General features: G+C 41.4%; 8 protein-coding genes across 9 annotated transcripts in view; 4 read left to right on the forward strand and 4 right to left on the reverse strand.

Annotated features, from left to right (window-relative positions):
* mpped2a (metallophosphoesterase domain containing 2a) overlaps positions 1–7,904 on the forward strand; it is an 85,167-nt gene extending 77,263 nt beyond the window's left edge. The window contains exons 5-7 of the mRNA XM_083759559.1: positions 2,020–2,135; positions 2,953–3,066; positions 7,550–7,904. Of these exons, the coding sequence (XP_083615685.1) occupies positions 2,020–2,135; positions 2,953–3,066; positions 7,550–7,668 (349 nt within the window). The 3' untranslated portion in view covers positions 7,669–7,904. The remainder of the gene's footprint in view (positions 1–2,019; positions 2,136–2,952; positions 3,067–7,549) is intronic.
* A 29,343-nt stretch (positions 7,905–37,247) lies between these two features.
* Positions 37,248–38,839, forward strand: LOC310855248 (serine--tRNA ligase, mitochondrial-like; the record flags this gene model as incomplete). The annotated part of the gene is made up of 5 exons (XM_083760169.1): positions 37,248–37,441; positions 37,565–37,619; positions 37,966–38,029; positions 38,506–38,611; positions 38,732–38,839. The coding sequence occupies exons 1-5, from the start codon at positions 37,382–37,384 to the stop codon at positions 38,837–38,839; spliced, it is 393 nt and encodes a 130-aa protein (XP_083616295.1). The 5' UTR covers positions 37,248–37,381.
* A 4,488-nt stretch (positions 38,840–43,327) lies between these two features.
* LOC310854596 (uncharacterized protein) lies at positions 43,328–48,927 on the reverse strand (the record flags this gene model as incomplete). Its single annotated transcript, XM_083759271.1, has 6 exons — positions 43,328–43,441; positions 45,567–45,741; positions 46,351–46,421; positions 46,587–46,671; positions 47,527–47,585; positions 48,922–48,927. 6 exons carry the CDS (start codon positions 48,925–48,927, stop codon positions 43,328–43,330), a joined length of 510 nt encoding a protein of 169 aa, XP_083615397.1.
* A 12,995-nt stretch (positions 48,928–61,922) lies between these two features.
* LOC310879093 (immunoglobulin superfamily containing leucine-rich repeat protein 2-like) lies at positions 61,923–66,141 on the forward strand. Its single transcript, XM_083793521.1, has 2 exons — positions 61,923–61,946; positions 63,138–66,141. The coding sequence occupies exon 2, from the start codon at positions 63,147–63,149 to the stop codon at positions 65,376–65,378; it is 2,232 nt and encodes a 743-aa protein (XP_083649647.1). The 5' UTR covers positions 61,923–61,946; positions 63,138–63,146; the 3' UTR covers positions 65,379–66,141.
* A 799-nt stretch (positions 66,142–66,940) lies between these two features.
* On the reverse strand, positions 66,941–84,986 carry LOC310854597 (receptor for retinol uptake stra6-like; the record flags this gene model as incomplete). Its single annotated transcript, XM_083759272.1, has 18 exons — positions 84,869–84,986; positions 83,153–83,219; positions 81,911–81,996; positions 81,662–81,801; positions 81,357–81,523; positions 81,128–81,235; positions 76,693–76,760; positions 76,325–76,404; positions 75,675–75,736; positions 75,272–75,434; positions 75,016–75,091; positions 74,285–74,418; positions 73,770–73,887; positions 73,017–73,118; positions 71,806–71,969; positions 70,308–70,445; positions 67,486–67,532; positions 66,941–67,141 (listed from the first exon to the last, which is right to left on the reverse strand). Exons 1-18 carry the CDS (start codon positions 84,967–84,969, stop codon positions 66,941–66,943), a joined length of 2,022 nt encoding a protein of 673 aa, XP_083615398.1. The 5' UTR covers positions 84,970–84,986.
* Positions 84,987–89,342: 4,356 nt separating this feature from the next.
* On the reverse strand, positions 89,343–94,147 carry LOC310853315 (photoreceptor-specific nuclear receptor-like; the record flags this gene model as incomplete). The annotated part of the gene is made up of 8 exons (XM_083757616.1): positions 89,343–89,475; positions 90,638–90,743; positions 91,256–91,496; positions 91,700–91,878; positions 92,386–92,655; positions 92,963–93,066; positions 93,323–93,473; positions 94,051–94,147. The coding sequence occupies 8 exons, from the start codon at positions 94,145–94,147 to the stop codon at positions 89,343–89,345; spliced, it is 1,281 nt and encodes a 426-aa protein (XP_083613742.1).
* A 13,238-nt stretch (positions 94,148–107,385) lies between these two features.
* On the reverse strand, positions 107,386–121,370 carry slc67a1 (solute carrier family 67 member 1). 2 transcript variants are annotated; one of them, XM_083760194.1, is made up of 11 exons: positions 121,089–121,370; positions 117,167–117,264; positions 115,960–116,105; positions 115,030–115,162; positions 114,428–114,540; positions 113,958–114,083; positions 113,291–113,391; positions 112,638–112,739; positions 112,325–112,445; positions 109,606–109,796; positions 107,386–108,859 (listed from the first exon to the last, which is right to left on the reverse strand). In XM_083760194.1, the coding sequence occupies exons 1-10, from the start codon at positions 121,209–121,211 to the stop codon at positions 109,615–109,617; spliced, it is 1,245 nt and encodes a 414-aa protein (XP_083616320.1). In that variant the 5' UTR covers positions 121,212–121,370; the 3' UTR covers positions 107,386–108,859; positions 109,606–109,614. The 2 variants fall into 2 exon arrangements, with proteins under 2 accessions (XP_083616320.1, XP_083616319.1); XM_083760193.1 differs by having other exon boundaries at positions 107,386–109,796.
* Positions 121,371–124,007: 2,637 nt separating this feature from the next.
* Positions 124,008–125,089, forward strand: part of LOC310853358 (very-long-chain (3R)-3-hydroxyacyl-CoA dehydratase-like) — a 10,788-nt gene continuing 9,706 nt past the window's right edge. Inside the window, exons 1-3 of the mRNA XM_083757669.1 lie at positions 124,008–124,193; positions 124,791–124,833; positions 125,016–125,089. Of these exons, the coding sequence (XP_083613795.1) occupies positions 124,101–124,193; positions 124,791–124,833; positions 125,016–125,089 (210 nt within the window). The 5' untranslated portion in view covers positions 124,008–124,100. The remainder of the gene's footprint in view (positions 124,194–124,790; positions 124,834–125,015) is intronic.

Here is a 125,089-nt window from a genome sequence, read left to right on the forward strand (position 1 = left end):
AAACAATTAACACGAATTACAATACAATCAGGAATGACAGAGAATATGATATAGGTGGGGGAGTTATGTTTGCTATAAAATAAGATATTTCCATTGAAATAATTCAAAATTAAATCAGGATATTAGAAAGAGTAGAACACGTATGTATACATGTAAAAGATAAAGATCTATATATCATTCTTATGTACAGATCACCTAAAACAGACCTTTCGAAATTAAACACATTTCTCGAAAACATGGTAAAGTATCTATCATCTCCGACTTCTGCAATTATGATAATAGGAGATTTCAATGAAGACCATTATACTGAGAAAGATAGAAGTATAAAGACCTTCATGTCAAGATTAGGCTTTAAACAATTAAATACAAATCCAACTACAGATTACGGAAGTATTTTAGATCATGTATATTTTAACAAATGTGAAAGTATTATTACAGAAATTTAAGTTAGAGACACATATTACTCTGATCATGATTTAGTATTAATATCACTATAGTCCAACATGAAATACATTTAAAACAATTGACAATTTACAATAAATAATAAAATTATTATACTGTATAATATATTTTAATTCAGTTTATATACCTTTTTTTTCATCACATATCAATGATTTATTTTTCTTTGAAAAACTAAAAAGGGATCCAGAATATATCTACAACGATAAAAGTGTATTTCTTATATAGATAGAAACTTGAACCATACTTAATAATACTAGGTGTTTATATGCATAAAGTAGGTAGGTAGCAAATAGTTACACCTAATAATTATACATTTCAAACGTTCCTTCACAGATATACAGAGATTTGACAGTTTACAGCGGTCGAAAGTACTTGCGCGCTCTGCTTGCGCACTAGTTGGCCATTTATGGCCTACTAGTGTGCAACAAGCAAGTACAGTATGCACTCGACAGAGTGCAGTTCTAGTTACATATATATTTTAATTTGGTTTTTAACATTTTAAAGAACAAAACATTTCGTTTCCCCACACCTTCCTCCCCCCCAGCATAAATACAAATACATAATTGTCCTCTTTCTCTGTCAGGTCTTTGTGCACTGCATAATGCATATTCCAACTGTAATTACGATCTTCTGTTGCTGTTTTCTCGGAAAGTACGCCGCTGTCCATGGTGTTGATCATCCATCCTAGGTTCAGATCTGTGATTTGTGATTTTTCACGGCATTGCAATTAAAATATTGACATTTCTGGCGAAAGATAAACATTGTGTGCTAATGCTAACATCAGCCGTTTCTTGCGGTGGCAGTTAACTTGTTTTAAGTAACCAAAAGGCAAGCCATATACAGTATATTGTCCAAAAAACAGCCAACAGTGTATAGAACAGAATAAATCTTGGTAAACTGTAATTCTATATGGCCTTTTGTTTTTTTGTTTTTTTTGTTTAGTTTTCATTTCTCACAGCTTAGATACAGAGATGTTACAGGATGATAATCTGTCTTGCTTTAACGTGTTGTCAGCCTTCCACTGCCATTACCACTATTGTGATAAATGAAGCATCAATTTATCATCCAAACCTCGGCCCCAAAAAAATGAAAAATCTTGTCCTCCCCCACCCTCTCCATCTCTAACCTGTGCACGTTTCCTCTTATTTCTTCATCTACCCCCCCATCCATCCATCCATCCATTCATCCTTCTTTCATTGTCAGCTGCGTATGGGGGTTCTTTGTGTCTGCTAGCGTAGGACTTGAGATGGTGCCTGTCACCCGGCCGTTCACTGCAGTTTTCTACCCACTGCGCCAAAGGTGGCCCGTCTCCCGTCAATCACTCAGGCTCGCTATAGCTGCGGGGTGTGTGTGTGTGTGTGTGTGTGTGTGTGTGTGTGTGTGTGTGAGTGAGACAGATAAATGTACGCCAGATGATGACACAGGATGGGATTGCTCAGTGCTTGTGGAATCCGTCTTGCTTTTTAATCTGCGTGTGTGGTTTCAGTCGGTTTAATTTGATTAGCTTATAACCGATCCCTGTCCTAACATGATTTTGTCTACCCTCTCCCGCTGTAGGACTCCGTGGTTTAACGGCTGGGGGTTCAACCTGCCACGGGGCCAGTCTCTGCTGGATAAATGGAACCAGGTCCCCGAAGGCATCGACATCCTCATGACCCACGGCCCTCCCCTGGGTGAGTACAATTAACCAATCACAGCTCCCTCATCACCGTGCATGATGGCTCCACCTGTCATCACCAAAAAACCTCTATGAATATATTCCACATGATTTGAAATCATTGGCACACTGATAAAAGTGTGTGTGTGTGTGTGTGTGTGTGTGTGTGTGTGTGTGTGTGTGTGTGTGTGTGTGTGCGAGAGAGAGTGTGTGTTAGCACAAATGTGTGTACACGATTAGTACTGTATGTATGTGATTGTTTGAATGCATACTGTATGTTCATGTTTCTGTATTCTATTGATCTCAATGTGCAGCACTATAGCTCAGTCCCAAATATGAGTCCTCATTCTGTGGGTGTGAGGGAGGGAGGGTGCAAGCATCTCTGTATACGACTGCATGCCATGGTGAAATATTGTTTGGGTGAAGTTGTTTGTTTCTCGGCTACAAGCTGATTTAGTTTTCTTTAGTTGTTTCGCCCTAGTCGTTTCATTCTTCCTCCAGCCTTGTTTCTTGTGAGCTTCCCATCTGGCTTTATTGAGTGATTTCCTTCCCTGGCCTTCAGCTGCTGCTGCTGCTGCGCCCGTTTGATTACATGGAAACTCGATTTTGCACCAGTGTGACAGACGATTGGAGAGAGCAGGGCTGGGGGGAAAGGATCGCTGTAGAGGGGAGGGGAGAGTGAGAGAAATGATTTATTGTTTTGTGTGTGTGTGTGTGTGTGTGTGTGTGTGTGTGTGTGTGTGTGTGTGTGTGTGTGTGTGTGTGTGTGTGTGTGTGTGTGTGTGTGTGTGTGTGTGTGTGTGTGTGTGTGTGCGTGTGCGTGTGCTGTGCAGGTTTCAGAGACTGGGTTCCTAAAGAGTTGCAGCGGGTCGGCTGTGTGGAGCTGCTTAACACAGTCCAGAAGAGAGTGCGACCGAAGCTCCATGCCTTTGGAGGCATACATGAAGGTACTGTTTGTAAAATATGAAGGGGGGGGGGGGGGGGGCAGGTGGAGGTAATCAGAAGAATTGGCACCTGAGAACCCTTTTATTTTATATTTATTTTATAAATGGGGTGGGGAGGACAAATACATACAGTATAATATTTTAATGACTTAAGGCTGAATATTTCTACAATTGCTATAATTTGCTGTAAAGCCTGTGGCTAAGCCAGCCAGTCAGTCATTTTGGGCATACATGAGTTGAAGCATGAATTTAGGTCTGATAATGATGTAATATACAAGTCATGTATAGTTGTCTCCACCAGCCGAAGGCATGGGGAGAGTATGTTTTGCACTCCGTCCGTCCGTCCGTGTGTCCGTGTGTCCGTGTGTCCGTGTGTCCGTCCGTGACCAGCTAATCTCAGCCACCGTTAACCCGGTCGATGCCAAATTTTGCACACACACTCCCTGGATGCCAACCATGAACCTCTGCCCCAAACTTTCCAGAACGGCCTGTTATAGCGCCACCAGGAGGCCGCTTTGTGCAAAACAGGTTTTTGCACAGCACACCTACAGATTTTGTCCAAACATCACGCAAATTGGTACACAGTCTCTCTAGAGCCATTCAACCAAACCGGTCTTTCATATTTCTCACACTCCATCCTGATTGGTTAAGATTGGCTTCCAAAGTTCACAGGAGTGCTCAGTTTCAAACAAAATGCTGCAAATCATGAACACATCGCGTGATTTCCGTGAAATTGTGCACCCACATTCCCACTAGGCCGAGGACAAAATGCCACATGAACAATTTCAACTCAGCCTCAAGGTGGCGCTATAACTGGCCGAAAAGTGTTTTTACCTCTAACTGCACGGATCTGTGGATAACCTGGTGGAGACCTGTGCCCAGAAGGGCACTTTTTCTAGTTTACAATATTATCGACCATTTTCCAAAGCATCCTTATTTGTTCTTTTTTTTTTTTTTACATTTTGGAAAAAAACATCCAATTTATCATTAACCCATTCTGGGTGGAAACCGCTTTTGGTGTTAGCATTATGTTATGCTTTAGCTATTGAAAAATAGCAGATCTACAAGCTCTACGATCTTGTAGGTCTGCTATTTATTTTTTATCGAAGAACGACTGACATATAAAAACATAGCTTTTTCAGAAAACTGTCAGGATGTAGAAGACATTTTTAGAATCTGATCTCAGGTCAGAATGAAAATTGTCAGGATGTAGAAGACATTTTTTGAATCTGATCTCAGGTCAGAATGGGTTCAGGTGCCCACAATGTTTAGGTGCCCCGCCCACTCGACCTGTATCCCAGGTAGAGTCCTGGGGCTGAGCCCCTGGGGCTGAGACTCCTTAATGTGCACACTTCAACATCTCAAGGTCCTGGGTTCACATACGGTTCAGGTCCTGTTAACGTGTCATCTCTCCTCTCTCGCATTCACCTTCCTCTCTCTCCTCTCCTCATGTCCCATAAGTAATATTAAAAAAAGATTGTAATTATATGGGAAAGCCCTGGCGACCGCACCACTGAGGCACAGACGTAATTGACTCATGACACACGTTCCAGTTCATCCACCTTTTTGCTCTCTATTCCCTGTCGTGCTCTCTGTACTGTCCTACCTTCTGAAAGCAGAAACGTCTCAAGTATATGCCTATAGAAGATGTTGTAGCATTGACATAATACTAGGAAATGCTGACTTTTTGGAGCAGTCATGCTTTCAAACAACATACAGTATAACTTCAAAGACCCAGGGAAGCCATGCCATCATTAGACCGCAGCTCGTTTTTCAGTGTTTGACACTAAGGTTTCAAAAGTACAGATTATGTCCACTTGCCTAGTTTGTTGAAATTACTTTGGTCGACAACTATTGCAGTGACCTTTGTTTTTGTGTTTTGAATAGCAAATAGCATTTTGTACCCATTTTTACTCCCTAATTTAGTCTTTATGCCAATTAATTCCTCTCCGCTGTGGTAGATTATTCAGAACTCACATCAGAGTCTTTAAGAAATAATCAAGGTAGAGAGTGGTCTGTACCCGCCCAGGGAGGAAGCACGTATTCAAGCCTCCTGAGCCCTTTACATTTCTCTCTTTTATACACAATGACAGAGCAGAGAATACATTGGGGTGGTCAGTGGACATGGTCAAACATCGGCCTTATGTAAGAATACGTCGTCTGACAGACAACCAACAGACAGCCTTGCTTTCTATGTTTCCAAGGCAGTGTAGTATTCTCATCTTCAAAATCCTATTACACCGCACACTATAGTGTGTTGTCCCTGCTGTTGTACTGTATCGGTCCCAGTGAGGAGCCCCCATCGGGAGGACGGAATGCCTCCGCCCTACTCCTCCCACCCAACAAGTGCCACCCCACCCTGTAGGGATGACGTGTCGTGCAGTGACAAAATTTCAACCTCCACGCCCAGCTTCCCTCCCCTGACCACGGGCCAATTGGTGGGCAGATGCTTTACCACTGCGCCACCCGAACCCCCTGTGACCCATTAGTTGAACTGGGTTACACCTTTTTGATAGTTTTTACTTGTATGTTGTAAAATATGGAATAATGGCTCATGTAGCCTACCAGATCTGTATGTTAATCCTACTAGTGTTCCAGAAGCGCTAGCATTAAGAATACTGTGCATCTTATCACTGACACCCCTCCAGGCTGATTGGCAAAAGCCTGGAATAAAGATTCAAAGGATATGTCCGTGATGTACTGTACTGTAATGTGATGTCATGTGGAAGTGTTTCACAATCGGGGGAGACATTAACCACTTAATCCCCAGGCTCTTTTTTTCCAGTATTGAAGACTGTCACCACGCACTGCTTTGGTTGAGTTGACATTATGTGGTAGCTGTGCCGACTAATTCGTATATATTTCTTTATAATAATTTGACCCCAGTCGACGATTATTCAAGGCTTGATTGTTTATTTGACTGCCCCAGGGGGCACACTGTGCGCATCCCTACACAATTGTGTGTGCGTGTGTACTTTAGTGTACAAGTGATGCCACTCAGTTTGACTTTGCTTGTGGCAGGTCAGGATAGTCTGTTTGAAACCGATTAGTATTTAATCGGTTACTCTTGCATGCTTGTTCACATTTCTCAGCTGGTGCAGTCGGAATACGTTTTATTTGTCACATCACAGGTTTACAACGGTGGGTGAAATTATTTTTCTTGCTCCATAATTTTGAGAAGAGAGAGGACAGGTAGAGTGAGAGGAAAGGGATAGAAAACGGAACAAAAATAAATATTATTTATGTATTTATTAGAGGTAGGGAGCTATAGGTACATTATTCATCCCCAAGTGGAACTTGTGTTACAGCAGCTCTTATCATCAGACACAAACAAAGAAGAAAAAGGCATCTTTAAGAGACTGGGGAGAGAGAGAGCACTCTCTGAACAGAGCGCTAGGACATTCGATTATCTTCATGGACAGATATGTCTCATATTGTGTTAACAAATGACCGAAATAAAAATAAACTAACTAACTAACTTGCACTCTACTACTGCTTTCAATGGCCTGTATTTCCAAATCGGCGCAATGAATGTCGTTTCTGGTGAAAACAAGGTTTTTCAACGGCCGACAGCAGGCGCTGTGATACTCCCGGTCGGGTTATTCCACCACCGACAGAGAGAACAACAACCGGTGAAGACACCACACACTTTTTTTTCAATGGATATGGATATTTGGCTCTTCAAAATAAGGGTTGCACGTGATAAAACCTTGGCAATGCGCGATAGATAAATTAATTAATCCTGGCGGCCAGACTGTTTAACAGTGAAAAAATTGCATTGCTTCTCAGTCCCTATAAACACTCCAAAATGGAAAGCAAACTCCACTTGACCAAATACTGTATGTGCATGCGTCGGTTTGTCAGGAGCGAATCTCAAACTCCTCTCAATTGAGATCAACCAGAAAGAAAACAAAAGGCTTGCCTTGCATTACCAAAACACCCGCTGTCTCTCCATATTGACATCTTGGATATGAATGATATGATGTCAGAGAGATGCACATGGCAGCCACACCGTTGTTAGACGCTGTCTTGTTTTGTAGTTTGTAGTTCAGAATAGGGGGGTGGGGTTGATGCTACGATTTAAAAGCGATGGATGTCTATGAAAAATGGAGGGCTGAAAGCGTAGGGGGAGAGACAGGAGGAGGGTTTATTACCCAGAGATGAAGATAAGCTTCATTGGTCACCAGATGAAGGCCAGTTTCCCACCACACTCCCCCTCCACCCATCAGTCCTGCTAAAGGTTTTTCTCATCCCCTTCCTGTGCCAAGTGTTAGAGCTGTCTTTCAACATGACAAAATTATTCGGTCGTTCCTTAAAAAATGTTGTTTCTCCTCTTTCACTATCCATCCATCCATCTATCCGTCCTTCCACTTTGTGTGTGCCTGTTTATCTCTATTTGTCTACCAGGTGTTCTCTCTCTCTGTGTATGGTTGCCCTATTTGCTAACTGGCGTGTTTTGTTTTCTCTTCCCTGCTTTACGCTCCAGGCTACGGTATCATGACGGACGGCTACACAACGTTCATCAACGCCTCGACGTGCACGGTCAGTTTCCAGCCCACAAACCCTCCCATCGTCTTTGACTTGCCCAACCCCATCAGCTCATGAAACTAGAGAACATTGCAGAAAACCCCGCTGTCATGTTGTGGAAGTCGCGGGGGTGGGGTGGGGTGGGGTGGGGTGGCATGAGGGAAGCAGCCAGAAATAAACTACAGTTGCTGTTTTTGTTTTTTCTATAAATAAGTCAAAAGAAGAATTCTAAGTGTTTCTTTTGAGTAAAAAAAATGTAATAAAAAAGAATATTGGTCTTCTTTAAGCTGTCGTTGGGGTTGAGAATTATGTGGGTGTTGGATAATGAAGGGGGGAGTTTGGTGTGAGTGTGTGGGTGGGCTTCCGGGGTGTTGAGAGGGGGGGGATTACGTGGTTAAACAATCTTGCTATTGATAAGATATTGGTCGGATCTGTAAGATAAACTAATGCTTTGTGAATTTGTATAATTTCTTTTTGTGTGTGTGTGTTGGCCGGACAACGGATGCCATTGTTTGTTTTTTGTATCATCTGATTTCTTTTCTTTTTTTCTTTTTTTTTAATGCTCTCGTCAGTTCCTCTTTCTTATTGGCTGACAGGGACGCTGCCTTAAACTAGCTTTAATGTTTCTCAGCCGAAGCCCCGCTCTCTGCTAGCTCAGAGATAAATGTCCCCTCCTTATTTATTGCTTACTCATCCTTCCCCAGCGCAACACCTCCGCAATGTGCAGGGACAAAGAGCTATCACTGTCCAAATTCTAAAACCTCTACAAAAGCACCCTGTATTAAACACTTCCTTCTGGATTTCTGATTTAAATGAAGACGTAAAAAGAATTGGAGAAAATGTAATGTAAAAATATATATAAATATATATTCATGTTGTTAAACATCTGTACTAAAAGTCGTGTTGGGTGAAATGGAAGAAACATACTTTTAGGTGCATTTATTTTATTTTTTATTTTATTTTATTTGTGAATGCACCTCTATGGCAGACTTTGTCGCCACTCCCTTCAAATGCTCTTTGAACTTTTCTTTTAATGTATTGTTTTGTTTTTTGTATTTACTCCCCCCATTAGGGTAGATTGTTAATCTTGGATGAGAGAGGATCTTATTTTTTATTTTTGTCAGAGGCTAAGTAATTTCACAATCTAACAGGTGGTGGTTGGTTTGATTCCCAACAGCACGCCTGCCTAAACATGAGTTGTTTAAGTCCTTTAAGGTGTAAATCAGATAGTATTTGTGTTTTTATTGCTTTGTTTTTTGTTTTGTTATTCTTCTAATTTTGCACTGTGTGTAAATGCAATCTTGCTAGCACAAAAAAAATGTTGCCAATAGGTGTCTCAACTTTGCCGCTGTAAATGCTCTTTTGTGCTCTGTACCTCTCTCTCATTCTCTCTCTGTCCTTCCCTCCTTCAGTCTTTCTCTCCCCCCCTCTGATTGTATCCCTTTTCATGGAAATATTAGTTCCTGTTCTTTCAGTTCATTGTGATATATTTAGCTGCCTTTATATGCAAATAAAATTGCAAGATTTTTACTTAAGAAAGGCTGTTTGTATATTTGTTGAGAAAATGACATTCTATTCTATCTGTATATTGCCGTGATATACAGTACCTAGAAATGCAAGACGTTGCTGTGCCTATCACTATTTGAAATGTCTGCAATTTGACCCCGCGTACTGTATGTTCTGCATTAGTAGTGTAATTGTTGTTTTCTTGAACATTAGGTAAAAACTAAATGAGCAGTGCTATGTGCTTGTCAACATCCTAGTCCCCAGACCACTTTCCACATCCATTACTCCACAAATTTTACTTTATTCGTTTATTTGGTCGGGAAAGTGTATATTGATGAACATTACATTAAAAATGCAGTGTAAATATACCAGATTTAGCAAAACTTGCTAATTTCCATCTGCAGTCCCCAGACATCAAACAATACAAACAGGACTGACATACAGGACATGGCATAAAAATACCTAGTACATTTCAAACGTAATAAGACTAGTAAGAATAAGAATTAGAAAAGATTAAACTATTAGATAAAACTATTATTAGGGTAGGTTTACCCTAATAATCTCTCTAACACAGTAGTTGATATAAGTGATTTATGATATAAATTGTATATACATTAATATACATTTTTTTCTTCATTTTTTCCACCCTCAACACAATATTCAACCTTGGATAGAGACATTCAGACAAGAGTATTCTAGTGGATCTTTTCCCACTGTATATAATCCCTGTCTGCACGAATGTCAAGATGTAGAAACGTTTTTCCACAGATGGGTGCATGGTTAGCAATGGAGACTTTCTCTTTCCAGATCTCTCCCAATGAACGAAAGAAAGTAATGCATGTAACTCACTTAATTTATTGGGATATGTGTGGAGTTCTCAGGACTAAGCCATTTTCCTTCAGCGCCATCAGGTATAAGTTCCATTTTCCAGGGAGCCTGCAGAGATCTCTGCCAAGCCAAAAATAAAAGTTGCCTGATGCACACTGCACCTCCTTCACTCCGCCCTGCACCCCCGCCCTATTCCCAAACCACCTTCTGCCATCACCCCAACATCAAAGCAGCCTAACCAATTAACTATTCCTGAAAATGAGAGCACCGGAGCATCGCTGTGCAGTGCGCCCACCCCCTTTTTTTATACATTACCATAATCCGGTCTAATCATATTAACGGTGGACACAGAAGAGCGAGAGGAGATGCAGAACCTCACTTGCTCTCTGATTTGTGCGTTACGGCTTCTAGTGTCTGAGTCGATGGAGGGCACCTCTGTGATGCGCCATGTATACCTGCATCTTTTTTTTTTACTCCAAGGAACACCTATGTGTTCACCTATGTGTCTGCCTATGTATGTGTCCGCCTATGTATGTATGAGCACCAGAATGACTATTAGTACCAGTAGGGGCGCTGTTTGCCAGAAACAGAGAGAGAGATAGTGCTGCACTGTTGCCTGCTAATGAGAGAGAGAGAGAGAGAGAGAGAGAGGAGGGGGGTGGGGGGAGGGGAGTTGCACCACTCAGTTCACACAGGTGTGATTTTTTTATTGGAGCCTAACCGCTCCAATAAACAGCTGTGTACTCCCTATGTATGTATGTCTCCATGTATGTCTGAGTACGGACAGCTGCAAAACCGCTGGGTGACCTAAAGTGGCGCTGTTGAGCAGCGTGGTCGTGTGTGTCTCTATATGTACAATATGTACCTATGTCTGTTTAGCCAGCACACACACACACACTCTGCACCGCTCAGTTCACACGGTGTGTGATTTTTACTTATCGCTCAGTCCTTGAATTTCTGCCTGCGTACAAATACAGTACTCTTAAATATACACTTGCATCATGCAATTATTGTGATTGCCAAGCATGCAAGTTGCATGCTTGGCAATGGCAATCGATGCTCGCTTGACAGTAGCAGTATCATGCAGAGCAGAGCATGCAATTGCAGTGTATAATAATAAATATCGGGACTAGGGAGGCTTACTGTACTGTACCTTCTATGGGGAATAGAACGTGTACAGTATCCACACAGATTATGTCTCTGATACAGTGTCCAAATGGATAAATCCCAAACTTCTTTCCCCTTCTAATACTCATAATAACACGAGGAAAGAATGAATGCACGTGCAGTTCGTTGCAACTGTATTTTTAGCCGTGCTAGCTGCACAGCTCTTAGGACAGCGATGTTAGTCCGTTGGTTGGTCCGTCTGCATCATTTCGCCTTTGGGATGAAATAGGTCTAATTCATACTGTATGGGTAACTGGCTGCCTGGGGGGCCACATGGAAGCATAACTTGCTTTAATTACTTCAATCTACATTAGTAGCTTGTTGACTATTGAAGTATTAAACTTTTATTGTCTTTTTTATGTCCAATGTATTTATGCTGTTACAGTATATGTACAGGGACAGAAGCTGGCTGAGGACGAGATTAGTTGATGGATTTCCTGTTCTTCTTGTTATTTCATCCTACCTTTACCTGCAGATATACTTTACTGTAAATGTGTTCTTTAAAACCATATGGGACTCATTTGGGTTCCAATCATCATCTCTTTTAAAGTAAAACCAAAATAATAGGCTACAAGAAGGCAGAGATATGCTTTGACCTTGTGCTGGTAAATGGGGAAATTGCCAAATTTGGTAACATTCATATTATACATGTACAGTAGGAAGTACCGAATGCTATGTTGGTTACCTGGTAACATACACGTGTTACCAACCAATAAATACAAGGTATGTTACTCTATATAGAGATAATGAGAAGTACATTTTTAGTTGATACTGATTGAGTATCAGCACTATGTAATGGCTGATAATCCCACTGTTGTGTCATATGGCGACATACTTAGTTCAGTTCATATTGTATGTGAGAGGCATAACTACAATGTGGTTTTAAACCTGTTGATGTATTCATTCAAGAAGGTCACCTAAACTAAAAGCTTGCATACCGTACTGTATAATGTTTTCTCTTTGTGCGAGGGCTTGATTGAATTTCCTGCACTGCAACAATATTTGCCTCGAAAATGCAATATATTTGCCCAAGAGATGTGTTAACGAAATTCAATCCCTGAGGCGTGTGTGTGTGTGTGTGTGTGTGTGTGTGCATGCACAACTTGTTTGTGTTATGATACTTGGATTATCACAAATTCCTTTACAGATGGCACTTCTGTGCCACCTTCAAACACTCCTGCCCTCCCGTCTCTCCTCTCAACCTACATGAAGGTTACATGCACTAGTCACCCCACACTACATGACAAGTGTCAGTGTCAGGGCTTTTATAGCTTTGCCAAATTGCTGGCTATATTAATTATCCATGGCCCAGCAGCTGCTGGTGATATTGGATGTTTGTCAGGGTTAGCCTTCGGCTGCTGTTGATGGATATGTAGCAAGACACTGAAAGCTGTCACATTCTTAGCCGCCGATGTGTGTGTGTGTGTGTGTGTGTGTGTGTGTGTGTGTGTGTGTGTGTGTGTGTGTGTGTGTGTGTGTGTGTGTGTGTGTGTGTGTGTGTGTGTGTGTGTGTGTGTGTTCAAACTTGGGTAATAAATAGGAGGGAATCCCAGCCAAGTCCTCATTCCTTGGTGAGGAAGGGTCTGATCCTTGGGACGTTGTAATGTGTAAACCTGCAGGATGGACTCAGTGATAAGGGCAAAGTGTACATGCCTTGACAGCTGACTGTCTGTGTCCAGGTCCACACCCAGGCTCTTGGATACTTTAACTTAGAGTGTACAAAAGTAACCAAATAAAGCAGAAGGGTCCATTTGGTTACATGTGTACACTCTCTCGGAGTTGCAAGTTGCAAGTAAATAAATGAACATTGAGGATTTTACTGTGTGTGTGTGTGTGTGTGTGTGTGTGTGTGTGTGTGTGTGTGTGTGTGTGTGTGTGTGTGTGTGTGTGTGTGCGCGCACGCGCGTGTGTCTGCGTGCGTGCGGGCGTGTGTGCGTGCGTTCGTGTGTGCGTCATGCGCACTGTGTGCGTGTGTGGCTTACCCTGGTGCCAGTGCTCTGCATGCAGTGTTTATATGATCTTAATTGCTCCACCAGAGGTATTATTGTAATCTGGAGCTCATTTGGCACAAGGCACCTCGCTGCAGAATGATTCCTGACATCAGAGCCTGTCCTCATGTCCTCATCTTGCCCATGTGGCTTCGGTTATGTATTTTTGGACAAAACATGTTTTATTATGCTGATATATATATATATATACAGTTTGAGTCTAACTATGGAATGCTTGGGAAATGTAATGCAGAATTGTTGTTAGCATCCAAAACGTGGTGGAAAAGAGAGTGTTTCCTGCATCCACAACAACAAAAACAAATACTGTATATAACATCACAATACCCACTACTGTACGTGACAGGGGCTTGAAGACTAGAGCGGTCCTTGAGGGAGTTCCAGGGGGTCCCCAGCTAAAGGAGAGTTTGGAACCAAATGGACCTTCATGGGTCTGTAGCTCTGAGAGTGTACAAATGGGGGTCTGTATAGACTATAGACTAATGCATGTCAAACTGGGGGTCCTTGAATTTAAACGGGTTGAGAATCTCTGCTAGAGCCGTAAAAATCATCTCTTATGGGGGGTCCCTGGCAATTAGTAATTAGCTAATTAGTGTAAATTTGGGCGTCCTTGACATGAAAAGGTTTGGGAGCCACGGGACTAGAGAACAGGCATACTACAATCAAACTCTGGTTATAATCCCCCTTAAACTGAATACCTTCCATACCGTATGTATTGTAAACCCAACACTGCAAAGAATTTGCTAACAGATCATTATTCCCCATTATTCTTTGATGACTCAATTACCTCCATATATGAACCGGTGATGGGCAATTGTGCAGAATTAAATCTTAATACAAAACCTCTCCACAGTTGATTGCAATTAAAGGGAATTATATCAAGTGGATCAGCTGATTGACTGGTGGATGATGTCTCAGTAGATTATTACATACCTGCGTCTGCGTGTTAATGTATAATTTCTCTAAAAGCCTATCTTTCCTCTGTTCTAATTGCAAGGGCTTCAATACGGTCTTCATTGATTTGTTGGGTGCAGTTTGGAAATTGCACTAATGACATTTATTTTGCACCATTGTCCATTATTCAGTAATCAGGTGCATCACTTAACTGACAGTTGATCTCCTTCAAAGTCACCTAGATTGTATTTATTTATTTGACTGAACATATTATAACAATTATGAAATGTGTGAGTGTATACGTGGATGTACTGTATGTGTGACGGAGAGACCACTGACCATTGCATTAATTGCCATGGGGAGGTAATGAGTTGTTATAGAAGTCTGTTTCACAACCAACCTTTTTTCCATACACCACGTGTACAAGTTGTACCAGTTGTAAATTGTAACTTATTTCCATTTCATAGAAATGTGAAACTATGCCAGCTTTGGCCAACATCCAAATGTTACTTAAGACCTAACAATTTCCAATGGAACAGCCCACGGAGACAACCAGTCAATACACTGACCCTAGACGACGTTGCCTATAGTATACGCTGACAAACAGGCAGAGAGACAGAGACAAAGCTTACGCAGCAGTCCAGGGCAGAGGTCAGGGATTCATTAATGTCTGATTAATGTCTTCAAGCTGATTAATTCAACTGAGCTTTTCATTACATGGAGTGTATTTATAGAAGTGAACGAGGGTCTCGGCAGGCCCTGTTACCAGCCATATGGGGGACCATTATGTCTGTGTTGGCAGGCGGCAGCGTAGCCAGCCCAGCACCGGGATGCCAACCCCAGTGCGGCTTTGGGTCGTGCCGGGTAAACGCCAGAGATTTGGCAAGAAACCATGTGAGAGATTATTTCCAAGTGCAGATCACGATCTGGCTGAGAGAAGGCTGCTCTTGTTTGTCTTCTATCTAATGTCACATCCCAAGTTCCCAACTAACACGCCCAGTCGCCCACCCATATAGGTTGGTGTTTATATAAGCTACTGTTATGTAGGGCCTCACTCACATACATATATACAAAACATGTGTCTCGTGTCTGTTGTGGTGGAGAGGAAGGAAGAACAGCTTAAATTAATTTTCAATGGAAGTCACAGGTTTGAAGAGACAACCTTGTCTGATGGCTGCAGTCCCCTATCAAACTAGACTGTCTCTTCAAACTATGTGACTTCCATTGAAAATGTATTGAAGCTGTTTCTTCACCCCTATCCCCCAGAACAATCATTAGACAATTGTCTGCCATGTGTGAGTGAGGCCAAGAGAAAACGCATAGACCCGACCACCACAATGGTGCTCCAATAGCATACACTAATCCTGTGCACGTTTTGTGCAACCCTGTGTTAGCCTACTGTTAACACCAGATACTTGTGTTCCTGTAGATAGCCTATAGCACATACACACAGAACATGCCTACACAGTCAAGCAATGCTATAACACATAGATAGAAGCTAAATGCACGTCATACACACACTCACTGTGTACTGTAGATGGCACACAGTGTCAATTGTGTGCTGCCCTGGGAGTTAATAGCAGCCACTCTACATGAAATGACGCCTCACCCCTCAAGTCCTCCATGTACTGATGACCAAAGATCTGTAACTGTGTCGAGAATGCTTATGCTGAGGTCGACGGTTAATTGAGAATGATAACCCTGGGGTCACACTTGTCTATATAGACTCTCCTCTCCATTCCATGATAACCTTGGGGTCACACTAGTCTATATAGACTCTCCTCTCCATTCCAAAAGCCAGAATTTGAAACTCCTCTGGCATCACAATGTGGGGTTTCTGTGAACAGAGAACTGAACCACACTGAATAGGTTGCAATCTGTACTTTTGTCCTATCTGGGAAGGAAGCTGAAGCTGAAGAAACTATATATCTGACAAAGAGTGAAGAGGTACAAGAGAGGTGAAAGTTGATGCATGGGTGTTGGCTGATGACGAGCTGGTTGAAGGCATGGTATGCAATAGCCCTGAAACATGACTGCCATGATGATTATCATGACAATACGAGAGTCATGAACCATGGCTAGGTATGCAATATCCAGGCGAAGAGGCGAGAGAGAGGCAGGACAGGAACACACACACACACACACACACACACACACACACACACACACACACACACACACCAACCAACAGAAGACACACAAGGGAAGATACTATAGAGATGCACAATATAATCTGTAGCGTATCGGAATCGGCCATATATCATCCAAAAATGTCATATCAGTATGGAAATGAGACCGTCAATGGCTTTGTACTCGCAGAGTAGTTTTCACCAGCAAAACAAAATGAAAAATGTAAAAAGTCATCAAATATAAATCTGTGTCTTGTACCTCTAGTCTAGAACAAAAGCCAAATGAAATATGATGTAAAATCTTAAGTAAAAATTAACTTTACATTTTTCTACATTTAATTTGTGTATTCATCTCATTCAGTAGTGAAAACAGACACATGGAAAAAGAGTATAGTCTATTTATTGATTGATTGAATACTTTATTAACAGGCTTTGGGCCAAGCCCCTTTTTTTATAATGGGATGAATCTAGAGTTGCAATACCCTCCATTGACAGCCTATTCATCGAAATCGAATTTCCGATCTGCTTGTATAAACAACGTTAAACTCACCAACATTGCAGCTGTAGGGCCATCTTGAATTATCCTCTTTCAATCTGCAAAGCCTTTGTTTCATAAAAATCCACCGTAGACATGTTATGAGTTACTTTCTGTCAATACATTTGGTGCAGGTGATTCTTCTTCTTCTTAGTTTCGGAGTTTGGAAGCGCTCGTCGAAGTTACTGAACGGCCCTACATACCACCTGTTTCCAATTTGCACATGCTGCAGGAAGCAGCAGCACGACCTGTTAATAAAAACGAGTGCCTCCAACACTTGTATCACGGCACGGAATTTCTTGACAAAAAAGTATATAGCTCATAACAACGCTACGGTGGATTTTTATGAAACAAACGCTCTGCTGATTGCATTTGGATCAATGGGCTGTCAATAGAGGGTATTGCAACTCTAGATTGATCCCATTGTTTAAAAAATCTAGTGTTGCAAATTGCGGCTAGGTCCTCTGTATAATATATCAGAATCGGTATCGGCAGATATGACCCTGCAAATAATCGGAGATCGGATATCGCTCATATCAGTCGTAATTTAATAATCGTGCACCCCTAGAAGATACAGTACCATAGCAGGATAACATGACAGTGGCCATGACAGATTAGATTCTTGACTCTCACTCTTAACCAGTACAAATTGCTCCGTTTCATTCTTAGTTACTGCTGTTGCTGCTACAGTATGACACATTCATTTCCCCAGGGGATCAATACAATCTTAAGTCTACAGTACAGCTCTGAAAAAAGGGCATTAAAAAGGTTAAGGAGATTCAGAGGACCCCAAGCTAACAGGGGGCATGATTTATGGATAATTATTTGTCTGGGTGTGTGTGTGTGTGTGTGTGTGTGTGTGTGTGTGTGTGTGTGTGTGTGTGTGTGTGTGTGTGTGTGTGTGTGTGTGTGTGTGCGTGTGCATGTGCGTGTGCATGACACAACTGCACTCCACATTTCTGTTGATGATTATTGCATGGACATTTAGATTTTATTTCCCGGTCACTATGCAAACTTTGGTCTGTAATTACCTCGGGCAACAACAATGTGGCGATAATTTGTTTATTACACATAGCAGCTGTTTGTTTATGGGAAAGATGGTCTCCTCAGTGGAGACACAGTTAAGGGTCCGTGCACAATTGTCAGAAACTGCAGCTGGGGTGGCAATCTGAGAACAGATAACCCATTGGCAAGAAATAAAGGAAAAACAGCACCCTCTTTTCCTTTGAATTGACATTGAGTCAACAGTCTGTCTAGAAAGACAACTGGGGTGGAGGTTATGGTTTGTGTCTGTATGTTTGCTTTGCCATATAGTTATTTCTCCTTTGTCATTGGTTCCAATATGTCTTGGAGAGCAGAGCAGTGAGATGATTACTATCAGTGTGATTGGCGTGCACCTGGGCCCGGGTGCCAACGTCCTATAAGTATAACAGCATGCCTTCCCAGTCCCCATTTGACTTTTGCACTTCACCAATGCACCTTATTCAACATCTTACAATAAATGCACCACTCTCTCTGTCCACGTAATTCGAGAACCGCTCGCCCCACTGAATATATCACTTCATAATGTAGGCACAATTGAACTGGTACTGCTTTTTTCCATCATAGAAATTCAAAGAAAGACTGTAAGAGTTGCCGAGCGGTCAAGGTTCCAAGAATAGACTTAAGTCCAAGAATGTAGATCTTTTGAACAGCCCATATGACGGATTGTCACAGCCCGGGTCTGAGGCAAAACAAAATACTGCAAAAATAATACTGGCCACAATACACTTTCAAAAACCAAAAGTAAGAAATACTTGATAACTAAAAAGACAAAAACAACAAACCAAGAACTAAAGACACTGAAAACAGGCTATGCCTTCCCTGAAGACCCTGGCAGCTCTCCCTTGGTAATAATAATAATAATAATAAATTTTATTTATAACGCACTTTACATTTGAAACAAATCTCAAAGTGCTACAGGCAGAAAAATGTAAAATACAAATAAAAATAAGAATAAAACGGTTAAAAACAGTACACAGGGCAGCTTAAAAGTCCGACTGGGCAAATGCCTTACTAAAGAGGAAGGTCTTTAGTCCCTTTTTAAAAGCGTCCACGGACTGTGGTGCTCTCAGGTGGTCGGGGAGGGCGTTCCACAGCCGAGGGGCAGCTGAGCAGAAGGCCCGGTCCCCCATGGTGCGGAGTTTGGTTCTAGTGCATTTGAGTGTGTTAGATGTACCGGAGCGGAGGGAGCGGGTGGAGGCTGGGGGTTCAAGGAGTTCCTTTAAGTAGGGGGGGGCGTTGCTGTGGATGCATTGGTGGGTGAGGAGGCAGACCTTGTATTCAATCCTGAAGGAGACGGGGAGCCAGTGAAGGGAGTGGAGTATGGGAGTGATGTGGTCGTATTTTCGCACTCTCACCAGGATCCTAGCAGCACTGTTCTGGATGTACTGGAGCCTCTGGATGCTCTTGCTAGGGATCCCGGTGAGAAGTGCGTTACAGTAGTCGAGCCTTGAGGAGACAAAGGCGTGGATGAGTTTTTCTGCATCAGGGAGGGTGAGTGTGGGGCGGAGTCTGGCTATGTTTCGGAGGTGGAAGAAGGAGGTTTTGCAGAGGTGTTTGATATGGGGGTCGAAGGTCAGGTGGGGGTCCATTTTTACACCCAGGTTGGTGACTACAGGTGAGAGTGGGAGGTCTTGGCTGGAGAAGGTGATGCTTGTTATTGGGGAGGATTTGACCTGGTGTGGGGTGCCGATGAGGATGGCCTCAGTCTTGGAGCTGTTGAGTTGTAGAAAATTGTTGGTCATCCACGCCTTTATCTCCTCAAGGCAGGTTGTTAATGTGGATGATGGTGATGATGGTGACGACAGGGGGGCAGAGGGGAGTGGGATAGTCCTGAGATAGAGTTGGGTGTCATCAGCGTAGCAATGGTAGGATATGCCATGCTGGCTGATGACACGACCAAGGGGGAGCATGTAGAGGGTGAAAAGGGTGGGGCCAAGGACGGAACCTTGGGGCACGCCACAGGTGACAGAATGTGACCGTGAGTAGACACCGCCTAGGGAGACACGCTCAGTTCTGTCAGTGAGGTATGAGGTGAACCAGTTGAGTGCAGTGTCGGTGAGTCCTATGGTGGAATGGAGACGGTTGAGGAGGATGGTGTGGTCGACTGTATCGAAGGCTGCGGACAAGTCCAGGAGGATGAGGAGGGAGGGGGAACCATTGTCAGCTGCCATCAGGAGATCATTTGTGACTCTGACCAGTGCTGTTTCTGTACTGTGAGCTGTGCGGAATCCTGACTGAAATTTCTCGAAGAGGTTATTGTGTTTGAGGTGTTGTTGGAGTTGAGCGGCAACCACTTTTTCCAGTACCTTGGAGAGGAAGGGCAGGTTGGAGATGGGCCTGTAATTGGAGAGTATGTCCGGGTCAAGGGTGGGTTTTTTTAGGAGAGGTGTAATGATGGCTGTCTTTAGGGAGGGTGGAACATGGCCGGCTTGGAGGGAGAGGTTGATGGCTGTGGTGATGAGGGGGCTTATGGCAGTTATATGGGTTTTTAACAGAGCTGTGGGGAAGGGGTCAAGGGCGCATGTGGAGGGTTTCATCTTGTTGATGATGGCCTCGACCTGAAGATGGGATATGCTGGCCAAGCAGTCGAGAGACTGGAGGATCCCTGGCTGTTGGGTGGTGGTCGGGGGAGGGGGGGAGGGGCTATGTGGGGTAGTGGTCAAGGCAGGTGGAGTGGAGGAGTGAGATAGGGCGGAGCGGATGTTATTTACCTTTGACCTAAATGAATCGAGGATGTTGTTGCACTGGTCCTCTGTGGTGTCGCTGTGGGTGGGTGATTGTGGTTTAAGGAGGTTATTTATGGTGGAGAAAAGTTGCTTGGAGTTACCGGAATTGTTATTGATGATATTCGAGTAGAACAGTGACCGAGCATCTCTGAGGGCTTTTGAATAAGCTTTTTGATGCTCCCTGTATGCCTGTCTGTGGACAGTGAGCCCTGGTGTTGTCTCGTTGCTGTCTCAAGCCAACTGAGCAATCTCCCCTCAACATTTCCAGCCTCCCTTATACCAGGTGAGACCCACCCTCAATGATTAGTAATTGGACCATCTACTCAAACAAGGTAAAACATAACCCATGGCCATGAGATAGACTAACTATACAATTACACATTTCCTTAACAGACTCTGAATGTATTTCAAGGCATCAAATAAATCTCAAAACAATTACAATAGAATTAGGCAACACAGATAAGCGTATTATGATGCTACACATAGCCACACCTCCAAGGAGCTTGATGACCGTCAATTAATGGAAGCAGCTGTGCAGTGTGCGTTTAATTGTCATGATCAGTTTTATATTGTGGAGTCTTCTAGTGTCTATAGGGCACGGGTTGCCCCGTGACAAAGACATATATTGTAAATTACTTTTCTGCACTCTGCCTCTCTAGCCCTCCGCCCTCCTATGGGTGTTGATCAGATCACCCAGAAAAAGGTTGGCGCTCACTCCAAGCATCTCTTATTCTCTTCTCCTTCTGCATGGCTCAGGCTAATGTGTCTCTGCACCTCACTGTACCTCCTGGGTCCAAGGTTGAATCGTTTAATTAGCTACAATTCGTCTGCCATGATGAACCATGTAGGTGTACGAACCTCTACTAATTAAATGACCTTCTGTGTAATTACTGTCATTGCAAGCTGAGGACATGGCTGGGATTCCCTCCTGTTTCTTATTACACACACACACACACACACACACACACGCACACGCACACACATGCACACACACACACACGCACACGCACACACATGCACACACACACACACACACACACACACACACACACACTCATGTACGCACACGCATACACAGACTCTCACTCCCTTTCTAATCCTCACCAGTGGAAGCCATAAAGGGCTTGTGATATTGATCACTATGAGGATCATACATTCACCAACACATCCAATACAATAAATTACATTGTGTGTTTTTATCAGAAAGGATGTTGACTTTAGTTAGAATCAGAGGTCTATGTGCCTACAGCATGTTAAAGAAGATACACAGCCAGGGTCTGAATATGTGAAATATCTGCTTAGTGCCTGTGTGGTGTACATGACTGGCTTGCCCTCGTACAGGGTGTCAAGCTGCCTTTGTTCTCTGGCTAATTAAATCTTGAGTAATTACCGAGACACAGAGGGTTGTCAGGAGAAAATAGACGGAGAGAGAGAGAGAGAGAGAGAGAGAGAGAGAGAGAGAGAGAGAGAGAGAGAGAGAGAGAGAGCATAGCACCACAGTATATCTAAATGATTGGACACGACATACAGTCCACAAGATCATGGTGAGATGGTGTTATGTTCCATTAAGATATGACATGGAAATGTTTTGCTTCAATAAAGCTTCTATAAAGCTCAGTAATGCAGAATCATGAACACAGATGATCTATAGTCTAGTTAACAATACGTTTTATTTTTCTAAAGCATCTTTCATGCAATGTGACTTATGAAGTTCTTTGTCAAAGATAATCTTGTGTATATACTGTACCAACACGATGGGCTGTTCCTGTCTATCATTGTGTCCATCCACACAGTGCATTCATTGTGAGAAAAGCTCTCATATTAGAAAAGTGGCTTTTTTTGTGCGCTCAATAACAAATCATGGTTTTCAAGCGGATTTTCATGGATCAAAGACACAAATACTTGTACGCTCCAAAGGTAATTAAAGAACCCCAGCAGTCACGGTATCTTGTCAATTATACTATAACGCATGGAATGTGTTAATTAAATAACATTATTATAAATAATGTATTTAATAGTATTTTAAATGTAACTTTTATTGTGTGGTCTTCTAGTCTAGCAGTCAGAGGGATATAAGTCTCTGAGGCTCCTTTATGTCTTGCCTTTAATATGATGGGATGTATTACTGCAGGTTGTGACTGTTTCTTTGGGGACAGACACAACACTGAACACAAAACTGCCAAGGAGAGGAATATATACTGTATGTCCCCAAACAGTCTCTCTCTCTCTCTCTCTCTCTTGCACGCACGCACGCACGCACAAAACCCTCCTGTATGACAGCATCAGCACCAGTCTCTGTCTCTCTCTTGTTCTGCACCTAATCCGTCCGTCGTGCTCCTATATCTCCATCAATAAAACATCGAGATTGTCTGTCTGTCTGTCTGTCTACCTCCCACTCGCCCTCTATCTCTCTGATCAGCACTACAGTAGCCTACTTCTCTCTAATCGTCGTGAGACTTAGAGAAAGCAGTCATACAGTATATCGCCTGGAGAATTTCCACCCACACACTCAATACACATGTGCACATTGCACATACATTTCTATCCTTGTCAAAATGTCCCTGCGTTAAACGACAAACCATAAAACAGAAATCCATAGTCCCTCCCATGGATTTAGAACCAACGCTATCAGCAAGATCTTAAAGTGAGGATCTTAAAGTGAGGAAGGCAACTGCATGGAGGGCCGTGAACGGCATGGCCAGTGTATGGAACTCCAACCTCCCCGTCAAACCAAACTCAGTGCATTTTTGAGTGGTGCAACCACTCCAAGGAACAGCAATGTCCGTGTTCCCGTGTTCACCTATGTGTTCCCGTGTTCACCTATGTGTTCACCTATGTGTTCCCGTGTTCACCTATGTGTTCCCGTGTTCACCTATGTGTTCCCGTGTTCACCTATGTGTTCACCTATGTGTTCCCGTGTTCACCTATGTGTTCACCTATGTGTTCCCGTGTTCACCTATGTGTTCACCTATGTGTTCCCGTGTTCACCTATGTGTTCACCTATGTGTTCCCGTGTTCACCTATGTGTTCCCGTGTTCACCTATGTGTTCACCTATGTGTTCCCGTGTTCACCTATGTGTTCCCGTGTTCACCTATGTGTTCACCTACAGTATGTGTTCCCGTGTTCACCTATGTGTTCACCTATGTGTTCCCGTGTTCACCTATGTGTTCACCTATGTGTTCCCGTGTTCACCTATGTGTTCACCTCATAGACTGTAAAATAATATGGACAAAGCGTTCTTGTTCAACTAATGTCCAGTTGGTCACTTTACCATATTCAGCACAGATAGGCCCATATCATCATTTTACCCCTAGCCTACTGCCTGTTTACACTGTAAATTGAATATAATACTTACTAAAATGATTGTTACACTTAAAACCTTAAACACTCTTCTCAGAAGTTTATTTGGTCTCTGCGTCTTCAAATTACTTTTTAAGGTCTTTTCTATTTTTTATGGTTCAAGTAGCGGTCTTGGTGAATTCAGGATTTAAAGAAGAAATCAAAACCTGTTTGACCAGAGAGCTGCAGTGCTATTTGCTACTTGAACTTGAGTGTGCCTGTGCCCAGCAGTGGCTGCCTCTAAGGTCAGTGGGGTCAGGCTTGAAAGCTCTCCCAGAAGGGGAATGCCACCAACCGATGTGGTCTCTGGAGAGGGGGAGAGCCACAAAGGTTGAAAGAGTTTAGTTACATTTAGTATACAAGACCCTCTTGCTTGTAGCCTTTCCTGCAGCCTTCTTGTATATATTGACATGTTATATGTATACAGTACACACTATACATGGAGACACACACACACACACACACACAAAACAGCTCCTTGCTCTAAATTTGACACACATTTTTATTAATGTAAGCAGCTGTTCGATAGTGCTAAGCAGTAATAGGGATTGACTCTGGCATAATTACACAATCCCCCTGCATGAATCTGGTCCTAATGGAAACGGAACACTTAACCCTGGCCACACGTAGAAGATCAGATCGATGCCGAGGGGCTTTTATGCCCCTCTCTCACCGGCTGCAGCTCTCTCTCTCTCTCTCCAAAACGGGGTCATTTACATATGCAATGCATCTCCTTTTAGCTAATCATAACAAAGCAGGAGGCAGTGCACTTGGGGGACCAGGCTCAGCGGTGATACCTTGATGCTTAATTTGTACTTGGTTACGTGCACCTGTCGCGGGCCAAACATATACGATGTACGATCTACAAGCTCACAACACGCAGCGCTGCAACGCGTTGTGAGCTTGTAGATCGACAGTTTTTGGCACGCGACACCATTGTGCAATTAAGCGTAAATCAAGACTCTACTTTTAGCTAGTCATAAGCAGTTAGGAGGCGGTGCATTAGGGGATCAAGCACCGGGCTTCACAAATGAAGATACATGAACAAACCTCCTGTGAGGGGGACACACTAACATGAACAGACCTCCTGTGAGGGGGACACACTAACATGAACAGACCTCCTGTGAGGGGGACACACTAACATGAACAGACCTCCTGTGAGGGGGACACACTAACATGAACAGACCTCCTGTGAGGGGGACACACTAACATGAACAGACCTCCTGTGAGGGGGACACACTAACATGAACAGACCTCCTGTGAGGGGGACACACTAACATGAACAGACCTCCTGTGAGGGGGACACACTAACATGAACAGACCTCCTGTGAGGGGGACACACTAACATGAACAGACCTCCTGTGAGGGGGACACACTAACATGAACAGACCTCCTGTGAGGGGGACACACTAACATGAACAGACCTCCTGTGAGGGGGACACACTAACATGAACAGACCTCCTGTGAGGGGGACACACTAACATGAACAGACCTCCTGTGAGGGGGACACACTAACATGAACAGACCTCCTGTGAGGGGGACACACTAACATGAACAGACCTCCTGTGAGGGGGACACACTAACATGAACAGACCTCCTGTGAGGGGGACACACTAACATGAACAGACCTCCTGTGAGGGGGACACACTAAAATCCATAGAGTTTTGACACTGGGCTTTGCTGCGCATGTACAGTACTTGCACATGCACATTGTATCACACATAACACACGCATGTGCACACACGCACACACATGTGCATGCATGTGCGTGCATGCGCGTGTGTGTGTGTGTGTGTGTGTGTGTGTGTGTGTGTGTGTGTGTGTGTGTGTGTGTGTGTGTGTGTGACTGTGCGTGTGACTGTGTGTGTGTGTGTGTGTGTGTGCGTGCGGTGCCTAAACTATGTGACAAGAGTTTCACAGTCAGGTGCGGGAAATATGAACACACACCAGCGCGTACACACAGGAGAAACATGCAAACATGTGACAAACGTTTCAGTCGGGTGCGCGTCACACCGGAGAATGTGTGTCAATGTGTCATGTGACCTGAAGACACACCAGCGCGTTCACACCGGAGATTCAGACAAGAGATTCGGTCACTTAAACAGGATTCAGGAAACACCACATTCTCCACAAAAAAAACTGTTCCTTTGTAATCAGGCCAACTACAAGAGCTTCAGTCGGATGGCGAACCTGACGAGTCACCATGAGTACCCACTCTGGAGATAAACCCCATTGTTGTTTCAGGTGGCCATTTATTCTAAGGCAACACCTGTACGTCCACTGTGACTGGAGAACAACCGTTCCACTGTAAACAGTAGAACAGTCTGAAGGACCACCACCGTCTCCACACCGCAGAAATACCCTTCCATTGTAACCAATGTGGCAAGAGTTTCGTTGAGTTAGCTAACCGCCCAGACAAATCTGCTGAACGCTTCTTTTTTTATACTTCTAATGCTTGTTTAGGAGGGCGCTAGCCCATCAAACGCCGTCATGGAGTGACACACACAAAGCCATGCAGGCGTTGGAGGAGCTATAAGTGCCCGTCTAAACAAACATTAAAAGTCCATAGACTTGGCTGCAACTCTGTTTGTTGTAAACAAACATTACCAGGTAAAAAGTGCTCTAATTCAATTTTTTAAAAGCCATAGACGTAATTCTGAAAGCCAGTCATTGGAGGGGTTAGGGCTTGGATCTTATTGAATATAAATTAAGATCAAACAGAACTGATAGAGATAGATAGATAGATAGATAGATAGATAGATAGATAGATAGATAGATAGATAGATAGATAGATAGATAGATAGATAGATAGATAGATTACACTGTAGCTCTTCATTTAAGCCCTGGGGATGTACATCCTGTAGGCTAAATAGGCTATACATTTAAAAAGAAAAACATTGCTAGATCATGACTACTGATTTTCTGTGTTCGTTTCTCTTATTTTGACCTTTTATTTGATTATTAATTATTGAAGAGCGCAAACCTTGATTATAATTTCATATCCACAAATAAATTGATTATTTATCAACACGGCCTCCCATGGATACTGCCTGTTGAGGGATGCTCGGGACAGCTCAATATTCAATCCATGTTCAGTACAGCAATGGTTCTCAAACTTTTTCATGTCAAGGACCCCATTGTATATCAGCTATTTCTGAATAACCAAAGTTTAAAGGGATAAATGACCTTATTCATGGATTTCTTTTCTTCTTTTTTTGGGTCACATTACTAAGCCAATACTTTGATGACCAGCAGTGGTTCCCTATGCTGGAGAGTGGAGACACAAAGAGTCTCCTTTGTGTCTCCATAGGGAACCACAATCGATAGATTTAATGTATTTTATTCTTATTATTGAGGGGCGCTATGCACAGCTTTGTGTGTGTGTTTGTATTTTTGTGAACTATCCCTAAGATAGGTTTAAAGTGGTTGAACAGATTTTGATCCTAAAAAAACAAATTTAGCTGCATGGGGCCCTGGAACCCCCTCAAACTCCCCATACTCCCCATACCCCATTAGGAGCCTCCATTTGCTTTTGCTGTAGGGTTAGAAAGCAAAGCAGGTCTCTGAGACCCACTGCCGTTACAGTATATTATGCTAAATGCACATTTGCTCATGCACAGAGCGCAGCACATAAAGCTTTCTTTCCTATATCATCGAGGGCATAACTCCATTGGTCCAAGCACTGCGCACATGACATGGGGTGCGGTACATCTCCATGCATGAGCTGCATTTCTTTGTCTGGCCCATTGACATGTAAATGTCCTCCAGCTATAAGCCATCAGCACACAGAACAGCAAGAGGAGGGGGGGTAATGCTGGTTGCAGCTGAATTAAAATGTCAATAGTAATTTTTGGCATATACGAGGGACATCTGAGAGTCAAGGGCTGCCTCTTGGGAGAGACATGAAGAGGATGGGAGTGAGCGAGGGACACGATGACAGTGAGGAGGAAGAAAGAACGTGTGCGTGCGTGCGTGCGTGCGTGCGTGCGTGCGTGCATGCGTGCGTGCATCACAGAGAGGGGGGTAGGAGGATCGGGGAATTGGAGAAAGATGGTAACGTAATAGAGGGGGCAGAAGAAGTGATGGAGGAGGGGGTTGTAATAGCAGTTATAGAAGGTGGACTCAAAGGAGAGAGAGAGAGTAGAAAGATGGAGTTGGAAGGAGGCAGGGAGGTGGAGGGGGGAGGCCAAGGTCTCGTGCTCCTGTGGGAGTCTCTTCCTGTCCTCTCTCCTCCTCCGTCTGCGTGTGATGGACAGACACAAATACCACCGGAGCCACCTCCAGTAATGGCTTGATGAATGAGCTTCTCAAGCCCTTACCTTCTCCAACCCTGATGTGCCAATCAGCCCCACACCCCACCCCCACACCACCTTCTCCCAGCCCTCCCGCTCCCATCTCATATCAACACACACACTAAAAGAGGCATTATGCCGCACAATCCTGAGGATTCATTCAACTGTATTGCTACATGTAACCTGGTGGAGTTTTTAGTGTATGTCTTTGACCCCAATAGATTGTTGTTGTTTATTGTGCAGGTATACATGGAGATTTGGTGAATCAGGATTGGTGCGCTGCTCTGATGATGCCAACCAATCATAATCTGGGTCTGCTTTTAAAAGCACAACGACGAGTTGCACCACTCAGTTCACACGGGTGTGATTTTTTATCTAACAAAAAGCGACTTTGGGTAGCGCTATATACATTTGATCTATTATTATATAGGTGCATTTCTTTCCCCCTCAATCACCAGACAACATTTTAAAGATGTGTTGCTGACTGATGATGTGACAAAACCCTGATCCTCCGCAGTGACAGGGTAACAAGAACGACATTTCCTTTGATTTGATCTCTAATTAGGATTCTGTGGTGATAATGTCACCCGACCCGACAGGCCGAGTGAAGTCATTAATAGTGGATTTTACAATCGATGGCGCAGGTCTTGTTTGTCAAATCAATGCTATGCAAAGATTGTTGCAAAGGTGTTGCTTTATTGGACAGGGCATGGCCCAATAGTGTCCCTCCCATGTTCCCTTATTGGTTTGGTTAACAGTTTCCGTGCCGGGAATGGATTACTCCAGGTTAATGTCGCTGCCGTATCGGACATACCCGCCTTTTGTTTTATGTGTTTATTCCGCCGTAATGTAATGAATCAAAAGAAAATCCGTCTTCGTCGCGGAGTATGAGACCGGATGCCTTCGCTGTGATGACGAAACCGGAAATCGTCACATGCTGTGGGCTGCTAGGGCTTCTGGGAAATTGAGGCCAATGGAAATGCATTGGGTGCAACGCCTCATTGAAACCAATCGTGTGTGCGTCTTCCGGGTGCACCAAGATGGTGGATGCTACACACAGATCATAACAAACCACGGGAGCTTTTTTTGATGGATTTTCGCGGATTAAAAGCCCAAATAATTCAGCGTATGCTCTAAAGGTAATACAACAATCTCGGCAGTGAAGGGGGGTTGATTAAAATGCGGGATAATCGTAAAAAACAGTCAAACTGTTAATATGGACAGTGAACATATACAACATACCAACTGTAGATACAATTTGACACGCCAAAAATAAATGTCCCCGTATTTTAACGGTCATGAAAATATGTATATATCTTTTCAGCAGATGTGAGATGCTCAGACAAGCTATATATGTTACACCACCCAAACCCATAACCCATCCCAACAGACAAGCTATGTTACACCACCCAAACACATAACCCCTTCCAACGGACAAAAATAAAAATGGACACACACACACACACACACACACACACACACACACACACACACACACACATGCACACGCACACACACACACACACACACACACAGTGCGCAGACGACACACACACGGACGGCCATATGCGTACAGGCGAGTATATACAGTATGACACTTTCCCTCTCCCAGACACATGCATATACTGTATTCTCTTTTCTCTGAGAGTCACACACGCACGCACACACGCACGCACGCACACACACACACACACACACACACACACACACACACACACACACACACACACACACACACACACACACACACAGTAACCATAGGGAAGGCAGTGTAATCCTGGAGGCAGTGCTGCACGAGCGGGGTAATCCCTGGTAGGGGACACTTCAGGACACAAGAGTCACCTTGCTGGAGATGACACCAGTCAGGAGAAAGAAAGCATGGCAGAGGACATGCTAGTATAATAGAACATATTATAGAGAGAAAGAGAGATATGTCTGAACTAGTGGTGGAAAAGGTAGTCACATTTCTTAAGTAGCAATACTGCAATGTAGAAATAATCTAGAAAAAGTAAAAGTCCGGAATTCATGTATTTGAGTGAAAGTACAAAAGTATTGGCATCAAAATGTTGGTATCAAATGTATCAAATGTCTTTTGAAAATAACAGATTCATATAAAATGTATCATTTTCAAATGGCTGAAATGTATATAGGGTTGAAGTGGTTCATGTATGTTTTTTAGGGCTGTCAATCGATTAAAATATTTAATCTGATTAATCGCAAATTAATCGCATATATTTTATCCGTTCTAAATATACCTTAAATCAGTGGTTTTCAAGATTTTTCATATCCAAGGTCCATTATTTATTCTGCATTTGCGCCACGGACCACCATTTGATGACATTTAGCCTTCCAGACCCAAACTAAAGAACTGTATTGATGTTGGCCAATGGTACCATTACGAGAGATAACAGGCCATGTTGATCAAAATAACATTTTTTCTAAGTTTTCTAATTGTGTAGACTTAAATTAACTTAAGCAGCTGTTTAACAATTATTCAACTCTTGCACCCTTGGCATAGACTTTTCTGTGATGTTAGGTCAAGAGGTTTTGTTTCCGTATTGTATGATTATTTATTAGAATCTAGTTATGGGACCTTGCTTGTCGATACTGTATGGAGGAATGACATACCAAATCTAGATCCAGATTGGAGCTGGGATACAGTGTGGTCTAATGTTGTCCTGTCTTCTAGGAATCCTGATCATCAACAAATTCATCTAAATTTTGTTCATAGGACATACTTAACCCCCCGTAGATTGTGTGCTATGCAGATTTTAAATAATCACAACTGCACTTTCTGCACGTCAAACGCCATAGGTACATTCTTTCATATGGTGTGGGAGTGTCCGAGTGTCCTCACATTTTGGAATTTGGTTGCTACTAACCTTTCGACTATTCTACAAGTTAACATCACACCCTCCCCATCTCTATTCTTATTAAATGATGTATCCCAGTTGCCATTAAATAACACCCGTATTCGTGTCTTCTTTGCTGGCGTAACGGCCGCAAAGAAGATGGTTGCTTCGCACTGGAAACCGCCTCATACATTGTCATTTCGCCAATGGGCTTTGACCTTTCTAGACATCATTTATCTACAGCAAGATTGCATGGTGCAAAAGAGGAAAACATTGAGATTTGGTCTGGTATTGCAGATTTGGTTAAGGGCATGGTTTAATCATTATTATTATTATTATCATTATTTATTAATTTTTTGTCTCCATTGCACAGTAGTAGGAGTAATGACATTTTGTGGCATCTTTGGTCTCGGGGGGGAGGGGTGGGTGGGATTGTTTGTTTTTGTGTTCCTTGCTTTTGCTGTTATGTGTTGTTTTATATGTGTTTTGTTTTCTTTAAGTCATTCATGTTGTTAACGTATATTATTGTGATTTTTGTCTTAAAATAAAAAACATTTGATAACAAAAAAACAATTATTCAACTCTTCAGTGTAAAATTGCCATGCATCTCTCAACCATTCTGTCAAACTTCACAGTCGTAATCGCGCGTTAAAAAAAATAGTGCCGTTAAAAGGATTGTGAGTTAACTAGTTAATAGTGCGTTAACTTTGACAGCCCTAATGTTTTTAAATAATAATTAAAATCTGCAAAGTAACTAGTAACTAAAGTTTGTAGTGGAGTAAAAAGTACAATATTTTTCCTCTTGAGATGTAGTGAAGTAGAAGTAAAAGTACAGAAAATTTGAATTACTCCAATAAAGTCAAAATTGTACTCAAGTGCAGTACTTGAGTAAATGTACATAGTTACTTTACACCACTGGTCTGAACAGAAAAAGGTGCAGGATGGAATACTGGAGAAAATGGAGAGCGGGTGCCATGGGGATGATGGGGTAGGGAGGTGGGGTGCAGGTGGTAAAAGGGTGCGGAGAGTTTAGTGAAGGGGTAGGAGGAGGGTTCCAGGGTCGGGTGGGGGGTGGGGGGTGCCGCATGAAGAAGGAATCACTGAAATAGACATGAATGATGAGGAGGCGGGGCCACTCAGAGAGGCAAAGAAAAGGTGTGTGTTTGTGTGTGTGTGGGTGCGACCGTGCGTGTGTGTGTGTGTGCGTGCGTGCGTGCTTGTGAGAGAGAGAGAGAGAGAGAGAGAGAGAGAGAGAGAGAGAGCATTGTGTTATCTGTGGGGTAAAGCAGATGTGTTTTATCTGCCAGAAAACAGGAGGCTTCTCCTACAAAAGCCTCTTTTCACAGGTGAAGCCCTCATCATACTTACAACACTCCTGCTGCATGGAGTGCATGCCAGGCTGGCTTTCCTATACACTGGAACTGAAACTGAGATTCACCTCTCTCTCTCTCTCTCTCTCTCTCTCTCTCTCTCTCTCTCTGGGTATATAACCAGACAGTCGCATCAAGAAAACGCCTATAGTCCAGGCATCTCTTCTGGGTTCTAAACATCGGGTTTGATGGAAATGACGCTCGCGCGCGCAGCCTCATTTCGCTTTGAAAGCATTTCCGTTTTTTTGCCCACGCTACAAGTTGAAGCCACACACTAGCCCACACTGGGCCTGCAGCAGTCAGCACACAGAAGTCAAGGCAGAGGGTCAAGCCCAACACGAGGATAAAGGAAACATTCAGTCCAAATGTCCATTTTGTCCAGTTCCATCTGACGAGGTTAAACCTTATATAGGCTATACTAAAGCCTACTAAATTGGTCGATATAAGTAAAATAATATAGCTCTTCCATAGGAGTATCTTTTTGTATTTTTCCAAGAAGAATACAGCCAGTAGCATAATTTGAAATAACTCAAACGACTCATCTAACTGTAACTATAGGGCCGTCACCTTGCCACCCCGCCCCTCCCTGGTGCGAAAGTGGGTAGTAAAAATGGGGACACAGAAGAGACGCCTGGACTAGGCGTTTTCTTGACGCCTCTTGAGTCTTGACACGAAAGTCTGCTTTGCACCCTCTCTCTCTGGCCCCTTTTCCACCGGTTGGTTCCCAATGGGAACCGGTTCAGACCTTTTTGGTTTTTAGTCCATGAGCCAGAGCTCCAAAATGTAAACGTTAATTATGAATTGAGTAGGCAAAACCATACCTATATTAGATTGTTATCACCATGAAACTTCCCCAATTGAGTATACTTACACGAAGACAATGATTTATTGTATTACAAATTTTACATTTTTAAATATGCAAATGAGGCATTATGTATAGGAAAATATGCAAAATAATCGAAAATATGAAAAAGCTACTACTGTGGAAGGATTATAATGTATTAAATTTACTTGTATTGATCCTATAAACAATTTAATATAGGGTATAGTTTGCCCACCAATTTTGGAGCTCTGGCTCAAAAAGAACTGAACCGGTTCCCATTGGGAACCAACTCAGTAGAAAAGGGGTCTCTGTGTGTGTCCGCGCGCGTGCACACACACACACACACACACACACACACACACACACGCACACACACACACACACACACACACACACACACACACACACACACACACACACACACACACACACGTTACAACCCCCTGGTGGGCATTTCAGTGAATGTGACAATGTGACTCCCTGAATGTCATCAGTGGTTGTTGTCAGTGTACACAGGTTTGTTTCCCGCAGTCGGCCAGGGCGTCAGCCTGAAAGCTTCCTTTAGCGGACATGACACAGACCTGGAGATTTGTCATTTCAGAGCGCGGGTCAAGCGGTCTCTCTGGCTATCGATTGTCTTGTCCTCCTCCATTACACCCTGTGTTATGTATTGCCCAGAGCCTTAGAAATAGACAGAGTTATGCAAACTCCGTTCATTTCATGGGGCCGGCATAATGGCGGCCTCTAGCGCTATTGGGGACCGGCTGGGGAATGCTGGGACGCTAATTAGGGACAGTTTCTGAACCGGATGTTGACAGAATGCATTGGATCTTAATGGAGTCCAGCGGACAAGGCATGAACAAACATCGATATTAATGACTATGCCCTTCTAAAAAATAATCGATGCTGACAGATGAAAGAAGACATGTCACAGGTTATTTTCGGATACTATGTTTTATGATTTGCAAACGATATAATTATATTGACGTCTCGAAAGAGCACAATAAGAATTTCTGAGCGGACAGTATCGCGAGAATTCATTGACAAGCTGTTAAGAACTGAGATTCTCGCGATAACAGCCTATATGCATGTCTTTTAATACAAATAGCCTGTTATTATAAACAGATTTCATTTGAATCACCTTATCAATGTGTTTTAGTGTAATTTCGCTAAGATATGTAACCTATTGATGTTTCATATAAGTGAATGCTTTGTATTTGTATGTATTTTTTATTGTGTGTGTGTGTGTGTGTGTGTGTGTGTGTGTGTGTGTGTGTGTGTGTGTGTGTGTGTGTGTGTGTGTGTTACACTCCTAACACCAGCATCCCTGTAGAGCATGAGGACCAGACAGGATTGGATTGCCGTGTCACAGTATTTATTCAGGCTTGTACAGAATAGATGATATTAGAACATATGGTGTAAAAATACAATGGGACAGAATTACGGTTAAAAAATAAATAAACTTAACTAAATAATACAGCTATATAATGTATCTTTAAAATAAATATAAATATAATAAATAATATTTTGTTAATTGTAACGTACAGCCATTTCAGGGATATATACATTTGTGTACATGTGTTGTTATGCTACATGCTTTTATTTGCCATGTAGTAGGGCCTTCTACAGGCTGACGAGGGAATGTAACTTTATTTTCTGTGTCTTTGATCATTAGAGGTCATCATGACCTCAGGTCAATCAAGAGTAACCTTATTTCTGCCTTTGATGTCATGGACTCAGGTCAGGTCAATCAAGAGTGCATTAGCTGCACCTTTAGTGTTAATCAAGGGATTGTAAACCACTCCTCTGTTTAGAGAGGGAAAAGGGATTGCTCTTCTCTTCTCTTCATTCTACACTCACACTGACTGTGTTTGGACCTCACAGAGGCTTTGTTTGTGAGTACTTTGGAATGTTGGTGTTTTGTGTATGTTTAACTTTCTAAAGACACATTTCATGCAAGTTTATTTCATCATGCTTAAGAGACAATTAATGCAAGTTTATTTCATTGTGCTTTTGTTAGAGTAAAACATTTGCAGTTTATTGTTGCCAGATAAATTAATCTGTGTATTTGCATTGCTGTATTAGTACATTTCATGCATTTCATGTTTGTCAGATAAATTTTTGATATGCATCTTTTTTCTGTATTTACAGTTTCACACTTTTATTCTTTATTAAACGGACATTTATGAAGAAGACGAGTGTTTGTGCTATCTGGTGATGCGTACACATACACGTGCTCAGGTTCCAGAATATGTGTACAGGATGAATGTTAGGCCACAGTGATATTTTATAAGATGACCAAAGAAAAACAAATCAGGATTCCATTAAAGTTGAAATGATTGGAGACAGAATGTAAACAGCTTAAGAGAATACGTCAATCAATATTCAAAACAAACTTGAAATTAATCTATCCCTCAACTTTGCCAACTCACTGCTCTCCTACAGCTTGGTTTTGCTGACCTGAATTTGGCAGAATTTGCTGGCTCAGGGAATACAACACGCAGATGTCTGCTAGAGGGCTATGATACCAAAAACACTCACCAGGACAATTCCATTCTCAAGGTAGGTGCTGTTTGAGCTGTGGTGTAGTTCCAGTAAAGCGTGCCAGTGTACAGGTTTCGTATCCTAAAAAACTGTTGATTAACACTGTAAGCATTCCCCATCAAAACTAACCAGTTGTCAAAAAGGTGCAAGATGGCTGACAGTAACCATTGTAGAACACACCATTGTTTGCTGACCTTAGCAAACCAAGTATTTAAACATTTACTGGGAAATGTGTGTAACCCAGATTTTCTTAAGAATTCTTCTCAAGAATAGTAATTAATGAAACCTGACCCAGCTTTTCATCCCTGCTAGCGGTCGGTCTGTCAAATATCTCTCAAAAGCTTGAATATGCAAGTCTGTAGTACTGTAAGTATATTCTATTCCCCTGGAGCCATAGCCAAGGCCTCCCAGAGCCGTAGTCACAGCAGGAGGACGGTTTATACAATAGTCACAGCAAGACCGCAGGTTAAATGTTATGTTGTGTAAAATCAAACACACTTTATGTTGTATAGAATTCTCATGCAAAAAAATATATTAATATATATTTTTTGTATTTTCTGTCTTTTGTATTAGGTGATCATCAGTACACAGCTCATGTCAGGAGACCCATGGTTTAAAACGTAAGTGTTTTGCAATATTTCATTACTTTTAAAGGTGGCTAAATATGGTTTGCATAATAGGTTTCCATCATGCATGGCAGAAAAAACAGCCTGAAAATAGCCAATCTACAAGCTCTCAATGTGTCATGTTTTCTGTGTGTCCATGAGCTAATCTCGCAAGCTGCTGGACTGTTCAGCTAAGATTGGGAACATCTTTAAGGTCACAATACCTGGTTCAAAAGTAATTTACTTTCCTATGAGTTCGCCCTTGTGACTGTAAACAAGTGATATGCCATCCCTATAGTGACGGTTGGGTACACCCAGAGCCGTATAATAGCTCCCGTAATGAACTGTACAAACAAACAAACAGCTACAGGGAGCCGGAGCATCGCCAAGGAGATCACACACACAGACGCCTGAGACGGCCGGGACATGTGCTGAGGATGGAGCACCATCGCACCACAAAGGTGGCCTTAACCCATTTAGGCCCGACGTTGAAATTTAAAAAATGTCTTTTCTGAAAAAAACATGTTTCTATGTCAGTTGTTCTCAAACATATTCATGTCAAGGAACCCCAAATATATATGACATTGGCCGCTGACCCCCATCTGAAAATTTGTAGTTCCAGGGACCCTCTCAGTAGCAAAGATTCGAGTTAAAAACTCGCTCTGAAAGAACATATATTCAAAGATTTCAGGCACATTTTCACGATTTTTCAAAAATAGCAGACATACAAGCTCATAGCGCGCCGAGCTTGTAGATCTGCTATTTTTCAATAGCTAAATTATAACAATGTTTAAAACACCAAAAGGGGTTCCCGCCCCAAAATGGGTTAAAGGGGGCATGACAATATAATTATTGTACTGTACATCAAGTTCATGTCGTGATAGCCTGGCCCAGCCCGTGTGGTTTCTGGTGTAGAGGGGTGCGTGTGCCAGTGAGGCAGATTTATGCAAAGTGTTCCAAAGAGCAAACTCAAACACTCTAGCAAAGACTCACTTTTAAAAAGGCTTTAATTTAACGACAGGCCATTAAAAACAATAAAACGCCAAAGATAAAATTATTCTTGACTTTCAAAAGAAATGTAAGATCAAGGCTTATTAACAATTTATAGAAATCAATCAATCAATTAATCAATGTCTAGTGAGCACTACAGACAAGCTCTCAGACTGCCCAACACCACACACCCTGATGTGGTGAGCATTCACGCACGCACAGGCGAACAACATGGCCGTGTGCCAAATTATAAATTAGGCTGTAGTCGTTGAAAACGGTGTGGTCGTTCCAAGGTTATTAAATCTCCCAATTTCCTATTCCAGCCAATCGGAGAGGAGAGCCAAGCCAGAGTGCTGGAGCTGGTTGGGGAGAAACCAGGTGATGTGAACCTGTGCTTCGTCTGTCGGGTGGAAACCTCATATGTCCAAAACTTTACTTTACGTTACTCTTCAGGATTAAAAAATAGCAAAAGTAGCAGATCACCCAAGCGTCTTGCATTTCAAGCTTGGAGATCTGACTTTGTGTGGTGCTGTAGTATAATCAAGTAGGACGTTAATTTATGACACAAAAGGTTAGAGTAGACCATGGAGACGGCAACGGCTTATTTATGTGAAATGCACATACTTGGACTTGTCATCTTGTAACATCTCATGCTTCATTCTCGTCAACGGAAACCCATTCAGGGCTTCATGTTGACCTCCATTTTCTCTCCATTTTTCTACAGTCTTTGAGTTCAAACCCAGAGGCCATGTAGAGCTAGGGGAGAAACTGGGGATTTTAAGGCAAAGGTGAGACTTTTCCATTTAAACATTCTCCACAATATCTGCTGTCCATTGTCTTGTAAAGTTTTAATGATTTTGTGTAGCTATTGTGTTATTTCGTAGTGTTATTAATTACACATATTATGTACCGGTAATCTTCACATAAATCAGATATTTTATTTGGAATGAGGTTTGTGTTTAACTTTGTAGATGACATACAGTCAGATCACTCTCTCTGGTATTTGCCCTGTCTAATATTGTAGCTAATTTTCATTTCCTCTCTAGCGTGTAAAACAGTGTCCCCTAATACTTGTGTATTAAAACTATTAAACAAATCCCAGGATGTAGGAAAGAAATTACCAAATACATTTTTGACGGCAACTCCTGTCATGACCTTAATGGAACATTTTCTGTGCATTTTTCTACTGTCCAGAATAACTTTTATACTGATTGTGCTGCATGGTGTGTATAAACCATTAATTATGGATTGTTTTATCTTCCAGGAATCTGGCCCATATCTCTGGCCACCGGTCGTATTATCTGAGGGGAGTGGGAGCCAGATTGCAGACCGCTCTGCAGAACTTTGCCTTGGACATGTTACAACGGCGGGTAAGTCTTGTGTGTGGCAAAGACAACTATGAAGTCTAGATATGAACGTGTGTAGTCATTTTCCTCTACTTGACTGACTGCACAACATCAGGCCTCTTGTTTGTCTTGCCACATCTACAGGGCTTCATCCCCATGGTGGTGCCAGACATTTTGAAAGGAGCCGTTTTCGTGAGTACCAGAACCTTGCTCTCGGCCTGGGTTGCCGGCGTGGTGGACCGGGCACCCTAAGCTGCTATGCTGCGTGCCACTTCCTATCTCTCCGCATTTCATGTCACTCTACTGTCCTATCAATAAAAGCATGAAATCCCAAAAACTAATCTTTAAAAAAAACTCTCTCTCCCCATGCCTTCGGCCTAGTGGAGACAAAAATAACTTTTCTCTCCCATTTGACCTTGACCTCAAATTAGTTGGGTTGACATACCTGGATATCGTTGTAGGACGCACAACAAGCTAGAAACGCGTCACTTCTTCACGCTGCATTTTCAAGCTTTACTTGCAGCTCTGCTATTTCTTATGCTTTTGGATGACGCTGTAGTATGGTCAAGTATTAGGCCAAGTAGGGTATTAAATTACGAGGAAAAAAACCGCCCACAAGTTAGATTAGCATGTGGAGAGAAGAGGTTTCTGCCCGACAGCAATGATATACACAGCCCCTCCTCCTTTTCCTTTCCTCTTTCTCTCGGTCGTCCCCTTCCAGGAGGGCTGTGGTATGCAGCCCAATGCTCATCGCAAAGGTTGACCCCTCGTCTCGGGTAGCAACAGCAAACAGATGATGCACAGCAGCGTGCAGCAGGTGAAGATCACGTGATGCAGGAAGTAGTTTGGTGTATTTGAGTCGGAGCTCAGTCAGGTCTGTCACTCTTCTGAGACAGGAGGGTGAGGTCTGTAAGAAAGAAAGTAATGCTAATGACTATACTGTATATTTTAAAAGAAAATGAAGTCCGCACAGCAGCTCTGCTCCACAGTGTTTTGTTTATTTAAATAACAAAGTGACAAAAAGTCACTTTATCAGTTTAAATGAACAAAACACTGTGGAGCAGAGCTGCTGTGCCGACTTCCTTTTCTTTTTAACGGTATCTGCCTTTGTCTAGCACCAGCGAGGGACTGGGTGTGCGCAACCCTCTTGTTTTTTAAACGTTTTTTATACTGTATATATTACCATGGCAATGCATAATAATAATAATGACTACAACTGCACTCTGTCGAGTGCCAACTTGCGAGTTGCACTCAAGTAGTACTAGTGCACAAGCAGAGCGTGCAAGTAATCCCGACTGCTACGAACTTACTATCAGCCCCTAAAATATTGAAATTAAATACTAAAACAACAAATAAACCTTTAAAGAAATCCGACATTAATATAAAATACAATTATTTTGTTTAAAACAGTTTTAAGTTATAGAATATGACCACCATGACATCATACATACATACCACTTTTGGTCCAACCGACCACAATACTTGTGCGCTCTGCTTGTGCAAGTAATAATAATGCATTTTCATGTGGGGGTAAAAAATGTCATCCAATCGGGAGAGTAAAAACTAGTAGTAGTAGTAACTCATATTACTAATAGTAATTTACTACCAATACTACTACAAATAGTATTGACTAATAACTTCATGTAACTTTACGGCTATTTCTGAAAGATGTAACTAATAATGTATGTTCTTAACCTTTGCAGCCATGTCCTGGAAACATTGACTGTTGGTGACACGTTGGTGTTGACTGGCAAGCCTGGACCTAGTTCACAACAAAGCAAAAAAAAGATAAGTATTTTTGTTCCGATTCAAAGCAAAGAATCGCACCGTGTGAAGTGAGTGGTGCAACTCTGTGTGTGAATCACACCGTGTGAAGTGAGTGGTGCAACTCTGTGTGTCATTTCTCTACCGAAACGGTAGAGAAATGACAGTTACCATGTTATGTGGGGGTCCCTCTACTGTACTGTCACTGTACTGTACTGGCACACCCGAAAGCATCATATATACAGTTAATATGTGCATGTGTGTTTGTGTGTGCGTTAGGTTGCGCACAGGTGGTGAAAAACAACCATGTTTTCGTGCTCATACCCAGACACCCGGCCACCCAGTTACCAACACGCATAGTTTCAAGTGTAGCCCATCATGTGTCTCAGCAGATAAGGTCTGGCTGGTTAACTCCAGGGCACTAGAGTGCAGTTTAGATGAGTGGTGTGGTTGAGACATGCTGCTGGTGGGGTGTGTAAAATTAAATGCAAGGAACTGAAATGAGGCTGACTGGCATACCTGAGTGAACTACAGGGATGCCTACTGCTTCCATAGCCAGGAGCAAAGTGTTGGACAGCCTGGGTGCTCTTGGTGTGGAAGCTAGGCTCCTAGTGGCCTTTTTGTTCTGACTTTTGCTGCCACGGTGTCCATCCGATTTGGGCTTTCTCTCAAAATTCAGTTTTTTGGCCTCAATCCTCATGCGGAGTTGGATGAAGCGACGAGTAAATTTTTGGTGCACTCCATGGCATGGTGGAAGGTTGCTGGTCAAAGCCAGTGACTCCCTTTCCAATACTGCCAGTGCAGTACAAGACGTGCGTCTGAAGAGTTGCTCCAATTTTAGCATCAACTCAAACACCTCTGGGGAAGGACGGCAAAGGGCACCTGGTTTATATTCTTTAAGGGCCAGTAATGCAGAGGAGGACATGCTGTCCTCCTCTGCATTACTGGCACACTCTCTGTCAGTTATTGCTATTTCACAGCTGTTACAGATTTTGTTGTTCTTTATAACACTGTGTGCAATGTAGCCTGCCAGGGTGTAAAGAATGTTCTTCTCGGTGGTTGAGAATTCAGGTGTGGTTGCAGGAGGTCCGTCTTCCATCTCCTCTCTTCGCTCCTCCACTCTGTCTGTAATCTTTTGTATTGGCTCCAGTGTGTCCAGGAAGTCAACTGCAAATTCATTGTCATCATCCTGGTAGCTCCCACTTTTCACAGGTGCCAGAAACTGTGAAACTGATATTAATCTCAGTGCCTGCTGAAATTCCACTGGAGTTGGTGTAGGATTTTTGGATCGTACACAGCCGAATACATTTTCCAGACAGTCCTGGGTAAATTTTGCCGTTAGGACAAACTTGTGTCCTCGTGTTAGCATCTCCTCCTGTATTGCCAGAATAGAGCGAGTCGCCATTACCACCCCTGTTTGTATGGGCTTCCAGCCACCAGTCTTCCCAACCTTAATATTGCAGAACAGATCAATTATGTCGTTGAGGAAGACCTTGGCTTTCTCATACTCCTCCAACTTTAGTCTGCTCAATGCCATAGTGGGATGGCGGGAGGACATCAGATCGAACCAGTGATTGACCTTCTCTAGGAACCATGCTGTTGCTAGATGGGATTGGGGTCGTCCTTCTTTCTGCACCATATATTTCAGTCCAGCACTACTTGAGTGGCTGAAAACATTCATGGCGGGGCCAACTTTCATTTTCTCAAAATGATTAGGCTCAATGGATTTCCTGGACAAGTTTGGAGCTATTTTCAGTGCCATCCCTTCCTGGAAATTAATGAGATCCTTAATGGGCTCTAGTGACACTACATTAGATGTTAAATTCTCTTTTTCCACAACATAATCTGGAATTGTGATTGTGTGTTGGACAAGGGCATTCCTCAGGTTTTTTACCAGATGGGGGACATCAGGCATGAAATACAGCTGCCTCTCTGGGGTCACAGGATGTGGGACAGATGTATTGCTGTAGTCTACCCCAAAAGCTCTCCACATGGCTTGATTAGGGCTACCCATGTCAGTGGTGACGTCAATGACATGAAGCCCAATGGCTTCGGCTCTTTCGATAATATCCAGTATAATTGGTTTGTACACTTTGCCTTGTGTTGAATTGCCACTGTAGTGGTAAGCTACAATCTGTTTCCAGCGTGTTGTAGCGCCAGCCAACATAAAAACGCAGGCGTGTGTTGCTGGTCCAGTGTGATCTGGCAAAGTGACATCCCCATACAGCCGTCCTGAGCCCATGTGTAATTCAACACTTGGAGTGATGGCCATCTCGTCAAGCGTTAAAACACACTCCCTTTCCATCTCACCCATCCCTGCTGCCTTAAGTTTTAGAAAGGTAAAGACCTCCTCTAAAATCCCTGGCTCAAATTTAACCCTTTGCATTCTCGCCTGTAGCGTTCTTATTGCAGGCAGAGGGATTTGCAGATCTCTGAGGGTGTTATAGCCTGTTGGTCCTGCAGAAAACCTGATTTTTAGTGCCTTTTTGATGGTGCTATTACTCCATTTCATCCCCCTTGTATTTATTCGGCCTAATGCCTTCATCTGGTCTTCAGAAAATATTTTGGCTAATTTTCTATCTGTGTTTTTGTTTTTTCTGAGCAAAGCTGCCTTTTGCTTCCTTGATCTTTTTAATGATGCCCGTGCCTTATCAGCAGCCCCCTGTGCTCTGTGAGTAGCCCTCTGTTGCTTTTTTAATTCTTTTCTCAAATCCTCCACTGTGGCGATTTGCTTCTGTAACTCTATTTTTAGAGTGGTGATTTCTCTTTGCTCATCAGGTTCTGCTCTGTCCTCGCTTGGAATTCCTGCTTCTGCTCTGTCGCTTGGAATTTCTATCTCCACTCTGTGATCGCTCACAGGTTCTTCTCTTTCAGCTGTCTGTCTGTCCTCTGTTTGAATTTCTCTCTCCACTCTGTGCTCCCTCACAGGTTCTTTTCTTTCAGCTGTCTGTCTGTCCTCTGTTGGAATTTCACTCTCTACTCTGTGCTCGCTTGGCATTTCTTCTTCTCTGTCCTTGCTAGGAATTCTCTCTCTTTCCTGTCTGTTCTGACTTTTCCTTCTAAGACTCTCAGCCCTTTCACATTCAATCCCTGAAATGGATACAATGGCACACAGTTAGGACACAAGACTTATGTCAGTATGAAATATTATTACTACAAATAGATGTTCCCATACAGGTGCTTCACAAAACATTAGAATATTGTGGAAAAGTTAATTTAATTTTTTCTATAAAAATAAATCATATATTCTAGATTAATTGCACATAAAGTGAAATATTAAAAACCTTTTCTTTCAAGTTAAGCATCTCAATAAAGTGACATTTCAATCACATCATATTGTGAAGGTCTGATACCAATAATAACCACTGGAGGACATTTATTTATTAAATTAAAGTGTGTGTGTGTGTGTGTGTGTGTGTGTGTGTGTGTGTGTGTGTGTGTGTGTGTGTGTGTGTGAGAGAGAAAGAATATGAAATCTTTTTATAGTTTCACAAGATAGTATTACTCAAAATGTTAATGTAACACATCTGTTTACAGTTACACCTTTATTTAATTCCTATTTATATTCAATATTTATTTGTACATATTTACATTGTTTTATCTTGATTGTCTCGTTTCACTTTTGCTTTGGCAATGTAAACGTATGTTTTCTCATGCCAGGTAATAAAGATAATTTGATTTGAATTGAATTGAGAGAAAACCTTTAGCTGAGAGAGATGCAGCAGGAGCCAGGGACGCCATATAAAATTGTGTTGCAGATTCAACTTTTTAATAGATTTCATAGATAGCTTGCCCACACCCCAGTCTGCCCACCGTTCCCTAGTGCCCACTCTGTTTGTGCCCTCCCTAGTGCCTTCATAGATTTGTTTGTATTTTTAGACACCCACTTAGTCGCAGCATGAGGCATTGTTTGGGAACTTGTAGACCTGCTATTTTAGATGCTAGGGTTTTAACACATTTTCTTTGTTTTGCAGTACGATCGATGGGACTGAAACCCTGGCTACCTGCCTCTCCAAGACCCATGTACTGCTGAGAGGAAGAAGTTTGTGTTGGATTTTACAAAGGCTCTGGCCCCCAAGCTGGCCCCTGGCTATCTGGCTGGTAGGCAGGCTGACTGCCTGGCTGGCTGGCTGACTGACTGACTGAGGGCTGGCTGGCTAATGGACTGACTGGCTGACTGGCTAACGGACTGGCTGACTGACTGACTGGCTGGCTGTTTGGCTGGCTGGCTGACGGACTGGCTGGCTGGCTAATGGACTGACTGGCTAACGGACTGGCTGGCTGACTGGCGGAAAGCCACTGGCTGGCTGGCTGGCTTGTATGTTCATGTTGAACCCATTGTAATTTAATTTCACATTTGTTATTTTAATTGTACTAAAGAATGTTCATTAGTTAATGAGTTAATTATTATTGAATAAAAATGGATGAAGTCGAAGATTTGACTAATGGATCTTAATTACTTTGTTGTGGTACTTTAAGGTTTATTTAGCATAAGGTTTATTTAGCATATTTAGAGTTATTTTTGCTCTAAACACATTGATTATAGTCCTGGATAACTGTCTAAAACCTTAAAATAAAAATAAAACACAGATTTTCCTCCGGAGTCACCGCAGAAAAAAAACCTGCAGATTCCGTTTGGCCTTACTTAATACCTCCATGCCATGCCCCATTGATGAAATAATTTGTTTAAAATTATCCCAGACCGCATATCGAGGGCATAAATTAACATACTTTTCAGATGGTCGACATTTCTGTATTATAAATGTTTTTTGATTTTCATGAGCTGTATGCCACAATCATCAAGATTAAAACAAAAAGTTTTAAATATTTCAACTTTATGCACATTGAATCTAGAATATATGAAAGTTTCACTTTTTGAATTATATTATGGAAGAAAATTAACTTTTCCACATCACATTTTTTGAGAAGCACCTGTATACCTACCTACAGTATATTACCTTTTGTGTAACTGTGCTCCCTAACAATTAAGTTCTGTTCAGGTGCTGTTCGAAGTGCAGGTGGCTTCCGTCGTTTAATTGCTGCACGATGTGCAAATATACTCGGTACTGCATCGTCCCTTAGCCTTTTCTTGCCCTTTTTATTTACAAACTGATCTGCCTCAAAGTGTGCCTGTAGAGTAACGGTTGTTTCTTTTTAGATACACAAAGCTACACAAACACTACACATCAACATTATTACAGTGTCTTTACATTACCTCACATAGCTTTCTCTTGTTGACATTCTCTGGCATGGTCATACCCATCCGGCTCACACTGACCAACCACCTCTTCCTCCTTTCAGGTTCAACTGGGAAGCCGTAAAGTTTCGCCCCTTTCTCAGACCGGCTTTTGCAGCCGACTGCCTCACAGCCAACCATATTGCAGCAGCAACTGTCCACAAGGAAAGAAAGAGCAGAGCCCAATCATTGACTGTATTAGAATGTAAAGGCTCAATTATATGGTCAATCAATATGTTCATTGCTTCTTTATGTCCACATTTAGAAGAGAAACTGTAAAATAAATAATGTTATACTAAAATGATGCTATAAGGCTTATACTAGTATAACCCATTTAGGCCTGACCTACCTAAAAATGTTTAAAATAATCTTCTAAATCCAGATTTTTCAAAAATAGCAGACCTACAAGCTTGTAGCACGCCACCCGGTGGCGCGCTATATACTTGTAGATCTGCTATTTTTCTATAGCTAAATTATAACATGTTTAAAACACCAAAAGGGGTTCCCGCCCAAAATGGGTTAATTCTCGATTCTCTTGTAAACCAATTAGTCCTACATCAGGGATGATCAAATCTAAGATCTAAATAACCCAATCCCCCCCCCAAACCTCCTTAGGATCTATGTGTTGGAAATTGTGGAAGATGTTATGTAGTACATCATGGTCACTGAACATGTTCAAGTCTAAAAAGGTGTCAATATTCTTTCCTTCAAGACAAAAATGGTTTTATAGAATAGGTTGGGAATCCTTCTCGTGGATGCTCACTTTAACACGTAGGCTGCAGAGATGTGCAACAGGTACAGGCAGATGTACTGCAGCTGTCGAGGAATCTCCTCCTGGAAAACAAAGTCTGTGTTTATAGGCATTGTCTTGCTTTGCAATATCTGAATGCTCCTTTTTTTCCTCTCTCACTTACAATCTGAAACTCACACATACAGTATAGTATATGAACAGCTAAACCAGTAAACAGCCCAAAAAAAACATTCCCATGGCCTACTGACCTTGCGTACTTTCTGGAAGTAGAGCTCTGGCAAGGCATGGAGCCAGTAAGCCAGCTGAGTGAGGTAGAAGAACTTCACCTGAAATCTACAGGAGAGGGTGGGAGCACTTTAGAATAACATCCAATAGCAATATGGTAGGGGTCAGGGTTTTATTTGTTAAATAAACAAAGTAAAAGAACTACAACATGCAGTGCAGAGTCACCATTTATTTGGAGGAATAACATTGATTGATTGATCGAAGTATTTATTAACAGTTTGCAGAATGGTAATTTGCCGAATTACAACAGGGTCCACCATTTTCAATTCAGCAGAACATTTAGAGACGTACAAATATACACTTCTATAAAAGAACAGTAAGGAGGTAAAAAGGGAAAGGAAACATATACAGTAAGGGTAAGAGGACGGGGGGATTCCGATTTTACGGGCTCAAGTTTCCCCCCCGTAAAATCTGATCTGTAAGTGCAGACGGCTGCACTTACAGATTGCAGCCGTCTGTAAGTGCCCTTTGAGAGCGGTTTTGACGGAGTCAAGGGATTTGCATGTCTTAATGGCTATTGGTAGGGCATTCCACATTTTGGTGGCATAGCAGCGAAAATAATTTAGTCCCTCGTTTGTGCCGAATCTGGGTTGAACATGTTTTTGTCCCTCTGGTGTTGTGGGTGTGAACTCTGTTGACATTAAGGAAGTATTTAGACAGCTACATGGGTATCTTGGTGGTGTAGCGTGCTTGTTGGTCACTGAACACATTAAGTTCCAAAGTAATTTGTAATGATTACATTCAATCATCAAATAACAAATTATTACCCATTAGACACATGACACACATGACATTTTTATTCGATTACTTCATGGTGGTATGAAAGACTATTAAATAATGTTTTATACTTGATACAGAATTTACCATCTAAAAATACCAATCTAATGTTGATATTATAGTTACCTGAGGTGTACATGCGGGTAGTTCTCCCAAAGACTGCTACGATGAAGAATGTACCCTTCCTGTGGGGACAAACCATTATGAGACTTAGTTAAAGAAAAATCTTTCCACTCTTTATTATCTTTCTCCCTCTAACTAGTGTACACACAAATGCAGGCATCCCAACTGAAATAAGCCAATTAGCTATTCTATATAGTGTTGTACTTTTTCTCTGGAGGATCAAAATACCAAAAACAAAGCAGCTCAAACAAGTCATCTTACTGTTATGAGTATGTACAGGGTCCAAATGCTCGACACCAGGTGGAACACGCACAGCTGACCCGACTCATTGAACTTTGTGTTCTTGCTTTTGGACAGGTGGAGACGCCTGTCACCTTCTGCAAACCAAGACAATACAATACAAGGCAATGAATGGGTCACGTGATCTGAACAGGAGCCAGTGTCAGTGTAGAGTAACTGAAATCCCTTGACACAATAGACAATACACACTATTTATAGTCACTACCTGCATACACACTTCTGAGCAAAGGGTTTGTGTTTAGAGTTCATTATCCCATTATGTTAACTTATGTTGTAAATAAATCATGCTTAATTGAATGTATAATCTATGAGACCCGTGGAGGTTCTTTACAACAAACAGCATGGCAGAATGCAGTAAGTCAGGTCTTAACTTGAACTTATGACACATGGAAATAATATCTATAAGTGTTGTAGTAATAGTAGTAAACATAACACAATGACTGAGGGCCTTGGAGAAGTTGGCAATATAATATCAATGATTATATATATATATATAGTGACATTTGTCTTCCTGGTTTTCAATCACTCAAGCCCTGTTTTATCATTGTATCATTCAACTAGACTTGACATTCTGTATTAAAATTGGTGTTATGATTAAAATAAGAACGTTCGACATTATCGACTCGGCTACATTGACTGAATGAGTGAAAGGCAACAGCCCGGCTTTTAATGGTCTTAAATCCCTTTATTTTAGAGCGTTTTGTAGTTATAGTACAACATAAACATTACAGAGACTTTAGTTGTCACTGTACAATACTTTAAAACAGTTGTCATTTTGCATACATACCTAAAATTGCCGATATCCGCGGCGCTCTCGTTCAAAACAATGTACTTCAGCTCCAGGCTCTGTCCCTAATCGAGCTCCCAGTAAGAGCGCAGCTGTGCGCACGAGCGCTTCCGGGATCACGTGGCCGGGCTGTTCTGTGCCCCCTCACTAACAGAACTCTTCTATTATACGGCTCTGGTATTGCCGCCTCTGTCAGAGGCGCGCGACAGCCCCAAACACATAAACTTGAGCGACTTCGATCCGCCATAAAGTGCCACAGCAGCCCGCCGTGTGCGTGATGTGTGCAGAGATGAGCTCCTATCCAAGGATACGGCCATGCCGCCGTCCCTCCAACCCCCTCCCCCTAACCCGCCGTCCCCGATCCGTTTTGGAGAGTTACGACCCAAAGTCACAAAGTCATTGGCAGAGTCGCAATCTACGGCTCCCCTGACACCCTGCAGCCGTCACCCAGGAAACACAAGGTCAGTCGTTTCCTCCACATGAGTGGGCTGCATGCCGGAGAAATAGAAAGCGTGGAGTGAGTGTGTGTGTGTGTGTGTGTGTGTGTGTGTGTGTGTGACGTGTGTGTACGTCCATATTTCAGATTCTAGCTGTGTGTGTGTGTGTGTGTGTGTGTGTGTGTGTGTGTGTGTGTGTGTGTGTGTGTGTGTGTGTGTGTGTGTGTGTGTGTGTGTGTGTGTGTGTGTGTGTGTGTGCGTGCGTGCGCGCGCGCGCAGGGGAGCCATTTCGAATTCCTAACCCTATGACTACAGAATAGATCATGCAGGAAATGTAATAATGTTTATTAAACAATAAAATATATACAGTAGGCTACACCACAGTATGTCTGAGGGCCCTTGGAATTTTACAAACTTTTTGTTCCTATTCACTGTGACCCCTTTTCCACCAGTTGGTTCCCAATGGGAACCGGTTCAGTTCTTTTTGGTTTTTAGTCCATGAGCCAGAGCTCCAAAATGGGTGGGCAAACTATACCCTATATTAAATTGTTTATAGGATCAATACAAGTAAATTAATACATGATAACCCTTCCACAGTAGTACCTTTTTCATATTTTTGATTATTTTGCATATTTTCCTACATAATGCCTCATTTGCATATTTAAAAATGTAAAATGTGTAATATAATAAATCATTGCCTTCATGTAAGTACTCAATTGGGGAAGTTTCATGGTGATAACAATCTAATATAGGTATGGTTTTGCCTACTCAATTCATATTAACGTTCCAATTTTGGAGCTCTGGCTCATGGACTAAAAACCAAAAAGAACTGAACCGGTTCACATTGGGAACCAACTGGTGGAAAAGGGGCCTCTGTGTCTGTGTGGGAGCACACATGTGTACATGTGTGTATCATTCATGGCTGCCAACAAAAGTATTGTTTGCTGAAACCTATCCACACTTTTCCTGGGCTGTGTGTGCTCCAGTTCCTGTTGATTTCATTGGATATCATTGGTCATCTGACCAGTTTCATTGGCCTTCATTGGATCAAATCGACAGGAACTGGAGCACACACAGCCCAGGAAAAGTGTGGATAGTCTAAAATTATGTGTAGTGGCAAAAAATACAAGCAATCGAAATTATATTGTCAAAATAGGCTACATACCTATATTTTTCTCTCGTCACCAAAACATATGTTTTGCTCTCATAACAGTAGTAGACAGAGACATTTGAAAAAGTCTCCACAAATATAAATACCATTTCACATGTATATGTATTTTGAAATATGAGTCAGAGATATGCTTTTCTGTATTGCCCAGGGCAGTGTCTACAAGCCTTGCAGATCGGACAGGAGCCTATCTCCTGTTTCTGTAGCGTATAGGTCAACTTCTCCCAGCCATGATGTAGCCTACGTAAGTCGCAGTTTATGATGAAAACCTGAAAAACCTGTCTGTCAGTCAGTCCGTTACACCTCGTGCCTCGCTCCAAATATGTCGAATAAAGAATTCATTCCATATGTTGATCTGACCTCATCTGACCTCATCAAACCCTGTACACTCAAGACACTGCCCCAGCTGCCACCCTTAGATCTCCATATATGACCTGTTCTAAAATTCCATATGTTGATCTGACCTCATCAAATCCTGTACACTCAAGACACGCTCCATATATGGCCAGTACAGAATTAATTCCATATTATGTTGATCTGACCCCGCATGCCAAAGTGCCAGCACTCGCCCAGCAGTCTGCCGTCACCCAGGTGGATGCGTGCACGTGACTTCACCCCAGGTCGCTTCTCGTCGTCTTACTGGTTTAATAGTCTTAATAGTTTGGTATGACCCAGCCCGGGGAATCAAACACAGACCTCCCAATCTCAGGGCAACCAAACACTCTACCCACAACGCCACTGAGCTGGCCTGGTCGCTATGCCTATAATACAATATGAAAAATACACACTTTTGGGTCATAAACCATTACAGTAGATGAGTAACACTGCACTAGAGGAATGCTAGTGAGCCTGGGATACCAGTGATTCCTACATCCTACTGCAGAGTCCTCTGAAAGGAGGATCTCTGAGAGGGTCTACTCTGTGTCACAGAGCAAGTGCATGCGAATGGAGAGATGGATAAAGAAACAGAGAGAGGGACAGAAAGAGATAGTTTGATAGAAAGAAAGAAAGAATACTTCAGTTCACACAATCAATAATTCAGCCAAGTGTAACAGTCTGGCGGTGGACTCCCATTCCAACCCCAGTGTTGTTTCTAAGTGTCCGGCTGTTCCAACAGCCCCAACCGCTGACCAGACAGCCCAGACCTGTTACATAATACATGAGCAGTAGACCACAAAGCTGTGCTGAATCAGCGTCCGAACCACCACTGGTGATGGACAATAGCAAAGAAATTACTTTGTCAGTTGTACTTTTCAATAGGCTACTTAAGTATCTTTAAAAGCAAGTACTCATTTAGTAACCCATTTGTTCCACCCAGTGTCAATTGTCTAGTGGGGTCGTATCGTATCTGATACTTCCGTGACCGCGGAGAGCAAAGGTCAGTTTCTCAGTGGATTTATCATCTATAACAAATTGAGCCCCAAAACATACCTCGCAAAAATGCGGGGAAAATTCATGAGAGCCCCAAATCCATATGGCCACCACCATCAACAACCTGTTAATAAGGCAAAATGACCTAAAATTCATTCTGCTTTAAGTAGCATGTCAAACTAGGGGGGTTTATGATTCTGAATCCATTCCAAGCATTAGTTTTGCACAAAAAACACTCATGAATTTCCCCCGCATTTTTGCAAGGTACAACTCAATTTGTTATTTAACCTTCATAGATGATAAATCCACTGAGAAACGGACCTTTGCTCTCCGCGGTATCAGATACAACCCCACTAATAACTAATCCTGGGCGCTACACTCCACAAGAGAAACGGACCAATGCATGCTTCCTTCAATGCATGAGGAGTCCAAGCCGCTTCTTATCACCTGACAGGGGGGAGTTTCCCCGTTTGGACGTAACGCATCTGACTGCAATGATCTGACTGACAGGGAACTGACAGCGCATGGAAGGAACATGTTATTCCAACCAGTTCCTTTCCCCTCCATCAGAGGGATTACAGCATGTTTACTGCATGTTTTAAAAAATTATTGTGAGGGTACCTGTACCTCTACCTACCCCAGTACTTTAACTAAAGTACAAATGTGACTGAGAAACTCTCACTTGTTGTGGAGTAATATTTGACTAGGAGTATCCATACTTTGACACAAGTACTGGGGTTGAGTACTTTGTCCATCACAGGTCCCCAGCTGGCACTGCTGAGATCATGGCAGGTCAGTGGGGGCTGCTGGGTAGTGACCCTATACCCACCTACACCCACCTCCCTGTGCACTTGCTCACCCAAATAACATCCTGCATGAGTGCACTGAACCTGCCAGTCACCAGAGAACCACCGTGACCGTAGACATGGGGCAGACAGGAGGCATTAGGTAGGATTATCACCCCTGCTGCCCTATTTGTTTTTATGTCCTTGCCAGGCAGAGGGACATTGGAGGCCAGGAAAAGGGACAAAGGTCCATGTCTACCGCTACATTCTCTGGCCTCTCTACAACACGCACGCACACACGCACGCACGCACACACACTGACCACCTTCAGCAACACAGTGCAGTATTGTATAAGTTTAATGGGAGAAAGGACACGGAAATTCCTCATGAAAGGCAATCCTCAACAAACTACTTTGTGAGTCTTGATTTGGAGGCCACTTAATAATTTGGTTTAAAAGGGGATGATACCCTTTTGAAAAATACAATACCGTTGTTATTATTATTATCAACTAGCATACAGTAGTATGTGCACTGTATATAACACTGACTGTACTAATAATTGTCTAAATGATTTAATGCAGAGGAAGAATTTCAGATATTGTGCACATCTCCCGTCTAGGTCGTCCTCGGGCGAGCCCCCCAGTGGCCTCTCCACTCACTCCAGTCATCCAAATCCTCCATAAATCTAGCTAGCTCACCAGTACTTTTCACCCCTGCATCTTTCTTTAGTGGCACATATATATGTCCACATATAGTGTGTGATCGATGTGTTCGCCCCAATATAGCACAGCTGGCTGGATGGGAGCTCCTGGTGTCTGTTGTCCTGTCTGCCATCTTCTCCCTCGCTCTTGGTAGCCCCCGTACAGATTCATATTACAGATGCATTGTACATGTACAGTGACAAATAGCCCAGCGACATCAACAACAACCCTGGAACCCTGGTAGCCCAATCACTCTGCATTTATCACAGTGATCACAGCGTTGCTGGTTTGACTGTGTCTCAGATCCTGTGTCGTCTATCATCCTTCCCTCTCCTGTCTTTCTCTCTCTGCATGCTAGCTAATTGTTGCGTGGGGCCATGACATCTTCATCACTCACTCACGAAAAACAAAGGGTCTCGACCCTTTGTTTTCGTGATGTTGATCTGAGTGGATAGCGCACCAGAAGTCAGAGGGCGATGGTTACAAGTAATTTATCATCACTCACTAACACACTCATTCATTCAATCACCGTGTGCCTAACCCCCACTGTCTCTCCTCTCTCATCAGACTGCCACACCTGCAGCAGGTTCCCAAATTCTCGCCTGCCGGTGCCACAGCCCTATACTGCTGTAAAAGCCAGCCAGCCAGCTCAGGGCTCCATTTTCGTCACCGCTAAACCCCTTATCCCTAAACTTCTTTGCCTTTTTTTTTTTTGCTAAACATTTTTGAATAGTTCAACTAGCCAATCTACATTGCCACATTGTGAGCTTGTAGACTGGCCATTTTAAGTATTCAAAAATGTTTTGCAAAATAGTAAAACAAAAAGGCAAATAAGTTTGGGGATAATGAAAGAAATTTAGCCCTTAGTTTTTTTATTTACTTACTTTAACCTGGAGAGTCTCCTTTTCATTATAGTTCTTAGTTAGAGTTGGTCTTTTCAGTTAGGGGAGGCCTGATCCCCAGGGAACCCCTTTTGGTGTTTTAAACATTATGTTATAATTTAGCTATTGAAAAATAGCAGATCTACAAGCTCATAGCGAGCCACCGAGTGGCGCGCTATGAACTTGTAGGTCTGCTATTTTTGAAAAATCTTAAAAATGCGGCACAATTCTTTGAATAGGTATATATTCTTTCAGAGCGAAAGTTTTCTTTATTTCGACGTCAGGCCTAAATGGGTTAAAACAGGAATGCCTCTCAACAGGAAAAACTGTATTGTCTCTGTATGAGACTCATTGTCTCCTTCTAGGCTCAAAGACTGAGAGTTAACGCTTTCAAAAATAGCAGATCTATTGTACAATCTCATTATCATAACATGTGTAGTGAACTTATATATAATAATATATAATATATTTTCAATATTTGTCATACAACAAAGTATACAGTTAAGGCTTTAAGTGGTTAAATTAACAATTCTTTACAGTGTATTGCACTCTTTGTATGCTGTAGCTATCCTTCTGTTCTGACACATGTCATAATAAGGGTAGGACAACACTATTAAAAGTGTTATGGCAATGGTTTACAGACAGAACACTATTGCACCTCAGTGGTCATTTACCCTGGTCTTATCTCATTGTCGTGTAACCGCTGCACAAACCACACATTTCAGCTATGGCCCATATTCAACATTAAGCCTGAGTTATACTTAGTTGCGCGTAAGATTGTACTGTACATTGGATTGGCTATTTTCAGTGCACGACACAATGTGCATCCAAGTATAACCAAGGCTTCATAAGCGCAGCTCTCTCTGCCACCGCGGTGCTGAGGGGGGCCGACGGGGTCAAGCAGAGCTTCTAGTTTCTGACCCCTGCCCTCATAGTCTAGGATGCTCAGCGCCGACCTCTGACCGCAAATACCTTTGGTCCTCGAGTTCAAATGCAGACCGTGACCCTGCCATTGACCCCCCCCCCCCCAAGGGGGACTGTTAGAGAGATGGGGGATGGAGGGAATTCTACCTATGCCTTTTGTTGTCCTTCTTTCTCTGTTCACACTAAATAGAAGACAACAGGAAGGGGCAGAAGATATGTAGCTAGATATACTGTACACTGTGTACAGTATAATAGAAGACTTACAGGCATACATACATTCTACATATATACAGACGACTTTACTGTTTACTGGCTTTACAATATTATTGCATGAAGAAAAAGTGGAATGCCCGCACACGATATGATTGTGGACTGCTCCCCGTCCTTACTCCGCACTTTTGGGGTCCAGCACCGTATTTAAAAACTGGGATGTGCATATATCGTTTTCCTCCTTTACATATAGAATTATTGCAATCACCAGCATGTGTGGAGGATCTGTAGAATAGTGTATTCTAACTGTGATTTGATTTCACGAGGGGATTTGGAACATACTGATATTATGCAACAGCGTGGGCAAAGAGTGCGAGAAAGACAAAGTGTAACAGCCTGCAGGGATGGGGACTGTTTTGTTTGGTACACACACCAGCTGAGGTGGCAAGTTAATTGCAATTCAGTTTTTTACTTCTAAAGAAAAGGTGGTCAACTCAAGCTCGTAAACAAACACTGCTGGCGTCTCCAAGTCAAGTTGCACATCAAAGAAAATGAACATATTTGCTCAAACTGACCAACCTGTCCTTTTTGTAAAAGAAACTAACCTAAATTAAACATATGTTTTCCCCCTGAAACAGATCAATAATCGTTTCTATATTAGAAAAGTTAATAACATAAGATATAACTTTTAATATAAATCATTACTACAACTTTAATAATGATGTTATGTAATCATATGAATCACTTGTTATAGCATAGTAAACTACAATTCACCTTTTAGCTAAATCTATTCTATAACATATGGGATATTATGTCAGCATAAATGGTGTCATTATGATTATTAGTTAGGTATATCTTAACTGTTGTAAAATAAACATGGGAGTCTTTAGTCCCGCACTATAGCACCAACTGAAATGCTCCTATAGAGCAGAGACACAAGCAGAAACCTGTTTCTGCCTAAGAGGAACACATACCGTACCTTTTGCTCTTCAGCCAGTGGAGCCAGACTAGGAGGAGTGCAGCAGCCACCACAGCAAAAACAGAACAGCAGCGTTCAGTTCCCAGTGGGCCACACTCACTTTATTACCATAATTAACTTTCATCAGATGGGGCCTTCTCACTTTCATATGTAGGAGCATCTCTAGAGAGAGACTGTGCAAAAATATACTATAAAAACATGTAGCACGTTCAGCTCTCATTACTGGAATTCACTCTGGTGTATAGCACAATGAGATTTCAGCTCGAGTGACCGACTGTCTTTCCTTAAAAGAAAAGTGTTGTAAGTGACTGAGTCAAAGGGAAGACAACACTGGCCTCTTCTAAAGATATTTCCATAATGTATAGGCCACTGTTACCCAATAGGAAAGGGAAATCAGAAATGAGATGTCTAGTATTTCACCATTACTTTTCTATACAGTACATAGCAATAAGGACGTGGTATATTCAGCTATATGTAATTATGCATCTAGTCCACACTGTGCGCACGCACGCACATACGCACGCACACACGCTCACACACACACACACACACACACACACACACACACACACACACACACACACACACACACACACACACACACATTTGTTTGAATATGGACCCTTCAGGTCATTGCCAGAAAGAGATCATAATTCATAGCAGCTTTTCCCATGCAGCACACATCTGGCCTCTCTATTGTCAGAAAGGTATAGGCCTACATCCCTTTACATGTTTTCATTGGATGGCCCATTGGCCCTATTTCCTTAATCACTTTGTCTGTTTTGAAGTATGTGTCGTTAGGGTATAGGTCAACGCACGCTGCAGTTTCACATTATAGAAAAGTGAGGTCATATGATATGCTTGTTCTTCTTTAGGTAGCCCAAGTTGTATTTATTAATTGGAGATAAATCAATCTGTCTGTCTGTCTGTCTGTCTGTCTGTCTGTCTGTCTGTCTGTCTGTCTGTCTGTCTGTCTGTCTGTCTGTCTGTCTGTCTGTCTGTCTGTCTGTCTGTCTGTCTGTCTGTCTGTCTGTCTGTCTGTCTGTCTGTCTGTCTGTCTGTCTGTCTGTCTGTCTGTCTGTCTGTCTGTCTGTCTGTCTGTCTGTCTGTCTGTCTGTCTGTCCGTCCGTCCGTCCGTCCGTCCGTCCGTCCGTCCGTCCGTCCGTCCGTCCGTCCGTCCGTCCGTCCGTCCGTCCGTCCGTCCGTCTGTGTGTGTGTCCGTCCGTCCGTCCGTCCGTCCGTCCGTCCGTCCGTCCGTCCGTCCGTCTGTGTGTGTGTGTGTGTGTGTCAACTAGTGAACCTACAGGAAATGAAAACAACAAAAGCATTCAATCAGAGAGAAAAGGTAGCCAGGTTGTTCTCTCTGATTGACGTGTGCTCCTGCCTGCATAATGATGGACTACGAGACCACTTTTCTTCTTCTACTAGAAAGCTCTTAAAATAGCAAATATTGTGTTAACAGGAGTGGGCAGTCCACAACAGTAAATAGGGCTCTGTTTGAATGTAATGGCCAGTGTACACTAAGCCTAATTGTTATCTAGCAGAGTATAAACTATTCCTTTAATTGCAGTATAATTGTTATTGTATAGTTGTACCTGTGTGGTGACAAAGTCTGATCATTGCATGACCATTAGGCACCTCTGATACCAATACCATCATACCAACATATAAAAATATAAAAGCGAGTAATATATGTACATAATGCATTGCATGCACATTCAATGAAACTCACAGTATTAACACACACAGTATCTGAATGGGCATTGCAATATTTACATTCAAATGACAGAATCACAGCCAGAATTGCAGTTGATATTACAAAGATGTGCTGTAAAAACTATATAACACAATATTAAAAATATGTATACAGTAAAACAAAAACATATAGGCCTAGTACACAAAGTAAAAATTGCTCTTTTGTGTGTGTGTGTGTGTGTGTGTGTGTGTGTGTGTGTGTGTGTGTGTGTGTGTGTGTGTGTGTGTGTGTTGGTTGGGGAGGGGGGGGGGGCGTATTGCTGTTCATTTTCAAACCTGTGTACAAATTACCATTTACAGTGACACTGTCAGACTCATGGTTATTTAAAACTTTGGTTTTTGTACTGTGAAGAGAATCTAGATGTGGGTTTATGGTGACACCAAGTGACAGCGTTACACATTTCATTTGTACTGTAAGCATACTTGTAATGGGATTAGTTTAAAATGTGTTTAGTGTTTAGGCTTTGTGTATCACCCCCCCCCCCCCCCCCCCCCCAAGCTGAATTTCATCCATTAGGCCTATAGATAATATTTCTATCATAAAAGTTTACATTAATCACCATTTCTGGGTTAATGGAATTTCTAGTAGATTATTGGATTAGATGTTTCATTTGTACAACCACCTATTGTCAGCCATTACGTTTGTGGCCATGCTGCTGTCATTATTGTCCCATATATGTTCAAAGACAAAGGAATGCAATGCGTTGTGAATGTGAACTCATAGATTGGCTATTTTAGCTATTTTAGACCATTTCAAAATGTCATAAAAAGTGATGGAAACGATGAACAATTTGGCTATAATTACAATTCCAAAATAAGGATGCATGATTTTTTTTTTTTTTTTTTTTTTTTGCGGCTTACGCCTTTTTTTTATTAGTTTTTGAAGGGACAGACAGTAGGCTGACAGGAAACGGGAGAGAGATGGGGGATGACATGCAGTAAAGGCCGTGTCGGGCTCGGGAGTCGAACCCGCGGCACACTGCGACTGGATTACCAGTCGGGTGCCCAGACGGTTACGCCACCGCCTGGGCAGGATGCATGATTGAAAGTGGTTATCACATATCAGTTGTAAGTTTTGACATAATAGGGATTTTGTACTATTTGCATTGTGTAAATTAAATAGTATAGCGTATTTCTAAATCAGGCAGAAGACCAGAATCCTGTGGTTTTCCAAATCACACCAAATTGGTGGAGAAAACTACAGGCTGTGCTGTGCTGAATTAATTATTATTTGTGAAGCTTATACTGCAGGTTCTCTTTGGGATTCATAAATGTCAGTAGTATGGAAACTGTGACCATAGCACCATAGAAGACAGGGAGGCACTATTGGAAGCACCATAGAAGACAGGGAGGCACCATGAGAAGGAAGCACCATAGAAGACAGGGAGGCACCATGAGAAGGAAGCACCATAGAAGACAGGGAAGAACCATTGGTAGCACCATAGATGACAAGGAGGCTTGATGTCAACAGGGTTGGTGCTTCCTATGGTGCCAATGAAGGAGAAAGGATGCTGCTCTTTACATTCAGTTCAGTCATAATGAAATGACTTTTGGAAGACTATTTAAAAGTGAAATCTGATAGTACTGTTGGAATGCAGACAGACAGACAGAGACAGACAGACAGACAGACAGACAGACAGACAGACAGACAGACAGACAGACAGACAGACCTCTCTGTACACAAATGGGCTGTATTTTGTGTGTCTTAAGTACCAGGTCTTATTACTTAATTTAAGACCTGGAGGCGTGGTCAATGCTCTTTGGCCACTCAGAATAGCCAAATGGCATTGATCACACCTCCAGGTCTTAAGTTAAGTAATAAGACCTGGTACTTAAGACACGCAAAATACAGCCCTTTTAAGGGTACAGAGAGGACTTGCTTCAAGTCTAATTCCAGTTATTGCATAGTGGCGCCATCTAGTTCTGAAGGTTTGTAATGGCATTCCGGCTCAGAACTTGGATTACCCACATTGGTAACCCTTCCTTTTATACAGTTTAATTACCAGTGATTATTTATCACTTATTATTTATTTTTATTTAAATTAAATATTTCTTAAATTATTATTCTACACAATATCATAACAATATTGGAAATAACGTTCAGTAATGTAACTAGCTGTACAGTTTATGTGGCCTGGGACCTGTGACACACACCGTCCACCTCTCATTTTTGCCTCTCTTTTCTCCTCTATTATCAAACTGTTACACACAATTTTTTATATATAACTAATTAAGCAACAAAAAACGGTTTAATAAACGTATCAGCTTGGATACGAGGTTCTGCTTCTGCTCCACTGTGCTTCCGTCCAAAGTCACAGCTTTCCAGAGAGGATGACAAGAACAGTCCAAAGTCAACATGCAGTGCTCTGTAAGCTAACATTAAAGTACACAACATCTAATGCAGAATTAATAACTATAGCTCAATCCCACTACTACAGAACAGAAGATAATATTTTATAAGGCCAGCTGGCTATAGGTATCACAAATTGGTTGAAAGGCACAACCTATTTAGCATGCATGAAAGGTTATACTGGTCTTATGAACATCCTGCATGGTGCTTTCTACATGCATGGGGAGAGTGATTATTGCATGGCACGACAATTTTATGACAGCTCATTGTCCGCTTCAAGTGTTTGTGTAGGTATAGCTTAACTCAGTGTAATGTAATTACATATTTGTAACTTACTGTATAAGTTATGAACACATTATAGAGATAAATGGGCCCTTGCAAAATAATGTCATGTAGATATGTTAATATCTGATAATATAAGACATGTCTTGTTGGGACTCGTTAGCGATTTAAGGTCCTATTAACAAACATTACTTAACTGTTAATAAGACACTTGTTAACAATATTATTCTCAAAGTTTACATATGCTGTTTAACAATATGAACCAATATGATTATTATTTTCCTCTATGCCATACATAATGTAAATGGTGCATTTCGGATGTTCAGAACAATAGTGCCATCTACAGTCGAAATCGAGTATGACATGCTACTGTATGAAGTCCTATGTTTTTCTGTTACATTTATTTTTAATACCGTTTTACGTTGCCGCAAAGCTTATGTGGTGTATTTGTATTCTTGTTACTCAGCCTAAAAGCAATGGACTTCAAACTGCCTTGCTGGTTTTCTCATTGGAGAGACAATAATCATGGCTTATTCATCATCATCATCATCATCATCATCGATCATCATCAGGACATGCCAGGCCTGCTGACTCATGTCTCGGCTTAGGTGCTGTGAGTGTGAGGCCTAAATTAAGTAAACTTCCCTTTTGATTCTGCTTGAGCCTGGAGAGATATGGGAGAGGGCAGGTCACCTCCTCCTCCTCCTCCTCCTCCTCAGTAACCTGTTATATCTCTAGCTGTCACTGTGGTGTGTGACAGACAGTCTGCCCTTTTGCACTCTTGTAATAGGTCATCATCATGACCAATCATGAACATCATGGTCAAAACTCACTGTATGAGCAACTGCAAGTAGCCTATTCTTCTTCTTTTTTTTTAAGCATGCTGAAATGTTTTCTTTATTATTTCATCCGACTTTTAATTTTTAATTAACATTTTGAGCAGAAATACTGTTAAACTAAAATAAACAACACTTAAGAGTAGGCCTAGAGCCCTAGATGATGTAGTTAAAAAAGTTTCCTTATCACTCCAAGTAGGCTACTGTAGCTTAAACTCAAAACTGCTATCTATAGTCCAGGGCTTATTACACCAAGGCAATACTAGGTTACTCCAATTACCTTCTTGGGCCTGAATTGGGACGGATGGAACTATACAAATGGTTATTGTTATAGGGGTTGTGTCACTTTAATTTTTAGACACGGCAGTCTCATGGAATGGGAGGGGATGACAACTCACTCTGTCTGGGAGATACACATGATGCAGCTATATTTACAACCACATCATCTCCTGCTGGGAAGTTTTCAGGAGAGGAGGGTTCGCAGGTTTTAAACATGTAGGATATAATTTGTAAGCTACGTATTATTTGCAAATCAGAGCACCTAGACTAGCTTGGTTTGGCGAGACGTAGACTGTACTGTAGACATAAAGGATTTATCTTAAGACGTGAGGATTTCTCCTGAGGAAAACATAAAAAGGAAACACACTAACTATACTGGTAAGACGTTACAGATGTGAAATGTGAAGTAGCCTAGTCTGTCGTTTCCATCAAGGTATTGCTCAAAGTGCGTATATAGGCTACCTGCGTGACCTCCAAGAAAATATTTCAGCAACATAAAAGTCTTCCTTCCTTTCTAATACATTATAGGCTAACATTCGTTTCTACTGACCTATTACTAAATAGTAAGTGCATTGGCTTTCAGCACCGATAAATGCCTATAGCCTGTATGCATGCAGACCATCAAGGACAGGGCAAGAAATTCTGCTGCGTAGTTTGAAAATGCGACGCAAGTGATGAGACACAGCTGTTTGTCATCATCACTACCACTGAGATAATAATTCGACTAGCCTCCTCATCAGGTCAGGATAAACATATGTTTGCATTTACACTACAGTAAATAGCTTTGAGCAAAAAAATATAATAATAATAATAATAATAATAATCATACTATAATTCTAACAATGTCTGAGTGTGTGTGTGTGTGTGTGTGTGTGTGTGTGTGTGTGTGTGTGTGTGTCTGTGTGTGTGTGTCTGTCTGTCAGAAACAAACACTTATCTCCTCAATGCCTGCACCAATCGCTCCCACTTTTCACACAGGCATTGACCATATGAATATGGAGGGCGTAACGGAGCCCTTTTTTCGATTTGACACATTAATTATTAATAATGAATTTATTAGTGAATTAAAAACGCACCGGGCGCATTACCCCCCGCGGCCCCGGGGCAAATATCTCACAACGGGTAAGGGCTAGTAATAATAATACTTTGAAAAGCATGATGTTCCCGGAAGTCTGGGACTATTAAGTAAAGTATACATTTAATGTGATTAAAAAAGGTTCAAACAGGCATATACTGGACAAATACCATAGAATTAATGGATGTATTAATTTGTTAATGTGATCAAATGTAGGATTGAAATACTAGGGATCTAATTATGTACATTATGCATTTGTTTTGTTTCTGTTTTTTGTTTGTTATGTAAAATTTTTATTTCTTGTAACAAAATGTAATAAGGATAGGCATTAAGCTATACACAAGCCTATACCTTTTCGATCAGGTTAAAATAAAAACATAATATTCTTGTAATGTCTTTAATATTGAAATTTTATATTTATTCAATAACTTCCTGTATTACAGACACAAAGCTGCATTGAAACTGTTTTCATTGACTCTGTCTCTTTTTTGCAGGTGTAGGAAATGGCAACCTCACGCATCCTCATCACGCTTTGCATTGCCATGGTCATTGGCACTGGTCAGGGATGCCCCGAACTCTGTTCCTGCTCAGACAAATATGGACGTCATTTTGCTGAATGCTCTTATAAACACTTGACTGAAATCCCTGACAGGTTGCCGACCAATGTCACTATTTTGAGCCTCTCTGCCAACCAAATCACTATGATCACGCTGGGATGTTTCGAAAATGTCACCCAAGTGACTTCCCTTTGGATGGCCAATAATGCCATAGTTTCCATCGAGGAGGGCTCCCTCACACCCTTGGTGAACCTGCGTAACTTTGACATCAGCTACAATCAGATCGTAGACTTCCCCTGGGAGGATCTCCAGAACCTCACCTCTCTGCAGCTACTTAAGATGAACCACAATGAGATGGTCAGTCTGCCAAAGGATGCCTTCTCCAGCCTCAAAGACTTAAGGTCTCTCCGGCTTAATAATAACAGGTTCGTCACAATCGCCCAGGGAGCGTTCGATGGGTTGATATCCCTGTCACATCTACAGCTCTATGACAACCCATTTGCGTGCATCTGCTCCATGGACTGGCTGAGGGACTGGATCCTGAAGACCACCATCTCCGTCCCGGAGCAGAATTTCATCACATGTGCGAGCCCACCACGACTTAAAGGGTCAATTATTGTGAAATTACCCGAATCAAAGTGCATGAGCCCTAATGTTACAATAATATCTGAGCCAAACATTCATAATACAACCCTTCATGAGGATGGCGTGTTGATCTTGACCTGTGACTTCAAGGGAAATCCCAAACCAGCGGTCATATGGAAAATTCACTCACAGAGTCAGAAGATAGATGTAGCTTTACTTTCTGAAGAGGATGACTCGGCAGAATCAGCTGAGGCCTTACTGGACAATGACCCATTTCAAGTTTTTAGTAACGGAACTCTTGTCATATTACACCTCAGTAAGAAAGACAGTGGAAATTATAGCTGCTCAGCGACAAATGAATTTGGTAAAGCTGAGGAAATTGTCTCTTTGCAGGTGATGGCTTTACCACAGCCCACACTTGTAAAGACAGTAACCGAGGTGCCCATTTTTACTAAGATCCTCCCATCTATACAACCAGTAGCTAAAACATCTATTTTCCAAACTTTTCATATACCTAATTTGGAGAGGAAAGGTATTGTCAATGTTGTTCCCCCTTTTCCGCCCGTCCTTCCATCCGTACAACAGCCTGTAGCTAAAACATCTATTTTCCATACTTTTCATCTGCCTAATCTGGAAAGTAAAAATAACAACATTGACCCCTCTTTTCCGCCCGTTACTGAGATAGACACTGAGCATTATAAGCTGGCACCAACTCTCCCACCGTATGCTAGCAAATGTGGTTTGACCCCCAACACCCAATACATTTCTAACCACGCATTCAACGGTAGCCTGGACGACGTCAAGCAGTACACATTTGACTTTGGCGTTATCGCCTTAGACGTGTCCGAAACAGAGGCGAGAGTGCGCATCAACCCACTGCTCATACCCAAAGTCAAGGCCAGCAGCCACCATGCCACCTCAGATGGCTTCCAGAACAATGATCCAGAGCCTCATGAGCCATCAGAGGGATCCAAAAAACCTGACGCGTCCTTGTATCTGTGCATTACCGCTGACCGCAAACACTCCGCTGTCCAGTGGTCCACGATTGAAGATGGCCTCAACACATATCTTTTTCAGGGTTTACGTCCTGGTACCAACTATTCTCTCTGTCTCACGTATGGAAGTCATGACTGCGAGGTCCGTGTCCTTTTCGCCACCAGGAGAAGGGTACCCAACTTATTGATCATCATCTCAGTCAGCATATGCCTCCTGACTGTGTCCACCGTGCCTCTCCTCGGGGCAACATGCTTCCACTTGGTGTACAAATACCGCAGCAAGACCTACAAGCTGATCATGAAGGCCAAGGATCAGTATCACGTTGAGAGGAAGCTCACCACCCGCTTCCACACAACGCCATACACAGAGTCTCAGAGGAACATAAATGGTAGCGAGCTAGGGGAGGCTGAGTCCGAGAGTAGGGATGGGGAGAAAGAGGGCGACACAGAGGGAAGTGCAGTGACAGAGTCATTCACACTGTCACAGTACAGGGGGAACATTGATGACTGTGAAGAAGGCTCTGAATACAGTGATAGGTTACCGCTAGGAGCCGAGGCAGTGAATATCACAAGTAACTACAAATATCCAAATAACTGATCTAAATGCTTTGCACTGTCATAAACTTGCCAGTTGCCACTCAAGCTTATACTGCATTATGGTGCAAGTCTTTACATTCACATTGTAGGTATGTAGTGGCTGCACGTGCAAGTCCAGCAAGTGTTAGAAGTATAAGCTGCAATTTTAGATCGCCAGCAAGCAGCAATGTGAAGCAACTAATGGTAAGAGACATGGTTAAATGGATGTCATGCAAGGAGTAGTTCAAACTGCCCTGAGAAAAGAAAGAGTGGAAACCTACCATCCTACCTAGAATGATAGAATCCTACCTATCATTTAAAAGTATTCAAATGTGATTGTTTATGAACAAAGTGTTGTTTAAAGAATCAATAGGGTCTGTAGTTGAGTGGAGTTCTTTGTCAAGTAATAAAGTGCACGTCCTTTGAAAATAATTGTGAAGCTAAAAGCAGAATCTCAATGGGTCTTCTGTGATTCTGCCCTTGCTGCTCTATCAAGCTCGTAACATGTAGCTACACTGTAGGTCAGAGTTACAATATTATCCATGTTAACTCTGACAAGGAAAGAATCTTGAACAGGTTTCAGTGTTGTTCTGTGATATACTGTACCTGCATGCTGTATTGAGTATTTCAAGGTGTACGTCAGTATTCAAATAACATTGTGGAACCTTGCCGCTGTCTCCACACTACAGTAATTCTTTCAACATTGTGTGATCCTCAATGTCAGGTCATTGTATTTTGTGATAAAGGTGTAATGTATTTATTTAAATATTCTCACTAGACACTTTCCCAAGATAATGTGCCTCAATCAATAAATCAAAGCTTTCCCAAATAAATACTTCTTTAGTTTGACTCTTTCTCTCTCTCTCGCTCTCTCTAGACAACAGGAAAATAAATATTGACACTTGAGTAACCAAAGAATGGTTACATTGTGAAGAGTGTGCATAAATGAAAGCAGGGCATCAATGTGTCTAGTTCATGTAATGCCTAGGTCATTACAACACAGAAAATGTTGAAACTGGAATATATGGAATATCAAAGGAAACTGGAAGACGAATTTAACGATCAAATAAAGTTAAGTGTTTTTTAGTATAGCTACTTGAGTGAGTAGCATGCAAAATAGGCCAAATGACTCGAACACATATACCACATCACACATATTGTCCAAAAAGAGTTGATCATTACTGAGGAAACGTGAGTATTCAATTTATCTAAAAACTGTTCCGTAAAAGAAAGTAAAGTAACATACATATCAGATCTCTTTAGACTAGCGCAGTGCCCGTTTGAGGCATGGAATGGGAATACAAGAGAACTGGGCACTTTTACAAAGTGGGCCTTTTGCAAATCTGTATGTATCTTTTATTTCATATTAACACACCAAGAAGCATCTTTTTCAATTTGTACAATGTTTCTGTTTCATTGTACAGAGAGAAAGGGAAATGAGGGTAGAGAGAGTACAGGATTGCATGACAATACAGTCATGATTAGCCATATTTGAAACTGTGATGCCACACACAGATCTGTGCATGGCGTCGTACAGTAAGCTGTCGTAAGACTGGTAGAGCAAGCATCCTTTGATATGGGATCTCAGTTATCTGGAGTGGCTGCAGTGTCAGCGGCTGCTATGCTGCCGTCCTCCTTGGGGCTGAGGTTGTTGTTTCCGTTTCCGAGGCTCGTCTCGGACGAGGACTGCAGCTGGAAGTGCTTCCTGGAGCCCAGCAGGGAGGGGTTGTTGACCAGGGTGTAGACGAGCCTCCAGCGTGCATGGATCCTCTTGCTGTGGGTCGCCTTCAAATCAAATCAAATCAAATCAAATCAAACTTTATTTATAGAGCACGTTTTAAAACAACCAAGGTTGACCAAAGTGCTGTACACCAGTGGCAAAACAGAGAACAGGCAAGAGAACACAGAGCTAAAAAAAAGAGCTAAGATACAGAAAAACCTAAAATGGACTCAAGAGGGATTAAAAGCCAGGGAGAAGAGATGAGTCTTAAGGTGAGACTTAAAAACATTAATGGATGGGGGCAGATCGAATGTGAAGGAGCAAACTCTTCCAGAGCCTGGGAGCTGCAGCCGCGAAAGAGCGTGCGCCCTATAGTGCTTTTGTTGATTATTCGGCCCTCTAGCAGTACCTGATCCACCTTGTTCTGCCTCTTCTCCTGCTGCACCATCTGGATGCCTGAAAGCAATAGGAGGAGCAGGCTGTTTTAGCAGTGGTGGATAAGGATAAAGTACAGTATACACTGCCTCAAGTAAATACCTTCAAAAGTACAAATTACAAAGTGCATTTTCACCCAAAATAGTGAAGATAGCAAATCTACTGTACAAGCTCACAGTGTTGCAGTGCGACAATTGTGAACTTGTAGATTGGTTATTTTCACTATAATATTTGAAATAGGGCTTAAATGGTTCATTCATAAATATGTTTTGTAGGTTTGGGTCCCAATTAAGAGTCTGTGTCTATAGAAGAAATGTTGCAGAGTGAAAGTCATCTGCTTGCAAAAAATAAATCAATATTCCAAAAATGTACTTAAATACAGTATTCAAGTAAATGTACTTAGTAGTGTGTCCACCACTGGCATGACACACTGACCGCATTATTAAATGTATCCACCATAGCATCCCAATTATACATGCGTCAGAACGTGTCAAGTTCCAATGTGTTGTGAGCTTCTGCTATTTTTGGAGTAGAGATTTATTGGTGTAGTAGAGGGAAAAATACCTCTGGGGGACCCCGGTCAATATATGGTTTAATTGGTTATTTTAACTCTGAGAGTGTATAGTATGTAACATTTGTAAAAACAGTGAGTTAGAAATGTATCCATAATTTAACACTGAGGATTTTACTGCACTTACTGTAATATAAATAAGTAATGGTGCATACATTTTTTCATCTCTTTAATTAATGGGTGGACACTGGACACAGGATGACTCAGGGTAGAGACAGAGAACAGCAACATGCAATGGGCCTGGTTTTCAACATACTATACTCAAGGGACGAATGGCCATGTACCTGTCAAAGTACTTCAAAAGAGTGAAAAACACCCACGGGCACAACACCAGAAGGGGCTCCACTGATTCCACCCAGATTCAGCACAAACATGGATGAAATAATTTTACTATTATACCACCGCAATGTGGAATGCCCACCAGCCATCAAAAAGCGCTCCCTACCCTCCTTAAAAAAACGTCATAAAAGAGCACCTGTCTGCAATTTTTAACTGGAGCTGGGGGTGGGGATCTACTGTAAATTATGTGACACTGCCACATAAATGTGTGGAGTACAGGCTTTAGTTCCGACCCGTGTGGAATAGTAAGACTGTAAGAGAGTGGCGACACTAGCGGTGACTCCCATTGTATCAATAGAATGCGAAAGTGCTCATTCTATCTCAATGGGATAGTTCCAATGTTTGGAACTATCTGCCCATAGGCACCCACTTTGCGGTGAGATCAAAGATTGTTTTCTTACTTAGTTTTTGTTTTTGTCAGTAACTAATGTTACTCTTAAAAAGGGTAGGCATAATAAGCTTTGGCTTCAGCCTACACCTTTTCGGTGCTAAACTTGACCTTATAATACAATCTGTCTTTAAAAATGTAACTATGTAAGTACCGAAATAAACTATTCATTCACTCATTCAAAGCGTGTCGCCACTCTCTTACTATTCCACTCGGGTTCCACATATTCCACATTGGTTCGAGTCGTCCGACTGTAATTAGACCGACAGTCCGACACCTTACCCAAAACCCTAACCTAACCCTAACCGCAAGCACGGCGCAAGGCATGTCGGACCAACGCATGTTGGGAGCGACGGGTGATTTGGATAAACGTCTGCATCCCAAATGTGTGAAGAAATGTATTACCTATCCTGTATGAGGATTGAAAGAAAATGAAACATAACATATTGGGTGATAACAAGGGAATATATTGGTTGATATGGTTGAATATTTAACACTGAAATGTAGTGTACGGAAAATATGTTTTGTTTTAGTTAAAGCATCCTCCCATGCGGTCATTCATTTTCTATTGACAAGGTTTGATCATAGGGGGAGCTGTGGGGAAATTAGAGCAATAGTTCCAGGAAGTGAGGTACCAGGAACAGCTATAAAAGTACAGGAAGTAGACGGACAGGGGTTCCATTTTAGGTATCAAAAATAATGTTTGGTGGTGGTTTGTGAAAGAGACTCTTTTAAGGCCAATACTAAACCATAATCATAAATTGATAAACCACAGAGTAGTGGGCCGGGAAACATTGATCTCTGTACGAAGACAAGTTTGGTCAAGGAACATTTCTGAGGGTTTAGCTCTGAATTAATTCAGAGCTTTTGGACAAAGGGGAACCTGCTGTGGCCTCCTGACTTGAAGGTTGGGTGAGGAATAGAATTTTTCCCCTTTTTGAGCAATGCATTGCCTTTTTATTTGATGACTTTATGGATTACTTGATTTTGGAAAATGGAAGATCTACACATTTTGTTTTGATTATTTTTTTGATACTTGACTCTTTGGAGACATTTAAAGGAACTTGTACGGTGAAACAAAAGCTCGGCAGATTGAAAGAGGATAATTCAAGCTTGGCCTAGAACTGCAATGTTGGTGAGTTTAATGTTTAATACAAGCAGATCGCAAATGCAAATTGGATGAATGGGGAGTCAATGGAGGGTATTGCAACTCTAGATTCATCCCATCATAAAAAAATCTAGAATAGAGTTGCAAATTGCGAGATGTAGAGAATTAGAGAGATGCAAATTTGGATTGCATAATACTGAATGAACAGTTTTGCTTGTGTACCATGTACAAATGTCTAGTCTAAAATTGATTTATACTTGACTCACAACAAGTTGCAGCCTGTGTGTGTGTGTGTGTGTGTGTGTGTGTGTGTGTGTGTGTGTGTGTGTGTGTGTGTGTGTGTGTGTGTGTGTGTGTCTGTGTCTGTGTCTGTGTCTGTGTCTGACCTACCTTCCTCTGCATCCCGCATTTTCTGTACAGCTCCACCACCCTGGACCATGATGTCCAGCAGCAGTCCACAGAAGGCCTTCATCACCGGGTGTGACTGGCTGACCTCAACCTTCAGGTAGTTGGTGTAGTAATGATACGCTGTGCGGGCACACACACATTATAACGCTAGTCTGAAGACTGTAATGACTGTGAAATGTCTTATTTACTATGAAATCGTGCATTACTGCATAGTCAGTCAGTCAGTCAGTCACCCCCAGGCATGCCTCGTGACATCACATCAATATATATATATTATTCATATATGGAGATCCCTCAATATTCAATATCCCTCAATATTGGTCAGCAACTCTACATCTGGCCTCAAACCTTTAGATATCCATATATGGAGCTGACCTGCTCTGCACAGTGCACACCCGCAGGTCTTATGGGGCACATACACCAAGTTTGAGGCCGTTTGGTTGGATGCAATGGATGGCACCCAAATTATGTCCAGGATTTTGAGTTATAGATAGAGATATTAATAATAATAATCATTATTGTCCCGAAGGATATTACTCTTCACGTCTGTTCAACACCCACAACAAATAGTACAGAAAAACATTACACAAAGACAATACAAAAACATGAGGTCCCCACTGTGTACAGAACCATCCTATCGGCGGGGCAGTTTGTTTAATGCCGCGATGGCTGAGGGGTCAAAGCCCCTACTGAAACGAACCTTTTTCCATGGTAAGGTTCTGTATCTTTGTCCAGATGGCATGAGGTTGAAGAAGCGATACAGGGGATGATCAGTGTCACGTCATATTGAGAGTGCTAGCCGTGTGATGGCCTTATTGTTCATATCAGAAAGTGTTGGTGTGGGAAGTCCGATAATCTTTACAATACGGGTAATACTGAAAAGTTTGTTTCTGTTAGGCATGGACAGTATGTTGTAGAAACATGTGGAACAGTACAGAACAGTTTGAATAATGCTTGTGTACAATAGATAGATGTCATAGATTAGATAACTGATGTCACATGCTGGCCACATGAAGTCCGACATTTGAGCTATGGTGTTCCCAAGTGGATCCACCGTATTCTAATTGTGCTTTGTTTACATTTTTATGTAGTGTAATGTGATTGTTGGTACCATCTGCATGATGGTACCAACCATGAGTTTTTTATTAACGGGTGGTGCTGCTGCCTCCTGCATTATGTGCAAATTCAAAACGGGTGGTATGCAAGGCCAAAAGATGAATTATTTATATCTTTTCGGACGACGTTCCTCCACCCACTTTTCGACTATCGGCTGTTCGCCTGCTATTGGCGGTAGTCGCCGGGTCCCATAGACAAAGAATGCACTTCCGGAAGATTCCAAAAAACATCAATCAATCAATCAATCAATCAATAAATAAATCAACCCCTCCAACCATGCATGGGGGCCCATGGCCTGATGCATTTCAAACTCAGAGTCATTGAAAATAAAAAGGTTGAGGATCACTGATGTGGCGTACTGTACCTGGGTCGTATGTTTCAGAGGTACGGTGCAGCAAGCTGATGTCAATACGTCCAAGATGGAGGATGTTGTACAAAGCCGTTAGCACCATTCTCCATATGGCGACAATCAGCCCTACCACAATGTTGACCAGGTAGAGGAAATAGGTGAACAGGAACAGACTGCCTCTGTGAACAGAGTTTATACAATCAATCAAGAAGTTGCTAGTCAAATCTTGAGTTATCATTTAATTGTAAGTGTGTGATGTCCACAGAGGTTTAAAGTTCTTTTTTGTCAGTTGAAACCTGACTTTTTGTTCATATATTCTTATTTTGGAGATTTGGTATTTGTGTGATATGAAAACAGTGTAATTAAAAACACTGGAGGTCATTTGAAGAGGCTTGTTTCAATTCCAAAAGTAATTCAATCTTACAGAAGAGGATCAGCTCATTGTTGTCCACAGACTCTTTCAAGAGACATTAGTAAAATCTAAATGTAATTTACCTTTTGTAACCATGTATAAAGTAAGTAAGGTAGTCCAATATTTTGCACAAAATCATAACTTGCTTTCATCCATCATTCAAAATAACACCTGTGTGAACTGAGCGGTCCAACTCTACATTTATTGTTATAGTTACTGTACTGTACTGTATTGTAGTCTGTAGTGTACTGTGCGGGGGTCCCCGGAACATCCAGACCCCCAGGAACTCGCCCAGGGTGCCGGGCCGGTTCCGGCGAGCCGCCCCACGCCCGAAACGGTCGAGAAATGACACAGTTACCAATATGTGGGGGTCCCCGGGGGCTTGTGTGGGATGTCGCGGGGGTCCCCGGAACATCCAGAGCCCCAGGAACAGCCCAGGGCTCGTACTGTAGTGTACTCTGTGCCACTTTACTCTGTGCTGTACTCTACTGGCCACTTTGGGTGTTAAAAATAGCTAAATAGACGATCTACAAGTTCACAACAATGTCACGATGTGATGTGTTGTGAGCTAATAGATCAGCTATTTTAGAATTTCGTCGTACAAGAAGTGTGGGGGGCCGGCCTGGTTTCAGATGTTGTCGGATATAAGATTTTTTCCAAAAAAAGAAATGCATTGTGCAGTTTAAACTTGTTGGTGCTGTAATTTGTTTCACAGTGACCTACAATCCCAGACCCACACCTCACCACAAGAGACATTAAAGTAGAGTAGAGAAAATACCTGCTATAATATCACAAGAAGTAATCAAGCAAATACCTGTTATCCAGATCTGTGGTGCCAGCATCCTTTTTGATAAACGCAAACTTAGTGATCACGTGTTGAAGAGCTGTAGCCAATACCAACGTGACCCAGACTGGCCTGGGCACGCATGCGTGCACACACACACACACACACACACACACACACACACACACACACACACACACACACACACACATTATACACAGCAGATAGAATCCATGCACACAGCACCTGATGAAGGCACCTCACAGTGTGCTACTGTTTCTGTTATTTTGTTATTTACTAATATTGCTGCTATAGGCCTATTGTTACTTCATTCTATCTATCTTTAAACTTACACTCAGGGTTTGCCTGTATAGAAGGCAATTCATAGAAAACAAACTGACGTTTAACCACTTGCATTCATATTCTGGGGAAAACATTAGCCAAAAATAGCAGATCTACATATGAGCTTTTTATGGCAAGGAGATTTGGGGCTCTATTTTCGTCAAAGCAAAACCCCTTATCCCTAAACTACTTACCCCGTTTTTTACTATTTTGAAAATAGTTTTGGAATAGTTCAACTATAGCCGATCTACATCTACATACAGCTTGTAGATTGGCTATTTTCACTATTCAAAAATGCTTTTCAAAATAGTAAAAAAGGCAAAGTAGTTTAGGGATAAGGGGTTTAGCATGGAGCCCATTATGTACAATAGATGGAAAAAAGAGTTCAGTTGCAACTCGGGTTAGTTTTTCTAAGAATAAAGGTTTTAGGGGTTAGCTCACCATGCCTTTGCAGCCATTTGGAAGAGAATGAGGTTTCGGCCAAAGACGATGGGGATAATGATCAAGAAAACCAAAAACACGAAGCAGATGAAGAACACAAGAGTCTGGATTACCATTCCTGTCAAGAAAATGCAAAATAATCAATCCATCTAAAAACCATCAATTGGGATATTTCATAGTCAGTGCACTGCACACAGATCAATAACTGAACTGTCGATAGATATCTTCATGGTCTTTAAAACATTTGAAATGGCACTGTGATCTTTTTACGCACTCCTTGGCCTAGAAGTGGAGTTGTGGAATACCCTCTTTAACTAATGATATTACACATAGTGACTTTACCATTAGTAATGCTGAGGACCAATGATGAATGAGTTCACGATAAATTTGTGATGAATTAATGGATGAGTTCATCATTAATTCATCAATAATTTATTATGTGTAGTCGTGTATGCATTTGCCCCCTCAAGGTGAGTTAAGTGTTAAGGATGAAGTATATCGTAGGTTGATTTTACCTAGGGAGATGATTGCAGCCTGGTACCCTGTCAAGCCCATCCAGCACACAATGCCAGGGTTGGATGGGTGGATTGTTTTCTGGCTGTTATAAATACTGTAAATGTCTCCCTTATAAAGTCCTTTGAGGTTTGATCTGAAATGGAGGAAGAGGAATATCCAGTGATCACATGATGGTTCTATAGCCCAAACACAGGAAAATCATCCAAAGGACTTTTTTTTCCTTTTTGTCGTGAAACCTGACAGCTCAAAAACCAGCGCTTCTTTCACCTGACAAATATCACTATGTGATAATTTCTTGTTTTTTTTAACATGTACACTTAACTAAAATAACACTGCGGATTCCAATACGATCGTCACAGTTTGATAATGGGGAGATATAAAATGTTAGTCTATGCTCACCGCCAAGTTGTGATAGTCAAAAGTCCTAGGCATTATTCCAATACTATATTCGGCCATGTCATATGATATTACATGGATTACACCACAAATCAATGTTGGTATATAAACCACAAAGGAAAAAACGTTCGGGCTTAGATACACCTGCATTATTTCTGAACGAAATTAAAACGAAGTCTACTGCAAAAAATGGTTATGATTACTTAATAAATATACAGTATGAATGAAAATTAACTGTATCTGAGGGATGTTTGGCATACAATATATCGGTGATCAATTTAAATGGATTGTACACTTCTAGATCGGCATGAGGAATCAAAGTATAGCTACTAACCTATGAAGTACCATTGATCGCATGAGCATGACCAGACTGACGATACACGATAATGTCATCGCACACAGGTAGCACACTGTCAACGACAATAGCATGGTATGAAGGGAGAATAAAACAGATCTGCATGAAATACAAGATATAGCGTCCATATTCACATAATATCCCATAACAATGGATTGGTCTGAGGGGGGAAATTCAAAGAACTGTAAATTTGGTTCAGTTGACATCCATCCAATCAATGCAAACAATTACCCACCTTCCAACAACCAAGTATAGAAAGTCACAATTTGGACAACCTCCATTCTGTCGTCGGAGAGGACGATGTCAAAGCCAAGCAGCAGGAAGGCGATGTTTTCATCAATGCCAGCACGGACAATATGGAGAGTAGGAATAACCTGAACGACCAGCAACAATGCCATCTGAAAGGAGACAAGTTGTACATTTACAGAGCTGTAGGAGCTATGTTATTTAATTCACACACACACACACACACACACACACACACACACACACACACACACACACACACACACACACACACACACACACACACACACACACACACACACACACACACACACACACTATAAGATGAGACTAAAGGGTAATACAGTGCTCTAGGTGCAGGTGCAAGTGTATTGTATTCTTGGATAACTTACATGGTAGATTGCCACAAAGGCAACAAATGCTGAGATGGACAGCTTGAGGGGAAAACGGAATACTAGAAGAAAAATTGCATTTTTACTAACTATAAAAACTGAAATTGTTACATTTATTACATTACACAAGGTAGATATGTAGGCACGGTGGAGGAGGATAGACTATGTAGTCTGTGTGATCTAAAGCAAATCGAAAATGAAATGCATTTTGTTTTTTATTCTACAACTCCATTAGGGAGAGACTTTTTAATGAGATAGACCCAAACCATGAATTTGTATGGTTGGAGGACTTCGAGAGACTGAAGCGCCCGTTTCAAAAGTACACTTTTTCATTAGCCTCATTCCTTGAGAAGGCCTGGTCAATGAGGAGGAGAGCCATTTACATGTAAAATGGCCTTGTTATGATTGTTTTCGTTTTATTTTATTTTATTTGTTTTCTTTTCTTTGTTTGTTCGAATAATTTACAAATATGTATGAACAGGAAGTGTCAGTTGTATTCAGTGTATTCTGTGAAATGTGTCATATAATCCCATATGGGATGGGCCAAAGTGGCATGACACGAAAATAAAAATGTCATTCATTCATTCATTCATTCATACACAACACTACTACAACAAAAACAAAACAAATGTTTGTTCGGAAAGACTCACCTTTCTCTGGAGTGTAAATGTAACTCTTTAGTGTATCAGCTACTTTTTGAGACAGTGTTGGTTTGTCTGTGCTTGTAGAGCTGGACAGAACAGGAAAATCATATTTATCACATGAGCCCATAGTTCTATACCTCCAGTTCTAGGCTAAACAGAAGTTGTTTTTTTCTTCCTTTCCTAAGATAATAATTCAATGTTGAAATGAGTGGTATTCCCCTTTAAAGTGAGCCATGTGATCCAGAAGTGCATTTCACAGTTCACTATTACTGTTAGTAAAGTAATAGGCTTATATACTTTTTACTCATATGAAGAAAATCAACATAAGTACTGTACTCCAATAACATGAGAGTAAATGTATCTTATATGTTCACCTGGGGGTTGATGACTTTTTCTTTAGAAGGGATTTCACATAGGCTGTGTAGTAGCTGCTGTCAAGGTCCTTGGAGCAAAACACAGAATAGTTCTTATTGTAAGTCAACTCTTTCTGCTTGGTACTCGTACAGCTCCAGACATTCACTCACTGAGCAGCCCCATTACAGCAGATTTGCTATATAATGGCCCTATCTTGGGTGCCGCCTTACCCCTTATTTATGACAAAACCTTTTTAGGCTTTTTCTTAACATATTTTTTGTTCAAATAGCCAAAATCGACACATTGTGAGCTTGTAGATCGGATATTTTAAAATGTTTTTCAAAATAGGGCCAGCACAGCACTCAATACATTTTCACATACCGGTAGTTTTATTTTTCAACCTTAACGGCCTCCCTCAGCGTCCTCCATCCTGTGACTGTAGGCTATATGCTGAGGAAGGCTGTTAAGGTTGAAACGCTCTGTCTGGTTGAGGCAAATAAAATGTGAAAAGGAATTTTTTGTTGAGTGCTGGATGTCTTCTACTATACTTTACCATAATTAAAGTTCATACTGTATATTATTGTCAGTAATCTTTTTTTTTTTTTTTTTAACGCAACAATTTTATTTTATAATTCAAACAACAATTTACAAAATGTATAACAATATTTATAAAAGTAGTAAAACAGATTATATACATTTATTGACCTAGTCTGACCAGCATATTGTATGTGCGTCAGTAGAATCACATTCATATTTATAAAAGTTGGTGTAACACCTCTTCCTTATTAATGTATTCAAGTAAGTAACCATATAGTTCAGCCTTATTGTTATGATTATCTAATATTAATGTTCATAGTTGCTCTGTGTGTCATACTTTGCATCTAAACTAACCCAATAAGCCCTGGGAAACGTGCTAACCACGTGACTGTCAGTTTGCTAAATTATAATAATAATAATAACCCTAAATTGTGTAACTAAGAATTTGCTCTCACACTTGCTTCCAATGTCCAAAGAAAGTTTGCTCAAGGCACTAACATCACTACAGAGTAGTGCATGGCTTGCCATTTTACTGACATGGAAGGATGAAAATAGAACATTGTAGAAAACCTCAATGTTAAATAAGCTATTTATTTGTAAATGACGTAATTATGTAAAACATAAAGCATTTGGATAATGGTCTGAAGTAATACGTAAAGTATATACGATTTGAACATGCATGGTACATAATTAGCAGACCTAAATGTATCCTTCAACTATGCCCCTAATGACTGGCTGATCACAGGTTTTGTAGCAATTTGTTGCAAGTGTATTTTTAGGCCTTAAATGTTAAGTGTTCAAGTCTGTTCAGATCATCATATAATTTACATTACTTCACATATTCTTTTCCAAATTCTTTATATTTTTACATTTTGCAAAATAATTGCCAATTTAACATTGAGGTGCCCACAATGGTTAGATGTTGCTTTTGAGTCAGTGCAGTCAGTGTAGAGACAGTGGACGTCTATGTGTCTACTGACTGAGCTCGCTGAACTCGAGTCTCTGGCTGTGGCATTAAGATGTTCTCAGAGGGTTTGATATGTTTCTCCAACAGTGGCCGTGGTGGTCCTGTGTGACAGCTCGCAGGTCACCGCCAGGTTCTGTCAAGGCCGTCTTGATCGGAGGTTAGATATAAGTGTTATTTTGTTCCCTCAGCGTTGTTGAGCTCTATGTTCTTGTGTCCTTAATTGTTGCTTTTCTTTATTTTTTTATTCAATGTAATCATGGTGATACATAAAATGTATGGTTGGCAGCAGCATCAATTAGATGTTTTTTTTAATGATAGGGGCAGGTATAAATAAGATTTATCTTCTTCCTGCTCCTTATCTTTTCTGCTATGGAATATGTAAAAAATAATAAGTACAAAGTAAAATTTATATAATCATAACTGAAATGAAATAAATATGAAATGAAATCCTCAGCAGAGTGGGACCGTTCTAGGTGTGCCTCGTTCTCCAGACTCGCTGCATTGGAGGCACAGCACATCTTTCCCCCAACGGAGTAGATGCTATGATGGCAGGCTCAGAGGTGTAGTAGTAGCTATGGCATGGGGGAGTCTGCCAAGGATCCCTCGCTGAACTCCTGGGCTCCACCGGATGTCTCACCGATCCATGAGGTCCGTAGGGTGCTTACATCACCCCGGGGTGTCAGCAGGTTCTCTTCAGATGTACTGAAGTACTTTGAGCTCTTGGACTCGCTTCCCGTACCCAGGAAAGCCTGGCTGAAGTCTTAGGAGGCAGGAGGCACATAGCAACCAAATGTCCTGTGAATCCAAGTTGCAAATCTTGTAAGTTGCTTCTTTGCCCTCTCTGCTCTCTGTCCTAGGGTGTTCTCCTCTCTGTCTTGAGGAGGCAGTGGATCGCTGGTCTCGCTGGTCTCGCTGTTCTCACCGCCAAACATGACTTTCTCCAAGAGGCACTGTGGTAACACACCGAAGTCCTGAGCATTCTCTATGAAGCACTGAATGACTGCTCTCTGCAGCTTGAGGTTGGTTTCCATCTTCTCAGTTTCCTCTCCAGGTGGAAGGAGGTTAGGGGTGAAGACCACAGACAGGTTATTGCTGTCCATCTTGTTCTCTGCACTCCTCTTGGACACACTGTGGAGGAAGTCAAAAAGGTAGCGCAGCACGCTGATGTTTCTGTCAGGCAGTTTGCAAGACAGCAGCAGTGTGGCGGCGGTTCTGTCCTCCTCACTGGTCAGCTCCTGGGCCTTCAGAAAGGCATCATGCAGCTTGGTGGGCAGGATGGGTTCTGGAAGCTCCCTGAAGAACTGCTTCACCAGGCCGGCCACAATATGGGGATTTGCTGTGGACAGACACTCTTCCTTGCCCGCATCCAGCTGGACCCTGAGTGCTTTTTGTCTAGTAATGGAACCTGCTTTTCTGAACAGGCCCTCTTTGTCAGTGTGCTCCAGCAGCATGGAAAATGCACCCACCAGAAACCTTGGCACATCCCCGTGGTCAGTATGACACTGTAGGCTCTTCAGCGGTGCTCCGAAAACCTGCACCTTGCGCTTGTTGCTCCAAGTGCATGTTGACATCTTCCTTCCGTTGGTTTTGCGGCAATCAGGTGTTATAATGCCATAAGTGTTGAGCTGCTGCTCAGCTATTCTGGAGGATTCCATGTCAGTTGTTTCCACCATAATACAGTTGGTAAAACTTGTGTGACTATTCTGCTTGCTAGCACTAGTAGACAGGATTTCCATTAACACTAAATCAAAGGTGTTTGTCTGTGACAGGCTGCAGCCCTTTTTATTCCAGATCAGCTCTGGTTCAGTAAACAAATAAATCACGCCGCTACCATGGTTACCGCGCAGCTCCACCAACCAGAAACGGTGATTCTGTCAACAAAGCAACGTCACACTGTCACTGATGTGACCACGCCGCTACCATGGTTACCGCGCAGCTCCACCAACCAGAAAGTGATTCTGTCAACAAAGCAACGTCACACTGATGTGACCACGCCGCTACCATGGTTACCGCGCAGCTCCACCAACCAGAAACGGTGATTCTGTCAACACGGCAACGTAAAACCGACACGGGGCCGCCACGTCACAACCTACCAGACACCACGTCATAACCAACACGGGACGACCCGACAGTGACGCTCTGCCAACTTAAATAACGCGCTGCGGCGCTACCATGGTTACAACGGGCATCTCCACCAATCAGAAACGGTGTTCCGACTAGGTTCGCTCAAAGCACAGGCTCAGAGCTTCTATGGCTCTGGTGATCCCATACCCCGGCCGGTTGATCGCACCCTGATTGGTTAGATTCGTCGCCTGGCAACGGGTGGTTATCGTTTTGCTCAGAAATGGAATCAGTTCAGTTGTATTAAAAATATAAATAGCGTTGGATTCATACATGAATAATAATAATACTAATAATAATACAATTTATTTGTTAGTATCATGTGTTTCTCTCTCTCTCTCTCTCTCTCTCTCTCCTTATTTCCTCACGGGTTATTTATTCTAAACCTAAAGCATCTATACATTTTTACTTAAAGCATGATGCATCTTCTGCATTTGATGTTCTGATTGTTCTCATAGTCTCATCAGAAAGCAATGGTGCAATTTAGGGTGTGTGTGTGTGTGTGTGTGTGTGTGTGTGTGTGTGTGTGTGTGTGTGTGTGTGTGTGTGTGTGTGTGTGTGTGTGTGTGTGTGTGTGTGAAACAGTGTGCAAATCTTATTTTTATGTTCTAAACCCCATATACTTAGTTGACTGGGGTACCCCAGGGGTTTATACTTGGTACCCCCCCCCCCTACACAAAATCACTTTGAATATTTTTGCAGAATGTTTCGCTATTAAGAACAGAATAGAGACGCTACAGTTCATGTGTTTAAATGAGATAAAGTGGCATTTTAATTAATGCAACCTTGTTGTCCACGTCCAAGATGAACCATAATCAGACTTTTCTCACCTCTTCACATTTGGGTCCTTTGACAAATAGCAAAGGAAACTGCACACAGAGGAATGCCAGGCAAGCCAATTGTGGGAGACTTGCAAGCAGGGCATAATACTTGTAGAACTGTGGAGAAGAAATGGGACAAGTGCTAAATAACATCATGACTGTCCTAACTACGCAATCGATTTGTGAGTGATTATGGTGAATATAAGGTTAATTTATGGGCCTCTCTTGGATGTCTTACCTCAGGAGTTTTGGGACAGTCAACCTTCTGCCAGAGTAAGACTCCAAAGTGGCTTAATGAAAGCAGTCCACCAAGCGCATAGCCTGCATTGTTTTGCAGTGTACCACAGACTATTAATGGGTAATATAGAACTGGATAGTAAAAGATGGCAAGAACCTTCATGTACTCTGAAAAACAGAATGTGAGATATAGGCTATAATGTTTCTGTTTGGGCAACTTCCTGTATTTGGGTCTATAAGCTAAACCAAGAAATACCGTAGGTATTTTTCTATAGATAAAAGACCAAACCACGTGGTCTTCTTCACCTTTGATATTTGCCGGAGTGTCTTTGGAGAAAGGGAGTGGGTCGGGAGAAAGCACTAACACTGCCAGCTTGCTATAGATCAGCCCAAAGACGGCCATTGCTATGGCTTTGTTCTGGGTCTGGTCTAGGAAGTTGACTGGACTGTGGATACGAAGATCATTCAGCAATGAGACAATGTAAAATCCTATGGCATGTACTGTAATCATCATTACAAACAACCATCATGATTTTATTTATGACTTGTACTCACCAAAAGATACTAGCAGATCCTCTAGTAAACCCCTGGCATAGTCTGTTTTTCCTTGTGAGGGCTGCCAGGATTATCATGACAACAAACTGGGGGAAACATACAGTACATGTATAAAAACATGGACCAAATACCTCTGTATTCCTTATCAATCTTCTTTTGCTATGCATATTGCCCCAGTGATATTTCTATGGCTATGGAAGGCTACTAATTCATATCCTAGTACTTTGTCATCACAAAAAATTACAGATGTTCGAACTAGATATGCAGCGATATATCGGCCACATGTTGGTAGGTATCGGACAAAATAAAGCTGACATTTACCGACGGCATGCAGTACCGATTGCTGTGTTGGTTACAAAAACTAAATAAATAACAACAAAAACTAAATAAACAAATATCAGTATCGGCTATCTGCTAAATTGATATTTTATTGGTATCGGCCATGAATTTCCATATCAGTGCATCCCTATAGTCCATGTGTTTTTGGTGAGCGATGCATTCTTACAAAGAAGTGTATAAATTGGGCTTTATACTTTCACTGTCCAAGTACAGTAAATACGTTAAGTCACTGTGTGCCCCTATTAAATGATGCTCACAAAAGCAACTTAATTTCCAGAAGTACAACCCATAAACATTGACCTAGAAATTGAATAATTTTTCCGTGAACGTAGAGTTCCATGACCAAAGTAGAACATCCATATTCAGTGTAATTGGAGAAAGGGCAAACTGATGATGGCAATCTTTATTCAATTTGTCTAAGGTCATTGCAGCCAACATGATTCACCAAGATTAAATGGAATGAAAACAATAACAACTGACTTACTGAGCAATAAAACAGAAACCATGGCCCCAAGAACTATATGCTCGACATGTCCCATTCTGACCTGAGATTCTAAAAATGTCTTCTACATCCCGACAGTTTTCTGAAAAAGCTATGTTTCTATGTCAGTGGTTCTTCGATTTAAAAAATATAGCATACCTACAAGCTCGTAACGCGCCACTCGGTGGCGCGCTATGAGCTTGTAGATCTGCTATTTTTCAATAGCTAAAGCATGACATGATCCTAACACCAAAATGGGTTAATAATTATGTAGCCTATATGGGAAAACAAAGTTGTTAGTGAAATGTTGCATTGAGATTAGGCTCAAGTGCTCGCTGTGTTGCCATGGCACACTAATCCACATTAAGGTGCTAAAGTTCGCTTATGGTTCTTAAGGCTTTTCACCTCCCTCTTATACTTACAGATATTGACAGTATGCATATATTGAAGAGCGTGTCATCTGCTGTGGGGTCACATGGTAGAATCACTCTGAAATGGTAACAGAATAGTAGCTGCAAAGAAATAACCTTTAGCACTAAACAAGACCCACCAAGTTGTTTTGGGTAATTTATCTTTTTTTTAAAACATTGTCAACTAGAAAAAGTGCACCTTGGGGCACAGTTCTCCACCAGAGCAGGTCAGGTTGTGGCCTCCTGGTGGCGCTATAATAGGCCAATGTGAAAATGGTGCCATTTGTTCTTATGCCTTTGATGGCAATTGAATGATTTGAGGCATTTTGTTCCAAAAATGTGTTTTGCTAAAGTCCACCTGTTGGTGGCGCTATAACAGGCCAATGTGAAAAGGGTGGGATATATTCCTCAGCCTAGTAGGAAAGTGCGTGAAAGATTTCATGTAAATTGCACGCTGCGTTCATGATTTGAGGCTTTTTGTTCAAAACGGGCCAGTCCTGCAAACTTTGAAAGCCAACATTAGCCAATTAGGATGGAATATGAAATATCGGACAGATCCGTCTTGAGCACATATCACTATAGAGATACTGTGTAACGATTTGCGGGGAAATTAAATATGTGTTTTACAAAAGTCGGCCTCCTGGTGGCGCTAAAACAGGCCGTTCAGGAAAATTTGGGGCAGAAGTTCATCATTGGCAATGTAAACGTATGTTTTCTCATGCCAATAAAGCCCTTTGAATTGAATTGAATTGAATTGAGTGTGTTTGCAAAATGTGGCATGGATCGGGCCAACGGTGCCGGAGATTAGCTGGTAACGGAATGGACGGACGTCACACACACGGACGGACACACACACACGGACGGACGGACATTTTACTCTGCAAAAACATGCTCTCTCGCCATGCCTTCGGCCTATACTGTAAGTATATGCTGTCTTTAACCACTTTCAACATGACATCCCTATTATGGGAATTATCATAGCCTACATTTTCACATATATACAGTATATATATATATATATATATATAATTTAATATTTAGTAAAAAATAGTGAAAATAGAAGATCTAAAAGCTCACACATTGTGATGCGACATGTGAGCTCGTAGATTTGCTATTTTCACTATTTATCATACGACAATTAAACTCATCAGAAACCTCATCATTGTCATCATAGAAAGGCTATTAGCTTGGATCGAAACTGAACACTTGCATTGTAGGTCAATATACTGTACAGTACTTATGGACTATAGGCATAGACTATACCTTGTGTTGCTAGTAAAGTTTATTTTTGTGTATGCAAGCTGCCAAAGTTTACGTGGCAATTTATCATAAGTTCATTTTTATAAGGGTATTATAGTTGTGTTGCAGTATTACAAATGATTATATTAAATTCAGTATGAAAGGTAATTTGTATGATCAAAACAGTCGTTTATTAGCTAATGTGTTGCCCATAATTCTGTCAGTGGTGCAACGATGGATGGAAGCATAAATGTTCAAACACTATTGAAAACATTATTACCACCTTTCTAAAGAACAAATGTGCTGAAGTAATTTCATCCATCCTGATCTAGAATTCACAGATTTATTTTGAACATAATTTTGTACCGTCAGGCCACAGAACAGACAACCTCAAGTATTTACCTCCATTCATATACACATTCATCAGATCATCACATTACAATTCACCAATGTTCCGATATTCACACTCATTTATCATACAGTACTTACTCTTTTGGTGGCTTTGTCGGTTCGAGGCTGTTTGTGTACCAATCAGAGTAGTCATAATAACTATATTCAAAAGGCTCAGGCTCAACTTTGGTCTGATTCATCGTGGCTCTTTGTTCAATGTAGACCAGATGAAGGCTTGGCTAGGAAAAGAGCCACCTGCCTTCAGGTCGATTTGTATTTCCCTGAAATAAAGGTTTCAGAATTGCCTCCTTCCAAAGACACTCAACCCGATGGTTGATGAAACCACAGAGATTTCTCAGCTTCTCAGGTACTGCACAGTTGTTGACAAGTACCATCAGGTACCCACTGTTGTGCTGGTGATGTAATGAGGCTGCATGGGTGAGAGTTTAGCCGTAACACCCAACACATTCCAATGAGCCTTGGAGTCTCACTACAGATTATACAGCAACTACAAATCAGGGAGGCACTTGAGCAGTTTGCAACACCAGTACATGCACAGTGAAAGAATGAGAGAGTGCAGTGCACACCTCCAACTATGACAAAAAAGTTACAATCTATTTGTGTAAGGGTGTGGCAATTGAGCCAAATCGAATTTGGTGGTGGCGCATGCAACATGTGCATCTCCTTGAAGAGCAATAATAATGTATGTGATCTGACATGCAGCATCTCCATCCCAAACATCTTCACCGTAAATTCTTAATGCTTTGGTTTGTAGTATTTGCCCTTTCCAGTGTGTGTTCTATCTAAACACATTCTAAACGCTGTATGTTGCATTACTCTCAGTCTGGAACAGCTCTCGGTGGGATTTCTAGATGAGCTTATACTGTAGGCCCACTGTAGGTCAACATCATTCTAGCACTGCAAACATGGTGTTAAATCGTATGCCTCCACATGCCCATTGCCCAAGAGGCTAATCTTATAATGCGATGAAAAAACCCCAGTGAAAACCTCTTTTGCAAACAGGAACCACCTTTGTGTCAAAAGGGTTTGAATGAGAACGAGGGGGAAGGAGAATGTTGATTGCTTGACCTTTAGTTGATGCCATCCTGCTACTGTAGATGTACTGCAATTATATTGCATACGATGACAGTTAAAAGGTCTACAAACATCCATATTGTGGGCCTCATCAGACAAAGGAAATCATTTCAATTTGCTCTCATCATTTCAAATGAATATGTGCACTTTAAAATCTGTCTCTTTCCCTTCCAGTGTGCAGCTCAGTATTCCTCAGGAGTTAAAAGCTTGCTAATCTGGGTCGGTGAGTTTGCTCACATGATGGAGGCCTGTATGATGATCTGCAGTAGATCTTCTGACGTAGACTGAGTCTTGCTGTTTCTATTTAAAAATAGCAAGGCCTCTAACAAAGAAGAAAATCTGGTTGCTATTTATAGTATATATCACACGTGACGTGAATGATTGTACTTTAGTTTCCATCAGAACAAAACATAGAGAAAAGCAACTTTCCTCTTCTTTTTTGGCCAAACTGATGTTTTAGTGATGCATTTATCTGGTGCTATATTCTATAAAGTAGAATTTGATGTCTTCTCAAGTGGTTTGGTAGGCAGAACAAAACTGTACTCTACTGAGTGACACCTTTACTTTTAAGGAGGTGTGCCATCACTCACGTTTGCACATTTCATTTGAAAGTCTCAAAGGGAAAAAGTAAAAAAAATACAACAGTGCCTGAATGTAAGATACAGTACTCTAGGGCTATATACTATAGTATATGGCATAGATATGGAACGTCTTACTCTAGTAATTCAGCAAATTCACATTTAAAATGTCTCTCCAACCCTCAGGCATTGATTAACAAAGTTTAGGGAAATCATTTTACAATAATTTAAATGAAATTAACCAAGCAATGTTTTGTGAAATGAAGCAGCAGCTTCTCAAACCTATGAATGTGCAAACCAAGCAGTAGGATATACTACCATTCATATTTTAACAAGATAAATGATTGCCTTTCCGAGAAAGTATTTCCCTTCCCTGCCCCTGATATTGGGCTGAGCTAAATTACTATACAATTACATCTTGCTAAACGGGAGCCACTGCCTCAGCCCCTAAGACAAGTTCTCAAGAGTCCATTTACCTTTCAAAACATGTCATTAGACTGCTAACTTTGTTTGTCCTTAACTTCATTTTCAAGAGTACATATGACCATCCACTACAAATGCACAGTACTCTGACAATGTGAAGTCATTGAAATTGAATTGTCTGATAAAAAATATCTTAGATAATTGTGTTAAGACATAAACAATTCATTCTATTGGTGACAGTGTGGATACTGTAAGTGTCATGGCTTCAGAACAGCCAGAAGAGGGCAATGTTTCATTGAAGAACTGAGTTGACATTATTTGTCAACAAGCCACAGCCTTAATTGTGATATGCATTCTATTCAAGCACCTTTCAATTATGATTTGGATTAATTTGATGTCAAAATAAGCAAGTTAAGGAAAGAGCCAGAGCCAATCTGAGGTCATACACAAGGCATTTGTGAAATGTTAGCTATAGTGTTCATTTATTTATTTCTGTTTATTCTCTTTCCAAAATATCAGTGTTTTGTAAATCCTTTAAGAGGTGCTATCTATAGCGTATAAGAAAGTATGAATTGTGTTTAGTATCCTATACATGTGAATATACAGTCACAGGTTGTTGTGTGGAGTACTGTGGCACCAATGCAATTGTGTGTTACAAGGAGCTAGTCTTCTAACACCTGAGGCAGTCTCAGGTCCATGGGCCCATCGACTCAGGATCGCTGCTGGCATGAGAGTTGAAATCAATGAAATTATGACATTTTAATTACTATTGAATTATATTAAACATAACAATCAGAATTGGGCTGTATAACTTTTATTATTAAGTATAGACAGAAAAAAACAGGACAGGACAGGATTTCCGAAAACATTTCTATAACAGTTTCTATAACAGACAGTTATAGAAAATTTATATACTGTACAAAAAGCCTAAATTAGATAAAGGCTAACCGGATTTAATCAAATAATATTAAACACTGAAAACAGGTATAAATTGAGATTGAAATCTACAATCTATGGTACAATCTAAAGCCTAAGGAATAGTTTTAGTTTTTCTTTCAATTAATGACATGCTCTTCCTTCATGCATGATACTATTAACCCAGGAAGAACATGTCAGAAGGGCTATGACTCTTTTTGACACTGGACAATGGAAACATCTTTCAGCGTAGGTCCAGAGCACAAGAGAAATCGAGAGAAACCTTTTGAATCGCAATTGCTTTTTTTTATTGCAAACAAAATATTGTTTTATTTCCAAAAATTGCAAACAATTCGATTTGCAAACAAAACTTTTAGATTAGCAAAAGAAAGTAATACATATAACACATTCATTTTACTTGCTAAATGTGAGTATAGCAGTGCAGCACGTTTTGCTCTCAAATTTGTTTATTTTATTGCAGTTTGAAAAGTTTTGCCCTAAAATCTATTCTGTTTGATTGCGTATTAAATACAAATGTTATTGCATATTTTATAGTATTAAGCCATCATGATAGCATAAATACCACACACAGTCACACACACACACACACACACACACACACACACACACACACACACACACACGCATCATTTTAATTATAAGAGATATATTTAGTAACACCAAACAAATACAATTGTACATGTTGCTCCAAAAAACATTGTGATATACACTGTACTAGACATTAAAAAAGTATTGTACTAGTAGGCTACTGTGACAGATGGAATGCACATTATTGTACGGACATATTAAAGTGACCTTATTAGACAAAACAGTACACTGAATCTCTCATATGTACATTAGACAGCTTTCAAATTAAATAATGTAGATCAGTGTTTCTCAACATGGGGTCTGGTCTGGAGGAATACCAGAACACTCGCCCCAAAACACGCTCTCCCCGGGGAAAATCTGGCGACCTCGGAACCTCGGAACAGTCGCCACCAGGTAGGCCTATTCCTAAACGTAACCTCAGTAAACAATGCCTAAACCTAACCATATTTATAAACGTAACCTCAGTAAAACTATGCCTAACCGTAACTTATTTCTTATCCTCAGTAAAACAAATTCAAGAATACAAGAACCGCTGGGGACGAGCGGTCCGCGGAAAAGATCGAGGCTAGCATGTTTTGGGGCGTTCCAGGGGGTCCCCAGCTAAATGATTGATGGTTAGGAACCAAATTAAGCCTTGTCTGCAACTCATTGTGTACAAATGGAACCAAATGGAGCTGCATAACACACTCAGAATAAAATGAACACAGTATTTTACAGTGTAGATTGGGTTCCCACTTCCCAGAGATTTAAAAAAGAAGCAAACAGAGAGAGAAAAATCATTGCGAATGTTGCTCCAAAAAAACATTGTGATATACACTGTTGAATGTTGACAATCACTGGTCTGTTATGTGTCAGTTCTCTGTTGCCTGCATCCAGAACAAGGTCATAGATAGACCACAGGCCTCAAGTCATCAGATGGGCACCAGAGGGCTCCTTTGGGTCCGACTGGGGACTTAATTCTTGAACATGTCACACAGCAGTTTCTCCATGGGGGTGTTACCAATGGTCCTATGAAAGAACAGGAGCTCAATCCGCTCTGAGCCGACAAAACGCAGCGAGGGGAGGAGGAGTAGTAGTTTCCCAAACCTGCACAACAAAATAAGAGTTTTAATTTATGAATGTCTTCATGTACATACTGTAGTTACCAAAAAAAATCTTTACAAAAGAGTGGGAAAAGAATTTGACCGTAAAGTTGCATTCCAACAATACAATACAATACAATACAATACAAAATGCATTGTCCACTCCACAGGTAAAAGAAAAAAAAGCTAATTTGACAAATAATGTTAATATTTTTAATAATTTGATTGATCACTAATGTTCATGACAAAATACCACAATTTATTTCTACTCAGTCTGTATCACATTAGATCGGGGTCCACCTATGCTTTCTATGGCATAGGCATAGGTGAACGGGTTTCTGAACAGCCCACAGCCCTCCCATGAGACACAGACTGAGTAGGATTTTTTTTTTAATCATGAATAGGTAGTGTGAGCATTATCTGGATGTTTCAGTGGCATAGTGAGCATTACCTGGCTGTGTTTCAGTGGCATAGTGAGCATTATCTGCTGTGTTTCAGTGGCATAGTGAGCATTACCTGGCTGTGTTTCAGTGGCATAGTGAGCATTACCTGGCTGTGTTTCAGTGGCATAGTGAGCATTACCTGCTGTGTTTCAGTGGCATAGTGAGCATTACCTGGCTGTGTTTCAGTGGCATAGTGAGCATTACCTGCTGTGTTTCAGTGGCATAGTGAGCATTACCTGGCTGTGTTTCAGTGGCATAGTGAGCATTACCTGCTGTGTTTCAGTGGCATAGTGAGCATTACCTTGCTGTGTTTCAGTGGCATAGTGAGCATTACCTGGCTGTGTTTCAGTGGCATAGTGAGCATTACCTGGCTGTGTTTCAGTGGCATAGTGAGCATTACCTGCTGTGTTTCAGTGGCATAGTGAGCATTACCTGGCTGTGTTTCAGTGGCATAGTGAGCATTACCTGGCTGTGTTTCAGTGGCATAGTGAGCATTACCTGGCTGTGTTTCAGTGGCATAGTGAGCATTACCTGCTGTGTTTCAGTGGTATAGTGAGCATTACCTGGCTGTGTTTCAGTGGCATAGTGAGCATTACCTGCGTTTCAGTGGCATAGTGAGCATTACCTGGCTGTGTTTCAGTGGCATAGTGAGCATTACCTGGCTGTGTTTCAGTGGCATAGTGAGCATTACCTGCTGTGTTTCAGTGGCATAGTGAGCATTACCTGGCTGCTTGGGTGGGATAGTGTGAGCGGATGTGTTGTCCCAGCATCACCTGTGACTGGTCCTGGAGGTTCTCCACCTGCTCTGGATCCTTCAGTCCCCTAGTCTCTTTGGAAACAAAGACATTTTTACATTTTCATATCTTTTGCTTATTAGGAGCAGCGTTCATCAAAACAAACAGTTACAATTACAGTTTAGGTATTTAGACACTCTTATTAGCAACTTACGAGTGCAAAATCAGAGTAAGTTGAGTAAGCAATTCAATGAACCATAGTCAACAAACAACAGGGTAAAATGTCACATACGTAGACTGCAAAGAGAACATGTAGTGACTACATTCGGAGCTTGTCTTTATCACAAGCAAGCCAGCATTAAGAATAAGAGAAATGCATGGGGAGAGGGGATGGGATGAGCTGCAACAGATCTACAAGCTCACAATGTGTCAATGTAGATCGGTTATTTGAAGTATTTTAAAATGTTTTTCAAAATAATAAAAAAGGCAAAGAAGTTTAGGGATAAGGGGTAAAGCACCGGCGAAAATATAGGGCACATAAAAGCAGATTTCTCCTCACTCCCTCAGAAAAACACACTAACCGCCCTTGTGAAGTTAATTAAGTTACCTGGTTTGAAGAGGACTATAGCCTTGAGGCAGGCGAACTCTGTGGGATCCACAGCGAGGGCCTTGAAGCGGCTGAAGGCTTCCTGGAGAAGCCTCAGGTCCAGGCCGGTATAGCTGGCCTTGCCCTGGATGACGGGGCACAGGTCGGGCAGGGAGAGCAGCGGGCAGCTGTCCAGGGGCAGAGACCACTGGATGGCACAGAGCAGGAACAGCTCACTCCACGCCTCCTCTAGGAGGATGACCTAGAACAAGATGGTACAAGTAAGTACCACTGTAGATTAGGTGTGCTGTGGTGGTGTCAACAATGCATGTTCTGCAGCTCGGACAAAGTTTTGAGCTTTGTACACCAAAACACCTAAGTGTTACATTTTGATTTGAGGTGTTTTGGTTACGTTACTTGGATCCAGTGTTACTTGCATTGAGAAAGCAGGTTGGGTTTCAATACCTGATCCCTGAAGGGCAGGTTGGAAAACACTGGGAGGTTTTTGGCCCATTTGACAGACATGAAGAGCAGGCGTGCAGACGTTTCATAAATGTTCTCTGAGCTGGAGGGGTAGAGCGCCATGTGGTACTCTGACGACGCTCGCTCCGGCTCGTTACTGGTCACGTCAATGTTCTCGTCAACTGAAAGGGAGAATTTGTCAAATTTAGAGATTATACAATATTTGGATGTAACAGGCTATATATTATAAGGAATTATCTGTATGTGCGTGTCAAATACTGTATTATGTTATATCTGATTATATGCAAATCCCCAACTCATTCTATCTCATCTACTGTGAGATTTTGGTATTAAGTATTTTCTTACTCATAACACCACACCTTTCAACAGATTTAATCATCTCTACTTGTCGTAAAATAAATAAAATAATAAATAATAAAATCAAATAAATTGTACATAGAAAACCATTTATTTCTCATCTTCCTGTGTCCATATTATCTCATTGTAGTTTAATACATGGCTTATGTATTTCATCATAATATGCAATTGGTTATACTAACCAAAACCTTTATTACTAGTATGTACTATATAGCTTGACTATCATATGACCATATAATGATTGAAAGGGACTGAACATTTGATTTATAGAAACCCAACACCTCCACCCACAAACGGACCCAGCTCCTCACCGTCCTCTGGCTCCAGCTTGGCGCAGGTCTCGGCAGTCATGAGGCTGGCCATGAAGCGGTGGTTGTTCTGGGGGCTGCCGCAGCGCGTCGGCAGGACAGAGGAGCTTATGGAGGACGTGATGTGGGGCCACGTGATGACGCCAGTGGACGAGGTAGAGGAGGAGGAGGTAGGCTCTCGCGTGGTGGCCAGGTGCTCCTTCTCTGGGTCCAAGTCCAGGGAATCCAGTCGCACCTGTGCCGTGCTGCGGGGCTGTCGCTCGTTCTGTACGGCTGTGCACAGACAGAATGAGGAACAGAGAAGATGATGGTCGGGGAAGAGTGGATAAGAAGGGAGAAAGTTTTGAGATGTGGTAAACTGAGAACAGAGAGAGGAATGAAGGGATAATATTTGAAAATAAAAGAGGTTTGACACAATCAAACTATTCACACCATATCTACCATAACCTTTCAGACTTTAACATTATTTCAAGTGTTTGCACAGTTTGCTACTAAGAGGAACTTTGTTTCTTACGTTACAATTATTGACACAAATTAATGTATTTTCTTCATTAACGATTTAAGTTCTCATACAACTAACCGTCCTTATTCATGCCCGCTTGTAAGCATTTCTTCAGCCGACATGCCTGGCACTGGTTACGATGGGCTTTATCGACTGAGCACATGCCCGTTCCAGCCTGGCACCTGTTGAACAAGAGGCAGGGTTTACACTACAGTAAGTAGGCTACTCTTGTTTGAGCAATTTTGTGAAAAAGAATCCTTAATGGGCATATCAATTTCCACCAAGGTATAAATAACAATAATGAAAAAAGAAATGGGGGTGTAATAATTAAACAATTGAATAATTATAATGTATGTAATGGTATAAACACCCAAATGCCACCTATAACCTGATGCCAAAAGCATGACATTTCAATGGAATAAATAAAAGAGTGTGGACCTGTAAATGAGTCTTCTCCTCACACTTCTCTTGAAGAAGCCACTGCAGCCGTTGCACGCATAGATCCCGTAATGTTTGCCACTGCTTGTGTCTCCACAGACTCTGCAGAGCAGAGCGGGGCTCAGGGCTTTGCCCGGGGCAGGACTCTTGGCTGAAAGTCAACACGTACGGTACAGACAGTTAGATGTGGCATGTATTGTTTTGTACCTCCTGCCATCTGTGAGATCTGCAAACGTGCATGTGGCTTGAAAGTCACACAAACAATGGAGTTGTCCTGTCACAAAGGTGAACGTGAATCACTACTCGTGAGTCAATTTAACAAGAGTATAGCCATTCACAGCTGCAAATCTAATTTCGTGGCACACTGGGTACTTTACCCAGCACTACATTGATCTTCAGGTACTCTTAGTGACTAGATATTACTAAACATTGCCAGTTTGGGGCGTATTCACAAAGAATTGTAAACCCCGGAATAGCTGTGTTTATTTTTTGGCATCGAAATGTATTAGAGATAATACAATCAGAAAACCATTTCCTAATATATTATTAGTTTGTTTCAATAAATAAAAGATGAAGAAAATAACGTAATCTAAATATGGTTGCAAAGTTATAGCTTATGTTGGAGAAAAAATGATTACTGCAATAACACATTGATATATGTTGAATTGCTTGCTTGGCTGCATAGGCCCCTGTTCCTCCCACTAGCAGTGCATGTGTGTTGGTCTTACCGCCTCTGCTGTCATCCGTCCCGGGGCTCCCTGAGGACTCATGAGGGGAGGACGAGGACATTAGAGGGATTTTAGACAGGTGATGATCCTCCATCATTTTGACAGGGAACGTATTACAAATATATCTGATGTTTTGTTCTTTTCTACAAATGTTTTTTTAATCCCTTCGTCCAATATGATGTTTAAACGTTGGAGAGATCCCTCTGATGTGTTCCTTCGGGCGTTCACCAATCACCACAGTTGCAACAAAAAAAATAAAAATAAACACGAGTAAACGTCAGGAAAATTCCTCAGATGAAAACAGTTCCTGTAGGCCCCCGGTGGTCTCCCTGTCAGACAGGGCAGATGGCAGATCAGGTCCTTCTGCTCGTGTACGGCCTCCCTCTCCAATTTACCTTTGGACCCTTCTTCTGATGGTGCCTCTGTTCCTTTTGCTGCCTTTGGTGTACAGATACAGATGTAATGACGGCGGGTTGGCTATAGGATGCACATCTAAGGCTTGTTAACACGTCTGTGTGGCATTGTCCTGTCTCTCTTGGCAAAGGTCCTGTCAGCGTGTGGTGTGCGTTCTCCTCAGAGGCACGTTGTCAAAAAGAGCCCATGGGGGTGAGAGGATTAAGCCCCAAACGCTGTGTAAGCAGCAGGCTCATTTGTCCATCCTTTTAATCTTTACTGTTCATCTACTGGATCAATCAGTCACATTGCCCGGACGCCTGCCGCTGTTTTGGAGGCAAGTCTTCAAGCGCTTTAACAAACAATAACGCAATGAATTGCTGCCAACACGCCAGCTCTGGTGCATTAGAGTTGTACAGTAACTTTAGACCCATTTCCATGTGCCTCTTCTTCCTCTGCCCTCTCATCTGTCTGTGAGGGGATCCATCAGTCAACACTCCTCTATGGTGTCTGCATTTGAAGGGACGATTACCTGGGGTGCACATTATTATGTTTACCAGCCCCTTCAATTTGTATTGCCCTCTGTTTTCCCTCCTTGCCTCCAAATTCCATCTCTGTTCCCTGCCATATATTTGATCTATGTGATTGCCTTCCATTCATAATGACGTCCACTGTTTGGTTAGGAACTGCATATTAACTCTCATTTGATTTTTTTTTTTTTTTACAAACTACAGCTCATCCGCTTCTCCCAAGCCAACAGGACGAAAGGTCGCCGAGAGATTAATGGAACTGTGAAGGGCCCATGTAGGCCGGTACTAATTTGCTCATTTATGAAGGTCTCCATGCATTATTGAGCAGCTAAAATGACCATACCGGCCAATTGAGCACTATTTAAATAGATGTCAATTTGAAACCATGACCACAAGAATCATATCACATAGACGCAAGGCCCACAGGTGCCAGGAGAGTGAAACTGGGAAATATTACTTTTATCTTCTTTCTTTGTGAAAATGTTACACAATAATACATAAAGGTTAATAAAAATATACCTAAAGAGAACAGGCTATAAATATATTCTTATATAACAAGGTTGGATGGTCCTCCCTGACAGAGAGACGAGAACTCAGAACTGCATTGGCACCTGTTGTTCTTGTATAAAGCCATGCTTGGAGATTGTCCTAAATACATCTCATCTTTTCTGAAATGTAATGGGACTCTGAACCCCACGTCAAGTAATTTCCCCAAATTCAAGGTACAAAAAGTTAACTCTGAACTTGGTAGATCTGCTTTTAGCTTATGTTGCCCTAATACATGGAATGACCTGCAAACGACATTACAATTGACCACATTGGTACCCTTGAGTCATTTTAAAACCTTGGTGAGCATACAGACCCCCACAATATGTAACTGTTTTTAGATCGCTTTGAAATTTGTCTTTGCTTTTTATTTGTAAACCTATGTAATTCACATGTATACCTTTTGTTTGTCTTTTCCTGATATTCTGATGTATTGTGATGTTTTGTTTTGTTTTCCTATATTGTATTACTCGACAACACTGAGTTTAATTTCTAGAATAAATAAAACTTGAATGAATGAATGAATGAATGAATGAATCTGTGTCTGTCTGTCTGTCTCTCAGTATGCCCAAATATGGGTACTGCATTACAATAATAAAGAGAAGATTTCTGTTGAAGTTCCGTGAATGTCCTCATTCATGCATAAACGTGGACCAGAGTTCACTGAAAAGATCATATGGTATATGACCAGACCACCACTTTCACACAATGATTTCATCATTTGTTTCTTTACACAGTTGAGTGGCCACAGTGAATGATCTTAATCTGAAGACAATGGTGTTTAGCTTCTACTACTTTTTTTTTTTGTTTTCTTATAATTAGCGAATGAGATGTCAGACATCTGTATAGAGCCTATACAGTAAATAACTAATATATTTAGTTTGTGAGTCTGATTAATTACACATTCAATCTAGCATATTCCTAATACTTTGCAAATGCGATGGCAAAATGCAATCAAAATCTGTATGTACTGTATTTTCCATGCTTTAGTCTACACTCACCCACAAAATGTTCAAGCATAAAATCTGCTTGGTGCGCATAATTAATGTTGACCTCAGCAGGTCCCAACTCTGCGAGGAAATACTGTAGCAGCCTCAATAATTGGAAAAACACACTGGAAACCAGTTAAGTAGATTAGAAAACTGTAACATTATGTCCGCCTGCTTGGGGGACACCACGGGCAGAGTCAATAAGAAATGGGGGGGTTTGGGGGGGATGGGCAAGGGACACGATTAGCTCAAAAGATTAAAAGAGCACTACAGACACGTTCCTTGTGGGCATCTTTAGCCATATGGTGGCTACTCTTGTCATTCTTGGCCACAGCACTGTTGACCCCTGCAAGATTTCCACTTAATTAGTGTTCTGGTGTCATTGGGCTGCATGCTTCATGGATTTACCTAATTAACCACTTAAACCCTATAGTTGACCAGAGTCCCTCAGGGCTCTATACTAGTGACATTTCTGTTTTCACTCTACACTAGATATCCTGTCTGAAACACATTGTGAGCTTGTAGATCTGCTATTTCTTTTAGAAACTTTTTGCCACAATAGGGATGCTGGGAAGTGGTTAAATAAGTCATGTGTGATGAATCACTGGTGTGCACTAGGTCATGGCACATATGCTTGGCACGGCTTATTATCTTGGTGAATTGAATACACAGGAACACAATGGAAACAAGGCACAAGCCCTTATGGCTTGTGTTATCCTTTTAGCAACACTAGACCTGTACGTGCCCGTCGGCCACACGCGGTGTGGAACGCGTGTGTCAAATGTGAAGTCGGTTGGGCAAACGGTTCTCGAGTTACGTGCATTACAACCGTACACACACGCACGCAGACACGTGGCGCATGTACAGTAGGACTAGACCTGTACGTGCCCGTTGGCCACCAGCCTACTTGAGACTTTGAGAGCGATGGAACTTGGGAACCTAATAATAGCACCCGTTTTAACTATCTGTCTGTGTCCCACATGGAGATCTCTGTATTTGTCTGTCTGTCTGCCTGTGTGTGAAGAGTGCAAAATGACTGTGAAAAGTGGAGTGGTTAAGTAATCAATTTGCAGGTGTGGGGTTGGGATTTAGGCTGATTAGGTCCACTGGCAGAGCTGACCAGAGCCTTTTGGGGTGGTTCTGGAGAACTGTGGGTCCGACCGACTCGATACCGGGCACTGCACTCCCGGGGGGTGGAACGCGTGTGTCGAATGTGAAGTCGGTGTGGCAAACGGTTCTCGAGTTACGTGCATTACAACCGTACGCACACGCACGCACGCAGACAGAGACGTGGCGCATTTATAGTAGGATTGTAGTATCGTACCACTGTACTATTTGCAAAACTATTTTGCAAACTGTATTCAGTCAATCAATCAATCAACCAATCAATCTTGGGACTTCTCTGGTCTAGCCAAATACAATATACTGTCAGTCTGGGATGTCAGTGGACATTGCTATTCGCTACTCAACAATGAAAATTATTATCACTGAATTTGAAGTGCATTGTGCTAAAATATGCACATTACACTCACATCAGGAGATTGTATCTATTCTATAATAATGTATTATGAGACAGAATGATGACAAGCTCAAAGTTAGTATTTTCATTCTATCACTACCCTTCCATGTTTTGAATGTTCTAGATTTAATACTTTGATTTTGGTTATGCACACGCAGATCCGACACACCAAAGGTCTGACATGCGGAAACAACGGTCGAACATGCGCTGCTCCGTGCTTGCGGTTATGGTTAGGTTAGGGTTTGAGGAGTCTATGTTTTGAGGTAGGTTGTCGGTCTAATGACAGTCGGACCAATAGTATGTCGGAACTCATTCCATCTTGTTTTAGTCTCAGTTGGTATTTAGAAATAGCTTTTCTATGGATAACACAATCCTAAAATAATACGATCAACAGGATAATTCTTTACTTGACAATAGTAGTCACTTCACTTGAGATCAATGATCTGATCTCTTTTCTTTTATCAAAGACAGTGGGGATACAGTGCATACCTGCATTTCTGTGTTTGAGTGTTTAATTTAATTCATACATCCACACTGTGCGTAGCGTGGTATAGTGTGATATACACATCTACACTCGACAGTGTGGATGTATGACATTACACACTCATCTGCGAGTGCATCGCGCTTAGAATGATGACTCATTCTGTTAGCCATTGTTCAAATGGCCACCTGCAGCCTGCTTGCCGGGTCCATCAGGGAATTATCACAGACAGTCAGACACTTGACATAATCTGCTGGCCTGCAGTACAGAACGGTAGTCTGTAGTCTACCATTGAGACGTTGTACATGAAGACATGCTTACATGAGCAGGCCATAGATTATGCCAAGACATAAATAGATTAGGATTCAAAGTATGATTAGGCGCCATGTTATGTCTGGTCTACTTCATATGGATTGTTTATGCATTGTTATCTATTTTAAGTATCTAATCACTGCGTAATTCGGTAGATTATGAATCATTTATTGGTTGGCTGTTAATACTGTCTATTGTCTATTACAATATTGATAAACATTGTTTCTGTGATCCCTGCAGTGCTTCCCTTTCTCTTTTTAAACGTTTCACAACCTTGTCCTATGTCTTATTAATACATTTTAACAACTTTTGTCCTCTCTTTTCAGAAGACTAAGCCTTTCCTTTGACCCGTGCAATAACAAAATGCATGGCCTAAAAGCGATGGTGGCCAGTGACCATGTGAATATGGTATCACAAAACCATTGCCGCTAAATCGGTCATCTAACTTTATTTACATATTTAGACCATGGTATATTTTTACAGGATTCTTAAATTACAAATTGAATTACCGGTATATGGATCTCGAGATCCACATGGGAACGGCTTCAATGTGGATGTAGGATTTCATGTTGCCAGCCTGTTACGTCAGTGTATGTATGACGTACTGTCTGACTCTAAATGTGGGCATGATTTGAACCCCATCTGAGCCCCATTGACTTCCATCGATCCAGTGGTTATGAGAATAACTCTGGACAAACATACAGAGACTCTTATTAGATGGTTAGTCCTGCAGAGCCACTCCATAGAAACAGAATTATATTCTAAAACACCTTTGAAGACGAATAAACTCTCACCATGTTTCTGGACAATACATATTGGAAACTACCTGGAACATACTCTAAGAGTATCACTTATGATAATAGTTCACTCATATATTTTAAACTAAATATGACCTGACAAACAATCACTTCTGCCATCTGCAAGTGATTATTTCCCTCGGAAGGGAACGGACATCATTAACCGTGCTTAGCAGTGTGGAGGATGTGTTCCATGGTATTTAATGTTCATACAAATTCCTTTCCAAAATGAACTCTTCTTCACTATACTACTACTACTATTAATAGAATGGAAAAGTTCTTAAGACCAGTTTTTCTCAAATCTCATGAGAAGTTAGAGTAGCCTTTCTGCATTGTACCTTCAATGTACAAAGGTGAACACATCCTGGTTTGATATCTGTAATTCTCTTACTAATGTAGCACTGCCCTTTTAAGGGTAGTGCATAAAGGGGATGACCATGGTTTGAGGCCTCATGTCAGAAGCCTGATTTGAATGTTTGTTGGGGTACCTGGAGGCATGGCGTGTACAGCCCGCCCTATAGTACTTGGTAAGAAATCCTCAAAGCAAATGTTGATGCTTTGATGGTTCTATTTTTAATTGGTGACATTTTATGTTCCATTTACAGAGTTGGGCAGGTGTGATGTTTTGTGAGGGGGAGCTCAGGAGCTGGGACGTCAGTAAAGGTGAATGTGTTTATTTTCCTTGACAGAAAATATACATGTACATTTTCTATATCCGGCATGTTATTACCCCTGCCCCCCATCAAGGTCACGACAAGACAAATAAAACGATACAAGACAGCCTAATTTATCCTCTGTATTCCAGAACCTGCAGATCAGGTCCTTTCCTGGTTTATATTCAGTGGGAGTCAATGTGATCTGTATCCATTATGGGGGGGTGGGGCTTAAGTGTGCTTATAGTGTGCTTAGATCTGATATGTCTGATATGGCCAATGCTGACGATGACTAGTGTGCATGGCCGCATCTCGCACGCACGCACGCACGCACGCACGCACACACACACACACACACACACACACACACACACACACACACACACACACACACACACACACTCTGGGAGCAGATTCTAACCGTCTGCCTGGTTCAAATTCAAATCACTGGACAAAGAACATCCTGATGTGTAAGCAGAGAGAGGTTTTCAGCAATTAGAGTTTGTATAGTATAACGCCAATCATCATTTATGTGATAAATAGTAACACGACTACTCTTCTAGTAGTCGTGTTAGAATTTAGGAAGTTGCTAATGCTGCATTGTTGAAATTCTCTATCTCTTAGGCCCACTGGCCACTGTGTTCCAATACCGTCAAAGCTTCCGTTGCCTGCTGTGTGTGCATCACACACATTTTTCTTCTTTGTGCATTTGCATTGCAAAAATGCCTCAACCGGTGTGTAAGGTTGTCACAATTATTACATAATCATTGCAAATTATTTGAGATAATCACAATTATTTCATCATAATTGTCATAATCGTGTCCATGTTGAAAAATGTTCATGCATAAAAAGCTGAAATATCGGATCTACAATTGTTACTTGTAGATCAGTAAAAAAATTATTAAAATGCCAGTATAATTTCTTGATATATTTCAGTTATTTGCCATATCTGCCCCATGCACGTTTTTATTACGAAGCCTAAAAGCCAAACAGAAATGTAATTTCTTCCCAATTTCCAATGCCAAAAACACAATTAAATCGTAAATCACAATTATTTGTGTGACAATTAATTGACAACTTAAAATGAAGGTGCACAATGGTGACCGCCCTACCGGTGTGTGTGTGGTCTACTCTGTGCCAGTGGCTGGCAGTCTGTCCTGACCTAGATCTCTGACAGTAACCAGCTGCTTCCTAAGCGACATCGCGCTGCCATCAGCAGAACGGGGTGGCGCCCAGCGCCGGGGGAGATAAGTGTCAGATTGTAGCACGCTGAGCTCCTTGCTGTAGCTCAAAAGCCCTCGGCTTGTTTAGACATACCGGTATAGCACCTCAACAGCCTGCTGCTTGTTGTGTCATCTTCCAATTGCCTGTTGCATTTTGAGGGTTTCAGTTCAGTTTCACATGAACAAATTGCAATACAAAAAGTTAGTTTGACAACGATATGGATGCGTCTCCAATTTGCTTCTTGTTGAACTTCTCCCTAAATGGATTTATATTAGTATTTCTTTTAGCAAGAAAGCCTCACGAAACAGAAAATATTAATTAGACTTTTTTTTAATGTATTTAAGCTCATATAAATAGTCTATCAAGCCCATCTACATTGTAGCTTTGCATTACAAAAATTACACAGATTAATTAAACTAGCCTGGCAGATGGTTATAACCTGAAACACCTAATTTAACTCAATGCACTACTACTGAGGATTAGTAGATGACTTTAGATTAGGGCCCCCCTAGAAACATAGGAAACAAGAAGATTAGGGTAAATGGGAGAACTGAAATGACCCTTTAGTTCTTTAGGCATGCTAACATCCATCTTGATTTTAAGGAATCAAATACTGTAGGTGTTTTCAACGTTTTTCATGCCATGGACCCCCTAGCCAAGAGAGAGATGTGCAAAATTGTGTTGCAGAGTAAACTTTTTCATACAGTATATATCGTCATACTTGTTTAACAGCACTATCATCAGTGTAATAATTGTTCGTTTGTTTACGCATGATCTTTTCTAATACTATGTTGGATTCAATCACTTAAACCCTCTGTAGTAAACCTGACCTGATTTAGCCAAGAGTGTCTGGCTACTTGGTCTGCTCTTTCCCCCCCTCTACACCAAATCTCAAAATGCGATGTGTTGTGAGCTTGTAGATTGGTCTCTAACTCTAATATATTAAAGTTTAACTCATGTTGCTATGATTAGGTGATGTAATGATGATGTAAAACAAACGGTGTCAAAACAAACTAAATTCTCTTTATTGTTAATGGGATTTAATTTAAAACAAACATTAATTTCTCAAACATTGAACTAAAAACAAACATTAAAACTGTATAGGCTATACTGTAGGAGGCCCCCTCAAAAAACAGAAGAAGAAAAAGGAACCATTCACACAAAGCTTTGGCAGCCACTATAGATAGATGATTATTCCTTGGACAAATTCACTTGTACTTTGATTCTATCAGTGGATGCATTTCAAGTTAGTCAAAGTCAAGCATGATTCTAATGGTTAACAGTGTTAAAAAAATATGTCCTAACTGCTAAGCGCACCTCATAATAATCTGCAATGATCCGTGTTGATATCTCTTTACCTTTTCCACACCTTCTGCATGATTAATAATTAATTAAATAGCACTATAGAGCTATAGAGGCTGAACATGTGGAGGAAACTATAACCAACCAATATCACGGACAGACTTAATGCAACAGTTAGTGCTTAGTCAACACAGATGCTGTCCCTAAATGCGTCATGCAAGCCAAAACAACACACTCCAGCAACAAGAGCTTATGACCAATAGGCCTAAATGAAGCCAGCTGCCTTTCCCTCATACAGGTTTTACCGCCTTTTCTTTTCCTAATTCATCATGCCGTCTAATCGGCTCAATCATTATCCAATTGATATCCATAACCTCCCCATTTCCTAACAATATTACTTAGCTTCAAACACATTCAATACAATATCTCCAAATGCCTTTTTGGTTAATCCCTTAAATATCCCATAAATTAATCAATTCATAGTACAATGCAGATTATATTAAATCCTCCACTGTATTTCCTGAAACACATCATAGGCTAATCCAATCCAATGATATTGCTTTAGTGTATTTAAATTGAGTGTTCTGTAAAGAATATGGCTTTGCTTATAGAACCACCAAATTTCTTTGGAGGATCATAAATGTTTCACCTCATCTTGATTTATCGTATATTTTCTCATCTAACCTCATCGTAGGTTATCTGACTTATAGATGGTAAAGATAACATTTGACACTAATGGCAGCAGCTACCGGTTCTGCTAACAGGTCATGGCGGTCAACATATTATTGTCCTCCTGTAGACTGTGATGCTGATGAAAGGCGTCAGTGGAGGATTAGGGAGCAGTGGCTCATGCAAGCGAGTGAGAGTGTGGCCCTCTAGAGGGAACGTGCCAGACAAGACGCTTTGCAGGTCTTTGAGCTGGTGACACACAACTGGGTAGCTGACTGACATCATCGCTGGAGGAAGGGGGGGAAAGGGCATGCAGACATTCTGTGCAGATGTTCTCATGCAGGCCTCGTACACATCGATACTATGCATGCCCTCAAAAAGGTTCTGCACGTGATACTCGGCCCGGAGACAGCAAAGACACAACACGTGCAAATGACTCATTATTAAGTTGATCAGGCGTCATAGATTTAGCTGGCAGCTGCTCACATGTTCTGGTATGAGTCAATAGGGTGTATTAGAATCAAACTTTATAATTTATAATAAACTCATATTTTTATTCAATGTTATCATTAGACATCATGTATTGACTGTAGAGTCTCTCAAGCAAGTGTGTGTGATGCCTAAACAATGCACCTGTTATACCAAGATACAGTAGTTTGGAATTGTCCAAAGTGGTAAAAAAAAAAAAAAAATCCTGTAACTGTTCAAATAATTAGGTTTGGTCTGTAAGCCGCAAATGGCTCATCTGGTATTTAGTGTACAGATATTAGCCACAAAGTACAGTATAATGCAAAAAGGGTAAAGAGGGCAATAAAATGGATTATTGATGACCCTAAGAATACATGTGTCAGATGTGTGGTCTTGAAGCCATATTGTGCAATGAGTATTATATCAAATGAAAGCTGGCGATGACATAGTTTCAGTGCCAAAAGAACACAACTGAAACGATTACCTATAATAAAAGAACAACTGAAAAACCAAACCGAAAAACATGTTAGTTTGTTTGGTGCCAAAAAGGCATAAGCAGCAGAGTGTTAAAAAGTAGCCATATGCCCTTTTGGTAGTGAGCATAGCATTGTGGGTAGAACATTCTTACCCATATGGTAGCCTAAATCTTTATTATAGTTATATAAATATTTTTAAATGCATATCCCTCTAAGACCCGCATTAATTTCTACTTGCAAAAAATTGATTTCAACCTTACTACTACTTTGTACTACTAGGACTAAGACTAAAAATCACACCAGTGTGAACCAAGTGGTGCAACTCCCGTCTATTGGTTCTCTGTATCGTTCCAATTTGTATCGTTCCAATTTCTTCTCTGTATCGTTCCAATTTCTTCTCTGTATCGTTTGCGTCCAGCAGGTGGCAGCCATGTCACATACTTCTCTCGTTCCAATTTCACGCATGCGCACACCACTCGTGCTCACACAGGTACACACATCACAAACAGGTACACGGACATTGCATGCTGGATGTAGAAGTGGTTGCACCACTTAAAAAGATGTAAAAAAAAAAAAAAAGTTTGATGAAAAATGTATAATAATTATATAATAATTATATAATTATATAATAATTTAATAATTTACATTTGGGGGATATCTTTCACAATAATGAATAAAACATGTTCTAGACATTCTAATGATCACAAAAAACATATATTACAATTATTTTACTTACTTGTATTAGGGTTAAAGGTCAAAAGTCATAGGTTACAAAATGTTCAAAATTGCTGAGTCCAGAAACTTTTAATTTGTGTGAATTTCAGCCTCTGTGGGGGGTATTTGTATGCAAATATCATGACCAATGGCATTGAAATGGCATTGCAATGAACATCACTGATGACGTTTAGGCGAAAAAAGAACAGAAAAAAATAATAATAATTAAGTAATTAATTAAAATATAACTTGTTGCTATAAAGCAACACTGGGTCTTAGAGGGATGTTACTATTGTACTACACTACAATACCTGTAGTACCTACAGGAACAGGTTGCTGGTTGCATCAACCAAAACAAAGAAATTGAGCACCATGGACAGTAAACAAAAAAACTAAAACGAGGCCCAGTTGGTTAGTCAGTCTATATGTCTGATACATTGCCCATAATCGGCAATGGCACATTGCTTATAACAAGATATATTGGTGAGTGTCCATGTGTGATGGTCATTAGAAATTCTTTCTTTCTTTCTGCAGCAAAGCAACATTCTTAATTGTCAAATAGAAATTTGTCTTAAAGATATTGGAAATGTGTTAATAGAAGTTGCTATTTGATTCACATTCGTCATATCATTCCGAGGTCACAGAATGTGCACCTGACTGAAAAATCACAATAGTATGTTTTCAATAACGCTAAACCTTCGCTGCTGTCCCACTCAGTACATCAGCATCCAGAGAGCCCCATGCCATGTAATCATGTCTTCTGGAACTCGAGCTGTCCCTCGACAGATCACTGTGGTCCCTCTCATTATCTTATCTCCCTTTGTAACCCGCTGTAATTCCCCTCGCTCATGATTGATGATGTCGCTGTCTGATTACACCAAGACAAAACCCCATTAAGATCACCTTTCCTTTCCCGGGGACAACTTCTCAAGGTCTACTGTAGAGGCAAGGGTTTCTATGAACTACTTTAAAAGATGCTGTTTACCCTCCTTCATACACATGTTTATTTTCTACTCCCAATGAGCACCACTGTCACTGCATACTGGCAAGACAAGAACAGTGTACAATGGTAGTAATATTAGCCAGACTAATAGTCATGATATGAAATTTCCTTTAGAGAAAGAATATTATACTTTAGAAATACTGACAAGCTTGACTAAACTGAATAGCAATCCTCTAGTCTAGATGCACCTACTGTATGATGTGGCGCAAAGTGGCTGTGACATGATGTGGAGCAAAGTGGCTGTGATAAGGACAAAAAGAAACATGGGAACAGTGGTATATAAATCATTCAAATCGCAGGCCCTTCGGCTGGAGATCAGGTCCCGGGCTTGTCTCGCACAAATCAGATAGGTAACCTGTGCTCTTTTGAAAAGAGACAGTGGGTCCCATCTCTCCGTGCACCAGGTGGGGACAGATGCCTCATTATCGATGCCATGAGGGACAAAGCCAGCCCGGCACCCGATGCCCCCACACCGGCGTCTGGTTTCCGAGGCGACGACATGAGGCGGCCCTGGGTTGTTGCAGGACCGGCCTCATCTCTGACCTCAGCGAGCGCAGGTCGCTCAAAGAGTCACATTAAACTTTCAGAGGGTCCAAAGGTCCCCGTCAGGAGTGTTAACAACAGCATTGTCCCAGCCCTCCACTGACTCAAAGAGCCAGTGTAACAAGGCACCTATATATGCCCCCCCACCTCAAGGCCACGGTTGCCCCCCTGGGTCCACAGATAGAGTGACACAGTAAAAGTCCACCTAACGGTGTGTCTTTGTATAGTATATGAGAGAGACACACACACGTACATAGAAATATAATACGTTTTCTCATTTTTAATTGCACCTGATCAGATACATTTGAGAGTTGGCATAATAGCAATAACACAGGAGTTTGCAGTATATGTTTGCAGAAGCAGCAACTACTGTACTGAATCTGTGCAGCCTGCCCTGCATTTTAAATCCTGTGTCGTAACTGGGGTATCTAGCTCTTTTGAGACAGCTCATAAACATTACAGTTCCGCATTCAAAATGAATATCCATTACTGAATATTTCTCAGAATTGTTTTCTTTATGTTCTTGTCATTAATATTATTATTTATTCAGCTATCGCGGACTATCACTTGTGGCCCCTCAACAGTGGATGGTGTAAAGTTATAACATCCAAGGCCTTAAACAGAAGGTTGCATTGTCCCAGCATGAATTTGTAATTATGCCGTTATGTAAATATCTGCTCACCTCAGTCTTCTAAATGTATTTGTTGTTTCTGGCATGTTTTACAGATCCTTTATTCTTTACAGAAAACAGATTATCCCCTTTTTGTTTTAATGTACTGGCCTATAGGATACAATCTGCTGCAATTACTTTTGCCATGATTGTCACGTTGCATCATTTATTTAAAAAAAAATAGCAGCATAAAAATCACACCAGTGGCATCTGTTGCATGAACAGCCACTTCCTGCAGAGTAAAGCTGTAAAACAATAGACCTCCTACTGTTAGAACAAGGATGATTATCTGGGATTGTCAAAGATGCAATAATTCAATAACAAACTACTTTTGGAAAACAAAGAAACACCTGCTGCAGATTCTGTGAAATAATTCAAATGGCAACTGAGGTAGCAGGAAATTGTGCAGATAAAATGAAGGATGACAAAAATTGCAGTCTGACTAACAAATTTGCAGACATACAATAAAATATTAACCAATACATTGTCTTTACACTTTCTCATCACCTGGCCCATTTTAAAAAGAAAGTAGGATTTACCACCAACTCAAAGCGGAATATAGACTACCTGCCCAGTCTGACACAAATGTAATCTTACAAGCAGATAAAAGATAAGGCATATTAGCAGGAAGCTACAATTACCTTCTGCTCTATCATTCACTTCAGCCCAGTCTGCAGCCTGAACCCCACTTTACAAACACGGTTACAAACAAACAATTTAACATAAAAGCACAAGTATCACCCGGCAAACAAACATGACTTTGCTGCCCTCTAGTGAGTATTTGCAGAATTCATACCATCTCTTATGTTGGACTATCTGAGTCAGAAGAGCCTCAGAAGAAGCCTAATTTGAGAAGTCTGGTCATTTTCCTGCGATTGCATTTCTAGAACGACAACAAATTTACTAGATTGATATGACACGTATGAGACGCAACTCTTACAGTGGTCTTACTCTTCACCCTTTTGGGGTTCAACAAATGCTCAATATTATAATGAAAGTACAGTAAGCCATACAAATCCAGCAATTATTAATTTACATGAATTATTGAGGATTTTAGGCAACACATACAGTAGTTAAAAAATATATATGGAAGGATATAAACGGCAGGCAAAAGTGGAAAAAAAGAGTGCAGAAATATTGAAACAATGGATGCAGAAGAAGCGGTAGAACTGTGAAATGCTTCGGCAGCAGCACCCCCACCAAAAATTCTATCGATAACTACCTGTATATTCAAGTTCATTGGAGGCACAAAAATCTAAATGATTTATTTTAGTCCAATGAAAAATTGCCTTATTTGACACCTGGTGCAATCAGAATTTGAAGGTTTTCAGAAACCTTAGGTCAGGCCCTAGAAGGCGTTCCCAGATTCGGCCTCAGGCATCAATGGGTAAAATAATAATAAATAACAGAAAAAGGCTAAATTAAAATAGCGATGAATGATGTGTGTGCATTTGGTAGGGTTGCAAAGCATCTGAAAATTCACAGAAAGAAATCACAGAAATCTTCTGGGAATTCCCTTCCTGGAAAATTGCGGGAATGGAATTAAGTCTTGGATTTTGGGAATGTACACAATTTCATTATAATTTTAAAAATGTACATAAAAAAAAAAAAAACGAAATCACATGATGTACTGCAAACTAATCAGTATGCTATTTTCAGCATACTATTGAGTGCATACTAAATAGTTTCACTTCAGACATACTACAGAATGTTAAGATAGTACCCCATCTGGTGACAGAGGAGAGGCACTACAGTGACTACACACTAAACCCTTGCCACTGTGGGATACAGTATACACAGTATAGCACCATAGTGTCAACTGTTGCATGCCAAAACATATTTTTTAACAAATCTGTTTGGGGAAAACTCATACCAAGGCACGCATCAGGCTGACCAATGATAGAGTTTAAAAAAAATGTTGGCCAAAATCTCAAGTTGGCCACAACTTGAGACTTTTTGAGCCAGACACATGCAGCGCCATCCTCAACAAGTGTGCATGGTGAAGATGCTGATTGTCAACATGAGACATGAGTCAGACTCATGCCTCATCTTCACTATCATCATGGCGGATATCGTGGCCTGGGGCAGTAGTTTCAGGTAATGTTTTTGTAGTGTATTGTTAAATGAGTCAAATCTCAATGAGTCGAATATCACTTAATAAGGCATCCGGTTTTGACACTACAGAAGGCCATGGAGAGGATATTGAGGCTTCAGAATCCTTTTTTCTTTTTTTGTGCAAGACATTCCCAGAATTTTGCAACCCTACCTGTTTGTTTCATTCCTTGTGCTCCTCTTTGAATCCACGTAGAAAGAGGTACGTGAACACTGTTGTGTTTATAGCAAACTGGACGAAGCCAAAGGAGGAAAAGCCATAGTTTTCATACATGAAGCCACCGAGCGTTGGTCCAACGGTACGAAGCAGAGACTGCTCAGAGGCACACAGTCCCAACATCGTTCCTGTGTGCAGGGAGAAACCGGGTTAGACAATTAATTACACAAATCATTTAATATATACATACATAAGTACTGCATCACAAATCATTATTTCTTAATTGTCTGTCATAAGGACACTTGGATCATAATAATGTGAGGTCGCTCACATCTAGGCCTGCCTGTGGCCACCGGCCAATCCTCCCTTAAGCTAATTCTAATAAGATAAAGCCAAACATTTGGTCAGAGACTACCTTCAACAAGACAGAGCACACTTAATTGTCTATGTAAAAATATAAACTTATATACTTCATTGACCGGTGTAGCCCAGGTGTTTATACCGGACCCGTTCCGTCCAAAGATAGCTGATCTACAAGCTCACAATGTGTGACCCTCTCCCTCCTCAGGATACCACTAATGCAATTTTGCAATTCGGCTGACAATGGACATTGACAGCTAAATGAATCCAGTCTATGTGAATAGATCCTTGTAGGTTCTCTCCAGTAGCAAACAGATACGTGTTGTGTTTATCACAGCCCACAGTAACATACTGTACAATAACCTCAGATAGCTACATCGATTCTCATCACAAGAACACATGACAAAGCCCTGCAATGAACTACAAATTGCAAGATTCAAAATATTTCAATTTTAGCATGTTTCCCCCAACGATGGCAACAGGCAGAATGTCCACATCAATCATTTTTTATCAGTGTTTGAATTTATACAATGGTTCTCAAAATGTATAGACCGATTCACAGAGGGTTTCCTGGGTGCGGCCATTACTGAGGTGTACCATTAAGTGCAGCAGCACTGATTAGCTACACCTGGTCTACAGAGCACCTGCACCATGTATTACACCTCAGTAATGGCCGCGCCCAGGGCACCCCTCTGTGAATCGGTCTATAGATTTTACACAGTGCTTGTGTTTTACACTGCTTCTCCGTAGTTTTGGCCCGTGTTCAAGGGTGTGTTCCGTGTGGAGGCGGAGTGTAATACAGGGTCGTCAGAGCCAGGAAATGTGTCACACATGTGCAGCCTGGCTCACTAATCTCTATAAGATGGCTGCCGATGTCTTTAAAAGGGTAAGGTTTGTGTGGTTTTACACGGGGCAGCGGTGGCCGAACGGTTTGCGGAGCGGTCTTGATACCGGAAGGTCGCTAGTTCGTAACCCCGGACCGGCACGTTAAAATTACCACCGCTGAAGTGCCCTTGAGCAAGGCATTGAACCCCTACCATGAAATGTTCTATGCGCAGGGCCTGGCTGTAAACAAGTTCTTGAGCTTGAGTTCTTGAGTCCAGTTACACTGGGTAAATATAGTAACTTTGCTTCTTTGCTTTGCTTTGAGCGTCATCTATTGTTGCAAGGTTATGAAAATACAGAAAAGACACGTTCTACACCATAACATGCGTTTGCTCCATAGTTGCACTGGTAGGCAAACCGGAGCCGGAAGTTTGATGGAATGTTTGGACGTCAATGAAAGCCGGATGGACGAGCTTATGAATAAACAATATTTCTTAATGTCAGATAATGTGTCAAGACATATCACTCATCATTATGTACGTTTTTGATTGGGCAATATGGGCTGTCAAAACATGAGAATTGATTGACATTGTCATTAATTCACAGTCTAGTGATGGGAGCCCATACCTGAACCCGCTTATTTTTACAAAGGTTGCAAATCTTGCAGTCTTTCTTATCGTTTATTGATAAGCTTGTCCAACCGGCTCTCATTGACTTCAAAACATTCCATCCACTCCCACAGCTCTGTTTTGTTTCAAGGTCTGTTTCTAACAAACGGGGGCTCGTCTTTAAGGAAGTGTATGGACCTTTATTATGGTATTTCCTAGACTCATTGTTTTTTTTGCCTGATTTTCTAGTCTAGAAAACTGGTTAGAAATTATTTGGGTGTCCAGTGTCGCAAAGAGAGAGCCAGGGAGATATCTGTGGAGGCTGAGTTTAACCAACTGTTTGTTCCTGGGGCAGGGCATACGGGTGTTACCTGATTTCATTTCCCAGTACATTATCCCCCACTGGGGCTAGTTGGTTTTGTCATTTTCACCTTTTTTGTGCATTATTAGCCAAGCCATTGAGTCTTGGGCATACCTCCATGGCTGTCTATGTAACTAACAGCATTGCGTGTCTTTACTCTGCCATTGGGTTTGTGTGGTCTTTACACAGAGGGAGAATTTATGTAGTTATTTATTTTTTATGCATTATTATGCGGAGATAAAGCAGTGTGATTTTCTTCCAAAATGAGGCAGATTATTCAGCAAATAAAGTCATCAACCTGTATAAATGAGTGAGGCATAATATTCACAGATGCATTTTTTGGGATTGTTTATTCGTCACACCCTCCGGTGTGTAAGGACCTTTTAAGTGTTAAAAAACGCCAGAGTCTGGAATTTATAGATCCAGGTTGCTTCTTGTTTCAATAATAGCTTATCAATGTGAGCCCTCGTCTTAATGAAGCTTTTTCTATCTAACAGCACAGTGAAGAGAAAGGATGCTTGGCTTCTATAAAGGGTGCAGTGGTTTTGAATTTGTATCTTACCAGTATCAGACTGAGGAACACCCTTGGTGAGCATGCTGTCAGTGACCACGTTGAACATAATCCCTGACAACATCATTGGTATGGATATGAGGCAGAACTGGAAGACACTTTGCACAAAAGCCTGACAGGAGGGAGAGATGAAAAGCAATACATTTAGCAAAATCTCAGATTAACAGATTATACCTACAACAGCATATCAAAATGTGTATGTGTGTCTATAGTAGTATAAATAATAATAATGTAGTACCTTTCAAAATAGAGGACATAACATGATCGTGTGTGTGTACACGTGTAGAGATATCTTCTACTGTACCTGTATCAGTCCCACCGCAGATGAGAGGCCGATGGAGAAGAGCAGCAGTGAGTACTCATTGTATCTGCTTGTAAGACGACCAACCACTCCTCCCTGAATGAACTAAACACAATACATAGAATTATCAGAATGTACCGGGGCAGTGGTGGCCGAATATTTTGCGGAGCGGTCTTGATACCGGAAGGTCGCTAGTTCGTATCCCCGGACCAGCACGTTAAAATTACCACCTCTGAAGTGCCCTTGAGCAAGGCATTGAACCCCTACCATGAAATGTTCTATGAGCAGGGCCTGGCTGTAAACAAGTTATTGAGCTTAGTCCAGTTACCCTGGGTAAACATAGTAACTTTGCTTTGCTTACTGTATAGTTTACCTCTAAACATCTAACCACTCTCTTTTTGTATTTGTTACTATCTCCTTACATAGGTAACATCATCCTCCACATTGTAGAAACAAAGAAAATGTAAGAATACAAAATAAAGTAGCAAAATATCCATAGCCTATATATAAATTATATAAATCTATTTAAATTGGGCTTTCAAAGTGTCTTAGATGTCCCTTGAAAAAGGACCCATTTATAATTGACATTTTCCTAACCTTTTAATTTTATTTTAAATATCAAAGCTAAAACAATTGAAAAATATTGTTCCACTTACCATTTGTAATATGCCAAAGTAGGCTAGCAAATATCCATTCTCTTGAGAGTTCAGTTCAAAGACGTTGATTGCAATTATGGAGAACATGACTTGAAAAATACCTAAAAACAGAAGCATGTTTGTTCTTTTTTAGTTTCCAGGTATAGCCTATCAGGAATTGTTACAATAGTTCTTTGCCTTCGATTCTACACACAAACAGGCATTTGGGGGGCGTGGCCGAGTCTGCCATTATCTTGGAGGTGCAAACAACACAATGAGTTTTGTTAGAGAGATTATATACTGTACAGTGATGTACGTTTCTGTACTAGTGCAAAACTATGAATAAGTATTGTACCAGTGTGTGGATGAAAGATGAAGACAGGATATCCAAATATTTGTTTTTCAAGCTCCTGAGCCACAAAAAGGAGACAAATCCAAGTAACTCACTTATGTGACATTGGTTCCCTTCATCTATTCACACGTACTAGGGTACTAATAAGAAAACCACATTAACACAACAAAATCCAGTCTTAAAATGGAGTGTGTGGGAGTTTAAAAATCTAATTTTACAAGCTAATTCTTCCTATCCCAGACTAACACTCAGTATTTTACTGTGTACGTGAACAACCTGAACATTTAAGCGTTAGTTAGATATTATTATTTAAATATAATTTCCTGTAAAACCCACCTGCAGGAAGGCCTGAGATTGACTTCACAAGGAATGTTCTAGCCACATTAGGATACTTCATTAGTCTTGTGATTTCCCCCAGATCGAATACTGACTTGGCATTTTTTTCTCCTGCAGTGGATTTAACTGTCAAGAACACATAATTTGCATAAGTTAATCAATTGTAGGTTTTTGTTGTTGTTTTCACCAAGACATTTGGAGGTTGCTAAGAATCGGGTTTGAAAAACAATTTGCCACAAATCTATTGAACAAGAAAATACAATTTAGCAAGTCACTCTCTCACCACTATACCTACTAGTACAGTGAGCAGTCCAATCCAATCCCCTTTAGAGTTTTCTCATTGTTGGGTTACTATAGTAAGCATATAATAACTCACAGTAACAAATTAAACGCAATACATTTGTTATTCCTTAAGCTCATGGCATGGCCATGTTGTATGATGTACAGTAGGAGCCAAAACTGTGCCTTACTCTCTGTGCTGTTCGGTTGAGCTTGTATTTTAGTGCTTTTTGGAATAAAATTTAGAACCAGCAGTAAATTGACGAAACTCCCAACAACACCAACGAATGAAGCAAACTTCTCCCTGGGAAAGTTCAATCAAAATGACATATGCGAGAAAGAGAAGGTGGGAAAAAAATGACAATTTTGTCACACAAACTAGAGGGAGCATAAACATGAAAACAAACTACCCGTAATTTCCGGACTATAAGCCGCACCTTTTTACCCATGATTTGAACCCTGCGGTTTATACAACGGTGCGGCTAATCTATGGATTTTTACAGCTAACGCAGAGCCATCTAAGGCTCTGAGCTAACGAAACGGCCACTAGCGGGCCACCTGCGGCTTATAGTCCGGTGCGGCTTGTATACGTACATATTTGGGATTTTCCCTAAATTTGGCTGGTGCGGCTTGTATTCAGGTGCGCCTTATAGTCTGGAAATTACGGTAAACAGATTTTAATCTCTCTGAATAGACCAACGATTCAACGGCATTGTATAAAGTTCCTTTACATTCCAACAGTTGTTAGATTGCAAATGTTCTCAGAGGAAGATATTTGAAGTGGAATACTCACCCATAATGAGTTGTGATAGTACCACCTAATGTGGAGCCAGTGATCATACCAATACCAAAACACAGACCGATTTTGGCCAACGCATTTGCCCGGTTTGCAGGCTCTGTGAGGTCAGCCACTACCATTTGAGCACCTGGAACAGGGAGATAGAATGTAGGCAATTGTACATGGAATGGCATTTCAAAATGTCCAATTACAATCAAACTTTATGTTTTCGCTTATATGATGTGCACTAGCAACTTTTGAAGAGAAAGGAGAGAAAATCACAAGGACTGCACCTACCAAACAGTGAGTACGTGGGTGTATTATTAATGAAAGATGCAGGGGTGGGAAGTAGAGATGCACGAATCAGTAGCGTATCGAAATCAGCCATAAAAATGCCTTTTCGGTATCGAATCGATCTCAAAATAATAATGTGACCGACCGTCAATGGCTTTGTACTCGCAGAGCAGCCAGTCTGCCGGTCTCTTTCTCTTTAACCCATTTAGACCTGGTGCTACAGTAGCCTACCTATACGTTGTTTTACCTTTAATGCTGGCTGCACCCTCTGTGTCACATACACCTGTGTCTCATATAACAACATAAAAAAATAAATAAAAATATGTTGAATTTGTTTTTTTTTAATTTGGAAAGGTTTTCAGAATAACTTAGGAGGCGTTTTTAGAATCGGCCTCAGGAGCATCAGCTGTTAGTGGGGAGGGGCCGAGGGGGCTTACCATCTACTTTCACCAGCAAAACTAAAATGTTAAAATTCAGCAATGAGTTCAATATAAATAGAATAATGTAATATATCGGTATCGGAATGGGTATCGTACAATATGACTATAGTAAATAATCGGATATCGGTCATAATTTCAACATTGTGCATCTGTAGTGGAAATACTGGCGAGCTATACATCTATTTTCAACCGTTTAGTTAAACACACTTACCAGGTAAACCATGCATAAAGATTGCAGGAAGTTTTTGGATGAATAGCATGGTAGGACTATCTGCTACTACTAGTAACATAAAAAATACAGTGTTTGCAACACAGGATAACGACAATGCTGTCCGTGCCCCAAAAATGTCTGCAAATCTGCAAAACACAAAATAAAAATGCAGATTTTTCCAGACAGTCACTAACTATCACTTGTAGATTAATTTTAGTGTAGATTTATATGAAGATATACATTTATATTAGGGCTGCAACTAACGATTATTTTCATCTGCCGATTATTTAAACGATGAAGCGGATTATGGCACTAATTTAGCTATCACCTTGAAAATATTTTTTGGCTATTTTAGACATGTTCTAACTAACAAAGACATTAATGATGAATAATTAATTCAAAAATACATTATTTATCACATTTTGCTTCAAATAAAAGACAAATAAAATAAATAAATTAAAGCCACCCATAGTACCTTTACTCTTATTCTGACTGCATACATTTGATTAAAGAATAGCTACACATTTGTCAGTCTAAAAGGAACAGTGCTCTTTTAAACAAAAATATGCCATTAAAAAGAAATCTGACCCGTCTGAAGTGAGTGGTGCTGTACTGTACATATACTATACTGTACTGTACTAGCCCTCCTCCCTGGCCTGTGTGTGTCTGTGTGTTAGGCTGTGCAACAGTGACACTTGGTGGTGAAAAAAGGCTATAACGCACTTTTCGTGCTCGGACACATTTTCGTGCTCGGACACGGGGACCCAGGGACACACACATAGGTGTCTATAGGAGTGGTTGCACCACTCAAAAATATATAATCAAGCCATATGTTTTGTTATTGATACTTGCATGCACGCAGGTACAGCTGTAATGGCTTTAATGGTAATGTACAATAGAAACGCCTCTTATAAATAAGATGTTGCGTGCTACTGTGAATGTGGCAACTATCATCAGATTGTAAAGGAAGAGAGATGGATCACTCCTCTTTAGTTTAGTTACACTTAACACTGGATAAATTATGTTTAAGTGGAAAATCACCCATGATTAGTTGCTAAAAAAACTCCAGCGATTAGTTGACGATTTGATTAATCAATTACTAAATTGGTTGACAACTAATTGAATAATCGATTCGATTACGATTAATCTATATACAGATATAATTTATATACAGATAGATATATCTTAACAACCAAATTTTACTCACCTTCCAAAAACTGGACCCCCAAGCAGTTGAATTACACCAACCACGGTTTGCAAATAACCAAACCACAAAGTATCAAAGCCAAGTCGTTTGGCCAAATACTGTTAAAGAAGAGAGTAATTTGTTAATGAGATGCACAGGTTAGTTCTCATTTTCTAAACTTACAATATTAACCCATTCAGGACAGGAACCCCATTTGGTGTTTTAAGCATTATGTTAAACTTTAGCTATTGAAAAATAGCACATCTAAAATAGCAGATCTACAAGCTCATAGCGTGGCACAGAGTGCCACCCCACAAGCTTGTAGATCTGCTATTTTTTTTAAATCGTGAAAATGTGGCAGAAATCTTTGAATATATATTCTTTCAGAGGGAACGTTTAAACTAAAATCTGGGGGGGGGGGGGGGTGACTGCCTGGAACAACATATTTTCAGATGGGGGTCAGCGGCCAATAGCCTTGACATGAAAATGTTTGAGAACGACTGACATAGAAACATAGGTTGTTCAGAAAATTGTCAGGATTTAGAAGCCTTTTTTTATCGGCCTCAGATGCAGATCTAAATGGGTAAGCCTCATAATCCTAGCAAGTAGCAACCCTATGCTCTTCAACTCAACCAGAGGTTCTTCAACACCATCAGTGCACAGGTGTGCAGAAAACTAGATTAGATTAGATTTTATTAATTATTGAATACATTATTAACAGGTTTGTTAATAGTACAGATTAAAAAAAGACACAGGGGGCTTGTTTCCATTGTACAACTCAATCAGTAAGACATACTAGTATACTACACCATACAATACAATATTGGTAGAAAACTCAGTAGCATCAACTCAACATGTTTACAGAGAAAGGAAGGTAGGTGTCAGAGAATGCCAGATTTACGCTGAGGAAGGCCTACAGACCGAAACGTCTGTATTAAGACTACTAGGCCTCACCCCTTTGGTAGGAATGACCTACCCAAAGGGGTGAGGCCTAGTAGTCTTAATACTTTTCTGCCATTATTTGCTTAGCACAGTAGAGTGACAGGAAACGGGGAGAGAGAGACAGAGACAGCCTGGGCACACCTAGGATTCCATGCACGGCCAAAGGAAGCTGTCTGCCCGGGTCTCTTCCAGGTTTTTAGCAACGAAGCTTTGAGAAGGAAGAGAAGTGGTCACGTGACTGGGCGTCCATGACACTTTCATGGACGTTTTCATGGGAGCCAATCTACCCGGAAGTTTGGCAGAATGCACTTGAGTCAATGAGAACTCAGTGACCAGCTCATGTACAAACATTATTTATGAATGACTGAGACCTTTTGTAAAGTAATCACTTCTGGAAAATAACAAGACATGTAACACAATATTGTCTGCTGTGTTGCTTTTCGATGTGTACACTGTGTAATTTTTATAGAGGTATGGTATCTAAAGAGCACAAAGTACCTTTCTGAACGTAGTATCGCAAGACTTCCCCTGTCTGGCAGCCAAATCTTGCGATACTTCGGAGCCAGAAACGATACCTGCTGCTGTTTAGATCCTCAGATAAAATGATATAGCCTACTGTGCACTCTGTGCACATCGAAAAGTAAATTAGAAAACATATGTCTTCTTTTATATTCCTGAACCGATTATATGACAATGGTCTCAATTGTTCATAAATAATGTTTGTTATGATCTGGTTTGATTGATTGATTGATTGAAATATTTTTCAGTTTGCAGAATTACAGTACATTTCAAGCACAAACTCAATACAAAGACTGTTAACTATGAGTGGACGACCCAATTAAGCATTACACTTGTTTACAAGAGGGTCCACCATGTTCAATTCATCAAAAGTCCAGCCGGCTCCATTCACTGCCATGTATTCATTGCACTTCCGGTGTGAGTTTGGCTCCCATGAAAGTGTCATGGCGCAGCCCAGTCACGTGACTCCCCTTCTCTTCCTTCTCAAAGCTTCCTTGGTTTTTAGACGGCTGGTGGATGGAAATGAAGCTCCACCCACACGGCAGAATACCACTGGGGCAAGCTTTTCCGGGAATCTGGCCGACACAGCAATCCACCAGCTGAGTAAAAATCCGGAAGAGACCCCGGCAGACAGCGTCCTTTGGCCGCACATGGAATCTTAGAGTGGTAAAGGTTGTCGGGCTCGGGAACCAATCCTGCGCATTAGAGCCTATAATGTGGTATGCGCATTGGCCACTAGGCCAGTGGTTCCCAAAGTGGGGTCCGGGGACCCCCAGGGGTACTTGAGGGAGTTCCAGGGGGGACCCTGCAGCTAAATCATCATTTGGAACCAAATGGACCCTTATGAGGTCTGTAACTCAGAGTGTGTACAAATGGAACCAAATGCACCCTAAAGGGCCCACTCTCAGAGTTAAATTAGCATTGGTTTTACAATATAAATTGGGGGTCCCAGAGATAGAAATGCTATTAAATAGGGGTCCGTAGACTAATATGCATGTCAAACTGGGGGTCCTTGAAATTAAACGTGTTGAAAATCACTGCTAGAGCCATACAAATCTTCTCTCATGGGGGTCCCTGGCATATCTTTTCAAATGGGGGTCCGTGGGATAATTGTCAATTTGGGGGTCCTTGACATGAAAAAGTTTGGGAACCAGTGCACTAGGCCATCTGACACTGCGCCCCTAAATAGTTTGTGAACCATGAGGTGCAAGCATAGATTAGATTTTTAATGTCTTCTCCAGTTAGTGTCATCTGTTTTAGTGCCCAGTTTTACTCAGAGCCAACTTTGTTTTAGTGCCCTGCCTCCCATACTGTTGTATTCCATGGTGAACGTGAACGAGCAAATTATATCATACTTATTACTGTGTGTCTAGTTTAACCTTTGGACAAGTTAGGTATCTTTCAAAACCGCTCTGAGAGAGCACTTTACAGGTGGCTGCAATTTGGAACTGGCCCCAGTAAAGGTCATGTTGTCACACTCACCAAATAGGGCACTCAGTCTCAGGCAATAATGGTCAATGAGATAGATAGATAGATAGATAGATAGATAGATGGATAGATGGATAGATAGATAGTTTTATTGTCATTCAGCAGATACATAAAATGCATAAGAGAACGAAATGTCGTTTCACTGGCTTTTAGTATGCTAGTTAAAAGAGAGCTAAAATACTATTAAAATCTAAAATCCACTTTTAAAAACAAATTAATTAAAAAGCACCATTAGTTCATTGAGAGACAGATATTGCACAACAGGAGTCCTTATAGCAGCATATAGGGGGAAAGGGTTAGGGGATATTGCACTTGTTCAAAAGTCTAATGGCTTGGGGGAAAAAGCTCTTGGAATATCTTGCTGTTTTACTTCCAATGCTTCGATACCTTCTGCCAGAAGGCATTGGCAACAGAGTGAACAGTCCCTGGTGTGGGTGTTAATAATGCCTAGTTATACATTTAGGGGCCTATACGTTTAATATAGCCTGCCTACTGTAATAACTTTGTATCTATCGGACCATCATTTTTATTTACAAAAATAGGGACACCAAATTGAAAGTGCAGGTTATAGAATTTGCCTAACTTAAGTTGTAGACAATTTAAATATCGAATTTTAACCTGCTATTTCCCAATTTCCGTATCAACAAACAATTTAAAGGTAGATCGTTCCACAGTCCAACTAGATGTTTTGCTGGTGGTCGGAAACGTAGCCCCTTTCTGCGCCCTAGCCTATAGTTGACCTTTTCTGTATAAGAAATGTGCCCCTGTGAGGTTCCAATTCCAAACGGGGCTATCAAAAAACCCTACTACTACACATGCCAAGCTAAACATGATAACACCTCGACTTACTTTTACTTACTTCCTACTATCTGTGGGAACCTTTTTACATTTAATTGTTTAAGGGGGAAAAAACAAGAAGACGAAAATACACCGTTTCGCCCAAGTGGTTGATTTGACATGAGCGGTTGACGGTTCACCACAGGGGTTCACTTACAGGAGTCACGGACATCTGCAGAAACATCCATGTCACATCCAGGGTGGCGATGACATAAGTGGCGTAAATGACTCTCGATCGACTGAAGTCCGTGGTGGTGGTCTGCGGACCTTTTCCGGACATATTTCCCCTCACAGCTGTGCTCACCGATCGTGGCGATGTAAGAAATGAAATTCTAATTCCCCCCCGCCTGTGTGGACGAGATCAAATCTTATTAGGTATTTCCAAAGAAAGAAGTATAGACATGTCCACTGACTTGATGAACTTTCGCATCCATCCAAAAAGTCCGGTGCATTGCACTTAATAAGGGGGCGTTACCTAGGGCTCTGGTGCAGTGTTGCCAAGCCATGCTTTGTGAGAGAAACAAGCAACCAGGTCTATGAAAACTAGCCCAAAAGAAGCAAGTCCTTCGCCCTTTTTTTAAAAAATGTTTTTTTGTTTATTTTAGAGGGACAGACAGTAGGGCGGGTTCCCCAATTAATTTTCCTCAAGGGCCATATCTTGACTAGCGTACCAGGCTGGGGGCCGAGTCTGCACGCGCGAGGTCGAGGTCTTGCCCTGAAAATTAATTTTCAGGGCAAGACCCCATTTGAAAAGGATGCCCAGTTTGACATGCATAGGCTACTGACCCCCATTTAATGCCATTTATATCTGGGACCCTTAAAAAAATATTTAAAAACCCCCCCTTTTTTTTTTTTTTTTTTTTTAATTCTTTAATGGGCCACAAGGGGGCGCTCTGTGGGCCGCAAATGGCCCACGGGCCGCCTATTGGGGTAGGCTGACAGGAAATTGGGAGAGAGATGGGGGAGTGACATGCAGTAAAGGCCGTTGGGATCGGGAGTCGAACCTGCGGCACACTGCCAGACTGGATTACCAGCCAAGGTGCCTGGACCGCTGAGCCACGGCCCAGGCAGCCCTTTGCCCTTTATCTAAATATTTTGTGACCGTATGTCGCAGATTACTATGAAATCCTGCAAAACCTGTCAGTTAGTCAGTCCGTCCGTCTGTCCATTACGGCGGTCACGCCACCATATATGGCCATCAGTCCGTCACACCTCATGACACATTCGAGTGTGTCATGAGGTGTGACTTCATATATGAAGATCACAACACTGACCTCATCAGACCCGGGATAGCCATACATGGAGAAGACTGGATCATCACCTACTCACCCTGGGCAAGAAAGACCTAAAGGCTATCATTTGTTTGGGCGGAAGTTGCAGGATTTTAGCGGAAGTATCGCCCAAGGAAATGACGTTGATGCTTTACAAATCAGTTTACATTCTCCGCGAGATTAGTCTGGAAAATATCGCATCCGGGGGAAATACATCTGACGGATGTTCCGGAGGATACATCTGTCGATAGCTTCTCTGCCTTACGTTGTGACCAGGCTTTTCTTTTCGCAGATAAGTAAAGCCCAACACACACCGGGTGCACAGCCTCGCGGCAACGCCTGGAAAATAGAACACTGGCGTATCGGAGCGTCAGGCGAGGCGTGAACGCGCGTCGGACGGAGCCGGTGTAGGATAGGTTCATTGAAAATAACGGAGGCGGCTGTTTTGACGCGCAGCGTTCGCAGACGGTGTGTGATGGGCTTAAGCCTGGGACCGAGGCTATCACCTAACTAGGTGATGATGCACCTAGATCTGCATATATGGAGCCGGAAAACAACTTTACATCTGACCTCAAACCCCTTAGATCTCCATATATGGAGCTAACCTGTTCTGACATTCCATATGTTGATCCTCCCCACCTGTCCTTCCTCTTCAATGTCTCCCTTTTGACTGATACCTGTCCATTCAAAGGGCCGATTCATACTCCTATTTTACCGCTGTTTCGGCGCTGTAGTGCCTGATAGACTCCAGAATCTCAATCTCACCTGCTGTGCTCAATCTGGCTAATGACAAGCCTCTCAGTTGTTAAAAAGAAAGATTTGAACAGTCAGAATGTTCAAATGTGTTTATGTCCCCCACAGACCTAGTGGAATAATACAATATTTTTGTATATTTTTGTAAATATTGTATTTTTATATACAATTTTTTGGGGCAAAAAACTTTTTTTTTTTTTTTTTTTTTTTTGCTTAGTCGACTATTAGTCGACTAACAGCTAATTTATTCATCTATCAGTCGACTATACAAATCCTTAGTCGGGGACAGCCCTACATTGTAGGCACTACAGAGCCGAACCGACTTTTATTCGGCTCTAAAATAGGAGTATGAATCGGCCCAAACTCTAGACGGGCTCGCCAACAGGCCCGAAAATTAAGGCCCGGCCCTAACTGGGCTGGCCCGAGGCCCCGCCTGGTCTTATTAATTAGCACATATATTACGCCCTAACCGGCCAGAAAACGTTAGAGGCCATATATGTGCATTCCCAGACAAATATATTAATTCGGAAAATGAAACACTGGTTTAAACATTAGGAAACAACAAGGCCAAAAAAACACAACGCAACTACAAATATTTATAAGCAACTTTACAGAAAAACAAGACCACGGTCGCTTACAATAAGCCGACATGGCAACACTGTGTTTGTCAGGCAACCACTCACTACTATTGACATAAAATCCATAAAATCCCCATTTGTAACCTTTGACCAGAGCTGTAAGTTAACGTATCAAAAATGTCAAGTCAACCCTGCCCTTTTTTTCTTCTAATTATGTTTTCGGCACAAAATATTGTGTTTGTTGTCATGATTTGTCACGATCCGACTTGGCTTTGTTCGAGGCTTACTTACAGATACTTACAAATACTTTTTGAAATATGCATGGAGAATTATTTCCTGGGCCAGTCGTCGTCATGAAAGGGGGCGGGACTAAAGTCTTTATTTTTCTACCGGAAGTATCTTCCATTATTTTGTAGTAGCAGAATTGTGTCCACTCGTCCACTCACCTCCTCCTTCCTTTGTGTCAGCTGTAGCCTGTTCAAAATAAACGCGAAAGGACTTCTGTTGTTGTCCTTCATTTTTTGTCAATTTTTGAGCCAGCTGGAATGTTGTGAATCCGCCGGGAAAATGGTCACAACGATGCAAACGCTTACACCACATGTGTACTGGGCTCAGCGGCACGGAGAGATCTTTCTGCGCGTTGAACTCTCCGATGCCAAGGTAAGGTAGGCTAGGAGTAGGATGCTTTGACGTCGGACAGCTGCTGCCTTTATATTACCAAGAAGATCACTCAGATCTAACAAACTACAAACACCCTGGATGAGACGCGTTAAGTGTTAGCTTGTACTAGATCTTGTTCTTTATCGCAAGCGACGTCCGTGTGTTTTCCTTGTATGTAGACTCGCTGCACAGACCACTGCAAGAATTTAGACTGATTCACGATCAGATCCTGGTTGGCAAAAGTGTGTGTGTGTGTGTGTGTGTGTGTGTGTATTACAGTATTAAGCTATTGTTCATTTTCTCGGTGTTTTCACTCATTTTCACGACTCCTAGCTTCAGCCTCATCCCACATATGTTGTACAAATGCTCCATGAAAAATGCATGGCTTGCTAAGTGATGCCAACCATGTGTTGTATCATGTTTAGCTCTGCATAATTAGTGACAGAAAATGATAGTATATTAGTGGTAGGCTATATTGTCATTGACTATATTCTCCTACTGGACATTCTGCTCAGAGGAAAAACATGAGTTCCTTGAGATTGGTAAAATGTTTTTTTTTAGTTTTTGGTGTTGACTTGTGATGACTGTTTGTTCCAGGATCTTGACATCAGCATGAAAGACAACACTATTCAGTTCAAAGGTAATTGGTATTGAATTTCAAGGTATAATAATTCTATTATGAGAAAGATGCCAATTCACCAGGATTTCTAAGTACCGGTAGTTGCTAAGTACTAAATACTTAAGCTGAAATAGCACTTGGAACACTATGCATTAGGCAGCCATTATATATTATATTGATTGAGTATTGATTTTGTTTCTCAGCACAGGGCCATGGAGCTAAAGGAGACAATGAATATGAATTCAGTTTGGACTTCCTGGAGCCAGTAAAGCCTGAG

The sequence above is a fragment of the Protomyctophum parallelum genome (genome assembly GCF_964188405.1).
Source record: "Protomyctophum parallelum genome assembly, chromosome: 2".
In the NCBI taxonomy this organism is placed as follows: Eukaryota; Metazoa; Chordata; class Actinopteri; order Myctophiformes; family Myctophidae; genus Protomyctophum; species Protomyctophum parallelum.

What these genes read in the sequence shown, in the direction of transcription:
- slc67a1 (XM_083760194.1), bottom strand. Translation starts at nt 121,211, where the DNA reads ATGTCCGGAAAAGGTCCGCAGACCACCACCACGGACTTCAGTCGATCG. An exon ending in GGGGGTCCAGTTTTTGGAAG is followed by an intron (nt 116,106 to 117,166) that starts GTGAGTAAAATT and finishes TGTGTTTTGCAG; the next exon opens with ATTTGCAGACATTTTTGGGG. An exon ending in TGTTCCTCAGTCTGATACTG is followed by an intron (nt 109,797 to 112,324) that starts GTAAGATACAAA and finishes CCCTGCACACAG; the next exon opens with GAACGATGTTGGGACTGTGT.
- LOC310879093 (XM_083793521.1), top strand. Translation starts at nt 63,147, where the DNA reads ATGGCAACCTCACGCATCCTCATCACGCTTTGCATTGCCATGGTCATT.